This window comes from Manis pentadactyla, chromosome 7 (genome assembly GCF_030020395.1).
Source record: "Manis pentadactyla isolate mManPen7 chromosome 7, mManPen7.hap1, whole genome shotgun sequence".
NCBI classification, from domain to species: Eukaryota; Metazoa; Chordata; class Mammalia; order Pholidota; family Manidae; genus Manis; species Manis pentadactyla.
Genome location: NC_080025.1, coordinates 26,724,819 through 26,864,541, shown reverse-complemented (window position 1 = coordinate 26,864,541; position 139,723 = coordinate 26,724,819). Strand labels below are relative to the sequence as shown.

Genomic DNA, 139,723 nt, shown 5'->3' with positions numbered 1-139,723 from the left:
TGTATCAGAACGTTTAGTCTTTAAATAGAAACTGTGTGCGTGTGTGCGTGCGTGCGTGCGTGTGTGTGTGTGTGTGTGTGTGTGTGTGTGTGTGTGATTTCCCCAGTGAGGACCATATGTTTAATGTTTTGTTGCTTCTCTCTTTTGAATGATGCCAAGTACTGGGAGTGGTGGCACCTGACACACTGGCACCATGGGGATGGTCAACAGGCAGTGAGAAACAGGAGGGCATTCCCATCCGGGGAGTCCTCGGAGGCAGAGCTAGCCTGATGCGAATTGATGTGACGAGTTTAAAGATACCCAGCCACCAGTAGTTCTTAGCCCAGCCGAGATCTTAGTCACCTGCAGAGGTTTTGAAATGATCTCCCTGTGCTCTGCCCCAGACCAATTTTGCCAGAATATGAGGGAATATGACCTACACATCACAATTTTGTAAAGTTCCCCCAAGTGATTCTGATGTGTAGCTAGAATTAAAAACAACCTTAGTTATCAGAAAAAGAAAAAAAAAGCATAAGGAGTAAAAGACAAAGGTGTGGAAAGGAAAGTGAACAAGAGGCCTTAAAACCTGTACCTGTGCGGGTCCTTTGCCATTTTGTTTCTGTGAGGTTGTCACGGGAATCAGTCCTTGTCAGAGTCGTTTGGATGGATCGGCTGGGGACCCAGACACCTTGTCCTCTGCCATGGAGAGAACAGCCAGTCAGAGCAAACGTGGGCTCAGCCAGAGTCAGTCCCACAGGATCAGAACCTTCTGGAGAAACTAGTGGACTATTTTAGACCACTCCAAAATTTCTGTTGTAGTTTCTCCCCTTCCCAGGTTATTAGAATTCAGTTTACCCTCTCCTGGGCCTGCCCATCCAAAGAATCAAGAGGCATGCAAATTATATTCAGGCTATGGGTTCAGAAAATTCCTGGTTAATTCTATGCACCCCTCCTTCCTCCACAGCCTCCAAAATCAAAAAGTTGCACCTCCTCACTCTGAAAGGTGGCCCGGCTCAAGTGCATCGAGGAGCATGCCGGGAACTTGAAGAGCTGTGGGCCCTTGGTGGCTCTGGCCTGTAGGTGTTCCCGGGCATGCCTGCTTTTCTCCTCCAGTCCACCTTCACATACAGAACTCAGAGAGGCAGGCCAGGCAGCCGAGCTGCTGCCCCGGGAGGCTGCCTCCAGCGGCACCTATCACAGAGCCCATCCTTCCACACCCTGCACACAAAATGTCCCTCTCCCCAAATGTCACTATTCACTGAATGCCATGGCCAGGGCCAGTGCTGGGGCTGACAATGCACGTGCCCCGAGAAAGGACGTGCACTTATATTTGGAGTAGGACCTAAGTGACAGAGATGAAAACTTCCTGAGAGCAAGATCTGCTCATCTGGGAACGGAGGGTTGGGAGGCAGAAGAGAGGGGACATGCAGGGAAATATGTCGGCCCTTAGCAGCTGAAGGAGGGGGAGAAAGGAGTGCCCAGGGCCCAGGATAGGTGTGGCAAGACAAGGCCAGAGCACCAACAAGCTTCCCCAACTCCACAAGCTGAGGAGACCCGGCCCTGATCCCAAGGGGTTGCCACCAGGGTGACCCTGAGGCCGCCTCCTTTCACCCTGAGCCACAGTCAGCCAGCCTCTGGCCACCCTGTGGCCTCCCCACGCTGAAAACATCCCTTGAAAAGCTGAGGGGAAGAAGCCAGCCCCCAGCAGTGACCCCCACATATACCCGAGAGGTAACTCAAAACCCCAGAGCTGGGCCAGGGGAGGAGGGGAAGGGTAGAGGGGATGAGGTTTTCCTACTTCCATTCGCAACTGTCAGGCGGGTGATTAATGGCCAACAGGTTTGGAATCGCCTTTATTGCCAGATCAGTATTGTTGCCCGTGACAGCTAATGAGATTGGACAGACTTCTCCACACTGAGCTTTATGGGGCCGGCTCCCTCCCCTGCAGAGCTCATGAGGCCTGCAAGCTTTTCCCCTGGAATGTTCCAACCACCGCCCCCACCTCTTCCCTCCCATCACTACCTCCCCCCACGGCCCGGAACCACCATCCCACCCAGGACCTGCCCGTCCGCAGAGGAAGCTGAGTGGCAGGCCGGTGCCTGGCCTGCTCAGAGAGACCCATGTGCTACACCCACACCCCCAAGCGCCCTGTCCCCACCCCTGCTGGCATCTGAGCAGTGGGACTGGGGGAGCACCTGCAGGGAAGGAACGGATAAAAGCAAACACTGCAGCCCCAAAGGGTTAAGACAAGCAGAAGACACTTCTCCCTGCTTGCTGTGGACGGTCTCACTGGCACCCTTGACAAGCCATTCTATAGTCAAAATTCAGGAAGTATTTCACACCCTTCCCACTTCAAGCCAGCAAATGTGTTGAGGGGGTGAGGAAGGAGGAGTGGGGGAATCTCAGGAAGGGGCTCTAAGACCAGTTAAGAATGATTTTTGACCAACCACCTTGAGCCTAGGTAACACAAAGCCAGGTTTCAGGGCAGAAACAGACATGGTCTGAGGTCTGAGGGTGAGGAAACGCTGGCTTGGTTTTCTGCTCTCTGACAAATAATCTTTACCTTCGTGCTCGTTCACATCTTGATACGGTTAAGCATGTGTTTGCCTGGGGTTTAATATTTGAAGGAGTTGGAGCAATGTAATAAGCAAATAGCTTAAAAGGCCCAGAAAGACCCCCTCAGCTTAAAAATCTATTACTTTTCAACGTGATATAAATGTATTTTGCTGCTGCTCAGAGCAATTTCCTAGTTTACTCTTATTAAACCAGGAGACGGCTTAGGAGAGTTCTTGATTTATGAAACACATACTAGATTCATTAAAACCTTAAAAGATTTAATACATTTTATCAGGACATTAAATCTGTGCAGGCTTTTTAAATCAAACACCTGCCATATTTCATCCCCCACACCCCGCGCACCTCCTTCAGAACACTGAAATGCGGACTGACAGACATTACGGGTGTTGCAGGCCTGATTTTTAAGTGGCATTAAAGTCCTCCCCTCTAGGATTTATGGCCCAGCCTCTCCCCAAGTCTGATCTTCTGAAGAAGTGATCTCCCTCTTTGGAATTCGGTTCGGTGAGCTGAACCGAGATCTACATTTCAAACATACACCTGAACATCTCCGCCTCTTGTTCCATAGCCAGCGAAGTTCCTCTAGGACCCCATGAGCGGCGCCCCAGCCTCCATCTCCCTCCAGGACTCCCAGCCCTGCTGCTGGGCATCTACACTCATGGCATTACTCCTGCCTCTCTGTGCCTCCGACTCTCAGTCTACACAGACCTGCATCCATACACCTGTCATACTTCAGGGTGCCTGGAAAAGCTTGCCCTTTCATTCCCTATCTCCCCCTTTTTAAGTCATGCTATACCACAGTGGTTCTCAGCTGTGGGTCATTCGGTCACCCACAGTCTCCCCACACACACCCTGGGGACATGCAGCAAGGGCTGGAGACATACTTGGTTGTCATGACCAAGTGTGATTGTGTTGGGAGACCCAGTTACTACCGGCATCTAGGGATAGAGACTAGAGATTCTTCTAAATGTCCTACAACACACAGGGCAGCCATCCCCCACAAGAAACCCCAAAGAATTATCCAGCCTAGCATGTTAAAAGTGGCAATGCTGAGCAGACTGGCATGAGTGGCCCTCCCACTCCTGTCCTGTGCTTCAGCTCTTAGGACTGTGGCCTGGGGCTAGTAGGTGTTCAATGAGTGTTCATTAAATGGAACTAAATTCCTGTCCTCATACACTGACGTTTTCCAAATTCATAAATATGGTTGGTGGGTGGCTGGTGGGCGGGGGGGTATGGGATCAACAATCAGATGATATGCCCATGACCTGGAGGAAATTATTTAACCAGGACCCTCACACCCTCATTTGTGATACGGGGTTATCATGATACCATCCTTGTGGATTATTACGAGGATCGGATGAACTAGTGTGACTGAAGGCACTTTTTATGTCTTAAAGGGCCGTGTATGTTTAGTATTTTGTCCAGCAAGCACTTATTGAGCCCGGATGATGTGCTGGGAATTGTGTCAGACCCTCCTGTGTTGGGGTGGGAGACACAAAGGTGAGTGAAGCAAAGCCCCTGCCCTCCAGGAGTGTGCACACTTGTGACATATACTTACATTCTGGTGTCATGTCCTAACATATATCCCGAATATTTCAGCCTATTAAAGTGAATGTCATACAAGCCATTGAGTATTGCAGAGGCTGTGGAAATGCAGAGAAGAACCATTCAGAAGGGTCTTGAAGGATGAGTAAGAGTTGGTCTAGTGAAACACAAACAATAATAGAGTAATATGAAAGCTGGAAGTGTTGGTAAGGGATCACACCACTAAAGATCTTACATGACAAGCTATAGGCTTCGGAGTTTTTTCTGTAGGGAACCTATGACTGGGTTTTTAAGCAGAAAAGGTACAAAGAGGACACGGGGCAGTGTGAGGACGGCCGGACCTAAGGGTAGGCTGCAAGGTGGAGCAAGGAGATCACCAACGTCAGATTCTTACAACAATCCCAGTGAGAGGTGATGATGCCCTGAACTAGGACAACATGCAGAGAGCATAGCGCAGGCTCAGGAATGAGCAGAGCTTCATGACTAAATGGATGGGGCAGGTTAAGAGAGAGGCTGAGCGTCTGGCTCAGATGGTTGAGTGCACGGTGATGCTCTTCATGGGAGTTTGAGGGGAACTATGAGTTCAGTCTGAGACATGCCTGGTTTGTCCCCATTCACTGTCCAAAGAGATGGTGTCCAGTCTGTAATTCACAGCCACCAATATGCATTTGGGAGAGTCATCAACAACCAAGGAAGTAGAACCACAAGAACATGAGACCTTCCAGAAAGAGAAGGCAGAGAAAGAAGAGCAGTGGACCCAGGACCAGAGGTCTGGTGGAGACTACAAAGGGAACACTGGGACGGGCGGGAGGAAACCCAGGCAGGGCCTGGCCATTCATGGCAGCAGAGGGCAGGGAGCGTTCTTGGTTAAAGATCACATCTTTAATGATGTGGCTCCCCTCCCATCACCTCCAGCCTTTATGACCTTATTCTATTGTTGTTTGTGTTTTACTAGACCAACTCCTACTCATCCTTCAAGACCCTTCAGCATTATGAGGTTGGTCAACAGTACCAACAGCATCAGAGAAAGGGACTGAGGAATTAAAAACAATGGGATGAAATTGAGGATGTATACAGCAACCTAGGGTACTTTTTCAAGAAACTGTGCTTAAAAAGAAGGAGACATACCTGATGAGAACAAGACAGAGACTTGAACAAGACTATGGGCTGTGGCTAAAGAACTGGTAGAGTGTGGATCTAACTGAAGGCTCTAGGTCCCTGAGGAGAGAGAAGGGCTGAGATTAGGGCTCTGGGTGGAGAAAGGCCAGCCTGGAATGGAACACGGGGTCCTTACCCTCTGAGATTCCCACAGTAAGTACTTAAGGAACCTTTTTGTCTAGGGCAAAAAGGAGTCTCTCAATGACACAGAGACATGTATACATAAATACATGCAGATAAAATACCATACAATCTTTCTTTAATTCCTAATATTACTATAGATCCAGAGATGTCAAAAGAATGGCCATGCCACACAAAACGGGCAAAGCCACACCTCACACTGCCAGGCCTCTTGTCACAGTGTCCCAGGGCAGCAGGCTGCTTTCTCATGCACTGTGGGCCTTGACAATTCCCCTCTCTGGAAACTTCCTCCCCTTCACACTTTGTTTCTCCGGGAGTGAAATTAATGGGTTGGATTAAAATCACAGGCAACAATATATATGTCCATCAACAGATGAGTAGGTACGCGAACTGCAGAGCTGTATACAGAGGAATACGACACAGCGGTAAAAAGGCATGAACCATTGATATACGCGGAAGCATGGATGAACCTCCAAATAATTATTCTGGATTTTAAAAACAAAAAGCCAGACACACACAACCCAAAAAAAGAGTACATACTATATGACTCCATTTATATAAAATTCTACAAAATGCAAACTAATCTGTAGTGACAAGCAGATCGGTTGTTGCTTAGGAATTAGGGGGGTTGGCCAAGGAGAGGGTGGGAAGGAGAGATTGATTGCAAAGGGACACAAAGAAATTTGGGGGCACGAATCATGTTCATTATCTTGATTGTGGTAATGGTTTCACAGGTGTACACACGTGTCAAAACTTAACAAATTGTACACTTCCTATGCCCTTTATTGTATGTCAACTATACCTCAATAAAGTTGTGAAAACATAATCACAGAACGATCTGTAGGTGACTTCCAAGTGACTTCCAACTCCACTTTTTTTCATGACTCCTCTTTGATCCCTTTACTGAACTCCTTTGCAGAAATGTCATTAGCCCCAAGCAAATATTCTCCTGATCTTAAAAGGCACCAGTCCTGGTTTTTCCAACTAAAAATAAGACAGGAAAGTTCTAAGTAACCCTCTTTATAATTAAGGATATAGTGCTTCACTCTCCTCCCAAGCTCACCAAAATCTTACTGGGATCAAACGTCCTGAAAGAAGACCTCTGTCCTCTGGTTTAGGGCATAAAGAAAACTCAAAAAAATATCCAGCAACTTCCAATCTTGTGATATAAATAAATGAACTGAAGCCCAAGATTTTAAAAGTTGCCCAGTTCCTTTGGGCTGACCCGGTTATTAATAAAAAGGGCTGCAATTCTGAAAGAAGTGGTCTCTCTTTGGAGTGGCACTCTCACCAACAATTAGCTTGATAAGTGGGCAAAACAAACAGCAATCCAGAGGTAGGGAGATGTGGATGGCTGGCCTGGGAGCATTTTTTAATCCTGCTTCAACCAACAGCTGTACAATGAACTGGCCCAATTCAAAGTTTTGCAATTTCTGATCACTGGTCTACACTCTTGAGAGGTTACATATGAAATAAATGTTGGTGATTTTCTGTGTGCGTGTTTGTGCATGTGCGTGTGCGTGTGTGTGTGTGTGTTTAATTGAACCACCATTTACTGTACTGAAGAAAAGAGACTTGGGATCACTTGAATTCTGCCTTTGCAATTTACAAGCTTTGTGGTTTGGGGGCAATCCCATCTCTACACTTCGACTTCCTCCTCTAATACAATGGAGCTGAACTCAAAGAGCTGACCTCAAGACTACATAAAATGAGAAAGACATAGGGCCTGGTACATGAAAAGCACTCAGAAATGCTTTATGAAATTCGCACTGTAAATATCTATTTAGGTATAATTTCAGAGTCCCTTATCGCTTCTTCTGATAAGCTTTTGTTTGGTTGTTACTCAATACCACATAGCTTTAAGCTTATCCTGCTGTCACGTTAATAATCCAAACCCGCAAACAGGCAAGAACACATTTAAGGGAATTTTGTATTTAAAACAACAACAGCGAACACTTACTAAGATGAGCCAACACTTACTCAAATGTGCCCAATGTTGCATGTGCTCTTCTCGGTCTGTCCTTTAATCCTCACAACTTTCCTCTCAGCCTCATACTAATATTACCCCCATTTTATAGATGAAGAAACTGAGGCACAGATAGATTAAGTCACTTTCCCAAGGTCACACAGCTAATAAGTGGCAGGGAGTGGGGTGGGAGGCAGGAATGGTAGCCAGGCAGTCTGACTTGGAGATTCTGAGATTAGCCCCTACTCTGTAATCCAAGTACTTCCAAAATGGATTTTTAAACACTTGTTAAACAAATCATCACAGACTCACCCATGTGGTAACACTGGATATTGTCATAAAAATCATAGGTATATTAAGAAAGGAATTTTCAGAGGAGTTAGATCTCACCTACTGAAGTTCACCCCCTGCCTCTAGGCAGGGCCACAAATAAACAACTAGAGCCTGGTTAAAAAGTTAAAAAAAAAAAACCTCCTGAGAACAGAAACCCACAGCTTCCACTTCTAGCTCATTTCGAAGTTTCATAGTCAGGAAAGTCTTAAACTACAGCTAATCTATCCCACATTCCTTGGGCTGATAAACCCCAGTATTTCCATTTCTCTTATTCATTCAACTATTAAACAAACATTTATTAAGTGTGCCTGGCTGAATTGTATCACTGAACATGGAAAGAAAACACTCTTTAGGATCTGATAAGATCAGTGGAGAGCTTGGCCAGCGGTGTGGACGCGTGTGCGTTCACACTGGGAGGGGGTGGGATTTGCAGTGACAGGGAGGGCAGGGAGGTGGGCCCAGAGCTCCCAGCACCAGTGAAGCCCGCGTGCGGACATAACCGTATAATGGTGAAACACCCCAACACAATCTCGCCCAGAGCAAACCTGTGATGAATCGCGAGTGAATCCCCAAAGCAGCCATGCCTGGAGGACCTACACTTTCCTTTCCCTGTGTCCTAGATCTATAACCCACCAGCTTGCCGTCTTCCCCGTGTAAAAGTTTTTCACGGACTGAAGGCTGTAATTGGGTGGGACTCTGATCAGCTTTCTCTTTTGCAAACAAAATAACTTCGGTGTTAGAATTAGAAATACACCCCCCACGCGATGCTAAGGAACTGGGGAGGCAGCGGACAACGTGGGGCCCTTAGGCACAAAGTCTGGATCCTGATGCGGCTCCACTAAGCCTTAGGTCTGCGTTTACCGAGCACCTAAGCACCGGATGCTGAAGGGAAGACGCAGTCCCCGCGCTCAGAAGACAGGGAAGGACTTAAGCCGAGGGTGCCGGCACAGAAGAAAGTGCAGAGAAGCTTTCATTGTCGTTACCCTGCCACCTCCCTGGATTTAAGATTTTGCTCACTGAAATTGGGATAACGCCTTCTTAACCCACATTATGCTGCTGTGGGGACCTCAAGCGCCAAAGCTAGAACAGCATAAAGGGCTGTTTAAAGTAGGAACTGTTGATTCGCGACGCAATCTGCGCCTTTCAAAGCTTTGTTTTATCCTGCGGGGCTACAGGAAAGCGGCGAGCAGAGGGCTACAAGAGCTGCAGATCGCTGGTAACCGCTCTGAAAAAAATAGAAAAGCTTGACCTCACTTGGAAAGGAATTCGGAGCAAACTCCAAAGCCAAAACCTCGGAAGGTGAAACCCGCAGTCTCGGCCCCTAGCGTCCTCCCCGGGCTCACTGCCCAGGCGCTCCGCACCGCCCCCACCCCGAAACCCCAGACTAGGTCCCTACCGCCAGGATCGAATCGCGGGCGCCCACTGGCGGCCACTGCGAGCACTGGCCGCTCGGAGCTCTGGGGCGGGGCTGAGGGAGGGGGTGTGGTATTCTCGCGGGAACTAAGTGCGTCATCGAAGCGACGGGCCGGAAGGAAGTAGCGTGCTGAGGGGTGTGGCAGTTTCTACGGTTGCACGGGGATTCGGACGAGTACGGAGCGCCTGGAGGGACAGCTGGGTACGCGGCCCCCGCCCCTGAGCGCGCGCGTTGGGCCTACCTTTGGCTTCGGGCCGGAGCAGATCAGCCATTCTCTCAGGCTTCTGGCCCGGCAGCCGCCCCCCTCAGGAGCGAGAGAGCATCCTCTTTCTGTCCCGCCCTCTCCCCGCGAGCAGAGGGACCGAGCGGAGGTCCCCTACCCAGGGTTCTTGGGACGCGCGACCCTCGCTCGGAAGAGAGCAGGGAAGGAGCGCGAGGTGGGGCGGGCGTGACATCGGGGAGGGAAGGGCATTTGCAGAAAGGACGCGGCTGCCGATCGGTAGCTGGAGGCCGCCACGGTAAAATAAGCGCCTCGCCGACGTCCGCGCCCGAGTTGTGTTATCCGGGCAGCAGAGTCCACGCCCGGCGCGGGTGGGCCGAGGCACGCCCGACTGCGAGCTTTGCCGTCAGTTAGCCTAGTTTTTCCGGATGATTCAGTGTTCAGGGAATGAGTCTCAGATGCCGGCTTTTGCGCGTTCTGAACGCGGTGACACCCAGGAGCCCAGTCTTCCCAGCCCGGGAACCCCCTTTCTCCTCTAACCACGGTCTGTGGACCTGTGAGGCGTGCGGGAGGGAGTGTGGCTTCGGTCTGGTTCAGAGCTCTCTCCCGTTTAGGGCCAAAGGAATAACGGGGAAGGTGGATGAAAGGCCAGAGAATCCTACCAGGAAACTTGGTCGCATGCTGTCTGTCACTCCAGCATCTGAAAGGAGTAAATAACGGTTTCCTTTGAAATGCCAGGCAATTAGGACTGGGAGGCTCTGACCAGAATTACATAGCCACAACCGCCTGTCATTTGACATCCTCTGTAATTTGGGCCAACACACTGCAGCTGCCTCTCTTCCCTCTTACCAGCATGAGTGGCTCCAGTGACAGCATATTCGCGTTCACAGGAAGAGAAGGCTGTGTTCTGACCGCTCCCGAATTGACCCTGGTTCTCCCGCAGGCCCCAGCTGTATCTGGAGCCACTGCCTCTTCCATGAGGTGGGGAACATAGTTCCTCAGCTAAGGAATAGGAATGTTGCCTGAGACCAAGGGTGAAGAAGGTGCAGATGCTGTGTTCATCCTACAAGAGGCTGGATAGGAGCCACGTTCAGGGAGCCCAGCGTGGTGAGGTGCTCAGGCTGTCACAGCTTTTCTGCACATCGGCCCACACACATTTTCCCGAATCTTTTCTCTAGGATACCGCTCACGGATGGCTCCGCTGGGAGCAGTTGTGGCTGTAACTGCCAGTTTCTTTTGTGCATCTCTCTTCTCGGCTGTGCACAAGATAGAAGAGGGCCATATTGGGGTATATTACAGGTAAGGCAGAGACAGGGAGAAGCTTACAACTGCCTGCTAAGTGCCTTTTCCTAGTCACTGTCTAGCTGATTTTGCAGAATAGCTGTGTTTGTATTTTGTTGAATAGGGGAGTCTTTCAGATTGAACTTTTATGTCCTTGATCATAGGGAAGGGAATACACACACACATATATAAATGTATATATAAAACTTAGTAGTCTAAATCGATCCATGAATGGTGATTGATAAATGCATGTAGAGAGAGACAAAAACCTAAAGGAAACCAGTGTTTCTTGCACACCATCTCGGAAACAGCAGTTGGAGTACCCGTTCTTCATGGCAACTTGAGGAGGCAGCCTGCTCTGCTAGTTTGAGCCTACTCTTTAAAATTAACATTTCAGGAAAAATGAAAGAGCCTGCAGGTTGATATATATCAATCAAGGCAGGTCCTCCAATAGTGGTTCTTACTAGGAGCCCATTATGTCACTGTTTATTGCATTGCTCTTTTTTTCCCTAGTGTCTTTGACTTCATAGTGGAAAGCAAAGAGGCACTTATAAATCTTGGATTGTTTTCCTTTTGGTAACCTGTGTAACCAGTATTTTTGCTTTGATTCTTTATGAACCCCCTTCTTTTATGTGCCCTATGATGCTTATTTCTGGGTTGCTAATAGAAAGTTCTGAAAGTTTGATTGGGTTCCCCTCTCCCCTTTAATTATTTCACTCCACCATCTGCTTATATGGCCCAAAAAAGGGCTTTTAAATATGTTATCTATGTAAATAACTTGATTAGAAAGGTAACTGTGCTATCCCAAAAATGTATTTCAATGACTTATAAAGCATACTTAAAATCATGCTTTTGGTTGTTCATATCACTGAACTCTGGCATTAGTGCAGTTAATTGATAACTGTCTTACCGGACTGAACTGCCCTAATGGACGACCACACTCAGCATCCCTCAGAGTAAGACAGACTTCTCTTAAGTAGAGCCAGGGATTCGGCTGTCTTTCTTCCATGTAGCCTATGTGCCTGTTTTTCTCCCTGAAAAAGCATGAATAATGGTTTTATGTGTTACCGTTTGGCTTCCTAGAGTATTAGGGTTGAGCTGAGGGAAGGAAAGGCTCGGTGGACGTGGGTCTGGCACCTGTCCTTCTGTATTAACTGTGTCTGGGGCCTAAGAAAAAGGCGATCCAAACAGCACTGAGGTGACATGTCCCGCTGTCGAGCTGACCACCCCTCTCTCCCTCTGCAGAGGTGGTGCACTGCTGACCTCCACCAGCGGCCCCGGTTTCCACCTCATGCTCCCCTTCATCACATCATATAAATCTGTACAGGTATCGTGGCTTGTGTGGTGCAGTTGGGTGTCTGCAGGTTTGGGGTGTTGGCTAATGGATGGTTTCGAATGATATAGCCATGGAGTGAATATAATACCTTTTCAAGGAACTATTTAAGAACAAGTTTTATATATATGAAGAATGAGGTTCCATGAGCCATTTACTCTGGAACATTCCTGGGCTGTTGAAATAGCTGAATGGGGTCGTGCCATGGCCCGTCAGCCCCAATGGGGAATTATTTCTTCTCTGTAAGACAAAGCCAGAGAAGGATCTGTTCTGAATGTATAGAAGGAAAAGTAGGATGTGTGTACCTGTGTTTTAAATGACAGGCTACCGAGATGGGTGGAAAGAAAACACGGTAGTTTTGCTGGTTTTTCCTTGAACTTCAGAGATGTGAACATAATTTTGGGAGGGGAAGAGCGAAGTTGAACTTGGTGAAGGGAACTGACATCTAAAATAGGAGTAGGATTAGTTATGACAGATCTGAAGACTGGCTACATTACACCAGCCGTCTTTGAAGTGCATCCAGCTAAGAGGAATAAGATTGAGAGAATGACTTTGAAACTGACCCAGGAAGATATCCTGGGACACCTCCTCAGCATTTTCCCTGTACGTCTCTTCTGCCACTTACTGCACTTTGTGGTTTTCAAAGTGCATTCATGCACTTTCTCTCACTGGAGTCTCACAGTGATGCTGAGAGTGGGCTGAGCAGATATTACAGGCTGTTTCAAGGCTAGTAAATGGAAGAGGTAAAAGTAAGGGCAGATCTTAGGCCCCCCAGTCCAGGGTCTTTTTCACGAAACCATTCCTACTCAGCTTGTTCATTTGCTGGTCCGCTTACATTGACACCGGGGAAGGTACCTTCGCTTGGTTTTGTCTCACCCCCTGGAAGGAAGGAGCTCAGGTGGAGTGTTCATGTTTAACAAAGGCAAAGCACAACCCAGGTACTATTGGAGGACAAGACCATCTGGGATTCTTCGTTTGTCATGCCCACCTTACAGCATGCTATGTTTCCTCCATTTCTAGACCACGCTGCAGACTGACGAGGTGAAGAATGTACCTTGTGGGACTAGGTAAGGTGTCCAGAATAAAGCTGTTAAGCCCAAGTAAGAGGGAGGAGTATCTGACTGGCTGCAGTGAGAGACAGTGAAAAGGGAGGCATCCCTTCCTAAAGGTTTTACCAAGTCCCCTGGCCCCCTAGCTCCCTGTGTTCTGATTTGACTAGCGGGTGGATGCAGTGGAGAAAAACCACAGAAGGTAGACAACTGTGGGAGGGCCCCGCATGCCATGCTAAGAACTTTGGACTTTTTCTGTTGTAAGTGAAGATCCATTAAATGCGTTTAGGAGATAAATGAGTTGATAGAGGAAGGTAACTTTAGCATAACCCACTATGGAGATGTCATAAAGGTAGGGGGAGACCTTAAGGACAGGAAATCCAGAGAACACCACTGTAGTGGTCCAGTTGAAAAATGAAGACTGTCTAAACTGGGATAGAGTAACAAAGTAAACGCCACCACAGGGAAGCATTGGGGCAGATCCAGAATTGGGGCAGCCCACCGGAGAACTAGCCTTATCTCACCACAAAGTCCTATTTGAAGGGGCTTTGCATCAAAAAGGAGACTTAAAAAACACTAATAATGCAATGGTGAACCCTCATTAGAACCTGGTTCATAAATAACAGCTGTAAAAGGGGACTTTTTAAATGCTGTTAAAAATAACAGCATTATGGGAACTGTTCTCAGACTGCCCTAACAGAATACCAACAACCGGGTGGCGTAAGCAACAGAAGCCTGTTTTCCTACAGTTGCAGCAGTTCAAAGTACAGCAAGCTTGGCCTCTGGTGAAGCCTCATCCTGCCTTGCTGATGGCTGGCTTCCATGCTGTGTCCACACGTGGCCTTTCCTTTGTGCCTGCAGCAAAAGCGAAAGCAATCTGGTGTCTTCTCCTTTTTTCCTTTCCCAGTTCAAGGGTGAAGGCCCATATGATTTCATTTTGCCTTAATTATCTCCATGAAGGTCCCGTCTTCAAATGCAGTCTCATTGGGGGTTAGAGCTTCAACATACAGATTTTGGAGGACGTACAATTCAGTTCCAAAACAAGAACTGTGGGGAAAATTGGAATAAGGATGGAGAACTAGCAGATGGGAAGGAATTACTGTTGATTTTCTTAGATTTGGGAGTGGGATTTGACTCTGTAGGAGAATGTCATAATTCATAGGTGACCAGTGCTTGCTGTAGTGTTAAGGGTAAAGTATCATGACTGCAGCTTACTTTGAAATGTTCAGCAAAAAAACAGTAGATCAACCAGTAAGGTAAAATGTTCACAATTGTTAAATTTAGGTGTTGGTATTATATGAGTGTTAGCTGTACTATTCTTTCAACTTTTCAATATGTTTGAATTTTTTTAATAATAAATGTTTGCGGGCAAAGGGAAGTGCAGAACTAAAGTGATGATAAAGACAAAGTGAGAAACAGTGACCATAAAATTGCACAGTGACCTTTAAGTCCTTAAAACTTGACCTTCCTTAGTCTTTTCCCTTCCACTGATTGCTTTAATCAAAAGGCATCATGGATTCAGAAGACATGAACTGTTCTTTTCTTAGTGGCACCCAAAAGCTCCTCTTTTTTCTTTGTGGAGGTATTTTTTAGAGGTGTGATTTCTTGGGAGATCTCTTACTTGGAGATCCGGCATGCCTCTCAACGTCCGTTGAGCTGTTCTCCTTTCCTGCCAAGTCACACTCTTGTGCCATCACACACCTTGTGCCATCACCTAGGAGACAGCACTATGTACCAGAGCTTGTTAGTGACCACCTTGTCCATTCTCCCTCCAATAGTGGTGGTGTGATGATCTACTTTGACAGAATTGAAGTGGTGAACTTCCTGGTCCCAAACGCAGGTATGTCCCTTTAGTCTGCCCTCACCACCACCGTGCCTTCCCCAGCATGCCACCCCAGGTCTGGGGCAGCACCTCAGGCAGCAAGAGTTGCTGTGAAACGAGTCCTGCCTTTGCTTACCCCGAACTCCCTCCCCACCCGCAGTGTACGATATAGTGAAGAACTATACTGCCGACTACGACAAGGCTCTCATCTTCAACAAGATCCACCATGAACTGAACCAGTTCTGCAGCGTGCACACACTTCAGGAGGTCTACATCGAGCTCTTTGGTAAGAAAGCCTGTGCGGATCACTGCTTGCCTTAGCAGCCCTGCTCCCCAACCCCCGCACAGTAGGGTGGGGACTGGCAGACAGGAAGTGTGACAGAATCCCGAGCTCAGGACCTGGTCACGAAGGGACATGCTCCTGGCGCAAACCAGAGGAATTAAACATCACTCTCTAAGGAAGACAGCATCAGTTCTAGAACCTTAGAGATTATCCGGCCCATCATCCTTGTTATAAGGTAAGGTACTGAGGCCAGAGAAAGAGTGGCAGAGCTGGTTGGTGGCACAGCGGAGGCTCCAGTCTCCCTCTCAGGGCTCTCGCCTGACAGTGCCTTCCGCCCACCACCCAAGTGCAGGGCACCCACAGAAGGCAGCTGGGAATGGCGGGTGCACATTTGCTTCCCAAAGTGGGACAGGAACCATAGCCACTTACAGTTCCTAAAACCTTTGTGGTGTTTTGGGAGTTTTTTTGTTTGTTTTCATACCCTATACCTGTAGAGATGAATAGGAAAGCACTTTAAAAAGATCCACATGCTTAAGATACTTTGTCCTTTTTAGCTGATCAAACTCGGTGTAGCCTGATGTCAGCAGCAAAGGAAGGTGACATTTCAGCAGTTGTTATAGCTCTTTCATGGTAAAGGGTTCTGTCTAAGCTTGCTGCCAGCTTTCTATAGCTGGTGCTAAAAGTGAGTGATGGTTCAGCTATTCTTCATACTAGGACTAGATTCCTGGTTTTCCCTAGGAATCTTCATAAAAAGGACTCTTGAGTGAGAACATTTTAGAGTAGATAGAAGGAGGAATCATTGGTGTTGCCAATGATCTTAGTTAAGCAAACAGCCTTTCATACTGTGTATCAGATTTTAGAAATCATCAGAATCACTTGTAATTTCTCTGCATGAGAAAATGAACCTAAGTTCACTTTATAAGGTTTGGATTCTTTGGTTTGGATTCAGTATACTTTTTGAAAAACTAGGTAAATTTGCTATTAAAATTTTTTAACCCCAAACTGTAGAATTTATAAAAAAGCATTCGTTTCTTGCTAGTTTCACTGTTTTAGAACTTGTGTCATTAAATGAATATTTTGAAGCATTTGAAGAAACAAAAGACAAAGATCTCTACTTTCCAAGAAGAGAAACTTAAAATATGAAATTGTTTTGTATTAGAAAACACCTTGCTGTCTTAGAGGTAAACCTGATAGCTTAGTAAAGTATAGCTTCTTGTACAGAGGAGCTGGGAAAATGTATTTGCTTTGAAACTTTCTTCTTACAGTTCAGTCTTGTCAGCAAGTTCTGTTTTGCTCAGATCTAATTGTATCCATAAAAGAGAAGCTTGTGTCTCTAATCCCATTCCTCAAACACAGAAGGTTTTTCTCTTGTTCCCTCCTCTTGGGACTCACAGCCCTGACTTTGAACATGTCTGCATAATTCTCACCACTGCTTACTCTGATGCAGCCTCTCTGCCCATTTTATAAAAGTGGCATCTAATACTTGTTCACAAGTTGACCTGAAGAGCCTCTTTCTTCGTGTTTACTTAGTAATTTAACTTAATCAGCATTTATTAGCATAACTGTAATATATGAACAACTTATTACAGTCTCACTTAAGTAATAAATAACTCACCTAGCAAAATATTTCTCCCAGAGTTTCCTAGAGAGTTACTGACCCAGGCCACAGATTGCCGCCTGGATTCAGACATAATTCGGTCTGATAAACAACTGTGTCATCGTTAACTTAAGGGGGGCACAGGCCATCTCAAAGTTTGGTTGGCATCCTATTTAAAATAGAAAATACAACATGGAATGTTTATGTGCCTCTGAAAAAAGCTGTGCTTGAGCACATCACTGAACCTCCACAGGCCTCTGTTTGGGTGTCTAGACTTGCCATTTCTCACCGTCTCCTGTTTGGACACAGGTGACCAGGAATGGCCACCTAAAGCAGATGGCAGCTGACAGTGAGGGAGATGATTCCGTCCAGATGGCCCAGCCTGGTTTGTGGAGTCCGTGTCCCGGGCCCTTCCAGGATCCTGTTGAGGAGCTTGTGGGCCGGAGAAAGCAGCCTTGGTGCTGCTGTTCTGGGATCCCAGCCAGAGGGGGAATTGGTTATGGCTTTTCCTACACTGTCTGTGAAATGGCTCACATGTGAATTCCAGACAAAGGAATCAGGACCAAAGCAAACAACACATCAAAAGACTTGGGCTGGTTTCCAGAACTGTAAATTTTACTTTCCTCTTATGTTATTTGATGGAGTTCCTAATGGAAATAGTCTTCCTTGGGGCTTTCTTTGACGTCAGAGTTTGTTTTTCTTTGAGAAACTTCTAAAATTACTGGATTTAATGTGCTTGGCTCTTTCCAAGATACCTAACGTAGCCATTCCACCTTCCTTCTTCCTGAGAACTGGCTTCTGCTTTCTCTTGTTGCAGTTGCCTAGGGAAAGGCTGCTGCCTGGCTCAAAAAATCGGATAGAATTGTTGTTTGTTCTTTTTCTTTTTAAAGACCCATTCCCTTTTGGGTAAGGTTGATATTTTTAACAACCTGGGTGATTTTATCTTGAGGCCACAGGGGAAGGATACTGTGACATCGAGCTTTTGCAGAGGACATGTTGCTTTCAAAGTCTTGTAGGAGATCTCTAGATTTCTGGGCCCTGGTAAGCACTCCTCCTTGGAAAGACCTTTTACCAATCAGGTGCATTCCTGAGCTGGTGTTTTAGCTTGTATTCCATCCCTGGAATTCCCTCCACCCCTGCCTAGAAAATGTAACAACTCCTTTTTCTGTCTTTCTTGATTCCAGATCAGATTGATGAAAATCTCAAACTGGCTTTGCAACAGGATCTGACCTCCATGGCTCCCGGGCTTGTCATCCAAGTAAGCATTGCTGTGGCGGGAGCCCCCTGAGGAAGGTGCATCCCCTCCTCCAGGGGATGTCCTTTTGTTCAGGGAGATCCAGGACCAGAGGGCGCTGTCCCTCACCACTGTCCCCTTCCCATCAGGTGCTATTTCTGTCCTCCTCCAGGCTGTGCGGGTGACAAAGCCCAATATACCTGAGGCGATCCGCAGAAACTACGAGTTGATGTGAGTTTACACTCTGCCTAAATGACCAGCACCACTCTTTCCCACTCCCTACCACACTACACCCCAGAGCTAACCAAGGCTTTGCCAGGCTCTTAGTCCCCTTCTGGAGTATTTGTCACAGTCCGGTGCACTAGAAGATAGAGCAGGCGTATAGCTGTGACTGAGCCCTGGGAAGAGCACCTTGGAGCAGCGATGCTTTAAGAGGGCCAGGGAGCCTTGCTTGTGCTTCGTGGCTCATGCCCAGGAGGCCCAGAGGCCAGGGCGATTGAGCAGGCAGGATGGCCCATTTTATTGAAGTAAATTACGGGTTATTTTGGAGGACAAGGAGAACCATGCCACTGTCTGCACCAGATCCCCTTTTACCTGGGACAGTGAGCAGCCTTCCAGGAGAGAGTAGGAAACCATAGTTGGCCCCTTCTCAGCAGGACAGTTTGGCTTCTTCAGGGGACAGTGCAGTTCCTCAGAAGCTTTTCCACAGCAAGCCCACAGCCGCCCACTTTTTTCCCTTCCAGGGAAAGCGAGAAGACAAAGCTGCTCATTGCGGCGCAGAAGCAGAAGGTGGTGGAGAAGGAGGCCGAGACAGAGCGGAAGAAGGCCCTCATCGGTCTGACTGTGGTTCTGTGGCCCCCTTTCAGGGCAGCCAGGCTGGGGATGGGGGGAAGATGTGGGGAAGCCTCAGGTACAGTCAGACTCCGGCATCTTCCAGGCCCTTGCCACACGCAGGAGTGGCATCTCTACTCCTGGAAGCAAAGCTGAAGCTGTCAGATCATGGCTAGGGAGAATGAGTTTTGAGTTTCCACATGTCACTTAAAGGAAAGGCGCCCTTCCTATTAATTCTTAGCTCATAGTAACAATGGCAAGCACTATGAGCCATGCACTTTCCTAAGCAGTAATGTGTGAATCAACTCACAGCCACCAAGGTGCGGCAGGCACTATCATTAACTTCATTTGCTGAGCTGAAGCGCAGAGAGGTTAACAGCATTCCTGAGGTCACATGGCAAGTGATGGAAGTGGGCTTCACATCTAGGAACTCCGCTCCAAAACCTGGGTTCTCAACCACTACCCTAGAGTATTAACAGCAAACCCTTCCTAAAATGAAGAGGCAGGAGGAAACTTTCCAGAGCCTACATTACCTCTTAAAATACTCCTCTGGGAGAAATGCCCTTGTGACTAAGGAGAGAGCTTAGAGCTTTTCTTCACTTCTGTCAGAGGAATGACTTCCCTTCCTTGGGCCCGGGTCTCCCCAGGTACTGTCCAGTCCTGAGGTGGTGGTACTGGTGCACCCATCCCTGCCCACGTGCCTCCCAGGGCCGCCCTCTGGGGTGCCCTGCCTGACCCTACCACCCTCATGCATCCAGGACGCCGAGCAGGTGAAAGGCAAGATTTAGTCAAACTTTTAAAATAACAACTCTGAGCCTTTTCCTCAACTTCATTGACACAGAGGCGGAAAAAGTGGCTCAGGTTGCAGAAATCACCTATGGACAGAAGGTGATGGAGAAGGAGACTGAGAAGAAGATTTCAGAAATTGAAGGTGAGCCTGAGTTTTCCTCAGACCCCGCTCTGTGGAGAGTAACTTCCTTTGCTCTTTGATTTGGGTCCTAAAATAACAGGATTTCTTCAGAACATCACTTTTTCTCTGTGCTTTGGCTGGAGTTTTGGGGCGATTTGGGCCAGGCTGGCATCAGTTTTCTACTTCAGAGAGCATTCATTCATTCATTCATTCCACAAATGTTAATTGAGGGCCAGTAGGTGTGTGATGTTCAGCGTAAGAAAGGGGAATCTCATAGTCCTACTACCTTGGAGGTCACTGTCTAGTGGGCGCCTCAGCCTTGGAAGTCACCTAAGCGGCTGGGCCAGAACAGCAGTGCTCTGTCCCTCGGGCCTCAGAAGCCGGCGAATGTCACAGCCTGGCGTCTAGGAATGCCCTCAGGGTCCCTGGAGATAATAAGCCAAGCGTGAAGAAGACGCCTATTCAGCACCAGCAGTGGAGCTGGGGAGAAGGGTTTCCTTTGCTGGCTTTTCTGAATATCATTCACCTTCAGTTCTGTGCCCCTTAAGCCCTCACCTCATTCCCACCACCTGCCTTTTCCTTCACATGGTGCCTTACATCAAGCAAATTCTAGGACAAAAATAGGACCTCAAGGTCCAGCTTCAGGCTACAAAGTTCCGTGTCCACTTATACTCATGGAGCTTGTCAGGCTTTGCAGGGATCCATTGAGGAGCCAGCTAGGATTTCACAGATCAGTGGCTTCTCGTTAGGGAGCTCTTAGCAAAGAACACATTTTTATTTCTTATAAGTACATGTCATCAGGTGCTAAGGCCAGCTGAGTTGGCCAGACTACAGCCCCCTCACTCCCCCAGCAAAGAACCCACCCTCCAGGCAGGCCTTTCTCTACAAGTAGTACTCACGTGAGCCTGGCACATTCCCAAGGCCAGGAAGTAAATAGCAAAACTTGTGCATCAGCTTGACAGAAAGCCAGTCTCAGCAGATTAAGGAAATACATAGTTCGCCCAGTAGAAATTTAAACAGGTCTTAATCCAAACTTGTTCATCTAGACCATGGCATATAATTCTCTTAGCATTGTGCCAGCTTAGTCACTTACACTTCATTAGAACCTTTTTTGAAGTGATTGATAGAAATAAAAAGGAAAGGAAGCTGAATAGGGACAGCTATTTGTGTTTATGGTATTGGGTTTTAGGGTGGATCTGCCTCTGGCTGAATTCAGAGCCTTTTTTGGCATCTTCTTGCCTTTACCCTGTAGCACAGGAGGGAGGAGGTGACTGAGCTCTGAAACTGGAAATTGAAGCGGGGTCCCACCCCTCCTCCCACACGTGAGTGACCAGAGGGGTAGCCTGGGGACCTGGGAGGCGTCTCTGGACAGCAGTGCTTTGTTAGACGATAGTGTCAAAGAAGGTGCTGCACAGGCCTGGCAGCAGAATGGCCTCACTGGTGCCCACGGGTGCCAATGCAGTGCTTTGTCACCTCAGGTCATTTTCACAACTTGGGAAATAGAAAAAAGTGCCTTTCCCCATTTCATGGATGAGAAAACCAAAGCACAAAGGGAAAAGAGTCTCCCCAGGTCACAGAGGCCAACCGGGGGGAAGTGACTCTGCACCTCATTCACTGCACTCCACCCTGCAGATGCCGCGTTTCTGGCCCGGGAGAAGGCAAAGGCCGATGCAGAGTGCTACACAGCTATGAAGATAGCTGAGGCAAATAAGGTAAGGCCCAGGGCCGCCCGGGAGGAGAAGGTGTATTTGGGTTGGGCCTGTGTCATGTGAGAGTTACCGGGGTGGGTGACTCCTACCACCCAAAGCCCCTCGTGGCCAGAGGTGGTGACTTTTGTTGGGGGGGTGATGAGTACCTCCCTCTTCCTAGCAGGGCCTCAACAGAAGATTATTTTTGTGTTAAACATGGAAACTCCTAAAACTAGCAGCTCTGACCTTGATCTCTTAGTGCTCTCTGTTCCTGATAGAACAGGAGGCCAGGGACAGTAGAGAGGATACTCTTCTTGGACAGAGCCCGTTCTGTGTGAGAAGTGAAGGGGTGCCCCCTCAGCGTTCTCTGGCCAGGCTCCCCCAAGTCCTCTGCACTTTCTTGCCTACAGCTGAAGCTGACCCCTGAGTATCTGCAGCTGATGAAGTACAAGGCCATTGCCTCCAACAGCAAGATTTACTTTGGCAAAGACATCCCTGACATGTTTGTGGACTCTGCAGGCACTCTGGGAAAGCAGTTTGAGGGGCTAACTGACAAGCTGAGTTTTGACTTAGAAGATGAGCCACTGGAGGCAGACCCTGAGGAGAACTGAAGACTTTGTAAACAACCTCACATGACACATAAAGAGATCTTTATTTTTTAATGATGAACCAAGATGCCTCTCCCTCCCCCACTACCTTCTGTGACTCTCCTCCACGTACTGTCATGAGAAAAGAAGAAATGGACCAAAATCTATTCCCCTTCCTGGGAAGAGGGGCAGAGTTTGATGATTGAGGGTTTTATTCAGGTAAGTGGGTTATATGACTTCTGTTAAGATTTGTAAATGGTGGGGTTGACCTTTGACCTCCAGACACTGATTTTAGCCCTTTGAAGCTGTGATAATTAGGGATTCCATCACTAAGGAGTGGGACAAATATAGTGTGTTGCCTCCAAGTGACTTGATTTCCCTTACTTGGGAAATACAGTCCAGTTTTCTCACCCCTGGCCTCCAAGTTGAGAGATGCTTTGTGGGTGAGGCTCAGCAGCTGAGCGAATGTGTTTGTCAGTTGGCCTCAGAGTTGTGGAGAAATGTCTGCAGGGGCCATTTGGCTTTCCTGGTGTTTTTGTCAGTGTGTACGTGTTAGGTTACGGGCATGCTTTCTTGATTCCTCGGGGGGAGAACTGGTGCTAGGGTTTGCAAGCTTTTCTATACACTACCCTCCTTGTCCAGGGTTTAACGAGTGGTGCTTTCTGACTAATTTCCAGAGTCAGGGTTTGGTCACCACCACACAATTCTTTCTAAATCTTTTCACCTATTCTGTGATTTGCTTTTTGCTTCTCCATCTGTTCTTTGGCTCCACTCAGCATCAAGAAGACAGGAAAAGTACTTCAAGCGTCTTAATAGCTGCTGAAGTGGGATCATTGTGTCTGTTAGCCACTGCGGTACCTGCTTGGCAATATGTATGTTCCTTGAGATCAAGTGTCTTTTGTTGTGGAGATTCTACACTGAAGCCCTCCTCTAGAGGAGGAAGAAGGCTCATCCGAAATATTTCCGAGTCTTATCCCCATGGCTTGTGCTGGGAATTTGTCTCACACCGTGATAATAAGGGAGCCATTTGCTAAGTGGCAAGCGTTTTTAAATCTGGGATCGAGATGACCACAGCGAGGTCAGACTGAATGTTAAATCTCCAGAGATAGCTATGTAGGTGCAAGTCACAGACCATGCCCACGCCCATTCTGATGTTTTCTTACTCATTGCTGATGAGGAAAATTTTGAATCTCTCTGGGAGATATGGGATGGGGAAGAGCAAACATGAAAGAAAGGTTTTCTTATGTCCTGAAACTGGAATTGGGAGCGTGGGGAGGAGCGAGTGGCAGCCTGTGTAGGCCGTGATTCTGTTCCAGACTGAAGTGGAGGGCAGCTATCTGGAGCTAACTTGGAAGCATATTAGTGTCTCCATGACGAGCTCTGGGTTAGGATCTGGCCTTGTTATTAGCTTTCCCCTCCCAAAACTCCCACTGTACCCCTCTTCCCTCAGTGAAACTACAAATGATACATTCTGGCACAGGTCCCCACTCCTTTTGGGTCCCATACCCAGACTTGTGGTTTATCATATGGCCCCAGAAGTTGGGCCAGCTTGCTTCTGCATAGGACCAGGCTTGTGGGGAGTTTGGGGAGCATTCAGCCTGCTTAGGAAGAAACAAAACATTAACTCCTCTTAAAACAAATGTTACCCTTCTCTGTTTCAATTCCTGGGACTAAGAATTCTCAAGCCACTGGTCCTGGTTCCCTTTTGTGCAAGCAGCCAAATGTTCCTGGGAGTGATGGATCTTAATGTGCTCAGAAGTCTTGCAGAAGATGGTCAGTCTCTCAAGACCAAAGTAGGATATCTATTATTAAGGCATACGCACCCTTCTCCTATTTCAGTGCCATTTTCTACTTGTTAAGAGCAACCTAATATGTGACATCCAGCATCCCTGATTTACACATTTGTCTGCTCCCTCTCCTTTCCATAATTCTACTCTGAGATTTGCTGCCCAGGCCTCAGAAAACACTGCTTCAGTACAATGGCTTAAGTAGAAAGGGTATCTCAGCCTGTCTGAATAGATGGTTTTCTCAGGTTCTCAACTCGAAAGCTAACTCAACTCAACTCTAACACTAACACCCTGTGAAGGCCTATCCCTTGCAAAAAATACTTTGAGCACAAGAGTCTCAGTACAGTAACGTCCTGCTGCACCTGCCCACCCCGATGTCCATGTTGCTTCTTCTATAAACAAAAAATGTAAATGTTGTAGTACCCATTAGTTTTATGGTTGTCAGCTGTTTCCTCAGCATGGGGCAGCTAACCAGTCTGCCTCTGTGACTTTGTTTCTTTAACACTTATTAGAAAATCTGATCTCAAAACATTTGAATTCTAAACATGTAAAATGTGACAGCCTGCAGTTTTGTAGGCAGTAAAGTCATGGCTGCTATTTATAAATGAAACATATCAAAATAGTAACTGTAAAATGCAGTTTTTATAGGATTTTCCAAGTAAAAGTCCTTGGTTGAATGTTTCTCATTAAACTTTACAGAAGTGATTCATATTCAGGACTGTTTTTAATCGCTTTTTACTTTAAGGACAGAATGTTTGCAAGGAAACCAGAGTTTGTTAATAGTTTTTGTAAGACTCCAATAAAGCAAATTTGGAGGGTTCTGTGATCATATTATGTTGAAGAAGGGGGGAAAAAAACCACTGAAAGAATTTTAGCAATAATTTATCCAAAAAAAGATAGTTTCTAAATGATCTGTTCCAATTTCTATGGGTTCATGTTTCCTTCAACACTGATAACTTTACCATTTATAAAAAATAAATAGTGAAAGTAAGTTTGTCATATTTACTGACTTAGCGGTTTGATTGAGGATAACATGTATCTTGGCTTGTAGCTTCTGTGACTGAACTTAACCACTACTTATTTAGTTCTCTTCAGCAGGGTTCCAGCCACAGTTTATATTGTTTTTCTGTAAAAGAGGCGATGGCCAACCGCTTTGTGTTTGTATTTCCAGTCCTTTTTGGTTCTGCTCCTATGAAAGCTGGTGGTGGAACAGTCGAACTAATTCTACTTCCAGAGAGCCCCGAGGGCCTACTGACTGACCTCCCCCACCCCCAAGTAACTGGGAAATAATTTTTGTTAGATGAATCACTCTGTAAATGGTATGCTGGATTAATTGCCTTGAGCTGGAGGAATTGTTTTGGACAACACTAAAGGTGTGAATTTATGTCTTAATTTTATTTTCAGTCTTGCTAAATAAAATGGGTCTTTGCATTTGCCTTTTTATTAAAGTGAGATTTAGCAATAGCTAATATTAGAATACGGGATATAAAGCAATAAAACATCCCTGCGTAGTAAGTTGAGTACAAGATCACCCTAAACATATATTCAGATGAATATTTATCCCCATTATCTATGAAGAAACAGTAAACAACTAATTTGTAAACATGGAATTGTGAATGTGGCATGATTTTTGGTAGGTGCTATAGAGACGTATTGTTTTAAAGAATCCATATGCCGCTGCAGTTCTACAAGCAGATATTTTCAACTGGCCCAAAACTCATTTTGATACCAACTTACCAAGAAGGTCCCAGTTTCTGCTCTGGAGAGCTGCCCAGCTGAGGGTTGCCAAATAAAATACAGGAAGCCCAGTTAAATGTGAACTTCATATAAACAACAAATAATTTTTAGTATCATTATGTCTCAAATATATGAGATATATTTTTAAATTATTATTTATCTGAAATTCACATTTAACTGAGTATCCTGTATTTTTATTTGCTAAATGTGGCAACCATAGCCCAGGTTTTCCTGGGCTCTTTAATGGTGCTCCCAAACTATTTCTATTGGTTTGAGAGCCTACTGCACAAATAATACGAACTTAGAATTGAATGGATGGGTAAGTTAAGAATGTAGGTACTGGAGTTAGACTGTCAAGATTCAGATCCGTGCCCTACCACTTCCTAAGTGTATCATCTTGAATAAACGCTAACCTCTCTGAGCCGCAGTTTCTTCATGTATAAAATAGATCGATTGGATTAAATAAAATAATGCATGTCAAGGGGTTAGCACTGGACCCAGCATGTGAAAGTTTCAAAACAGGTTATTTCTGGAATACATCTGGAAAACAATCTAGGAAACACACAACTAGTATGTGGGTACCACTAAGCAGAAAATCAAACAGGTGCAATGACATAGAGTAAGGTTACAGATAGGATGGCACATAGAGGAAGTTGGCATTTCAATGCAGCCAACACAGTATTGAGAATACAGACCTCTACAGAAACGTAGATTGTAGAAAATAAACGGGTGTGGGTGGCCCTGTTGAGAGGTATTTCCCAGTTCTGGGCAAGTAAAAACAAGACTTGAAGAGGCTGGACAGAGAACAGAATGTTAAAATGTAAAGAAAAAAGTAGTTTAAAAAATGAAGCACATGGTTTGGCCTCAGAAATAAACAGAAGGGACATTTAACAACTTCACATTTATAAAAATTGCTGAATAGTAAGCTATGTATTCTCTAGCTCCTCTGAGGCCAAAGAAGAAGAAATTGGCTTACACAGTGGAGTATGTTCAAGGATTTTACTTAAGGTAAACTGGCAAAAATTTGAGATCAGAAGTAGTTATCTGCAAATAGAAAGGCAGTCAGAGGGATTAGCGTGGTTAGCATTGTCTTCTCTAATGGTCTTCTGAAATTGAGGAGATTCTATGCCATTTGGGATGGTTTAAATGTCATTCTATATGAAAGAGCAAATGATTTCTTAAGGTCCTCTACAGGTTGGGAGTTCTAGAATTTGTATTGAAATTGGAATAGCCAAATGTGACAGTATGTTTGCTGAGGGATTGCTGTCATGGCTTCTCTACCTGAATTCATTTAAACTGGGACATGGGCATTATTTCTCCCGTTCTCTTCAGAGCCAAGTAACCAAGCAACAGTAATTTTCTACTATTTTATCTTTTTTTATCCCCCAAAAGAATCACAATAAGCTCAGAAGGAAACAATTTTAAGAATCCATAAATGTTTTTCACATAATTCAGGGCCTTAGACTACAAAGGAGAATATTTTAAATGCTTGATGGCATTTATGGTAAGTAAGAACACTCAATTTTTATAAAACTTTTCAGAAAATCTGTTCCTCTGGGTATTTCCCTTTCTAAGCTCTTTTCCTCTCTGTCCTTGCAAACTGTTGGAACAATTTAAAGATAATTGCTAGTGATGAAGTGATTTTGAACTTGCATTTTCCCAGGATTAGGTAGCAGGGAAGGATGAAAGGTTAAATTAAATGGTTAATGTCCCGGGAAGAGGAAGAGAAGAAACTAAAAAAGAAAATAAGGGCTGCAGGAAAGCAGAATAAAATTAATTCAAAAACAGCACAGCTAAGAAGTAAAGACATTAGAAAATGTGAAATGATAATGAGGTCACCTTGATCTTTTCGTTTTTCCATTTTCATAAGGTCATAGAATGTTAGAGATGAAAAGCACCCTAGAAACAAATCCACAGTACAGCCCATCTTACTCATCTTGCTCTCCCTCTAGGTACCTTTACAGAGAAATGCCTCAATAAATGTTGACTGGATAAGCAGGGGGCAGGGGAACAAACGTTGTCTTGCTCTGGGGGAGCCCTCTGGTAAGTGGGTTACACATGTTACTTTGATTGATACTTACTACAACTCTAGTGACTAAGGAGCTAGTGACTCCATTTGATAAATGACAACTGAGCAGCTCAGTCCTGTGCCACACTAAGCAATCTTGTCACCACTATCCTTATTGACTTGCAAGTGTAAATCACTTCTGGTGCTTTTGGGGAAACACAAGTACACTATGGTAAGGGAGTGGGGCGGGGGGGCCTTGTTCAAAGGGACCTGATCTAGTAAATGACGATATTCCTCCTCAGATCATAGTGACCTGTCACCTGCATTATACATCCCTTGCCCCTTGGAGGTATTTATGGTTTTTAGAATGTTTACCTCATAGCACATCACTTTCAGTACGTCACGCTTACCCAGTCCTTCCTCAGTAAATCCACACCGGCCATCGCTGTGATCCCCTCTGTTCCCCCCCACACCGACTGCTGGCTAGGGCCTGTCAACTTTGTATCTCTACAGCAGACATCAGTTCACACTGTGAAGGGCTACTTCAGTCATTTTTAAATTGTTACCACTTTGGCAGGAATAGAAATGATCAAGTCCTATTTGAATACAAATACTCCTAGTGTCTTTGGCAGCCCTAGTTTACAGGTAACCCGGTATGGGTACCCGGTAAATGGAAACTTGCCAAAAAGTCCTTGATGTTAAGGACCCTAGGGTCTGCTCTAAGTAATTTTCCCAAGAGCAGAACACGTGAAATTTCATCTCAGTTCCTGGGGTCTGGGAAGACGATGAGAGAAAAAAATAATATTGTCCTTTCTTTCCAGAAGGCTTGAGGTAAGCCCAGTCATCTCAAGACTTGGAGAACAAACTTTAGCCCTTTCTCCAGCGTAATAGCATCCCACTCCATCAAGTTGAATTAATGTTAAAGGATCTATAAACACTACAGCCAAAATCGCTTTCCTTAACAAAATCGATTTCCTTCCACTTGCCCACAGCACTATTACATTTACTATTTTACTCTGTGTCAGCCTTGGATTATTTGGTTCCTCATCATGTTTACGACCGGCTTATTGCCCAGAGTTGGGCACACGAGAGACGAGAATTGGGCCGAACCGGCGCTGCGCTCCTACTGGACTGGACAGCCGCCTGCGCCCCACCCGCTAGGCAGCACCAGCCCCACGTCTCCAGCGCGAAACCATACTCTGGGCTTTGCAAATTAAGAAAATATCCCGTTTTCCTATCGGTTACAAGTTGAAACCTTATTTTGGACATATTGGGTTAATTAAAACGTAAAAATTGTTTGGCTTTAATTATTCGTATTAGAAATTTTGTAATTGAACATGCCGATCGCCTGATATTCCTATAGAACGCCTGGTCTAAAGGATGACGAGAAAGGAACCAGACATTTAAGTCAGGCCGTGTTCTTTAGCAAGTCTGTTTCACAAGAGTAATCTGAGACACCAGCCCTGTCTCCCGCCCTGGCAGCTCCCAACCATGGTCCCCGCGCACGGAAAATCTGAGTCCCTGGCTCCTGGGACGCCGGGGAGGGGCTACTCTGTGAGGGAACAGGACCCCGGGAACACGCCGCGCTTCTGGCGTCAGGAAGGTCCATTGGGGGCGACAGCGTCCGCGGCTCAGGCAGCAAGAATTCGAAGGCTAGCCGGGGGCACTGGAACGACGCAGGCGGACTTGGCACGCGCGTCCCCACAGCCAGAGCCCCAGCCAGCCACCTGGACCAAGGGCCTGCTGACCAAGATGGCCGCCCGCTACAGCGCTCTCGCGCCGCCCGCTGCCGATTGGGCGAGACCCCTCGGTGGTGAGCGGTGATTGGGTCACAGGGAGACGTGAGCTGGGCGGGACCGGAAAGCGGTCTCAGCCTTGGGGTGCCCCGGACGGGGGCTCGGTGGGGGTTCCCGGGGAATGTGGAGAGCGGGCGGCATGTCGGCGGAGCTGGGAGTCGGGCTCGCCCTGCGGGCAGTGAACGAGCGCGTGCAGCAGGCGATGGCGCGGCGGCCGCAGGTGAGGAAGGGGACCGCGTGGGACGGCGGGCAGCAGCTGTGAGGAGGGGGGCGCCGCGTGGGAACGGGTCGTCACGATGACGCAGAGGGGTCTCCCGGAGGGCGGAACCCTTCGGCAGCCTAGGCGTTGGCGCGGGCTGCAGAGCCCCCCAAACGCTTGCGGAGATGACTCTGCCAGGTTTTCTGAAGGTTGACTTAGTTGGAGCAAGAAGTTTCCGCCGCCCGGGAAAGTGACCTTTGCCCATCCCGCCTCGTGTAGAGGCCAACAGCTTAGCGGACTCGGGAAGGGCCAGGCGCCAGGGGCTGCAGGAGAAGACGTCTACTGCGAGCACCCAGCGGAGGCCGCATCTGCCTGAGATCACGTGTGTTAGCGTCTGACAGCTAGTAGATGCTCAGTAAAAGTCATGTCCGCCCGTAGGCGAAGGCGAGGGTAGATTGGCCCGACTTGGAGGCACGAGAGCTGCACTTAAGGGTCTGGGGCAGGAGGAAGCTGACATCCAATCCCAAGAGCTTAAAGGGCGATTTCCCGCTACCACCTCCCCCAACCCGCCTTATATTTTGTTTCCTCTTGGAATTTTGTTAGACCAGAAGTCCACATTCTGACCCTCTCAGTGCACGTTTAAGCGAATGGTGTGGGATAAGACATACCTGAACAGAGAAATCGGATGTTTCTGATCAAGCACTCATGGTGTCAGAACTCAGAATGCTGGCCTGCCTGGAGACAGAAGACCTGTTTTAGTCGTCTTTGGCTACTAATTAGATGTTTCCTTGAACAAGTCACTTAACTACCCTGGCCCCGAGTTTCCCTCCCTATCTACATGGGCAATAGAATGAGCTCTGATTGCACCGAGCTCGCTCCTGGCGTTAACATTCTGTGATTTTCAGTGACTGTCCTGGAAAGACTAGGGATTTCCCCAGGAACCATCACTGTGGGAGGTCCCCTCAGCATCACTCTGAGGGGATAGATGGGCTGCCTGTTCCACTTCTCTCTCGGGAAACCATTGATTCATCCACATAATCCTGAGAGTTGTGACGTGGTCTCATAAAAAGCCAGTAATACCACCCTCAGAAGGAAGAGGGAACTTTTTGCTAATCTGACTCTTCAGACCCTGCAAGGATACTGTCATTCTGTAAAAATTGCAGAAGGTGATGGGGTACCCGAAAATTGAGCTGTTTAAGGGTAGGTGAATCTCCTATTGCCTCTGTGTGTGTTTAGAGTGCAGGGAAGCCCCACTGTTTATTAATGGCCATGAGGGGCGTGTTGGACAGGCCTCATCCTGAGTCCAGAGCTTTCTGTGTTCCTGCCTCAGCTCTGGCACTGGTTCTTGATTAGACTGAATAGTAAATTACATAGCCACCCTGAGCAGGCCACTTTTTGAGAGTTACTGGGGACAGTATTAATAATTACACCCGTACCAGAATGAGTTTCAAAACTGTTAACCTTGGCGTTTCAGAAGCCGACTGACCTCCGTTTTAGTTAGAGGAATGCCTTTCCTTAAGCAATTCTTAAGCTTCCAACCTTGAGGTGCAAGAGAATCATCTGGAGAGTTTGTTAAAAGGGAGAGACCGGAGAGGTACTCAGGGGATGCTGATGGAGTGGGTCAGAGGCTGCATTTTAAGGAAGTACTGCTTTTACTTACCTGCCCAGCTTTCCTGAGAAAGAAGTACCTTTTGTTAGATATTAAAGAAGCTAACATTAGATTTAGATGCCATGCTTTTGAAAAACATGATGAACATTATTCAAGGCTTATCTCCCTGCAGCGTTAGGAAAACAGAGCTTACCAAATGCTAAGGTAAGATCTATGCCATCTGTTCTGCAAGATCTATCTTACAGAACGTATTGGGATGCTATTCCCGAACATTCTTTCATCTGGCTCTTTCCCTCTGGCAGGATCTCCCAGCCATCCAGCCCCGGCTAGTAGCAGTCAGCAAAACCAAACCTGCAGACATGGTGATTGAGGCCTATGGTCACGGCCAGCGCACTTTTGGGGAGAACTATGTAAGAACCCCTTTCCAAACTGCCTTTGGAAGAGTGGTGATTGACAGGCTTCTGACTTGTATTTTTACTCTTTAGGTTCAGGAGCTACTAGAAAAAGCATCAAATCCTAAAGTAAGTGGGTATCTGAATTTTTTAGTTTGTATCTAAATCTTGGCTCATCGGTTGAAAATTAGACCCATGTTGGTGGCTGAGTTTTAGATTAGAGCAGGAGGTTGAGCTGGGGGTGGAAATGTCTGTGCATTCACCTTGAACCCCAAATATTTCTCAACTAGGTTTTCTTTCTTTACTAAGACTATAATTGTCTCCATTATGGTTTTTTGGATATGGTGATTTTAGGAGCTTGCTATAGTCTTGGATCCTTTTGAGATTTGAAAGCTTTTATTGGTTCATCTTTAAGTTTAAGGGGTGATACCTGAAAGATGGAGGGAGTTGATGGAAACAAGGAAAAGAAATAGAATAGAAGAAGCCTTAGATTTTTCTCTCAGTATCCTTAGGAGCCTCGCTGAGGATGGTGGAAGTGTTTTTTTTGCATAAATTTGAAAAGTCAGAAGAGAATGTGCAAGGTATTTGTGCCAGCAGGGCCTCCGTAAAAATCTAAGACAAACATGGTTTTTCTCTTCAGATTCTGTCTTCATGTCCTGAGATAAAATGGCACTTCATAGGCCACCTACAGAAACAAAATGTCAACAAACTGATGGGTAAGAGAAATATATTTGTCCTTTCCCTTTAAATAAAAGGCTAAGTAAAATATAATAATAATATACAATGATACAAATGTAATACAGTATAATTAAATACAGTAAATAAAGTAAAATTGTTAATTTACTTCAGAAAAATTTAAACACATAAAAATGACCTGCAGAGATCTTGAGTAACTGAATGTTTATTTCTCTCAAGGGGTCGTAACTAAAATAACCTGTATTTATTTTTTAAAATAGCTTTATTTTGAAGTATCATTGACATAATAAATTACATATATTTAAAGTATACAATTTGATAAGCTTTTATTTATGTTTGTACCTGTGAACCCATCACAACAATCATTACAGTGAACACATCCATTATCCCCAGGTTTCATCATGCCCCTTCATAACGCCTTCAGCCCACTCTGTCCCACACCCTATCCTCCAGTACTGCTTACCTGCCTTCTATCCCTATGGATTAATTTATATTTTTAAGAGTTTTATATAAATGGAATCACAAAGTATTTTTTTGTCTGGCTTTCACTATTTAAGGTCTCATCCTGTTGATACCTGTATCAGTGGTTCACTCCTTTTTATTTATCCATTCACATTTGGGGTTACTTCTAATTTTTGGCCATGACAAATAAAATTTTTATGAACATTTGTGTATCTGTCTTTGTCTGGACTTTTCCTTTTCTCTTGGAATAAATACCTGGGAGTAGAATAGAGGAATCATATGATAAGTATATGTTCAACTTTTTTTGAAATTGTGGTAAAATACACATAACATAAAATTTACCATCTTAACAGTTTTTAAGTATACAATTCAGTGTCATTAAGTACATTCACATTTTTTGCAACTATCCATCTCTAGAACACTTTGTCTTGCAGAACTGAAACTCTGTACCCATTGTGTGCATTTAACTTTTTAAAAAACTACCAGACTGTCCTCTAAAGTGGATGTGCCCTTTTACATTCCCACCAGCAGTGTTCAAGTTTCCTCCACATCCTTGGCCACACTTAATATGGTCAGTCTTTACATTTTAGCCATTCTAACAGATGTGTGGTGGTGTCTTTGCATTTCCCTAATGGCTAATGGTATTACACATCTTTTCACATGTTTGCATCTATCTTTTGGGATGAAGTATCTACTAGAGTCTTTTGCCTGTTTTCGAATTGGATTCTTTCTTTTGACAAGGAGACTTCTTTATATATTCTGGATACTAGTCCTTTATCAGATAAATGCTATGCAAATATTTTCCCTCAGTCTATTGCTTGTCTTTAAATTCTAGTGGTGTCTTTTGAAGAGCAGAAGTTTTTAATTTGATGGAGTCCACTTTATCAAGTTATATTTTTATAGAATATGCTTTTGGTGTTGCATCTAAACAATCTTCCCCTATCTTAAGGTCACAAAGGTTTTCTCCTATGTTTTCTTCTAGCACTTTATAGTGTTCAGTCTTATATTAAGCTTCGTGATTCACTTTGATTTTGATATATGGTGCAAGGTATGGGTTCCAAGTTCATTTTTTTACATGTGAATGCCCAATTGTTCCAATCTCATTTGTTGGTAAGACTGTCCTTTCTCATTGCACTCATTTGCTTGCACCTTTGTCAAAAATCACTTATCCATGGGTTTATTTCTAGACTCTCTACACTGTTCCATTTGTCTACTTTCTACTTGTCTGCTTTTATGCTGATAGCATGCTATTTTGATTTACTGGAGCTTTGTAATAGTCCTTGAAACTGAATATTGTTAGGTCCCAATTTTCTTTTTCAGTTATTTTGGCTCTTCCAAGTCCTCTGTATTTCCATACCAACTTGGCAATTTCTACCCAAAAAAATCAAAAGCCCTGCCAGGAGTTTTATCAGGATTGTATAGGGTGTATAGATCAACTTGGGGAACATTCTCACATACTATAAAAATACTGACTTTGCCAATATATTAACAATGCATAGCTCAGCATTTATTTAAGTCTTCTTTAATTTTGTTCAGTAATATTTTTTAGTTTTCATTGTGCAGGTTTTCTTTATTAGATTTATCTTAAGTCATGTATTTCGATGCTGTTTGTTAAAGCTGTTACTGCAACTTCTGATTGTCACTTGTACATAGAAGTACAGTTGATTTTTGTTTATTCATCTTGTATCCTGCAACCTTGTTAAACTCACTTGAGTAGGGATTTTTTGTACATTCCATATAATTTTCTACATAGATAATCATGTCATCTGTGAATAAAGAAAATGTACACCTTCCTTTCCAACCTGGAGCCCTTTTATTACTTTTTCTTGCCTTTTTATACTAGCTAGGACCTGCAGTACAATATTGAGTAGAAGCACTGAGAGTGGACATGCAGGTTTTTCATGGGTGTTCTCTATCAGAAGGAAGAATTTGCCTTCTACTCCTAGTTTGCTGACAGGTTTTATCAGGAGTAGATGTTCGATTTTGTCAAATGCTTCCACTGCCTCTATTGAAATGATCATGTGGTCTTTCTTTTTTAGTTTGTTAACATGTTGAATTACATTGTTGACTTTTAAATGTTAAGCCAACCCTGTATTCCTGGGGATAAACACACTTGGTCTTAAAGTATTACCCTTTTAATATAATGTTGCGTTTGATTAGTTAAGTTTTGCTTAGAATTTTTGTGTCAATATTTACAAAGAACATTGGGCTGCAGTTTTATTTTAAGGGGTTTGATATCAAGATAATACTGGCCTCATTGAATGACTTGGGAAGCATTCCCGCCTCTTCAATCTTTCGGAAAAATGTGTGTGGGATTCATATTATCTCTTCCTTAACTGTTTGGTAGAATTCACCAGTGAAACCTGGAGTTTTCTTTGAGGGAAGATTTTTAACTATAGTTTCAATTTCATTAATAGAGCTATTCACATAATCTATTTCTTCTAGGGTAAGCTTTGTTAGTTTATAGCTTTCAAGGAGTTTGTCCATTTCATCGAAGTTAACAAATTTTTGAGCATTGGTTGTTTGTAATATATCTTTATCATCCTTCCAGTATCTGTGGATGATGTCAACAGCTCTGTAGTGATGTCAGCTCATTCTTGATATTGGTAATTTTTATTTTATTTTTTTTTCCTAGCCTGTCTGCCTAGAGGTTTATCAATTTTATCAGTCTTCTCAAAGAACCAGTTTTTAGTTTCATTTATTTTTCTCTATTGTTTTATTATTATAATATGTTATTTGTATAAACAAAAAGAGTACTGTGTCATGGTATTTATAACACATAAAAGTAAAATGTATGACAATAGCATAAAGAATAAAAAGTGAAAAATGAAAGAATACTATTATAAGGTTCTTAAGCTCTATATGAAGTAGTATAACACCACTTAAAGGCAGACTGTGGTAAGTTAAACTTTAAAGCAACAATAAAATAACACAATAGCGAGTTAGCGCTGATAAGTCAGGCAAGGAGATAGAATGGCGTATTAAAAAATATGTGAACTGATATTCATTTGGTTTTGTAGTAAAAACTAAGAAACAATCTAATGTCCATTAATAAGAGTAAGTCAAGTAAATTGTGATCATCTGCTCTGTGGAATGATGCAGTTAGAAAGCACCAGTGGCTATGTGGTTCTGTTAGGAAAAAATCTCCAATACATATCTCTAACTGGAAGCAGGCAACCCATTGAACATTTAGTGTGATCCAACTTATATGTTTTGTTTTTTTTTATTTACCTAGAGGTTTATCAAGAAATTGTACATGTGGCTGTGTGTGTGCTTCATTGGGAAGACATACACTCAGCAGGCTCTGGGAAGAGGCCTCATCCCCAAGGTGTCAGCAGCAGTTTCTAGGGCGAGAGGCTTTGACTTTTTTCTGCAAGTACTTCTATATTGCTTAGTTTTTGTTTTTTTACATCAAGCATGTATACTTTCTCTTTTTAAAATATGTTTAAGTTTAAATATATTAAGTTTTAAAAAATATGTTTCCTAGCCTGAGTTTAAATTCAGGACTAAGAATATGGAGCTTGCCTTAGTTTCAAATCATAGCTCTAATAATTGTTAATTTTTTACACTTGAATAAACTTTATTCTTTTTGGCCCTCAGTCTTCCCATTTGTAGAATGGGAATAATAGTAGTGCTTCATGAACTATGGTAAAGATTAAAAAGAAAGAATGCATGTAAAGGGATTAGAATATTGCCTGGGAGTGGTAGTGTTCAGTAAAAGGAAGTTACTGAGTTGCTTCTGTCTTTGTTGTTGTTTGTCTGAGGCAAGACTAACATTTCACTTCACAGGCATCTTTGGAAAAGAATATGGTTTCCGTGACTTCCGTGTCTCTCTTAGCTGTCGGTTTTCAGGTCACTCTGAGATCCTAGTGCACCCCACCCCCATCCCCTTCCAGAAAGTCTGTGACATGGTGACATGACCAGCAGGAACTTGGCCTCCCGCTGGTTATCCTTTGTTCTCTGTCCTCCTGCCTGTTTCTCTCCATGTGACCTCAGATATAATCAGATCAGGTCAGCTCCTAGGAATCTCCAGTTACCAGCTTCTTGAAGCACACACATACGCAAGCTGCCTGATGTGGTGAAGTCCACATTTCCTTTCCTGTTTCATCTTCACTGATGAGACAGTGACAGGCTGACATTCGAACTTCTATCTAATAAAATTGTCGCATAAGTCTTAGCAGAACTGAGACTTCACTGTCTTTTTCATTTCCTAGGAAATTATTTTTCCAGCTGCAAGTGAAAGATTTGTTGCATGTTGCTGGCTGCAGTAGGGTGAGTGATAAATTTCCTTACCTCTTTCTCATTACAGCGGTGCCCAACCTGTTCATGCTAGAAACTGTGGATTCCATGAAGCTGGCAGACAAAGTGAACAGCTCGTGGCAGAAAAAAGGTTCTCCTGAAAGGCTCAAGGTTATGGTCCAGATTAACACCAGTGGAGAGGAGAGTAAGTGGCCAGACCTGAAGCACAGATCTTTCTCCCCTTACTATGGTTGAAGCTTAGGAAGAATGGCAATTCTGGTGGCACACATCTGATAGCTAAGGTTATAGGAAGGACCACAGACCTTTCAGTAGACTTTATGTAGGATCTAGATGGCAGAGTGATCTCCAAGCCAGTCCACATATAATTCTTTAATGTATCATGGTTTTGTTACTTCTTAATTTGGGGGCGGGAGCAGGACAAGAGGAGTCAGGGAGGGAATTGTGACTTTGATCTGAAAATTCTTAAAACTCACCATCACTCCTGAAAGAAATTGCAAATTACATGGACTTAGCATGACAGTGGGAGAGAATAGAATGAAAAATCATTGCAAGCACCAGTTCGTGAGTATCTTTAAGAGACCTGGGTAACGGAAGATGACTGGTTAGCCAGAGACGGGTAAGATTCCTCAAGGGAGGAACAACCTAAGACGGGCACAGTCGCAGGGGGGCCATCAGGTGAGAAATTGGGGATCAACAGAGGTGAGGCTTAGAACCTCACCCCCCCTGTTCTGAGAGAAATCTTCTGCATCCGTGGATGTTTTATTGCCCTTGTCTAGCTTGGATTAACACATAGTCTACAGGCACACACCTAATCATCTACATTTGCTCTCTTACAACACTAAACTAAGTTTTCTACCTTTATCTTGCATCTACCTACCACTTCAGCATTTCATTTAAAATAATAATAATAATAATAATAAAGGGAGAAATGTGGGATCCACATATAAATCAAGTATAAAAATCAAACGAATATTCATATTTGACCTGATTGTTTATAGTTCATAATGCGTGATCAAAACCGAAAGTTTCTATGATGACTGCGCTTGTACTGTTCACCATGTAAGAACTTATTCACTATGTAAGAATTTGTTCACCATGTAAGAACTTGTTCGTTATGCTTCAGAAGATTGGAGACTGACGAGAATTAGGCTTGGGGTGGATTAATGATTGTGCATTGAGCATTGACTCCCCTATACAGAATTTTATCGTTAACAACCATTTAATCAATAAATATGAGAGATGCCCTCTCAAAAAAAAAAAAAAAGAGAGAGAGACCTGGGTAAACAGTGTAACACAGTGAAGAGAGCATGGGCTTTGAAATCAGAGTGGCCCTGGGTATGAGTTCCACCACCCTACCAGCTTGCTAGCCTCGGGTAAGTTACCTAACCTCTCTGTACGCCAGTTCCCTGGTTTGGCAATGCTAACATGATAGTGCCCACTTCAGAGGGCATACTAGGAGTGGACATAATGCAGGTAAAGCTGTTGCATAGAACCTGCACATCGTACTTGTTCGCTAGTTGTTAAGAACAAGCGAACAAGTATGAACAGAATGAACAAAACAGCAGTAGACTCAGAGACACTGAGAAGGTACTGGTGGTTAGCATGGGGAGAGGTTGGAGTCAGCATGTGGGGAGGGGGATAAAGGAACACAAAAATCTCAATCATAATGTAAGCTGGTCACAGGGATGGTAGTACCGCATGGAGAATAGAGCCAGTGATTCTGTAACATCTTCCTACGTTGACAGATAGTCAACACACTTGTGGGGGTGAGGATTTAATAATGTGGGTAACTGGTGAACCACTGTGTTGTATACTTGAAGCCAGGATAAGATGTATATCAACTACTTCAATTAAAAAAAAAAGATACCAATGAAAAAAAAAACTTACCAAAAGGGAAAAAAATTGTGTACAGATCTGTCATGTGTGCACAGTGATCAAAGCACCAGTATTCCCAGATAGGCATCTGTTGTCCAGATAGGCCCTGGAGTTGGGCCGCCTGGACTTAAATCCCATTTCCGCGGTTCCCAGTTGTGTGACCTTGGAAGAGATGCTTAGGTTCCCTGTGCCTCAGTTTACTCCTCTTCAGAATGGAGATGGTAAGAGCGCTCGCTTCTTGGGGTTATTGCATTAAATGAAGAGCTCTTAGCACTTGTGCCTGGACTCAGTGTTTGGTAAATTTTAACGGTTATCATTACATATACCTGCACCCAGATTGTACGTTACGGGCATACCTCATGTTACTGCGCTTCACTCTGTTGCACTTTGCAGTTAATGCATTTTTTACACTTGGAGGTTTATGACAGCTCTGCATGAAGCAAGTCTATCTGCACCATTTCCAACAGCATCTGTTCACTTTGTGTCTCTGCATCACATTTTGGTAATTCCCACAATATTGCAAACTTTTTTCATTATTATTATATTTATTATGGTGATCTATAACCAGTGATCTTCTTTTTAGTGGTCTGAATAGAAGATCAAACCAGCCACACATCTCTGTAAGCCCAAGCCCAGTCCAGAGCAAATCCCAACTGTCTTCAATTCTGTGAAGGCTGAGAGAGGGGAGGAAGCTGCAGGAGAAAAATTGGAAGCTAGCAGAGGGTGGTTTGTGAGGTTTAAGCAAAGAAGCCCTCTCCACAACAAAAGTACAAGGTGAAGCGGCAAGGGTTGATGTAGAAGCTGCAGCAAGTCATCCAAAAGAAGCTCTAGCTCAGGGAATTAGTGAAGGTGGCCACAGTAGACGGCAGTTTTCACTGTCAGTGGAACAGCCTTCTACTAGAAGATGTCATCTAGGCCTTTCATAGCCAGAGAGAAATCAGTGCCTGTCTTCAAAGGACAGGCTGGCTGTCCTGGTAGGGCTAGTGCGGCTGGTGACTTCAAGTTGAAGCCAGTGCTCCTTGACCATTGTGAAAATCCTGGGGCCCTCAAGAATTACGCTCAGTCTGCTCTGCCTGTTCTCTAAGTGGAGCAACAAAGCCTGGATCACAGCACATCTGGTTACCACATGGTTTACTGAATATTTTAACGCCACCAACATTGAGTGAGGACCCTCTCCTAGGAAAAAGATTACAACTTGCAGAAAGCCCCGATGACTGGTTAGCATCTTTTAGCAATAAAGTAATTTTAATTAAGATACATTGTTTATTTAGACATAATGGTATTATACACTTGAAAAATTATAGTATACTGTAAACAACTTTTATATGCACTTGGGAAACCAAAAAATGCATTTGACTCCCTTTATTACACTATTGGCTGTATTGCAGTGGTCTGAACTGAACCTGAAGGGTCTCCAAGGTCTGCCTGTACATTATTAACAGAGGTAAACCTAACATTTACTCCAGCTCAAGTCTGTGACATCATTTCTTGGTGATTAGCTATAATTTTCCCTGATTAAAGATGGAAGTGAATGTTCTTAGCATCTCCATTTGATAAATGAGGGAAAAACAGTCTCAGTAACCCTTAGAACTACCAAACAAATAATCATTTGCTGCAGACTCCTCCTCCATTGTTGATTGGCAAGTGCAGTCAGATTTTGCGAACATACAGGGTTCCTCTATATTGGTGTAAATGTATACTATGTAATAGATACGTTTTTTACAATTTTGGTGTAAGTGTCTTTGGTTTCTTTTTGTGAAGGTAAACATGGCCTCCCACCTTCAGAGACAGTAGCCATGGTGGAACACATAAACGCCAAGTGCCCCAGCCTGGAATTTGTGGGGCTGATGACTATTGGAAGCTTTGGACATGATCTTAGTCAAGGCCCAAATCCAGACTTCCAGGTACTGGGGGCTGAAGATGCAGGGGGTTGCTTATGTGCTAAAGAAGCACCTGAGCTGAACGCTGTTCTGGGTTGGCTGTTGTAGTGAACTTCAACATCATCCCAGATGTTGCCTGTCAGGCATTATACCCTCTTCTGAACTCTTATCATAAGAAAAGGAGAGAACAGGTTCCCAAAACCTGCAGACCTTCCTCAACTCAGTTTGAACCTGGCTGAAACAGTCTTTAGAGACAATGAGCTCTTTCTGCCTCTCCAATAACTGACAGTTTCCTTGAAAGTCAAAGAGTTTGCTTAAAAAAAAAAAATCCCTTTCAGTAACTTCTGGCAATGCTGACAGACCTTGAAACCAGGAGGACTAAGGTATCCTTGTCAGAGATACCCAGATTCAGCCCCTTTGCGGCATCCTTGGAGAAGGCGAGGATAAAGCAGGCGTCCCATCTGTCTCGTCAGGTGTTGGTGTCCCTCCGGGAGGAGCTACATAAACAGCTGAACATCCCTCCTGAGCAAGTTGAGCTGAGCATGGGCATGTCCGTGGACTTCCAGCATGCGGTAAGTGTCCCCAGTGCCCTTGTCTGCCTCAAGGGCAGGGTCCAGAAGGCCATGGCGAGAATCAGGTTTTGCTGGAGAAACCTTTGGCATGCCTCATTGTAGCAGTAGGGCACCCAGGATCAGTGGTTCTCAAATACTATAACATCCCCTCCCTGCCTGCTGTTTTTTTGAAATGAAATTTGTAAACTTGTAGCCTGACACATAATTTTATAAAACTCAGTACAGTTCCCTCACTGGAATCTAAAGGAAAGTAAGAAATAAAACTATAATTTTTTTAAAGGCATGTTAGTATGTACATGCTGGGGCATGGATATTTATCAGGAAGTCATACAAAGTGGTGTGATGTTCAGTCTTATGTGTAGATTCACTGTGAAGGCAGCAGCTGTAAATACATAATGATAGAGGTGTGCTGTATTGCCAACTCAAATATGTGACTTTCTAGAACAGCAAATAACTTCAGAAAGTTCCAAAAAATCAAAATATAAGCTCCCCCCCTGTGTATACAGTAGTGGCATTCCTGGAAAACTCCATATATTAAAACAGTAAAAAAAAAGACACTTTCTGTGTGTAAGTAAAACGGAATTAGATCCTGTGCTCAAATCGTTATACGGAGGTTTTCGCCTACCTGACCGTGGAGCATTGGAGCAGCATGTGGGCCGTAAGACAAGCCTTCACTGTGCTGCCGGGCCCCACCCAACTAAATACCACTCATAATCCCCAATCACTGTGAGGACCAAAGAAAGCCTTCCTTATTTCCTACACACCCCCAGGAGATAGTACTGCCCCTGAGAAGCACGGCCCCATAGTCCTCTTCAGCTCATGATCACCGTTCTTCATAGAAGCCTCTTGAGAGCCAGATGAGAGGAACAGCTTCAGCATTTGCTGCATTTCATTATTTTCAGCTCAGTCCTCAATACTTTCCCTGCTTTTTCACAGATTGAAGTAGGATCTACAAACATCCGAATAGGAAGCACCATTTTTGGAGAGCGCGATTACTCAAAGAAACCCGTCCCAGACACGTCCGCGGCAGACCTGAAGGCCCCGGTGGAGGTGACACAGGCACACTGAGCCAGCGGGCGGCCAGCAGCAGCTCCCTGGCTGTGGGCCTGTCCCGGAAGACTAATTATGCACTCACCTGGGTTTTCATTCTGATATCCCCTGGGTCACAGCACAGCCATGCGCTCTGATCTGCAGGGCCTGAGGACCAGGTGTGTTGGTGGAAACCATCTGTACTCAGTGTCTGACATAAGAAGCTTGCTTCACATAGTGGCTTTGGATTGGATCTGAGAAACCCATCATTTCTGCAGAACAGATACCAAATCAGTAGCCAGGGAGTGAGTTCAGTATTGAATCCTGAGCCAGGGCACCAGGCCAACGCATGAATGCCTTTCCCAGGTTTAAATTTGGCCACTGATGCCTGTAGTCACCAAAGTCAGAAGGACTCCCATTTGTCATTGACTTACTCCCTGTGGTTACCAGCTGCACACAAAGCCCTGCTGAGAAATCATCTCTGCTGCTCTGGAGCAAGGTGATTTTTGCCCCCAATATCCACTCCACCCAGTAAATATTTGTCTGCACTCTGGGGTGGCAGGTCGGGTAACTTGAGGAACCAGCTCAGGTTAATTCTCCAAACCAAGATTGTTGTGGGTGAGAGTTTGTGTCATGGGCCACCCAGCAGTAGTGACCCTGAAAATGGCAGGTAGCACAAATGGGTGTTCCCAACACCCTCCTGATGAGACAGGACTTTGAGCTTTTCCCCCAGGTCCCACAGCTATGAGAATTTAATGATAGGATTTCTCTTTCACTGTGATCCTCTTTAGGGTGATTTCTTATCAAAGACCAGTGAAATCTCGTAGTTCCCCAGAAATGAAAGATTCCTTCAAGGCTGGTTCAGGCTCACAGTTTCAGAGAGGCCTGGCTCTGAGGCTCCTGTTGCTGAGGACGCTCCCAGGCATGTGGGTGTGCTGCCCCACCACCTGCCCGCTGTATTTACAGGCCAGAATTGTGCAACTCTTCTCAGTTGTTACTCAAGTAGCAAGATCTTCAAAAACCAGAAAGCACAATCCTCAGACAGTCAGGACAGATGACTTCAATCTGGGTGGTGGTTTATTTTCTAGCTGTTTTTTTCTTATTTATTCAAGCCCCACTCTTTAATTTTATGAAATAACTTTCAGAACATGACACCGCTGCTGAATGTAATTTTGTAAAACTTAAACCATTATGATTCCTGGACTGTTTCAGTCAAACTATAATGTGATATTTCAGAGTCTATTTAATAAAAATGTGATTTTGAATTATACCATCTGCACCAATTACAAAGCGATTAGAAGATTTACTTTCTGTGATTTGGTTCAGTGCCTGAGGATCACAGGAGGGGCACTGGAACCAGCAGGAACGGCTGTGTCCGTCAGGTGGCACTGTGCCAGCCCCGCTTGGGAGAAGGGCTCCCCCTGGGTCATAATGCAGCCCAGGCCACGCTGTGGATGAAAGAGAGATTCCGAACTTCTAAGGGCAAGAAAAGAGTGGTGACATCTGAGGAATTACACAAATGAAGGGCTGGTCACCTCTTGCTCCAAGAACCTCTGTTTTAAATGGCCTCTAGAGGGCGCCGTTGGCTGACCTGCAGGCTCCCAGCAGGCAGATTCCTTGGCCGACTCACCTCAGCGTCACCCCCTTCTTCATAGGGCAGAAAAAGGCCTGAGGACAGTTTTCCCGAGTGGTGGGCTGCCTCCTGCAGAGCCACTCAGCTCCTTCAGACCCCTCATGTCTTTGCTAACCTGGCCAAAGGTCCTGAGCATGGCTGTGGAACCTTTGGGGAGAGGTGAAATGGCCTGAGCAGTAAAGAACTCTGGCTATTGCCGGGAAATGAGAACAAGGAATGAGGCGAGCCAGGGGAGACTGAACCGAACCCAGATACGGCAAGGAGGTCCAAGTAAGTCTGCCCTGTGCCCCCCCAGCAGGGGGGCCTTGGGCAGAGGAAGCTGAGCACCGCTGCGGCGCCCTCTTCTACACCCAGTGGGCCGGCAGGTCTGGGCACTTGCAGCGTGTCATCAAACCGGTGAACGCCTCCTGAGTTTCCTGAGCCACACACACAGCATGCTGCCCTGGGTCAGACCCACCCCTGCAGCCCAGCAGCTCCTGACAGTGGTGTCGGCCTCAGAAGGCTTGGGTGCTCAAAGCCTCCTAATCCATCAAGACTTTGTCCTGGGGAAGCTCCTCAGAGATTCCAACCACTGCATCTCTTAACAAAGCACCTCCTACTATTCCCATTGCACGTCCCTCCCTGCCTTTTTAAACATTTGTGGCCCTGCCATGTCTCCCCTGTATTCTCTCCTTTTACCCTTAAGACGGTTGGTAGGGTCATTAAGGCTACTTGGCAGTATCCCTTTGTGGACAGGGCACTGAGGCCCAGAGAAGGCTCAGGACACTCCTGCCTGAGGTCAGGGTGAGTGGGCGGCAGGGCAGGAAGTAAACTCAGCACTCTTAATTCCCGATCCAGAGCTTGATCACCGTGCCAGACAAGGAGGACCTTCTGTTGTCTCAGGCTGTAACAGTTGCTAAGCAGCATATTCTTAGGTTTATAGGCTGAATTTAAGAGACCCCTATATCCAATAAAAGAAATGTATGTTTTTAGTCTGTTGTAATTGTTGGGAACTGACCCATCTTAATGCAGGACAAACTTGTAAACCGCAAGCAGTGGGGATGAAAAGGAAGGAGAGAATTAACCCAGCCTGAGTGGACTTCACCTTCCCCTTCTGCCATCGTGTTCCTCCCCCAGGGTCAGACTGTCCCTCTGGCTGCAAGGCTTAAAATGTGCAAAACTGTGCCTTCTCCCTCTAGAGCTAGACTGGCGGGGAATTCTGGGACACTCTTAAAACCCAAGACATCTTTATTTCCAAAAAGAAGTCACCCATGCTCCCCACCAAAGCTCTAAAGGAAGAAGGACTCGCCCACTGATTCCTGAAGGCTCGTGATAAGGGTGGATATCGTCAGTGGTGCGATTGGAAATGATTTGCTCTGGGAAGTAGTCTTTACCATGAAATCAGTTCAATGCTATTACATCAGCCTCATGACTAAGGGCATAAGAATCCAAACTGTCCACCAAGACGGTTTACTAATCTGCCCCCTCTCCTGGAGAAGCACAGAGATAAAGAAAAGGGTTTCTATTTCACCCAGTCTGTATCAAGAGGCAGATACTAATGGCTGTGTGTGGTTGAGTAGCTATTTGCAAGATAGAGGGCTCTTAAAACTTGAGTTCCTCTCCTACAGTCACTTCAAGGGACCTCCGATCTAGCTAATCCTTTTTTCCTATAAAGTCCAGCACAGCTGAGTTGAAATGACATGTGGTGAGGACAGCTGGGACTGGTGGGGGTGGGGGCGATGTTTAGCCCATTTCTTGTATTTAGAATAAATTTTACAAGCTCAAGCTCCTGAGCTTTGAGATCACAAAGGAGCACGGGCGCCACCCTTTGAATGCCAGAGTGGCTTCTCAAAAGGTTGGTTTGCTGACTGGCATGCCAGCACCTACCCCCACCCAAGCGCCAGCGGGGCTGTGTGGCTCTCCAGCTTCAGAGCTAAGCTGGACGCAGCTGCCAATCTTCAAAATAAAATCAATGTGTGACCTTATTCACCAGCTATACCGAAGAAACTAGCACAAGCCCTGTAGCACAAGCGAGGGCCAACTTTGAAGCCCAAAAGGGAAGATGAGAAGTTGGGAGAGAGAGAAAGGGGAAAAAACTTGGCTGGACATGAAAGGTATCTTGCCTGTCTGTTCCCCATTAGATGCAATTCTCTCGCAATCTGCAGGCTCAACATAATTCTTTTGACCAGAAACTCTCTGGAGAGATAGTGTCAGAAGGAAAAACAAACAGAATAGCATCTCTGACAGCAAAGTCACTCAAAAACCTATTTGGGAGGGTGGGGAAGGGGGGAGATGTCAACACATAGGGGCGAGCATTTCTCCACAGACAGCCACATGTGGACACATGCTTACCCTGCGATGGGACAAGGACAGGGAGGCTGGTGTGCAAGGTGAGGCCTCCCCAGGAGGCAGAACCCCAAGTCCTCTACCCTGCTAGCCCCTCTATGCCTCAAGATCCACCTTGTCTGGCTTTCTCAACTGCCCTCAACACAAAGCCCACAACACTGGGCTTTTTGCAGCCCCGTGGTGCGCTGAGAATTCAGAAGGATTGCCTTAGAAAAAGGGGGTCCCAATGTGTTCTAATTCTACTTTCCCATTTCTGACCACCTCCAGCAGCCAAAAGCTGAGAACCCAGCTATCCCTATAAGGTGGCAGCCAGCTCTCCAGGCAGCAAAAGCCCACCTTCCCCCAACCCCTTCAACCTGCCTTTGAGCTTAGCCATTTAGTGTTTGTGAAGCCAGGCCCCACCCTCGCCTGCAGGAGCCCAGGGAGTAAGGACTCCAGAGTTGGGGGTGCAGGGCGGGTGAGGGTGCAGTTCTGTGCTCAAGTTTCTGGGGCGGGCTTCCTGTTATAGGAGAGAAACTTTTTTAAAGGAAGAAAAACTAATCAGAAGAAAGCAAGAGTTTTCCCTGCCTTTTGGACTTGTTTATTACTAGGATATCTGATTTCAGCAGAGGAAGCCGGCACTGAAGCAAGGTTTTTATTGGCCGTGAGCAAGAGGAATTCAGGGTTTGCCTTTGATTTGACTTCCCCAGAACAGGAGGCACATGAGGAGTGCTCACTGCTTTGATGGAGCAGCCCAGTCCTTGGGGGCCCCCAGAGCGCCCTGTTTCTGCAGCCCTGACTTAAAACAGAATCCCCTTGGAGAATGAAGGTGGAGCAAAGGGCCCAGAGTAGAAGTGGCCTCATTAACATTTCAGAAAGCAGAGCAAAATAGCGGACAGAAGTTACCAAGTTCTGCAGTTGGCTCCAGGGCAGCAGAGGCTGTGCCGGCTGCCCCCCTTCCTGGAGTAGGGACCTGGAGGAGGGAAGGTCTGGTCTTGTTGAAAGCAGTGTCTCTAGCAGGCAGACCGAGGCAGGCTGCAGTCACAGGGCCGGGCCTGATGGTTTCAGTGTGTGGGGAAGATGAAGCCAGAGATCTGCAAAGGCAGCCTCAGCCAACAGTGCTCCTCAGCTCAGCTGGGCTGGCCTCTGGGGAGGGCGAGCACCAGCTGGGCCTCAGGCTCCAGGAGCTGCTCATTCCCCAGGGCTCCCCACAGACACCTTCAAGCACAGAAGGCCTGTCTGGGGTCTGGAGCCCCCACCAGCCTGTTCTCACGCTAGCCGGCCTAGCCTTCCTGCCTCCTGTGGGCTTCCAAAGCGGGGCATCCTCCACTGGAGGCACGGGTCCCTCCGTTTGGACACCCGCCTCTCTCCCTTTTTTCCTCTCTGTATCCCATTTCCAACTGCTTTGCCCTGTGACACCGCATGCCCTTCCCCCACCAACTGCTGGGGCCAGGAGAAACCTTGTAGCTGAGATCTCCAGTCCCTGCTTTGCTTTGCCACTCAACCCATCAGTTGGCAGGAGTTTGCTGGTGAGGGTGCTGGGAGCCAGGCCTGCTTTCTGGTCGTACAGCTCCCTTCCCAGCCCGGCTTTGTTCCCCAGGGGCTGCGGGTCTACCTGGAAGCAACCCCCTTCCTCTCTCCGGGTGTGTGCCTTTGGCACCGGTCACAGGCCTGTGTTGCAGACTGAGCACACCCTCGGCCGTGGTGTCGGCTGTGCCTAGCAGGGCCCGGCTCACCTGTGAGGCCCAGGCCCATTTTGGTGGCCACTGTGCCCTTTGGAGTTTGGACCTATGAGCAGAGGCCCAGAGCCCAGGGCAGGGGGTGGGGAATTCGGAACAGGGCGCTCACTGTGTCTGCTTCAAGGAACCCAGGCATCAAAAGGACTTTATGCAGCAAGTTTAAGAACATACTCACAGGGAGAGGAGTTGCAGGAGTAAAAGTAGATGGGTCTGGCTGGAGGTGAGGAGCGGCTGCACGCACTCCTGCACATGCACACACACACATGCACACGCACGTGCATACACACACACACTTGCACACGCACATACACAGCCATCATGCTCACTCCAAGCCTCTGGCACCAGTCTGTCTGAGTTTGAATCCCAAATGTGTTTCATATCAGCCAAATTACGTTGGACCAAAGATTTAACCCCCTTTCTACCTCAGTTTCCTCATCTGTAAATAGGGGTGATTTAAGAACGACTGCCTCATGGTATTTGTTGTGAAGTTTAAGTGTGATCAAGCATGTAATGTGCTGTACACAGGACCTGGCACATAGTAAGAAATCAGTAAACATTAGCAACAGGGCACTGGCCCCAGCTTGGTTGGGCTTTTACAGTCTGTTTGAATCTCCATGGAGAGCTGGGGTGGAGCTTGATGGACAGAGCAGATAAGAAGAGTCAGGGAAAACTGCTGCTTTCCTTATAAATGAAATATGATCCTTTAAGGCTGAGGAGGAAGGAGACCCTCCAAGAAGCAACTGAAGCTCAGAGGGCCCATGACAAGCCCACCTCGGGGGTGTCTCCCTGAATACAGCTGATAGATCGTGGCTGGATGCAGGGGGATGGGAAGGCCCAGCTTCCCCTAACACGCTGCCCAAACATGGTCACTCAGCCTTCCCGCCCCGTCCTTGTAGCTGTAAACTGCAGACCTAGCTAGGGGCTGGGGCATCCAAACAGCAAAATCAGCCCACAGTGAAACCAGAACTAGACACATCCTGCAAGGGAGAGCCCACTCCTCCCTCTCACTGGCCCTCCCGGCCCAGGGCCCTGGGGCTGGGGGGGCCCCAACACTCCGGGCTTGTCTGAGCCAACCTCTGCCTCTCCTCCTGCCCAGACTCACACCTGCAATGTCTCCACCAAGTGGCTTTTTGCTCCTCTAGTTTTCCTCGGTGTTGCCTCAGGCCTGCCCGGGTTGCGAGGGGCATGTGACCTCCGCCCTGGGCCAGGGACACCAGAGATTGCTGCCCGTGCACACCGCACCTAGGTGCAGTGCAAGGCAAGGGGCGGCAGGCCAGCAGAGCCACCCGGAGTCCCCACTGAGTTGACCCTGCTGTAGCCCAGAAGGGAGCAAGGCCACATGAGCCCACCCCAACTCTTCCACACACACACACACTCATAGGCACACTCGCATGCACAGACGTGCACACACACACACACGCACACAAAGGCATGAACATCTTACTTCACCTTGTTGAGTTACGACATTACCCGTGAGCAAGAATAACAGCCACACACGGGGCAGCGGTGAGGATTAAGTGACATAGAGCCCACGAAGCGCTCAGCGCCTCCATAAGTGTGACTCTTGTTCTCCACATTTTTTCTGCAACCTGGAAGCCGCATACCCACACACCTGCGGAAGAACGCCAGCCCCCTGCCACCTTCCCTCTCCTCCGCCCACCAGCCCCCACACACACTCTTCTGGCTGGTGTTGCTTTGTCTACTCTGGGGACAGTCTGACCCCAGGGCTCAGGGAGAGGGGCGGTGGCCTGTGACAGCTGCTTGGGGGACATGCTAGGGGTGGAGAGGTCCCTGGGGGTGGGGAGGCCTAGAGGAGCAGGCCACAGAGCCCAGCGAGCCCCAACCATGGCTGCCTTTGCCCACCAGAAAAGGCCCTCCCCCTGCGACCTGATGAGTGGAGAGGCCTCCTGAGTCCTAACCCGTCTGTAAGACCCGGGGCAACAGAGATGGGCGCTCTGAGGAGCCCGAGAGCTCGTGGGGGTGCCTGAGGGGCTGGCCAGGGAGAGGAAGCGAGGGGCCTCAATCTCCCACCCCTTTACTCCCTCCAACATTATGGTCTCTCCCGTGTCTCCAGCATCCAGCTCTCCCCTGCCCAGGGTGAGGCTGCTGGCCTTCCCTCTGCGTGGCTGATGCCCACTGACGCTCCAGGTCAGGTAGCCGGCACTTCCTCAGAGAGGCCTTTTCTGGCCCCCCATGGGCACTGAAGGCCCCCTGCCTTCCATGGCACTTACACAGCCTGTCATTCTACAGGCATTTGTGTCCTTACCTGCTCATTCACAGCCTTTCCCACCATGGGTTTTCTTTTTTAACCACTGTATCCCCTGTACAGTGATTGGGCTGAATTCTTGATTTTCTCCCTAAGTCTTACCCTTCCTGAGTCTCCTCCAGCTTAGCAGATGGTGAGTCCATTCTTCTCATAGCTTAAGACAAACAGCTGGGGATCATTCCAGACCCATGTTCCTCCTGCCCAGCTGGAGTGTGTCAGGGAATCTGCTGGGTTCGGCTCCCGCCTGCGTCCGGGGTCCAGTCTCTCCTCACTCCCTTGACGTCCTCCTTCGTCCAAGATGCCAGGACAGTCTCCACTGCCTGGCCTCCTGCTCTCACACCTGCCACCCTCAGCACAGCAGGCAGAGAGGAGGCGGAACCATCTAATTCAGGTCAGATTACTCCTCTTTTCAAACCCTCTAGGCTTCTCTTTTCATTCAGAATACAGTTCAAATTCCTTCCGGGTCCTTCAGTGCCCTGCATGGTGGGGACGTGGGGCCAAGGGTGCTATTTCTCTCCCCCTGCTCACTCGCTCCAGCTCCCGCAGCTCTGGTCCCTTATTTATTTCTTCCTTGACTGGGCACAGCAAGTGCTCCCCTACCTTGCTGCCACTTGCTTGTCCCTCTGTGTGGAATGCTCTGTCCCCCAAAATCCACATGACCTGCTCCCGCACTCCCTCTGGACTCTGCTCAGAGGCCACCTTGTCCTTCTTTATTCCCCCCCACTGCTTACTCTTGCTTCATCAATCTTCTCCCTGTCTACTAGATTTTATATACGTGTTTGTTTGTTTACATATACTCTGTCTCCGTCTGCTATCCTGTTAGCTCTATGAACAAACTCTCTTTTGGTTTACTGCTGTATCTTTGTGCCGGAAACGGTATCTGGCACATAGTAGATGCTCAACAAATGTGTTTAAAGAAATGACTCAGACCTCAGTAATACTTTGTTGAACAAGATAAATAAACATCTCTTCTATTGGTTAGGCACTAAAACCAGCTGGGAATCATAGAAATAAGGAAGAGAATTCCCTCTTCATGGACTTTTCATTCTAGTGGAAGAGTCAAATATGTAAACAATGAACTACTACCTAGGATAAAACTAAGTAGGTACCAAGAAGAAAAACAGCACCCAGCCCTCATAACATTGACTGAGTGCTTGAATGTGCCAGGCTGGGGTGTTCTCCAACAGCTCCTGAGAGTCCTACAATTTAATTCGATTTTGACACTGACTCCTCAGAGTTACACAGACCCCACAGGGTAAAGGCTCGGTGCCACAAGCCTGCCCCCACTTCCGACGCCGGCTGCAAGTCTCCGGCCACCTGCACTTGTGGCAGACCGGCTATACATCAGGAGTGTTCATGAGCCCCTCTTAAGTTTCTATAATTTACTAGAATGGCTCCCAGACTCAGGAAAACACTTTACCTACACTTGCTGGTTTATTTTTAAGATGGAACTCAGGAACGTAGCCAAATGGAAATGATGAACATGAACAGGGCAAGCCATGGGGAGAGGAGATGGAGCTGCCACAACCTCGCCAACTGGGTCACCTCCCAGCACCTTGACGTGGGCACCAATCCAGAAGCTCTCTGAGTCTCATTGTTCCAACGTGTTTATAGACCTCAAACTCCAGTACCCACCACCCCACTCCACAATGTGTTTCCAGTGGGTGGCACTGAAAGTTTCATACCGCTAACCACTTGGTCCTTCGGGTGACCAGCCACATCCTGGACGGAGTACCAGCCGAAGCCATCTCACTAGCATAAACTTGGGTTTGCTCAGAGATGCCTTATGAACAACAGAAGACACACTTATCACTCAGGAAATGCCAAGGGTTTAGGAGCTCTGGGGTCAGGAACCAGGATACAGACCAAATCTATTTTTGTATCATACCACACAGGCATCATTTACATGTAGTTGACTTCATCATCATCATCATCATCATCCTCGGATGTCAATACTATTTTTATCCCCCATTTCACAGATGAGAAAACTGAGGCTCAGCAAATTAAATGACTAGCCCAAAGTCACATGATCAGTAAAATGGAGAGCTAGAGTTTGAATCCAGCTTCGGAAGCCATGCTCTTCGCTACTGTGCTCCAAGCATGGAAGGTATTCCATCACCTGGGAACATGTGAGTAAATTCACTGAAAGGGTGAGTCAGCTTTTAATAGACAGAGATTATGACCCTTTCCTGTGGCAGTGTCTTATATGTGGTCTAATCTGAGCCCAAAGGGAAGTACTTGCAGGCCCAAATATTTACCTGGGAGGCTTCCCACAATTCTTACTCATTCCTCTGGTTGAGACATGAGGATTTCTCTGTCATGAGCACCCTGTGTGGCTGCCCCAACAGGACAGGTGCTTAGCACAGTCCCAGGTGCAGGAGGTACAGGACAGGAAAGAAAGCAGAGAGCTTAGAGGGCCTCCCAGGAGAGCCATCCTGGGAGGGAGAGAGGTGGGAGAGTGGGAGTGGTTTTCACAGGCCCTGTGGCCCCCCCATCTGTCTAAACTAAAGGAGCCCCATCACATTGACGTTATCAATCCAATTATGGGCCATTACCTCATCCCCTGCTGTCCTGGGTCTGTGTTAGGGTCTTGCCTCTGAAAGGCAACAAGGCTCAGAGGGAGCTAGAAAACATAAGAACTAACAGGGGTCACCAGGGGTCACCGGGGCTGGCTGGGAGGAGCAGCACCTGGGACCTGAGTCTTATCGCTGCCACCTCCGCTCACCTTCTACACCTTCCCGCAGACTTCCTACCCCTTGCTTTCTGAGACCGGCATACTGAGGCTCCTTCAAAAGCATTGCCTTCCTCCACTCTGTTAGAAGAATAAGGGCAGGGGGCTAGTTCCAACACCAGCCATGGTTTGGACACAGGGATCTTAAAGGTTTGGCTCAGAGAAGGCCAGGCAATCAAAATGAGAAAACCTGAAGTGGAAACGAAACTGGGTGAAATTGTTGAAAGCCCTTCCCATCCTAGAAATTATAGAGTAGGACGATTAAAAATGTAGACGCTGGAGCCCAGAGGCCTGGATTCAAATTCTAGCTCCATTACTCCCCAGCTGTGTTTCCGTGGGACTTCACCCCCCAGTTCCCTGCCTGTTAGAACAGTCATCCCCACCCTGCTGTGAGGACTATATGAGCTGAGTCTTGTAAAAGGCAGTCCACAAGTGCCTGCCCCATAAGAAGCACTCAGGAAGTAGATTTTAGCTTTCCTGAAGCTCAGGTACTTCCGTGACAGCTCTGGGGGCTACCAGCATCTCGGAGGGAAAGGACACTGACACTTTGACCCCATATTCCACTCTCAGCTGCTCCTAAATTGGGGGTGGGGGTGGGGTATCTGGTCTATAGTCTGGTAAGAGGCCCCAGTCACTCCTTTGCAAGGGAGAAGGAATCAGCATTGAAGTTGCAGGAAAGAAAGAGGGTGGCTGGCAGCTAGCACCCACAGAGGCAAACTGCCTTTGAGAGGGTCACAGTGGATGTGAGGCCCCAGACCCTATAGGGAATAATCATGGCCTAGTAGAGTCCATGCCCTAGACTGGACCAAAACTTTTGGTAAGCCACCTCCGTCTTGCTTCAGTAGGGTTAATTCAGCCTGTGTCTGTTATCATGGGACTTAGCCCTACTCCACTGAAGAGTTTATCACACACTATTAGGGTGTATTTAATTGCTGAGATCCCTAGGCCAATTTCCTGAGGCTAGGAACTAAATTGGACTGTCGTCTATATTCTAGCTCAAAGAAACGTTGGACAGAAAGATTTTCATTCCACCCGGCACCTCTGAAGACAGATTAGCAGGAAGCTTCATGTGGAAAAGCCTTGAGTGGCTCAGCGAAATGAACAGACAGGGAACCGGGTGAGTTCCCACCCCTGGCTCTTTACTGCTTAGTGACTCGGTTTCCTCATGCAGACTGTAAAGTGGGGAAGTAACTCCTGCCCATTCGCCTCCCTGCGTGGGTACAGAAGCCAGAAGTGATGGCCAACAGGACCGAACAGCATTGTGTAAATGTCTCCACCCAGCACCTCATTCCTTCCTACCTGTGGGGAGGCACCTTCTTCTTTCATATCACTGGAATCAATACAGCCTCAGAGAGTGGGTGTCACAGGGCAGTTCCTTTCCAGACTTTTGAGTGTCTTGATTAAACAAAAAGAAATGACACAAGAGTTGTGGCACCCAGACCTAGGCCTGGCCTCCTCTTTCCCGTGAGTCTTGTTCGCCGGGAATGGGAGGGTTGGAGGGCTGACCCTGCCAGTGGGCGGAGGCTCCTCGCGACCCTGCCTGAGGAATGCAGCCTCCCGCCTGCCGCCTGCGGAGGCTCCTGCTGGGGAGCCATTCCCCTCGCTCTACCTCCATTTGCAACCTCTATTTATTTATCTTTGGAAGTCAAGCAACCAGAGCCTGCAGCCAGGAGAGACTTGTGGAGCCAGAGAGGGAAAGTGAAGAAGCCAGTGTCTGGGCCCGGCGTCTGGACCGTCGGACAAGGCAAAGGAGCCGCTTCCCTGCAGAGGGGGTGGGAGACTCAGCTGAAAGGCCACCATCCTGGAAAACGTGCCCACACACCAGGAGCTCCAAGAACACAGAAAGAAGGCGGCTGTCCTTTGTACCGTTTTGGTGCTACAGTGAAGGGTGTGGGGCGGGAGTGCTGCCCAGGAATCTCCTGACCCAGACAGCCTGCTCCTTAGCAGCAAAGGCTCTTTTAAGTGGCAGAAAAGTCAGCCTTTGTGGGGAAACCGAGGAAGCAGACATACTGGGCCACCCTTCTCTTTTCCCTCTGCCCCAACTGGTTTCCCAGCTTGCATGACAGTCCATCTAAGACCGTCAGGCAATTTTCATCCTATCCCTAGCTGTTGAGGTCAGACCCTGCCCCAAACCACTTGCCCTCTCCCTATGGAAAGCCCTTGCACCCTCCCTGTCATTCTCATGCCATCGCTTACATTCACAGACAGGGGGCAGGCGGGGCCCATGCTGACCCCAGAGATCAAATTCCCCAGATTGTTAGGGGCTGTGTCCAGAGCCAGAAAGAGCTGTCTAGAAAGGGGTCCCGTGGCTCACAGCTCCGAGCTCTTTCTGTACCCTCCACCTGGGCACACATCCCTGCTTTTCCTCCTCTAGGCTCTCATTCCCACTGCCCCCCAAACACACACACACACACACACACACACACACACACACACACACACACACACACACACACACTGGGATGTGGAAAAGGTAAGAGGCCAGATCTAGCCAGTCGCCTTGGCCTTTGACCCCTTCTTGGCCGAATGACATGCACTCCCCACCGGGCGAGGTCAGTGTCAGCGGAGGAGGGTCTGAGCCTCCGTAGACTCCAGCTTGTGTCCCGCAGTGGCTGGAGCAGGGCTGAGATTGAGGGCCGCTTCCACACTGGCCCATAGGGTCAGGGGCCAAAGATAGCCGAGCCTCAGCAACCTCAGAGTGGTTAGCGAAGTTCAGTCCCGAACAGGGGCACCAGACATCTCTGGCCAAGCCCGCACGTCAGTCAACTTCCCAGAAGTGTGGGGAAGCAGCGAGCAGGGAGAGTTTTGTGAAAACGTGCTGGCAGCTGGCTTCGAGGTCGGGGATGGTTGGTGGAGAGGAAGAGTCGCGGCTCGGAGAGGGGCGGGAGGGAGAAGGAGCCTGGCTTCGGGAGGGCGCAGGGCTCCCGCGGGCCGCACGCGGGCTTGCCCACTTTCGCTCCGAGGCGGGCAGCGGCCTGGCTGCGCATCGGGAGGCGCTAGGGCCTCGCGGACGGACGAGCGGCGAGGGGAGGGCGCCTCTCGGGGGGCGGGCGGGGGCTGGCGGCGGCGGGAGCGGCGCCGCGCCGAGCTGCCTCCATCCATGGCCCGGAGCGGCGGCGGCGGCGGCGGCGGCAGGAGCCCGGCGAGGTCCGCTAGGTCCCAGCCCAGCGCCGAGCGAGCGGGCGACGCGGAGGGGCGCCGGCGAGGAAGCGCCGCGCGGAGACTCGGGCCGCGCCGCCGGGGGCCGCCTGTCCCGCGCTGACAGCAGCGCCCGCGTCCTCCCCGCCGGGGCGCGCGCCGGACATGCCCCCGGGGCGCGGCAGCGGGGACCCCGGGGCTTGCCTCCGCCCAGGGCCCCCCGCCCCGCCCTCGGGCGCCCCCGGCCCCCGCTGAGCACGCCTCCCGCACGGCCCGTCCCTGCCGCGGGCGGGCGCGCAGACGGGCCCCGGCGCTGTCGGCCCACGCCGGGCGATGGGCTGATGGGCGCCGCGGGACGCAGGATGCGGGGGGCGCCCGCGCTCCTGCTGCCTCTGCTGCCGTGGCTTCTGCTCCTGACTCCAGAAACCCGGGGCGCGCCCGGCTGCCCCGTCCCCATTCGCAGCTGCAAGTGCTCGGGGGAGCGGTCCAAGGGGCTCAGCGGCGGCGCTCCCAACCCGGCGCGCAGGAGGGTGGTGTGCGGCGGCGGGGACCTCCCGGAGCCTCCCGAGCCCGGCCTTCTGCCTAATGGCACCGTTACCCTGTGAGTAACCCACCCTGCCTCGCCGGCCTGAGTCCCGACGAGGGGACGGATGGAGACCAGACGGGAGGGGCGGGAATAGGGGGGCCAGGACATGCTGCCACTTCAGAGACTCAAGGGCAGGCCTGAGTCCAGGAGCCGAGAATGGAGGCTTGGGGAAGTAGGGGGATGATTAGGGCTCCAGGGGTGTGGAGGGAGGAAGGGGTTTTGGGGGACGGGTGCGCTCCACGGGGAGGCACAGCGGGCGCCCACTCACCTACACAGGTGGTGGGGAGTGCGCGCTGGCGGGACGCCCACGCCCTTCGAGTTTCCAGCCCGGGCTGATGTTGAGGACTTGGGGGACCCGAGGTGGGTGGGTTGGGGAGAGGCTAAGGAGAGACCGACACCCGGGGCCCAGTGGGTGGCCATGGTGGTTACTGCCACGGACGCGTCCCTGGCCCGACTGGAGGAGGCTCCCGGTGCACCCGGCGGGTCTGGCTTCTCCAGTGGAGGGCGCCCCATTCGCCTCCGGAAGCGGCCAGCCCCGCCGCCAGCCAGGCTCCGTAGGGCAGGCGGGAGGGTGGCCTCGGAAATCTTCCCTTGGGATGCCTGCGCTTCGGGTCTGAGTGAGACCCCAGTGTCGCGGTCCCTCCCAGGCCCCTCTCCTGCCGCCCACTTCTGGGAAGTCGGCTGTGCGCTGGGTCCCGCGTCCCTCCCTCTTCCGTCTCTCCCCTGGATATAACGGGAGTTTGGCTGTTTCTCTATTGAGTTTTTGGCGCAAAGACTGCGAAGAAAGAGACGTAGCTGCGGAGAAGGCGGCTGCCTCCCACCCTCCTTCCGTCATCCCGCTTCCTCTCCCGACCAGGGCCTCACTTTGCTGGTTATAAGCGCGGCTCTTTGCGTCGCAGCCCGACCCCAAGCCTCCCTGATGGGCGTCTGCAGTCCCCGCCACCCCAAGAACCATAGCGACCCCTTCCCAGGGTGGCGATTTCCTGCGCTGACCACGTGCTCGAAGCTCCACTTAGGAGGCCGTGGAGTGGAGGGTCCAACCTTCCTTTCCTGCTCTGGATCCGGCCTACCAGCCGCTTCCCCTTCCCTGCCCTCCTGACCCCAGTGGCAACTGTTTCCCCATTGCCCCTTGCCCGGAGTTGGGGCTGGCTCACAGTCCATCTGATTGTGTCCAGAACAATACAGTAACGCCTCTGGTTGGGTGAGTTCAGAGGCTGCCTGCTTCCTGACAGGACACGACTGGTCAGCCTCTGACGTTGGCTGCCTGGCCTGCATTTTCCCCAGCTGGGGTGTGCGTGTGTATGTGTGCATTAGGTGGGTGGAGGCAGTGTGTCTGCTGCCTCCCACGTCCCAGCACCTCAGGGATATGGCCACAGCCTGGGAAGGCAGCTGTGGTTACTCATTCCAGACCCCTCTGAGGGTCCCCTGGAGTCGAAGGGTCCAGACAGGCCTGGGCATTCCCCAGCCCACTCAGTTCTGGAGGAGAGAAATGCTTGCAGTGTGGAACAGTTGGACCTGTGTCTGTGTGAGTCCCCCGGGCGATGATAATTCAGTTCCGAGAAGGGGTGTGTGCGTGCATATTCTCGTGGCTGTGCTCACACACATATGTGGGACATTGCCCATATTTCTGTTTGTTGGGATGAAGGAATCCTAGCATACTGAAGGCAGAAAGAAGGGGGGAAACATTCAAAGGGGGCTTTGCAAGACCTCTTAGAATGATTTGGCAGCCGGTGTGTTCCAGCCATGGCTAATTCCAATGGATGCGCTCCAAGGACAGAGCAGGGCCAACTCTTGGTGAAAACGTACTGTGACAGGGTGGCAGCAAACGCGACTTCCAGCTCACCTTCCCATCCCGAACCATCCCCGGAGGGGGGGCCCCCTTTCTTCCAGGCCACTGACCCGGAGGGCTTAGGGTACCTCCCAAAGGAACAGCACCCCCAGCCTGGCTGGACATCCAGGCAGGGCTGACCCAGGGAGTGTGACTGATTCCCATCCTCGGGCATATTTCTTCGGCTTTCACCCCAGGTTTCACATAACCCTGATCCTGATTGCTGCCCTCCGCCCCCCACCCCAAGCTGGTTTCTAAAGGAAAAAGTACACATGTTCTTCAGCAGAAGCTAGGCGGGAATTCTCTCCAGGGCTCAGTCCCTCAGCACACCCAGCCCTACCCAACATGCGTCTTAAGGGGAGAAGAAAGAGAAGGGCAAGGAGGGAGCTTCGGCAAGATGCTAAGAGAGCAAAAACCTTCTCCACACCCTCCCAACTCCTCTCACAATTTTCTTCCCCACGCATACTTCCCCTATCACCTTTTGCCTGTCACCTGGTGCCAGCCAGACTTGAGCCCATTGGTTTTGCACTGTGGCTTCATCCTGCCTCCTCCTCCCATTCACGTCCAGATCCCCTTCATACACCAATCTGCCTGCTCGCCAGGCCCTTAGGAGACTTGGGACTCCACCTTGGGACTGTTCAGGCAAAGAAAATGCTAGATAAGCTGTCAGTCTGCGAGAGGCCTCCTGTCTCTGGCTCAGATGCCTCAGAGCAGTTCTAAGGCAATTCTGTGAACAGCTCTGTTTACCTCCACTCTGCCCTGTTATCTCAACTTCTGCCTTCTGTTTTTGTGGACTCTGTGCCCCCTCTCCCCAACCTTTGCCTTTTCCCCCGCTAATGGATTTTCATGTGCAGCTTTTCAGGAAAGCAAGACCCTTGGTTTCCTTCCTGGCCCATCTGCCCACACCATCCCCCGGCTCCCAGCCCAGCTCTCAGGGCAGCCGTGGGCCTGTGCTCCTGGCCGAGCAGGAGGCTTCTGGAGCCTCCCCTGAGGGGAAAAGTCTTATTACAGGAAGAACCTGGGTGTGAGAGCGCGATGCAGACCACTGTGGACCCCCACCCACCCTGGGCAGCAGCTGCTGGGCCTGTTCTCTGGCTCTCAGCTCTGTTGTTAGAGGGGGAGGCGGGATCATAAGAATTTCAGGCAAGGACTGATAATAGAAAACTCCAGAAGGAAACTTCCTATGAGGACCCCCCAGGACATGAGTCGCCCCTCAGAGGATCTCAGCCAGTGTCATAAATCCCCACAATGTCTGCGCTGAAAGGGTCTTAGAGATCAGCAAGTCCAGGCCCCACATCCACGTCACACAGCTGAGTAAACAGGCCAGGAAGGGAGAGGGCCAGGGTCTCGCTAGTAGTGGTCACACAGTGAGTTGACACCGGTGTCAGAATCAGCTGGTTGGGTTCTCAGCATTCCTCTCAGGTGAGGGACTCACCCTTCACCTGCCTGCACTTGGGACCCAATAGACCCAAAAGCTCCTCTTAAAAAACAGTTCCTTCCCAGCAAGACCCAGGCTCTTCTGACCGGGGAACACTCTAAGGCTGGGGCACAGGGGGCAGACATGGGACGGGTCACTCCAGATTCTCCCAAAGCCCACGAACTCCCATCTGCTTGGCCTCCCATTGGAGGGTGGGGGCTTTGCCCACCACATAGGCTACCCACATAGGGGAGAACGGGGATTTGCCACACAGCCATGCCTAGTAATCGCTGGGTCCTTTGGCCATGAGTTTGGTGGCCTCCTGGAGCACCAAGGAGGGATGGGAGGCCCTTTCCGTTCCCTGTGCTTGTTCCAGCCTCAGGGAAGAGGTCCTTGAGCCCACGTCCCCCTCTGAACCTCCAGCTCTGACTCCCCTCAGTGCCGCTCACCCCTGCCCCCAAGATCCAGTTAGAGGATTTGGACCCAGTGTACCAACCGCCTGCACAGGCGTGAGGGGAGTGGAACGATGCTGGCTGGAGGGGCGGACCCACGGGGGCCTCCCACCCCCTTCCCTCCCTTCCACCCTCGTTCCCCCATATGGTTCTCATAAGGTCTGGGCTCAGAGACAGCAGCCAGAGGAAGTGGCTGTGTACAGAGAGCTTTTGTGAGGGAGTGGAGGGGGGAGGGGGAGAGAGCAAAGGGAAAGAAGGAAAAAAGAGGGGGCAGAGGTGGGGGAAGCCCAGAGACCCCAGCACCCTCCCTTGCCCTGAGCATGGTGCCGTCTCAGCTGCCGCAACCCTCTGTGGGCTCCCAGACCCCTGCCTGTGCGAAGTGGGGGTCCAAAAGAAACCCAAGTCCCTCTCTGATTCTTCCCACCCATCTGGAGGAGCTGGAGGCAGCCAACCCCTTCCGGGAGGCCTTGGGAACCCCTGCCCTTAGGGCTCCCCCTTGTGCAGGGGCTCAGGGTCCCATCTCAGGACAAGCTCTGGGCAGACAACAGCCCTGTGAGGTTCACTGGGTGAGCCCTCATTGCACCAGAGAGGCTGGAGAGGTCATCGAGCCGAGCTCCACAGAGCACCCCTGTGATTCGGCCCCAGTGCTCCCAGCACCCACATTGGGCTCTTTGGCCCGAATTACTCCCAGTTCACGTGTGGACCCAGCCACTCCTGATCTTGGCCCAAGGCAGTCGCTTCCTTCTATCTACCATGATCACCCCTCTGTTGTGGGGGCGGGAGCAACCTCTAGTCCTGGGGGCAGTCTGAGAATTGCCCCCAAAGGCACAGGGGAACCAGTGTAATTTGAACCTAACCATAAATTGACCCTTAAATTTGGGGTCATGTTTTTAAAGAAAGAGACTGTTTCCAAGTTTATGCCACATGGGAGTCATTGGGGTAAGAATGCTTTCCTGAAAAAGTCCCAGACATCTCTGAGTTGATCCCTGTCCTTCCATTTAGTGGGCTGTCCTCACCAAAGCCCAGAGAGGGCAGGGGAGTGCCCCAGTGCCACACAGCCTGAACCAGGACCCGTCACTCCCCCGTCACTCCTGATATGGAGACCACCCCTCGCCTCCCTGGGACCAGAGAGCAGAGGAGGGAAATGGCCCTGGGCTGGGGAGCCCAGAGGAAAATCCGGTGACTGCTAGGAAGGGGCTGCTCAGAGGGGCTGTTTATTTTCATTCCCCCAGCCCAGCCGCTCTGTTCTATTTAGAGCTCAGACACGACAGGACAAAGCTGCCTCCTCCCCTTCCTCCCTCCTCTGGGGCCCCCATCCTTCCCAAGCTCCAGAACATTCCTTCGCTTTTAGGACCGGGTGATGGGGGTGGGGTTGAAGAGGAGCTGCGGAGTAGCTAACTCAGGACCCAGCTTCCCCAGCCCTGTGAGTGGGGAGAGGCAGGCTGGGTGTGCAAGACGGATGGGGCCAGGTGAGGGGCCGGGGCGCCAGCCTGTCAGAGAGGAGCAGCTCCAGCCTGACTGGAGGGGCCGGACATCTCCCAGCTGGAGAGGGAAGGGAGGTCCGGGCGCCCCAACGGCTGTCTGCCTGCTGGGAACTGTGTGGTGAGGCAGAAGCTCTAGACTGGAGGCTGCAGGAGAGCAGGGCGGGAAAGGCCGTCAGCTCTGCAGAGTGGGCGTCCTCAGCCCCGGGCCTTCTTTCACCGAGAAGAAACCCCTCAGAGCGGGGCTGACCTGCCCAAGGTCACACAGCCCCCAGCCGGGCCCTGCCCACACCGACAGATCAGACCCTCCGTGGGGGCAGGGCGGGGAGACGCGCTAATCCGCTCCCTCCGCGTGGACGCAGGCGCTCCCCCCAGCGGGAGCGTCCCGAGTGCCCGTGGACGCCGGGGACCGCTGCACGAAGTCACCGTGCACTCCAGGTCGGGAATCAGGCAGCCCAGGGCTCTGAGCATTCTCCCCGTGTTTCCCCTCCTCCTCTGGCACCCCGCGGGGCTTCAGGACAGCAGGTGTCCCACAGGGGCTGTGCCTCGGAGTCAGGGCAGCCGGGGCGGGCATGGGTGCCCTCCTCACGGTGCCGCAGTGGGCTCTGCTGAGACTGGCTCGGGGACGTGGTGGCAGGGGAGTGAAGGCAGGAGGAAACTGCCTCCTAAATTGGGAAAGACGGGCTTTGAGGTGAACTCTCAGTCCACTGGCCACCCCACCCTCCATGGAGCCCTGCCCCTCCAGACGCCCATGTCTAGCCCCATGCCAGGAGGACAGAGGCCTAGCATACACATCAGGGCATCGAGACATAGGATCGCAGAGCAGGACAGGGTAAGGGCCCTGGTGCTCACAAGGAAAACCTCTGGGGTGGAAAGATGAAAGGGCTAATTTATACTTAGGCATAAAAGGTGATAACAGAGTGGTCCTTTCAGGTTTAGTTGTATTTGAAAAGAAACCCACTTTCTTCACGCAAAAGCTTGGCCCCCCACTGGGGAGATCCTAGGCCCTGTGCAGGGGAAGTGTCCGGTGGCCTGGGAGAGACTTCCCGGCTTCTGCCAGTCAAGTGGATACATGCGCATCCTGTCCGGACACCTCTCCCTCCTCCTTCCGTGAACGGGAGATTATAGACACCCTGTCACATTCATGTTCATGTTCACCGTACCGGTGGACCACACCAGGCTGGGCACACAACAGGTGTTGGTGTGAGGTCTGAAGAGCAGATGAGCACAGGTGTGGGTGATTACAGTGGACTCGGTTCCCTGTGCCCAAGCTAAGGTGCTGGGGGCCCCCAAATCCCCATTAAGGCACACCAGCCACCTACCACAAATACCTGTAGCCCCTTTTTTCAGGCTGCAGACACACCCTCAGGGTACTTTGGCAGAGCCCTAGACCTCCAGGGAGTGCCCCCAAAAGCCACCACCACCTGAACCATCAGGGGACACTGATCTCCCATGGTGCCCAGGGCTTTTGCACATGTCCAGGGCCCACAGAGACATCTGAAAACCTAAGAAATAATTCACTGCCTTCAAAATATAAACACTAAAAAATTGAAATTAATACATGCTTAACTCAATAATTGCAGGGTTGCTGGTAGGAATAGATGAAAACTATTTATCCATTAGCAAACGGTGTTTCATGAGGGAGGTGGTGCACTCCAGTGTGGTGGAGAGGACAAAGGGGCTCCAGCAGTGAGACTCGCCACAGTGTTGCACTCTCAGGCTGAGGGCGGCCCTCCTGCAGCATCCTGTGCCGTCCTTGCAGGCTGCCCTTCATGTCCATCCAGCCTCACCGCCCCTGTACTTCCCTGCAATCCCCCATCCCTGCTGGAAGCCCGCCCTGAACACCTGTTAGGAGGAGACCAGGGTAGGGCTGTCCTTCCCCAGCTTGATAGGGCCATGTCCTGAGATGGCCTCTGATCTTAGCTTTGAAGCTGGGCTGTCCAGGCAGGGCCTGAGATCAAGGTCAAGAGAAAACACCACCTTGGACTAGGTCCCACGCATGGCCTGGGGCCAGCTGGCTTCCTCTTCCCTAACCGCTCACCAGGGCACTGTGTCTTGGTGGTGAGCAGGCAGACACAGGAAACTGGGGCTGGGGTGGGAGGACCTTGGTGAGGGCCTAAATCCCAGGCTCAGACTCCCTGGAAAGCACAGACTCCCCCCTCCACTCCCCGTCCAGGCATTGGTCCTTGCATCTGCGTGTGTTGGGATGGAGCAGGGTGCTGACATGTTTGGCTGCCTTGCACATGTGAGAACCATTTAGTTCAAGCATGTGCTGGCCCTCTGGCCCATGGCGTGGTACCCACATGAGCCCCACAGGGTCATCTTTGATGTCAGGCTGGGATCTGGGGAGTTCTGTGGCTGCCCAGAGGCCACCAGGCCTCTCTGTAGACGCCAGCCATTCTCTCCCTTGGCCTCCAGTCTCATTAGTGGTAACTCTGCTTGCTTCTCTTCCCTAAAATAGGACCCTACTGGGAGAGAGTTCTGGAATGGACTCGGTGTGCCCCCTTTCCATGGCCAGATTTCAGACTCTGGGGTAGAGAACAGGGGACTCCAGGGATTGTCCCCACTTCCTGTGAAAATTGGATGTTGGGGCAGTAGACAGGGAGGAAGGAAGGGGGGAGGCTGAAGATAGATGCCAGGCTGGGCAGGCCCAAGGTCTGTGAAGCCGGCTAGCATGGCTGGGAAGGAAATCCTCCTGGCTGGCTCCCTGCACCCTTGCAGGGCGAAAGGCTGGTGCAGGCTGAGGACATGTCCGTCCAGTGGCGGTCATGGCAGTGATGGGGTTGAGATCAGCACTGTGTCTGCACACTGGACAGAACCATGGGGCTGAGGCTCCCTTCCTCCCTGCCAGATTGTTGGGGCTGCCCTACCTGTTTTCGCCCCCTTGAGACAGGCTAGTGTGGTGGGCATGTTTGTCTTCCCATTGGATGGGGCAGTGTGTGTGAGTTCTCATCTCTCCCCACCAGCAACCCTGTAAGTGCCTGCTTCCTACCTGCCTATACCCAGGCCCAGTCCAAGCACTTTCTGTCCCAAACCCTGCCCTCCCCTCCCTAGCCACATCCATAAGGGAGCACAATGGAGGCCATTCTCTGGACAATGTGGGTCTAAAGTAAAATTCCTCAACCCTAGTTAGGTGGTTAAGCCCCAAAGATCAAATTTTGGGTATTTGGGGACTTGAATCGTACGGAGATCTGCCTGCAACCTAGTCCAAGGAGTGGAAGTGGGCGAGGATCTCATTTTAAGATTCTCAGAGCTGAAGTCTTCCCACCCGCAAGAGTGGGCTGTGCTGACCCCCCATCCCATTCTGCCCTCTCCCCACCAGCACAACAGAGGCTGCCTCAGAGAGAGAGGGGCAGGGCCCCGGGCCCTGGGCCCGGAGGGGTGTGGAGCTGGGTGGAGGGCCAAGGATGAGTTGTTCTGGGCTGCCGGCATGAGGGGCTGGTCCCAGTCCTTTGTCCTGCTGTCACACCACACAGAGATGCACGCACACCACCCTGGCTGCCTCAGGATCTCTCAGCAACCCAGACTTCCTCCTGGGATGGCCACATGGGGACTAGATAAGGGTTAAAGTCACTAAACACATGTGGCTCTTGAGCCCTTGTAATGTGGCTGGTCTGAATCAAGAGGTGCTGGAGTCACAGAATACCCACTGGATTCTACACACTTACAGAACAAAACAACAAAGGAAAATATCTCAGTAATTTTGCATATTGATTACATGTTGAAATGATGACATTTTGGATACTTTGGGTTAAATAAAATATAATGTCAAACTCAATTTTTAAAACGTGGCTAATAGAACATTTTAAATGGCATATGCAGCTCAAATGGTACTTCTGTTGGCCAGTGCTGAGTGAAAGAATTTGGGGTATGTGGAAAGGCTTCAAGGGTTAAAGGCCAAAATGTCTCGAGAATGTGGGGTATCCCCCCAGCACCACCTCTAGACCTGTCTGGACAGGGTTCTCAAGTTAGCATCCCAGGTTTTCGTCTCTGGGATTTGGAAGGTGGAGAGTTTTAAAGGTTTCTGTTTTCAGTTCAATGATCTTTAAACAAAAGTCTTCCACTGGTAATTTTGAGATAATCTTTTATTAGAAGGCATTTTCATAGTGTAAGATTTTCATTTGTGAAGTCAGCGTTTCTCAAACTGGAATCCTCAGACATCTTCGAAGGAAATCAGACACAGTTTTCCTTCCCTTTACCAAGTCCATACCCTACTCAAGTCCGAGGAATGATGTTCTGGGGCCTCCCCCTCTGTGGAAGGGCTGTGATAGTCTGGCAACTCTGTTCCTCAGCCCTTCCATACCCTTCTCTCCCCAGTGTCCCCACTCCTTCGTCATCCCATCCTTTCCCTGCCTGCAAACCTGTGGGGGTGGGGTGCTGGATGCAGCCCCTGGAAGAGACCCTCAAGATTGAGAGGAGGCTGAGACAGACGCCCTTTCTCCACCCTTGCCCCTGACCTTGCAGGACCCCTCCCTGACATGACTAAGGGTGCCAAGGGTCTTCTTACCATCTTTGACCTTTAATGCCTCTCTAAACCTCAGATTGGGCATCTGTGAAAGGGGTGAGCTAGAGTTGAGGTGAGGAGGGCTTTGACTGCACAGTCACACCATCAAGAGCCCGTAACCACCGAGGGGGCCGCCCCAGCCTCACCACGGCCTGAATGAGACCATTAGAGGCCCTAAGAACTGGCAGGGTTATGATTTGTTGTGACCGCGTGTCATGCAAAATAAAGACACCCTAATCCACAAAGTGAGAATAAAGGGGTTCATGAAAGTTCTGATCATTCATATAATGACTACTGTGGTGTCCTTTTTGAACTCAACCAATTTGAATATCAAGATAATGGTGTGTGTGTGTGTGTGTGTGTGTGTGTGTGTGTGTGTGCGCGCACGCGTGTGTGTGCGTGTGTGTGCACGCATGTGTGTGTGAAGTCCTTTGGAAAGCAAGCATCACCCGCCCCCCCCACCCTCCCACACAATCGCCTTTCAGGTCCTGAAAATGTCACCGTCGGAGGGACAGTGAGGTGGGGACCAGATGAGCAGGAAGGGTCCACCTGGGGAGGGGAGAGGGAGGTGGGAGATGAGGTCTCCAGCCTTCCCGTGGACCCAGAAAGCCCCCCTCCATCTCTTGCCACCGTCCTGGCCGCATCTGCCCTTCCTGAGGACGGCGTAGCTGGGCCTCAGGTGCCGGGGGTCTTCTCCTGCCTGCCTGGGCATCACCCACCAGGGCAGCTTCGGGGCAGATCTCCAACCACCGCTCTCATCCCCACCCTCCCTTGCTGTCCAGCACTGGAGCGGCTCCCAGGCTTCCCCCTCCGGCCTTCCCAGGCCCTCTAATAGGAGCAAAGCTGGGAAATCCTCTGCCTCAGCCCCAGGCAGACAAGGGTTTGGGCTGAGAGGCTCATTAAAGCTTTTTAATAAGCAGTTAACTCAGGATGAGTCTTCTGGCTGGTCTGGAACTCCCCCATGCCAGCAGGGAGCCTGGTGGAGAAAGGCTGAGTGGGTGGCCAGAGTGGGTTCGGTCCGTAGCTTGGGGCCTCTTTCCTCCTCCCCTAAACACATACAGGTAAACAAACAGAGCTCTGAGGGCACAGAGGCAAGGGCTGAAGCTCTGACAGTTTTCTGTCCAGGCTGCAGACGGGCGGGGGCAGGCAAGGGCTCCCTCTCTCTGAGTTGGGGGCTTTTGAGGGCTGGAGTGCTCCCCATCTGGTGAGGTCCTCAGCTCACAGAGAGGGTGCCAGAGACCCCCAGAAAGGCAGCTCCTCCCACCTGCCCCCATGCCCGGGCTGCCTATTCCACCTGCCAGAGCCCTGACTCCACTCAGGCCCTTCTCCCTGCCACTCCTCTCGGGGTACTGGGCCACAGGCTTGAGTAGAGCTCTGGAGGGCGGAAATGGGGGAGGCGGGCTCAGCCGTGGGGTTCCACGGTGTGAAGGGGGGGCATCTCGACTTCATACCTGCTCAGCCCACCTGTGTACGGAGCCCTAAGTCAGATCCCACCCCAGGGGGCCCCGGGGCAGGTGAAACGGATTTGGGGCTCAGTGGGCTGACCACTCTCCTGAACCATTCCCTGGCTGTCCCCTATGATCTCCTGGAGCCGAAGGTGGGGCTGCCTCTCGTACACAGAGTATGATAATGGCTGTCCTGCTGATTCTGGACCCCCATACCCTCTGCACTTTCGACTCCTAACAGCATGTCCTTTTGTCTGTGTTCACCCTATTCCCTCAGGCTCTTGAGTAACAACAAGATCACTGGGCTCCGGAACGGATCCTTCTTGGGACTGTCCCTGCTGGAGAAGTTGTAAGTGGTGCAGTGTGGTGAGGCGTGGTGGGGCAGAGGGGGGCTGGTTGTGAGCGAGAGGTCTGTCTAGGGAGGATGAGGGGTTGGACCAAACCACCCCAAGCCTGCTGGCCAAGCAGGGCCCAGACCTGCTGGGACCCTGCCCAGGACTTGACCACCAGGAGGAGGATGGAGAAAGACTAGTGGTGTCACCAGCAATAGCAGAGAGAAGCAGGGAAACCCCCCTCGCTGGTTTAGACAGGGACTGGACTAAGGGAAGCTCACTAACGCCCTTTAATGAGCAATTAGCTATGAGGGCTGAGCCTCTTAGCTGGCCGCTGCCTCCCCAGCTGGGGGCTCAGCATAAAGCGCTAGGAGAGGAGTTAATGTCACTCAGGCCTCACCTCTTCCCCCAAAAACAAATCAACAAACAAAGGCCCAAGGGCCAGAGCCCTGGGCTGAGGTGGGGGAAGCAGCTGACATCCCAGTCTCCCCCCACCAGTGCTTTAGAGCTGCAGCTCAACCTTCAGGCTGCCCTGCAGGCCCAGGCAGGCTGCCGCTGGGCTCCTGACTGCGAGGCCCTGCGAGCCCAGAAAACACCCTTCCAGAGCTGGGGGCCTGACTCAGTCATGGGCAATCGCTCACCTCTGCCAGTTCCATCGGCTGGCATGCTCCTGGTTCCCGTCTGCGCCACGGAAGCGCTGGGCCTCCTGCCCCTCCTGGAGCCTGATACTCACTTCTCTGCCACCTCCAGCCCCCTCTCCCATCTCTGCTCCCATCCTCCTGGGCATTCCCAATCCTCCAACAGGGGCCCTGCCCCCTCTAGTGCCATTTTGCCTAAAAGTCATGAATCAGTGCAATGAGGGATGCAGAAGAATAAGGCAGAGGCCTGCTCGCAAAGAGCCAAAATGGTGAGTGTAGTGAACACCACAGATGGTGCCTTGGACACTAGAACTAAGTAGGCTGGGGTTTCCAGGAAGGCCAAAGGAGGGATCAGTGAAGGCTGAAAATTCAAGGGCAACAGAGATGCCGTATCTCCATGACATCAAGTATTGATCTTTCACCATGACAATCTTATATGGTCTTCTCTATAACCCGCATTCCACAAGGCAAGGGAAACCTGTTTCCTAAATCCCCCTGGGCTGTGAGGAAGGCCAGATGGCCCTGCTGGGTTAGTGGGAGTGGGAAGGGGCAAACCCATGTGTGGGGTGAAAGGGCAGAGCATATGGTCTGATCTGGGGCATGTAGGCACTAGGCAAGCATCGTGGGACACTGACCGTGCATGGTGTGTGCATACAGCAGCGTGCCTGGGTCCCTCTGACCATCTGGCTGCAGTTCACAGGGTGGTCCAGACAAGGAGGAAGGGCTGCCACCAGCTGCTATTTAAAACTCTCCTTGGGTACCAGCACATAAGGAGAGTTTGTATCTCCCACACGCAGTTAAACACATGGGAGCTCTAATTCCTACACTCAGCCCAGGCTTGGCCTGCAGGGCAGAGTGGCAGGAAACCAGGTGCCCATTCTGGGGATCTCTTGGAGGAAGACAAACCGCAGCTGCCTGCAGCTGTTTGCCCTGCCTTTCAGAGCCAGTCACTGCCCAGAGCTGGTCTCCCTTAGCACGAGGGCACTGCCCTTATTAGCCTCCACTGGCCTCATGGACATCTTCCCATCTTTTCCCCTTGCTTCATCAATCAAAGACACACTGGGTCTGCCTCTTTTTCCCCATCCCTCAGTCTCACAAGGGTAAATTTTCTGATGAAGATGAAAAGATGGCCCTTTCCTTCCCCCACCACCCCCATGCCAACATACTGACTCGGATGCCCCTCCCAGCACCATCAACTCTGGTCACTGCACAGCAGGTGTATTCAAAGCATGGGAAGCAGTTTGAGAAAAATGGGGGAATAATGCCTAAATGTTGAATTATGTGATATGGAGAAGCACTAGGATCCTGAGCTTGAGTGCCCACTCTGTTAGGCGTCACCCTAGTCATTCATTCTAGAGATATTTATTGAGCCCCCTCTGTGTGCCAAGCTCTGCTCTACATATTGGGAGGGAACGGAACAGACCAAGGGCCTGCCCGATGGAACTTACCTCCACCGATGGAACCCAGAAAATAGCAAATACACATGTATCAGGAGACATTAGGTGCTGCGAAGGAAAACAAGGCAGTGTAAGGAGGGTAGAGGGCAAGGGGGTGGGTGTGGGGAAAGTTGGGGTTCCTATGGCCAGGATCCTCACCTGACTCTAAATTGCCTGATGATGTAATTGGCTGCCTGCTAGGCTACTGCTTCCACACCCGCAGGCAATGAGCTACTACTGACTGAGTCACTATATAAAGAGCTTGGGCAGAGGCAGACAGAAGGAGGATTACAGACCTGCAGACTGGAAATTGTTGGACGCAGATGGTTCTCCTGATCGACCTACTGCCCGGAGAACAAGTCCAGTAATAAACCCTTTCACCCCAAGGATGTTCCATTGTCATTCCTCGGTCTCACTGAATCCATAGTGAACTTACACGGGGCTGAAACCCACTGGCAAGACAGGGGACTGCTACTCTATGTACTGGGATCAAGGAAGGCCTCGCTGACCCTGTGACTGAGCCTGAGACCTGGAGGGAGGAGTCTGGGGGGCAGGGAGAGCAGCAGTGGGGAAGGCCCATGGGTCCAGAGCATCCTCCGTGAATCTGAGGACTGGAAGGGCAACATAACTGAGAAGTGGTAGGAGACGAGGTCAGAGTGACGTAAGGCTGTGCACCCGGTCACCTCAGTTTCCTCATCTGTCGAAAGTGGAGGAGAGAGTGATTTGTAAGGCACTTTATGGATTTATGATTCTATGATCCTTAGCTGACTGCTTGTGAAATCCAGAAGTGCTGCAGGAGAAGGGAAGATCAAAGAGCCCCAGGATGCAGCAGGGCTTTGGAGAAGAGAGGAGGCTCTGGGCAGCGGGCTGTGTGCATCCTGCAGGTACAGCGCCTCCCGGGTAGAGAGGCTGCCCAGGGGCGGGAGGAGCCCAGGACCTGCCGCCTAGCTGATCCCACTTTATCAGTCAGTGTTCTCCAGAAAAATAGAACCAACAGGCTCTGTGTGCACATATCTTTATGTGAAGAGATTATTTCTCTTAAGAAATTTAAGGAAATGGCCCGTCTACAGGTGTGGAAGCAGTAGCCTAGCATTTACACGATCAAGTAGTTTAGGTTCAGGTGAGGATCTTGGCCATAGAAACTTCCATTTTCTGCACATAACTGCATCTACAAAATACCTTCCCAGCAACACCTGGATTAGAGTTTGATTAAGTTACAGGGTGGGGAAGCAGACACATAAAACTAATCATCCCCACTGCCATCCCACTATCTGGGGAAGGAGAGAGAGCCCGTGCCCTACTCCCAGAGATGCAAATTCATCCATTTGGAAGGGGCCTGGGAATTCTTTATAAGGTATGCAACCGATTCTCATGCTCATCCGGGGTCAGGAACCAGTGGACCAGATGACCCCTTAACTGTGGGCCTATTCATTACAGATGAGACGCCTAGGCCTGGAGAGCAGTTGGTGCCAGCAAACACTGGTCTCTCTGTCCTGTGAGGCTCAGACGTCCCAGCTTGGGCAGCTGAGTCCACGGCTGCTCAACATGAGCCTCCAGTCCCAGGGGAGGGTTGGGGCCTCCTCTGACAGCCGAGATGGTAGGTTCGGGCTGCTCCAGAAAGTGCTGAGCACCCCTCTGGTCCTAGGAATGAATGAATGTGTGTGTGGAGGACATGTGCATGGTCCCTGTTCAGCAGGGCATTGAGGCTGGGGACGGGACACAGCGTGCCAAGCAGGAGTGTGCCTGAGATGACCCCATGGGATGACCCACACTCCAGAGAGGCTTGGGTAGGGGTGATGACAGGGGAGCCAGGCAGGATGGACAGGAAAACCTGTGGACAGGTGGTTCATGGCCAAGCCAAGGTGGGTGCAGAGGCACCCAGAGGTTCCAGGCTCTGTCTCTGAGCCCTCCTCTCCCTGTCCTGCCACCCCTCAGCATAGACAAGACCATTTGTTTGCCCAGAGGAAAGAATTCTGCAATAAGTGGCAGGCGATAAAAGAGCACAGAACTCCACTCTGGAGTGAAACGAGGCCTGGAATTGAATCCTGCCCTTGTCCTTTACTTTCTGGGAACCTACCAGGCCTCAGTTTCTCACCTGGAAAATGGTGCAATGCCTGACTCCCTGACAGGTTGTCATGGGGATAAATGAGTTCATCTAGGAACAGAGCCTGGGACAGCGTGGGCTTTCAGTAAATGGCCCTTCCTGTTTGATTCTCCTCGGAAGAGTTGCAGATTGCAAGATTATATCGGCCAACCCTCACTGTGTGAGATGTATGCACAGCTCCCCCCTTGGACAGGCAGTCTTGGAGCTGAAACGTGCATGCGGAAAGTGCTCAAGGATGGTCATTCCTCTGGTCCCTGGCATCTCTGCCCAGATCCTGCACCACTCACATTCAACAGGGAGCCACCAGGAGACATGTTCCAGGGCTCCAAGTGTGCCCCAGCCAGCAAGACGCCCACAGACAGGGGACCAGGCTGGCCACAGGGCAGAGTCCCCCGAGGGGCCAAAGGAGAGAGACTGGGTGTGCATGCGAGCACCCGGGTCTGTGTGGACACATCCCCTCACCCCAGGGGCTAGTGGGCCTGGGGAAAAGGCCTGGGGAGGGGAGCCTGGTCAGCCCCAGGATGATTTGTCATTGCCTAATGAGATTAATGAGCCCCGGGGGCTGGTATGCAGCGGTGCTGGGGCACTCATTAGAAGCAGATGCTCATGGGAACCTTGGAAAGTGGGGGCCCCAGTGCGGCTCACCCGCCAGGTGGTTTCCATTAATCTGTGGGCGGGGCCGAGGGTAAGGGCTCTGCCCCCCTCCCCATCCCCACAACGCTGGGGAGGAATGAGGCAGACAGGCGGCCTGCGGGCTCTGGCGCAGCAGACGCCTGGGAAAGAGGCCTCTGGGTTTGGGGACCGGGGACGGGCTTATTGTTGTTGCAGCCCCAGTGCCTGGCACAGTGTATGCACTCAATAAATACCTGCTGGTACTATCAGAGATAAGAGGGGCCCAGGGCCTGGAGGTGAGAGGGAGGCCAGGACCATCTTGGGTTGCCTTCCACCACCAGAACCTTACCCCCTCTCCCCCTAGACAACCTCTATACCTTCCACAGCCCACTGTAGCTGGCCCCTGCTTTCTAATGAACCCTGGAAGTCCTAGAGTGCCCAGGGAGAGCTGCTTTGCGGCCTCTGAACCTATAATTTGGTTTTCAAACCCACAAGCAGGGAGGTCTGTCAGGGCCAGTGGGAGCCCACGTTCAGCTGCCCCACCCTGCTCGAATGTGGCACAGCTCACACACGCACACACACATGCACAGTCTGTCATACAAACCCACACACTGTCAACAGCTTTAGTGAGATGGCATTCACATACCATGACGCTCACCCGTTTAAAGTGTGCGAAGCAATGGCCTTTAGTATATTGACACAGTTGTGCAGTCCCCACCATAATCTAATTTTAGAACAATTTCATCATCCCCCAAAGAAACCTTGAATCATTAGCCACTCCCAGTGCTCCACCCACTATTCCCCAGCCCCCAGCAACCACTAATCTTTCTGTCTCTATAGATTTGCCTATTCTGGACATTTCATAGAAATGGGATCATAACAATCTGTAATCTTTTGTAATTGGATTCTTTCACTTAGAATAATGTTTCCAAAGGTCCATCCATACATAGCATGTACCTGCCCTTCATTCCTTTTTCTGTCCTGGTAATATTCCCTTGTGGGAATATAGCACATTTTGTTTATTTACTATCAGTTGATAGATACTTAGGATGTTCCCACTTTTTGGCTTATGATGAGTAACATGGCCATGAACATTCCTGCACAGGTTTTTTTGTGTGGATGGATGTTCACTTCTCTTTGGATATACATACCTAGGGATGGAATTGCTGGGTCATATGGTCATTCTAACTCCCACACTGTTTCCCAAAGTGGCTGCACCATTTTACAGTCCTACCAATACGTTTAAGGGTTCCAGTTCCTCCACATCCTCATCAGTATTTGCTCTTGTCTGTCTGACTGAAGCCACCTTAGTGGGTTATAAAGTGGTATCTCACTGTGGTTTTGATTTGCATTTTCCTCATGACTGACGGTGTTGAGCATCTTTTCAGGCATTCATTGGTCATCTGTGTATCTTCCTGGAAGAAACGTCTGTTCAAATCCTTTACATATTTGTTCATCTGGGTTGTCTTTTTATTCTTGAGCTGTAAGGGTTTATATATTCTGGATAGAAGTCCCTTCTCAGATATATGATTTGCAAATATTTTCTCTCATCCCACAGGTTGTCTTTCACTTTCTTGATGGTGTCCTTGAAAACGTTTTGCGTTTTTATTAAGTCCAGCTTATCAGTTTTCTCTTTCATTGCTTGTGCTCACACACTCACTCTTACATACTCAGCTTCCTGAGCCTCTGCCTTCCCAGGAAGGGGACAGGGTGTGATTTGCTCCCGGGAACCCCCTCCTCCTGACTTCTGCCATGGGGGTCCTTCTCTGCCATATTGACATAGATACAGGGGGGTGCTTAGAGTCCAGGGAGCCCAGTCTGGGTTGGGCTGCAAAGTGGGGAGCAGAGGCTCCATCCATACACACTGCATCTTTCCCAGGGTCCAGGGCCAGGGCTCTGTGGAAGCGAGAGGGGCTGGGGGATTCTACTGCTGTAGAAACCTCTGTGAATCCTCGTGACCACACCTAAGAAATGAAGGGCTCAGATCAGACAGCCCAGAACTGGGTTTCCACAAACCTCTGGAGTCGCATGCACAATGCTGGGGGTAGGGCATCTTTCTGAGGCACGAGTCATAGCTGTCACTGGATTTTCAAAAGGAGGAGCTAAGCAAGATAGGTGCAGAAACACCAACCTATAGGAGCCTTGCAGGGTCTGGCAGCATGTTCTCCTGCCTCCAGGGAGGGTACAGACCCAGAGCTGCTTCCCCACCTTAGGGACCAGGACGCATCAGCGGCCTGCCGGCCAGGCCCCATCGAGCTGTCAGAGCTCAGCCCGGTGGGCAGCCTCTGGCCTGTGCCCTCAGGAAGGTCCCAGGACTGGTGAGTCTGGGCTAAGGGCACTCAAGGGCCTGGCTCAGTCACCCCTGAAGCCACTCCGTAGGCACGAGGCAAAGGGGAAAGAATGCCAGCGATTGGTGAGTGCTCCCCACTCAGAAGGCCCCGGCTCTGGGCTGCAGGAAATCCAGGGCAGGAAGGGGCTGGGGCCGAGCAGGCCTCCTTGCTCCCATCTGCAGAGCATCAGTGGGGCAGGCAGGGTGGGGGTGCTCAAGGGGGGCCTGGGAGGAAATGAGAATAAACACAAGTGAGCGGAGAGGGAAGGGCAGGGGGGCTGTGGCCTCAGCCCCTTGGCAGCCCATGAAGGGAAGTGACACAATGAGGAATGTGTTTCCCTCTGCCCGTCCCCCGCATGGGGGTGGGAGACAGAGCCCTGAGAATGGCCAGACCCCAACAGGGGCCACGGAGCACATGCTGGAACAGAACTGGAACGGGGGCCGTGAGGGCAGGAGTCTGGGCAGCAGAAGGGGGGTGTGGGCAGGAAGGGCAGCCCTGGGCAGGCGAGCATTTGTCCCCTCCACGTCCAGCCTCCTCCCAGCGTTTTGGGTATGTGCACACTCCCTGTGTGCACAGAGCTCTGGGGCACCTCCTAGCATGCCTGGGTACGGAAGCCACCTCTTCTCTAGAAAGCTGGTCCCTTCTGGTGGCTTTCCCTTCTTTCTCAAGAGGACTCAGGGTTATGAAGGCCAGCCACGTCCTTGGTATGAGAGGTCGCAGAGGTATGAGGACCTCTGGCTGCAGCAGGGTGCTTCACTTCTCTCTCTCTATCCCGGTGTTTATGTCCCCAACTACGACTGTCAATGCGAAAACAGGTCCCCTGGTGGGAGAGCACCTCCCATCCTGGACACCCATTTCCTCTCGCCCCAGCAGGGAGTTAGCCCAGTTAACCCCCTCCTGCCCATAATCCAGAGCAGCCCCTGGGCAGGCAGAGCCTAGAGCCCCCTGCCAAGGCCTTGGAAGGCAGGTAGATCCCAGATACACCTGTCAATCTCCTTCCTGCCAACAAGCCCTTTTGACAGGTTGCTTATCCAGCAATCCTCCACCATGGCCCTCTACCTCATAATCTCCAGGGGGAGCTGGTGTGGAAGCAGAGAGAAGGTTAGAACACAGGGGGCAAGCAGTGGGGTACAGCCCCCCAGGGCTATGGACAGGAGGCGGGTGAGCAGTGAGGCCTCCTGGTAAGTTGCTCTGTAAGGCTTAAGCCTGTTCTGCTTTGGTTCAGGAAGGATCCGGGTGGTCCTTGAGTAAACAGGTGAGTGGCCGGTTGCTTGTCTGGACACCTCCCCATGGCTGCACCCACCCGGAGAATGGCCGCTGGGGAGGAAGGCCAGGGCACAAGTACTCCCCTTGGTCCTCAGTGGTCCCAGAGGGCTGCCAGGGTCGGTGTTGGGCTGGGGCCAGCTGGGCTCCAGTGGGTCTCCAGTGGCAGGACTGTCCCTTCAGCCCTGTCCCAGCCACCGCCAGCCGCACTCTGGCTACATGGTTGAATTTGAGCTGCCAGGCCCTGGGACAGAATTTGCCCCTCTGGGTGGGTGGCCCTTGGCTCCATGGAGCCCTGGGGGGCACCACCACCTTCCATCCTGTCTGGGGCCTGCTGGAGCTCAGCCCAGAGGGAGGTGGTGCCTCCACGGGCCCCTTGGAGAGCCTGAGGGATGGCGGCAGAGTACCACAAGCAAGCCTGCAAATGAGGGGTGTGCCAGGGGATTCACAGCCCTGCCCTGGAGTGGGAGACCCGGGTCAGCATCCACGCGGTCACCAACCGGCTGCATGACCTGCTTCCTCACAAGGACAGAACAGCCATAAAAATACCTCCCAATGCCAGGCTGCAGAAGTTTGCCTTTGCATAGCAATTTACAAAAGGTTGCAACACCCATTTTCAAATGGCTGTCATAGCAGCCCCATGAGCTAGGCAGGGCAGCTTGGAGGAGCAACGTGGGGCTTCCTGGCTCCTAGTTCAGTGCTTGCCCCACTCTTTCCTCATCCGAGGCCCTTCCCATCCCACCCTGGCTTCTCCATCCTCCCTGACCAGCACCGCTGGTGTAGCCAAGCCTGAGGAGACCTGTGCGAGGGGCGGGTCCTTCCTCCCACCTCCCAACCAGCGCTGAGCCAAGTCCTGGTTTACAGGGAAATCTTGTTCCCAGCACTTCTGGTGACAAGGAGGCCTTCTACCTCCAGGGAGCCTGTGGCCCCAAGCGGCCCGGGTGTGAGGGTCCCTCTTGCCTCCCACAGGGACCTGAGGAACAATGCCATCAGCACCGTGCAGCCGGGTGCTTTTCTGGGCCTGGGCGAGCTGAAGCGCCTGTGAGTGGCATGTCCCCGCTCCCCAGCACTGGGGAGAGCCGCGATCCCACGAGCAGCCAGCCCTCCTGCTCAGCCATGCTGCCCCCTCCCACACAGCCTCTCTCTGGGGATAGATGAGGGCACATTGCCAGCTCAACCCCTTCCTTTTCATCCCGCTTCCCATGCATGCGTGTCCCTCACTGCCGATCAGTGTGCTGAGGCTGTGTGTCTCTCTAGAGATCTCTCCAACAACCGGATTGGCTGTCTCGCCCCTGAGACCTTCCAGGGCCTCCCCAGGCTTGTCCGGCTGTGAGTGGGGTGGGGAAGTGGGAAGGGAGGGCTCCCCCAGGGAGGGCTTGAGGGGGAGAAGGCCCACCCAACCTCACAGGCCCCTGCATTCTCCTTTCTTGCATCCCGCTCTGGCCCAGGGAAACCCTAAGATCCTGGCTCACTGTTCCCTGCCCCCTGCAGAAACATATCTGGAAACATCTTCTCCAGTCTGCAGCCGGGAGTCTTTGATGAGCTGCCAGCCCTGCAGGCTGTGTGAGTACCTTCTCCCAGCCCAAGGTCTCGGACCTCTCCTGCCTTCCTCTGCCCAGGGGCAGACACATAAGCATGGTAGCCACCACAGCCAGCCGTCTGAGCGGCTGTCACTCCGCCATACTTGCTCTGCCACACTGCCAGGCCGCTGGTGGTGCACACATACTGGTGTCCAGCCTCAGTCTTTCCCTGGGGCTCCGTCCCTGCCCTGTGAGCCCCCCACCCCCCCCCACCCCCGCTCTACTCCAAGGACCCTCTGCCCACTCTGCAGGGACCTGGGCACTGAGTTCCTGACGTGTGACTGCCGCCTGCGCTGGCTGTTGTCCTGGGCCCGGAACCGCTCCCTGCAGCTGTCCGAGCGTACGCTCTGTGCCTACCCCAGCGCCCTGCACGCCCAGGCCCTGGGTGGCCTCCAGGAGGCCCAGCTGCGCTGCGGTGAGCAAACCCGCGTCCTGCACCCGCTGAGGACCCCACCTGGCCTGGATTCCCTCCTGAGGGACCCTGCTGGCTCAAGGCTCTCTCTGCTTACGCGCCACTGGGTGGGGGGCATGTTCTCCGGGCAACCTTCCCCTCAGATCCCACCGGGGATGGTCCCGCATCGGCTTCTCAAAACTGGCTTTGGGGCAGCTGGTGCTTTATGTGTTCATGTCTCTCATCTCTTGGGGTGACAAGGGTGCTGTGGAAAGGAGCACTTGTATCTGTTTGTGCCAAACCTCTCCCCTCCTGTGCTCTTAGCTCTGGAGACCTTCTCCTGCCTCTGCTTCCCCCCGCCCCCCACGGGATGCTCATGCATCTGTTGTCTTCCCACAGAGGGGGCCCTGGAGCTGCACACGCACCACCTCATCCCCTCGCTCCGCCAAGTGGTGTTCCAGGGTGACCGGCTGCCCTTCCAGTGCTCCGCCAGCTACCTGGGCAACGACACCCGCATCCGCTGGTACCACGACCGGACGCCAGTGGAGGGCAACGAGCAGGCGGGCGTGCTCCTGGCCGAGAGCCTCATCCATGACTGCACCTTCATCACTAGGTAGAGGTTCTGCCCCCCCCCCCCCAGCTGCCCCTGCTCTGCCCACACCATCTCGCCACCCCCCGAAGGAGCTGTGCCCAGACATGTCCCTGGGCGTCTGTTCATGTGGGGCAGGGGGGCTTATGGAAATTCAGGACTAAAGCACAAATGGCCCGGATTAGGGGTAGAAATTAAATGCCTCATAGAAAAAAATTATATCTGACATTTCGTTAGTGCGGATGCGCTGTAGTAGCAGCTCTCGCCTGTGTTACTGGACTTAATCTCTCCAGTAGACTTGCAAGAGAGGCATTATCTCCATGACACAGATGGGGAAGTTGAAGCTCAGGAGGCAGTATCTCAAGGCCAGTCAGAATTAAGGCGTCTGTACTTGTATCCCTCACTCGCTCAAAGACCAGGAGCCTGCAGCTCACCCTGCCCGGCGTAGGGCAGGGCGCCTGGGGGGCCGGCGCGGAGCGAGGGGGCCGCCGGAGGGCACCTCAGCGAGCCGCGCTCCGCCCGCCCGCCCGCAGCGAGCTGACCCTGTCCCACATCGGCGTGTGGGCCTCCGGCGAATGGGAGTGCTCCGTGTCCACCGTGCAGGGCAACGCCAGCCAGAAGGTGGAGATCGTGGTGCTGGAGACCTCCGCCTCCTACTGCCCCGCCGAGCGCGTGGCCAACAACCGCGGGGACTTCAGGTGTGCTCTGCCCGCCGCCGCGGAGACCCCGCCCCCGTCCCCGGCCGCCCCGCCCCCGCCCCCGCCCCCCGCTTCTGCATCTGAGACCGCAGGGGGCCAGGGGCTCCACACACACTAAGATGGAGAAAACCACTTCGTTTTGTCACCCAGCTCCAAGTCCCTCCGTTATATTTAAAGAGAGACCTTATCTCTGTATGAAATCATTATCCTGAAGTGCTTTGAAAAACAAAAGGCTTTTTTTTTGCTTCCTTTTAATAGTCTACAAAGCTCTCCCACCGACAAATATCACATTTTAATATCGCGATGGCCTTCTCAGTTAGGCAGAGCAGGTATTCTTCCCACTGTACAGCTGAAAACACTGAGGACCAGAAAGGCTGTGACTGGAAGTCAGGACTCCACATGCCCATAGCACCAGTGGCAGCGCCATCCAGAGTTAGAAAGAAGGTGGAGCTGGGAACCCCTTGAAGGCCAGGCCAAGCCCCCTCCTCTGCATCTATTCCCCAGGTCCCAGGGGGTCTGGACGCAGTTCTCAGGGCAGGGGAGGGAGCCTTGCCCCAGGAGCCTGGGTCATGGGCAGTTCTCACCTCTGCCCCCAGGTGGCCTCGAACTCTGGCTGGCATCACGGCCTACCAGTCCTGCCTGCAGTACCCCTTCACCTCGGTGCCCCTGAGCGGGGGTGCCCCAGGCACCCGTGCCTCCCGCCGGTGTGACCGAGCTGGCCGCTGGGAGCCGGGGGACTACTCCCACTGTCTGTACACCAACGACATCACCCGGGTGCTCTACACCTTTGTGCTGGTGAGGCCAGGAAAGGAGAGGGGCAGGGGACATGCTGTGAGCTCTGGTCCCGAGGAATCGGGAGGGGAGAAGCCTGCTGGACCCCCAGGGCCTGGGGCTGCGCAGTGAGGGACTCTGCTCTTCTCCAGCTTTCCTTCTTCCAGGGCATCCGGGCCCGCCAAGGCCACACTAGGGAAGCATGGGCCATGCCAAGCGTCTTCAGCCGCCACACAGCAAGGGCAGCCTTAGGGGGGAACAAGGACAGTGTGAGGTCATCTCATTACCATTGGCCCAGAGGCACTAGAAGTGGGCAGCCTTGATTTACTATGAACTCATCCCCTATAGGCACCTCCTGTCTTGACTGGGCCCAGCTGGTGGGCTATGTGTGCCTGGGCAGAGGAGGGGGCCCCCTAGGGCCAGTTCTCTGGAGAAGGAGCAAGACTGGATGGTCCCCTTTCTTCCCCCAAAACCCCCAGATGCCCATCAATGCCTCCAACGCGCTGACCCTGGCCCACCAGCTGCGAGTGTACACAGCCGAGGCTGCCAGCTTCTCAGACATGATGGATGTAGTTTATGTGGCTCAGATGATCCAGAAATTTTTGGGTTATGTCGACCAGATCAAAGAGGTGAGATTCCACCAGGCCTCTGGGCCCCTGGAACCCCCCCCAATGTGCTCAAGCCTCTGCCCCCTACTCCTGCCCTTAGTGACTCCCCCATCCCCCCAGCTGGTGGAGGTGATGGTGGACATGGCCAGCAACCTCATGCTGGTGGACGAGCACCTGCTGTGGCTGGCCCAGCGTGAGGACAAGGCCTGCAGTGGCATTGTGGGGGCCCTGGAACGCATCGGGGGGGCTGCCCTCAGCCCCCATGCCCAGCACATCTCTGTGGTAATGTGGGTCAGCTAGGAGGGGGTCCTCGGGGGCCTGGCCCTGGGAGAGAACTTAGAGTCAAATGGGGTCAGTCCTCATCATGCAGGAGGGAAAAGCTTCTCGAGCGAGGCCCCAAATCCTCCAAGTACGCATCTGCCATGCACCCAGCTAGCAAGAGCACCGTGCAAGACAGCTTTTGGGGCACGTGGAATCCAGTTCCGGTCGTCAGGGTCAGTGCAAAGGGGAGGGAGGCCAGTGGTACTGAGAAGTTATGCAAGCCTTCATGGTGGGACCCAGGTCGCAGGGCTAGCCTGATGGAAACAGACAGGAGCGGGTAAGAGGGGTGGAAGGAGCAGGAGGAAGGCTTGTCGGCAGCACTGTGATGGGACGAGGATACAGACATTTCTATTCTCTGAGAGGAGGGTGGCATTTCCAGTGGTGGGTTGTAAGCAGTGACCAACTAGGGCAACTAACAGCATCTTCCAGGGGCCAGATGTGCTAGGCACTCGGGGAGCTATAAGGAGGTGGGACATGGACTGCTCTCCAGCTTAGCTGGGGCAGCAGAACTGGTTTGGGTTAAGAGGTGAGCAAGAACAAGGTACAGGTGGGTGGGAGGAAGGGCCTTAGCAGGCAGAAGTGCTGTGCCCAGGGTTGGGACACTCCGTGGTGGGCATGGCCCTGCCAGGCCTTGAGAAGACAGTGAGGGGACAGATCGGCAGAGCGGGACTGTGCCAAGAGAGGGCCGCCATATGTCAGGTTAGCGGGTGACAAGTTCCCTGTCCCTAGAACTCAAGGAATGTGGCATTGGAGGCCTACCTCATCAAGCCGCACAGCTACGTGGGGCTGACCTGCACAGCCTTCCAGAGGAGGGAGGCAGGCGCGCTGGGCGCTCGGCCCGGCGGTCCCGGCCAGAATCCCCCGCCTGAGCCTGAGCTCCTGGCAGATCAGCAGCTCCGCTTCCGCTGCACGACTGGGAGGCCCAGCATCTCCCTGTCAGCCTTCCACATCAAGGTGGGCACCGGGGCAGGAGGACGCTGATAGAGGGTACCCCGGTGCACGTGCCTGGTGGGGGCGGATTGTGTGAGACAGGCAGAGCCCAGAGAAGGGGAGGGGGGGCGAGGGGAGGCGGCCGGAAGACAGTCCTAGGGGACCCCCGGGGTCTCTGAGGAACTCCTCTGTCCCCCCAGAACAGCGTGGCCCTGGCCTCCATCCAGCTGCCACCCAGCCTGTTCTCGTCCCTTCCGGCTGCCCTGGCTCCCCCAGCACCCCCAGACTGCACTCTGCAGCTGCTCGTCTTCCGCAACGGCCGCCTCTTCCGCAGCCACGGCAACACCTCCCGCCCCGGAGTACCGGGGCCGGGCAAGAGGCGCGGCGTGGCCACCCCCGTCATCTTTGCAGGAACCAGTAAGGGGCTGAACTCCCGTCTGCGCGCGGGATCCCGTCCTCGCCCACAGCGCCCCCTAACGCCCCGGTGGAGGTGACAGGATAGGGGCTCCTCATCATTTCCAAGGAGCATGGGGGACAGACACATCCTGTAAAGGAACGGATTGGAGTGGCAAAGGCTCCGGAAGGCATTGGAATTTACATCCCAGATTTGTCAGATTTCAAAAGAACTATAAGCATAAATCCTCGACCTACCTTGGCCTCCCTCCCTCAGTCCCACCTTCCTCACCTGGCCAACTTTCCCTCCCTGGGGTGCCCTCCTGAATCCTCTCCACCTGGGCTTTTGCTTCCTCACCATGACCTACCTTCTCGTCCCTGATGCCAGCCCCGGAGTCCTCTCCTTCTGGGCATGCTATGGCCACTCATATGGCACTTAGAGCAGACCACCTCCTAGCACTTTTACATGGATACATCCCTGTGTCTCCCTGTTTAGCCCGACAACCTGGAGGGCACAGCCCGTGCCTGGCAGCTCACTGTATCCCCCAAGCCCAGCGCACGCCCTACCCAGGGTCCAATGCAAGCTTTGCCTGTTGCTCTTTTGCTGACACTTAGTTCCAGAGACAGCCTTGTGTGGATTTTCCTCTCCCCTGTAGGTGGCTGTGGCGTGGGAAACCTGACGGAGCCAGTGGCCGTTTCTCTGCGGCACTGGGCGGAGGGGGCAGAACCTGTGGCAGCTTGGTGGAGTCAGGAGGGTCCAGGGGGACCTGGGGGCTGGAGCTCTGAGGGCTGCCAGCTGCGCTCCAGCCAACCCAATGTCAGCTCCCTGCACTGCCAGCACTTGGGCAATGTGGCCGTGCTCATGGTGAGTGTAGTGGGGCCAGGGGTAGGATGACGGGGACAAGGAATGTGCACTAGGAAGGGGTTGGTACTCTGATCACCTGGGGCCACAGAGAAATACAGACATGACAGCAGCCTGGTCGGGCCTCCTGGCTGCCAGGACTCATGGAGAAATGTCCCCCCACACTTTTGGAGGTCCTACTTCCATTTCCAAATGGAGAAAGATGAAACTGGGACCATCCAGCCACATCTTCACATCCAGGCTCCCTGAGGCCCAGATTGTTAAAGTGGAAAAAAGTCTGGGACTGTCTCTCCTTTCTGGTCCCCCTCCTCTCCACGTTTTACACCTCCCTTTCTCAGATCCTGAGCAGGCATGTGGCTGTATTCCAGACAGAACCTTCCCCTTCTTTCCTCATCTCTGGTTTTCAGGCCCCAGGATACCAAGATGGGGGTTGGGGGGAAGGCAGGCAGTAGATTATCACACTACCTAAGACCCACTTCCTAAGAGTATATGTCGGGGCACCTATCTCTTTGCCCACCTGGGTAGACTTAAGGCCAAAGCTGAGGACTAAAGCTGACCAGGGCTGGGGGACCGGCCAGGACTCCATGGGGTGGCTTCGGCTGGCTTCCTGATATGTGCTTTCTCTTCCTGCTCTTTCCAGGAGCTGAGTGCCTTCCCCAGGGAGGTGGGCGGCTCTGGGGCGGGGCTGCACCCCGTCGTGTACCCCTGCACGGCCCTGCTGCTGCTCTGCCTCTTCTCCACCATCATCACCTACATCCTCAACCACAGGTGGGCACTCCTGCAGGAAGGGGACTGTGGTGGGAAGGCCGGGGGTCTCTACTGGCAAGTGTTCCTTTCCCAGGTGGGTCCATGTGACTTCCCCAGTCTCTTGCCTGGCCTTCTATATAAGGGTTCTGGGGTTGGAAGATACATTCTGGGGGTTGAGTCCTTCCTGCCCTGGGGCCTCTATCACATGTACACACACACATGCACACGAACACCTGTCTTCCCCCTTCAGCTTTTCCAATGGCCTTGAGACCCCGTGGGCCCACCCTTGGTTTGGGTGGCTCATTCATTAAAGACTGTTTCTGGGGCAGCTCCATCCGTGTGTCCCGGAAGGGCTGGCACATGCTGCTGAACCTGTGCTTCCACATGGCCATGACCTCTGCCGTCTTTGCAGGAGGCATCACACTCACCAACTACCAGACAGTCTGCCAGGCAGTAAGCAGGAGAAAGGACCAGGGTGGGGGGCTCCAAGATCAGTGGTGGCAGCATAGAGTAGGCAGATGCAGTGGGGGGAAGGGGCTTGTGCATATAGGGAGAGGAGAGCATGAGAGTAGGGGGTCGTAAGAAGCAGAGAAACTAGGAAATGGGCATCCAAAAAGGAGAGTAGGGAGACCGGGAATGGAGGAGAGGTCCGGGACAAGCCGGATAGCAACAACAGGGTCATGGAGCATCCCGGAGTGGCAGTAGAGAGGTTAACAGCAGGGACAGCCTTGGGGAGGATCTGGGTGGAGCTGGGGCTGGGAACAGAGGTGAGTGGGAGAACTCTGGAGACCGAGGCCCTGGGGTGGCTCAGCCTCCTCCATCACCCGCAGGTGGGCATCACTCTGCACTACTCATCACTGTCCACGCTGCTCTGGATGGGCGTGAAGGCCCGCGTCCTCCACAAGGAGCTCACCTGCAGGGCGCCCCCTCCTCAGGAAGGGGACTCTGCCCCCCCTGCTCCACGTCCCATGCTCCGGTACATGCTTCCAACGGTCAGCTTTGCAGTGGGGAGGCCTCAGAGGGGGGCATAGGACACCAATATCTGTTTTCCTGGCATGGGTACGGGGTGGGTCCGAGATCCTGGGAGACCATGCCCCAAAGACAGAAGAGGCAAGGCTCTAGGTGGCAACGGGTTGCCCAGAGTTATGGAGTGGGTATATCCTTAGGGCTTTTCAGGCATGACCAGGCCAGGGAAGGAAGTGACTCCAAAGGGCACTAGCAGGGATCCTGGAACCTGTGTGGCACCCTGACTTCTGCACTATTTAAGGGGAGGGAGAGCAGTTCTGACCTCTGTCCCTTAGAACAGTCTTGGCCAAGTGCCCTAGGGACCTACCAAGCCTGCCCTGTAGGGGCCTTGCATACCTAGCAAAAAAAAAAAAAATTCTGACAGCATTTAAAGAGGAAAGATTAGGAAAAACCCTGAGCCGAGGGTTCTGAGCCCCTTCTGTCTTGTTCCCTGTCTCTCTGACCCCACACCTCATGCCTCCCCAGGTTCTATTTGATCGCCGGAGGGATCCCACTCATTATCTGTGGTATCACAGCTGCAGTCAACATCCACAACTACCAGGACCACAGCCCCTAGTGAGCACCACTGCCTGCTTGCCAGCCTGCCCCGGCCCACTCAGCCCACACGATGTCTTCCTCACGGGCAGGGGCACCTGCCAGGCCCACCCAGCCGGTGACTGTGGCCCAGCCCAAACCCATGCATGCTGCCCAAACCAGTCTCTGCCTCTCCACTCCCCAGACCCTCTCTCCCCAGTCACCTGCCTAGGGGCCTCCTCGGGCCTGCTCCATCTCACCCCCTGCCTGCATCTCCCCTCAGCTGCTGGCTGGTGTGGCGTCCAAGCTTAGGAGCCTTCTACATCCCAGTGGCTTTGATTCTGCTGATCACCTGGATCTATTTCCTGTGTGCGGGGCTGCACTTAAGGGGTCCTCTGGCACAGAGCCCAAAGGGGGACACCAGCAGGGTCTCCCTGGAGCCAGGGGAGGAGCTGAGGGGCTCCACCCGGCTCAGGAGCAGCGGCCTGAATGACTCAGGGTCCCTTCTGGCTACTGGGAGTGCGGGCGTGCTGGCGCCCGCGCCCCCAGAGGATGGTGATGGACTCTATTCTCCGGGAGTCCAGCTGGGGGCGCTGGTGACCACGCATTTCTTGTACCTAGTCATGTGGGCCTGTGGGGCTCTGGCTGTGTCACAGCGCTGGCTGCCCCGGGTGGTGTGCAGCTGTCTGTACGGAGTGGCGGCCTCGGCCCTGGGCCTCTTCGTCTTCGCCCATCACTGTGCAAGGCGCAGGGATGTGAGAGCCTCCTGGCGCGCCTGCTGCCCCCCTGCCTCGACCTCCCACACCTCGTCCCGGGCCGTTCCTGCCGCCGCAGAGGACGGTTCCCCAGTGTTCGGAGAGGGGCCCCCCTCCCTCAAGTCCTCCCCGAGCGGCAGCAGCGGCCACGCGCCGCCCCTGGGCCCCTGCAAGCTCACCAACCTGCAGCTGGCCCAGAGTCAGGGGTGCGAGGCGGCAGGGGCGGCCCGCGGAGAAGGGGAGCCCGAGCCCACGGGCTGCAGGGGGAGCCTGGCTCCTCGCAACTCCAATAACTTGCACCACGGGCGCCGAGCGCACAAGAGCCGGGCCAAGGGGCACCGCGCTGGGGAGGCCGGCGGCAAGAACCGGCTCAAGGCGCTGCGCGGGGGCGCGGCTGCAGGGGCGCACGAGCTGCTGTCCAGTGAGAGCGGCAGCCTGCACAACAGCCCGTCTGACAGCTACGCGGGCAGCAGCCGCAACAGCCCGGGCGCCGGCCTCCAGCTCGAGGGCGAACCCATGCTCACGCCGTCGGAAGGCAGCGACACCAGCGCGGCGCCGCCCCCCGAGGCCGGCCGGCCGGGCCAGCGCCGCTGCGCCAGCCGCGACAACCTCAAGGGCGGCGGTGGCGGCGCGCTGGAGAGGGAGAGCAAGCGCCGCTCGTACCCGCTCAACACCGCCAGCCTGAACGGCGCCCCCAAGGGCGGCAAGTACGACGACCTCACCAGCACTATGGGCGCCGAGGCTGCCGGGGGCAGTTGCATGAAGACCGGCCTCTGGAAGAGCGAGACCACCGTCTAGGGCGGGGTGGGCGATGCTTTAGGACAGGCTGGCCACACGGGCTTGTTACCCAGCTGCTCTGGAGCCTTCAAAGACGTCTATCGGTACGTCAACAGGTTTGAGGTAGGGTTGCCCGGGGCTGCACCTGGGCTGGCCGGCTTTAGGCCTGGAGGCTGGGAAAAGGAGAGGCCGAGGCCTGCCACTGCCAAGAGGGTCATCCCTCTAGGAGAGTGACAGACAATCCCAGGACCACAGGCATGATGCATTTCCACCCCAGCCCAGGCTAGCTTTGGCAGTCAAATCAGAGCTGTCCGGGATAGGGGGGGAGGTCGTCTTCTGAGTGACAAGTGGATGGGCATAGCCCAGACCAGGTGGGCTCCTGGTACTCGCCATTCTGTCCTCACTGCCTCCCTGGTCATCAGCCTTATCAAGAAAAACAGATGACCGGTTTTCTCTCCTCACTGCCCTCTGAAGTCAGCCATCTGTGCCCAGATCCTAGAACCCCTCTCCTGCCCAGTTTTGGGCTAACTAGGGGCCAGAGTAGCAGATAAGTCAGGTGACCAGGACCGGTGGGTAGTAAGGTGCTGCTTTTCAGATGAACTATGCAAGAGAAGGTGGGGCAGTGTGAAAGGCAGCTTTGGAGATCAACTAGTTCCATGGGAGGGGGACTGGTGGAAAGGGTGCACAATTAGGGACACCATTCCCGCAGGAGTGGTACCCAAACCATACAGCACGGTTTGGAGGTGGCACATCAGGACAAGGACAAGGCCCTAAACCTGAGAAGCTGGCTCTGTGAGAAGCTGGCTCCGTGGATGATCCGAGGGAAGCAGAGAGTAGCGCTTAGATACAGGCTGAAGCTAGTCATACCTTAAACCTAGTCCTACAAACAATGCTCTGAAGAGGGGCTCCCCTACAAGGCTCCAGGTGGTGGTGGTGACTTACTGTTGACTTTTAAAACCCACATCCCATCTCTGCTTCCAACACCAAGGGATTGAGGAAGAACACTTCCCTGCCTCCAAGAGGCCATATAGAAGAGCCATTCCAGTTGTATTAGGGGGAAATTGCCCAAACATCAAACCAGCCTCCTGCCTCGCAGAAGCCCAAGCTAAATATCCTTGAGGCAGTGGGTGGAGATCCTGCAGCTCACTTGGGGCCTGTGCCTTCCCTACCTAAAATACCAGCACTACTTTCCCCAACCTAATAAGCAACCACCAGCCTTTAACTACAGGTCCCAATGAAAGCAGAACCTCAGCCGTGTGGAGAGCAATAGGAAAATGAGGCCTGGCCCAGGGCCCCTCCCAGCCTCAACACCACCCCAGCCTGATCGAAAAGGCGAAGGAAGACACGGGAGGGGAGAAAACCTACACACCTTGGGATAGATCCTGTTATTTATGCTTGCTGCAGACAATATTAGACAGAAAAAAAAAGCTTTGTATTATTATTCCACATATGCTGGCTGCTGTTTACATACCCTGCCAATGCCTTAGCACTGGAGAGCTTTTGCAATACGCTGGGGAGAGGGGAGGGAGGGATGAAAAGTGCCAAAGAAAACATGTTCTTAAAAGCTCGGATTTTATACAATAGAATGATTTCTAGCAGATGCCTCTTGTTTTAATATATTAAAATTTTGCAAACCCCTTTGAGCTGTAGTCCACGCATGGTCCTTTTGTTATGAAGCAGAGGATCTCAGGACACCACATGTGTGAACCCACCAACCCATGACGGCACAGGCTGCACTGCCCAGGTCCTTCCGAGGGCGGCACACTAGCAGGAGGAGACAAACCCGGAGGTGGAGAGTGCCTGCCATTCTCCCCATAGCCTAAGAGGAAAGCCATCCCACAGCAGTTGAACATAGCCAACTTCCTCTCTGGCACCAAAGGGAGGGATTCTCTACAACCCACTCACCCCTGCATTCCTCCTGACATCTACTTTGGCACCTGGGGTCCATCTAACTGCACAGCCCCTCGGATCTTCTAAACAAGAACACCACCCAAGGACTCACATACACTGGTTTCTCTGGGTATGACAGGCCTCTTACCAAGCTGCTGTCAGAGTGGGGTGAGGTACTCCCCCAGGTGTGCATCAGGGAGGGTTAGGCACACTCGTGGCAGCCTGTCTAGCAGCTTGGGCTTTTTGAAAAGCCCTAATTTCCTGCGGGGTACGCAAATACTGCTCTATTTCACTATCGGAAATGTTCTCATCTCCAGTGACTGTGGAGACAGGGTGTGTGTGACACATCTGCTTTGGGGGCTTCAACATGCAGGGTGGGAGGAGCAGAGCAGGGCTGGCTGGTCGCTTCCCCGCAGGCAAACCTAAGGAACTACTCTCCACCTTCTCTTCTCCCCGTCCCTGCCCCTGATCCCGTCCCTGCCCCTGAAGCTCCTTCTGGGCCTCCAGCTCCGCCGGTCCATCCCGAAAGGCCTTGCGAACCAACATGTGGCGGTGCTGCACGAGGTCACCGATGTGCTTCACCACAGACCGTTTGTCAAGTCTCAGAACCTGCAACCAGGCCAGCTGCTCAGCCATCCGCAGCAGCACAGCCAGCAGCTCCTGCAGGCGGGAGGAAGCGGGGTAGGGCAGGTCCACGTTGGCCAATTTACAAAATCGGGCCAGGGAACACTTCAACCGATCTGAAGGCTGCAGTGACTGCCAAGCCAGGAAAGCGGCTGCAGTGATGACAGGCAAAGGGTGCCGCCCAGTCACCAGCCACGTCTCATCAGCCAGCTCCACCAACTTCAATGTTCGTGACAGCATCTTCTCTTTGTCTTCCACGAATTTGGCCGGCAGAGATGGGGTGACTTGGAACAGTTTGAAGCTGAAATAACCAAAGTGAGGGTCTGTACTCAATGCCACTCAAGACATGCAAGCTATTCCACCCCCTTGGGAACACTCGAGCCTGCTGGGCCCCAAGTTTATACAGCTACTGGGAAAAGACAAGGTGAGATTTCTGCCTAAAGGGCAGGAGAAAGCAGAAGGGAGCTAAGATTTGTTGAGCCCTGCCTCCCGCCAGCCATTATTCTGAGGGCTTTACCAATGTTCCCCTTTCATCTACTCCACACCTTGTTACATGCATTTATAGTTGAAAAACTTGTCCGCAGTCACCCAGTTAGGAAGTAACCACGCTTGAGACCCCAGACAATTTGATGCCCATAGCCTCTGCTTTTGACATTTGTCAGAAGCAATAAAAGGACACATCTACCTAAAAACAACAAAGGAGGAGCCTCTAACCTGTGCTGTCACTCACTGGTACCACCCCCCCAGCTCCGCCTGCAGAAGATCCCGCTGGGCAGGGCTGCGGCACACAGCCATGCAGGCTGCGCATAGGGCAGTGGCCAGCTGAACAGCCCTGTGCCAAGGCTGACTCCTACCTTCCCTACACCACCAGGCTGCAGGGAGGGCAGAGGCATTGGAAAACGATAGCACTCTGGAGATGTAAAATGGGATCAACTTTATGAGAACTAGGCACAGCGGAGGGAAAACTGATTTTTCTCCCAAGTCCTTTCAGGGGGGCTTTGGTCAAAGAGACAGCCAAAGGTCAAAGGACTCAGGTCTAAGGGTCCAGCCCATGCCCACATCTCCCACTAGGCAGGTACCTGCTACAGTACGTCTTCACCAGGTCTGCCAGGCACAGTGATGGCACATCCAGTCCCAGGAGCTTCACAATCTGCATGTAGGTGCCAGAAAACACATCCAAATCTGCGTAGAGCATTGTGCAGATGGTTCCCATGGTCAGGGGCCAGTTATGCTGCCGGCAGGTGATTAAGACACAGCAACCGACCAAAACCTCCTTCTTCTGCAGCCTGGCAGCACGGATGCCAGAGTGCCGGTATGCCTGTTGGTAGTAGGCGACTGCTGTGTCCTCGAATGTGGACGGTAACTGTAGAATGCGACAGATGTCTCTCACTCTGCGGAGACCTGGGAAAAACCCCACTAAGAGTTAGAGGGGTCAAACGAACTACAGTATGGCTCCTGGCAGTTTCTGCTAAACCTACCTGATACCAGATGCACAAATAATGTACCCTTCTATAATGACAAGAGTGACACTGGTGAGTCATTCTGTAGGCACAAATAAATTTCTGGAAAGAAGTCACATGTCAGCCCACTGTTTCTTGGAGGCTAGTCTGATTAAGGGCCAAGTCCAAGTTTGATCTGGGGCTCCTGCAGTCGATCAAACACACCCTGAGCAAACCCAACCTTAGACTGGGTTGTTTCCTCTCTTAGAACCATCTCCACCCTTTACTCTTAATTACCATCCACTTTTACCCTACCTTACATGGTAAAGTTTGAAAACAGCAAAAGCAAGAAGATGGGCTGCATCATCAGAATATTCCTTAAAGCCATTATATCATAAAAGGTTGATTCTCACCTCGTTGCTGGCTGCGACTAACTTGTTCATTTTCTCCTGTGCTTCGGGAATATGTTACTTCTGTAAGATAATGGACAAGAAATAACTTTTTAGCCTTTATTCACCAGACCCCTGCCCTCCCACCACAGAAACCAGGAATACAATTCAAATCATTAGGCATCAGCTCCCTATTTACAGGAGGTGCCTCATATTTGTACACTAAAGGTCCATCAGGTTTTCCAAATACACACACGATTCAGGAAGACCAGGATTGCACTAAAGTTGCTACAAGGGTTCCAAATTTTCAGCTGTTCCCCTGTAAACCCAACCCATGCAATTTTCCTGGTTGCAGATGGTGGTGGCTGCACTGGTCAGGGACTTGGAAAGCAAAGAAACAAAGATGTTTTTGCCAATTAGTGCTAAAAACGACTTCGGGATAACACCACCTGCTTGCATTCATAAAGAATCGATTTACAATCCTTCCATCATGCCCAGACTAGGTACACAGAATGGAACTTGGTTTCTCTCTTGATTTCATTTCTTCAAGGTTTATTATGCCTACTACACATGCCAGATACGATACCGCGTGCTAGGAAAACAGATGAATGGCAGTCCCTGACCTCCTGCAGGTCACCCGTCCACTTTCGGTCTTTTTCTCCTGTTTTTATGTGTTGCACTTGACCAGGAGAGGGCGGGAGATGAGAGGAATCTGACGTCAATCCCTCCCCCGCCCTAGGCTGTACCCAAACCCTGGAAAGGCTGCCGCAGGTACCTCGGAGGTTGCCCTCGTCGCTGTAGGTGGTAGTAAGGACGCCCTCGGTGACTACGCAGCCGCAGTCGGAACACACCAGCTGGCTCTGTGAATAGTGCGAGTCTTCCACGAGCTCAGTAGAGCCGCAATCGGGGCAGCGGCCTCCGCCCGGCATCCCCCAATCCTCACAGCCCCCGCGGGATTTTCCCGCTACCCACCCCAGCAGCCGCGGCAGTCACCGTGCGGAAGTCGTAAATAGTAGCGGAGCCTTCTAAGTTCTGCACCCCTCTCTTCCGCCTGCGCGACCACTGTATGGGCTTCCCTCAGCCGCGGGGCGGAGCCCCACTTCCGGTCCTTGTCTCTGTGGACTCGGGTAGAAACGTGAGCTACTACAGGAGATTCCTGATCTGGACTGCGTCTTCGGGTTCCCCGGTGTCTGTAGTCAGGTTGAGGTGAGCCACACCGGGGGTTGAATTTGGGTGAACTTTGTATGTACAAGGACATGCATAACAGACAAGAAATTGTTGCTATCCCCAAACAATTTTCTTTTCTAAAGCACTAGGGGAATGGAAGATTTTCCACTTCTCTTTGGTAAGGAATGTTGATTTGGGTCATAGTACAAAGTATATAGGGAGGGTAGTGCAGAGAGAGAGCAGAAAATTGTGTTCTACTTTCCAGAGCACTTCCCTAGGCCATTGTTTCCTCCTTTTTAGAGAGATGCCATCCGTCAAACCACTTGATCACCCTGGAGGACCCGCGCAAGGAGGGAGGCAGTTATCCCCACCAGCTCAGGCCCTTACGTGCTCGCTCTAGCTGCACACCACACGGGGGGCTTCAGCACATAGCCTGGGGTGAGCTTTGGCATCCCAAGGCTCCTCTCTTCTAGACTTGCCCACTACTGTGAGGTGTACGAATGAGGACTTATTTCTGGTTGTCCAGCAGATACTGAGACACACTTGCACGCTTGTATGAACACACATACCTCTCAGAAACACCCATTAGTTTTAGACAGTACAGTCAGCATCCTTACTGGGGTGGGGAAACGTGTCCCTAAAAGCAACATAATTGCACCGGGAATAGTTCTTTACAGAATATCATACAGAACAGCATCAGGCTCCTCTCGTTCTCAATTCTGTGCAGATCTTGAAACCTAACTGCACTTTTAAAAGAAAAAAAAGGTAGAGTTTTTCATCACAAGTCATTTGTCCATGACAGAAGCCTTGAAATTCTGCTTTCCCTGACACTGGGCATAATGAAGTGGAAGCACGGTTTTGCGATCCTCCAGCCAGCATTTGGAAGCGGTAGAGGGGCGATTCTCTTTTCCAGTCACAAGTGTGTGATACCCTAAGAGCCCGTGCCTTCAGACACAAACAGGCTGGGAGGTGGGCAGGACTCAGTCCAGAAGATGGCGCACTCTACTAAAACTTGTATGTTCTCCACCTTCTCAAGAAGAAACTGATATGTATCTTTAGGAAATTGATTTGCCTTCCCCTCCAGGAGATCAGGACAGACACACCATCCTCAGTGCCCATCCTGCTGCTGCAAAGTCTTCTAAGAGTTAATTGTCATTCAATGATAGTACTTATCTGTTTAACAGATGTTCCTCAATCCCCTCCCCCCACCCCCACCGGCCCACAGCCTGTGGAATTGGATCCATGGCAGGTGTTACCTGGCACCTGGCACACAGGTTTTTGGAATGCTCAGTGCTCAGAATGGGCTGCATTCAAGTAGAAAGCTACTGGGAAGGGGAGGACTTGGAAAGGCTGCCCCAGCCATGGTTCCAGATGAGAAATACTGACCTTTAGACCAGAGTTCTTGGCTAGAGAGGAGACTGAAGAGGAAAGCGCTGATGGTGTGGGACCAGAAGGAAGCTTTGCACTAGTTCTTCCTTGGGTGGAAGTGTGCGTTCTCCTTAGCTGTTTGCCCCTCTTACTTTCCCTTTGCAAGGCTCTGTGGGAAGGATCCGGCCTTTTCCTCCCCTGGCCCGGGGAGCACCTCCTACAGTGAGGGCTGGCACTCCATGAAGAGCTGTTCAACTCCTGTGAACACCTGTCCTAGGTGGGCCTGTCAGAAGCAGCAGATGAAATTTCTCAGAGGCAGGATCACTCTGATGTACAGCAAGTAATCAGGGCGAGTCAGGCTGCCCTTGGGCCCTTAACCCGGCCTTGCCCCTGGCTCCTCCCGGCTCAGCTGACTGCAGAGTCGTTCTAAACCAGTTTTGGCTCTGAGCCCTGAGGCTTCTCTCCTTCTGCCACTAAGCCTGGCACTTGGCTCAGGCCTGGGAGTCTTGCTGACTGTATTTCCTCCCCACCACCTCAGTTCTTCAGTGGACGCACCCACGGTGGGACACAGTACTCTATGCAGTACATTGCACGTGGGAAGCCCTGGTGCCTTCCCTCCTCAGAGCCACTTTCCCCTTCTGAGTCATGTATTCTGTCTCCTCACACACTTCCCCTTTCCTGGGCTGAGAAAACTGCATTCAATTTCTTGAACCCTAAGAACAAGGCATCGATAAAGCAACACACGCTGCCATTCGGGGCACCGACTGACAGCACGAATACCCGTTAGCTTTCTGGGAACTGCCCTCCTCAGGGGGGCAGCAGCTTATCTGGCCTTGTCTTGAGGGGTGAGTTATACCGTATTCCCTGCCTATTCCAGGCCTCTGAGATTTCAAGTGAATCAAAGCATTATCTCCTTGACCCCAAAAGTAATCCTAAACTAGGAGTTAGCAAGCTTTTCTGTGAGGGGCCAGATAGCAAATATTTAGGTTTGGTGGATGATAAGGTCTCTGTTGCAACTACTCAAGTCTGCTGTTGTAATGTGTAATGTAGGTAATTATTGAACATTCGAGCATGGCTGGCTCTTCCAATAAAACTTTGTGGACACTGAAATTGGAATTTCATATATCATGAAACACTGTTATTTTGATTTTTGTATTGTTAAAAAATGTTGAAATCTTCCATATTCAGTGTGGTATTATTGACTGTGGTCATCATTCTCTACATGAGATCTCCAGATATACAAAAAGTAAAAATTATTCTTGCCTCGAGGCAGGCCATATTTGCTGACCCATCCTAGACTTCTAGGTCAGACAGGTGAGGAGTTCAAATCCTTTCTTAACCATTCATTGTGGGACCCTAGAAACTAAAATTCTGATGCCTAAGACTCAGTTTTATTAACTGAGATATTAACTACCTTGATGAAAATTAAGAATAGTATATAGGTCAGTGCTCAGCGCACAGTAGGAACGCAATAAACGGACCTTCCTTTGCAGTCAGGCTTCAGCATGAAGTGCGCACTTGATACTTAAGGACAGAAGCAGCTTTCTCTCAGCTCTGGGGCAGCCTAGTGATGTCACCCAGATGACTGTTTCCAGGGCTCAGGATACAGGTTTCTGTATAAAGTCGTCAAGCATTGAAAGGCTAAGTGAGGACCCGCTCCCCCCGGAGATTCTGTGGCTTTGGGACACACTGTCCCCACAGAGCTCCCGTACGCCTCATGTGAATGTGCAGTGGCATCACTCCTGCCTTCCTAGGATGGCAAGACTGCAGAGCCCCAGAGATGGTGCCTGAAGAGGAGGCTGAGGAACAGAATCCATTTGCTTAGAGACTGGGCGCCGGCTAAGGGAGCCTGTGCGGCTGACACCTGGCTGTGGCTAAAGAGGGGTAACCCTACCCGGTAAGTGACCGCTGTTCATGAGGAAGTGGGGGCAGGGTGCCTTCCCAGCAGGTCCCCATTCTGGTCCAGCAGTGGCTGCACTCATAACCTGAACTAGAAGTAACCCAGTTACTTTGCAGCCACTACGGCTCATCTGTGGAGGGTTGTTGGCTGGGGCATCATCTCCCTCAGATCCCTCAGGGGTTGCTGCATGCAGAACTGCTCAAAGCAGTCTGTGCTGGGTGTTCCCATCTTCATTTAAAATGTATCTAAATAAATAAGACAAATGGGGGCAATGCACAATATAGGGAATATAGTTAATGTAACAACTTTGGTGACAGATGGCAGCTAAGATGTGTGGTGAGTGGAGATCACTTCACTTCCTCCTGTGCAAATGCTGATGCCTAGGCTGCATAGCTGAAACTAATATAAGAGGGTATGTCAAGTGCACTTGAATATAAACAAAAAATCCCAAGAAAATTCACTTTCTTTAAATAAAAATGTTTCTGTGTGTATGGAAAAATCCAGAGAAAACAGTATCAAAATAAGTGGTTACCTTTTGGTAGTGGAGAACATAGGATTTCTTTTTTCCTAAGAATAAACATGTATGACATTACTTAGAAAAATGTACAGAACAAGGGAGTGGGCAGGGGAGTGGCGGAGCGGGATGTAGACGCTGCTTCGCTAGAGACCCCAGAGGCCTTTGTGCCAGCGAAGAGGCTAAGCCAAGAACCCGAGGCCACCCGGCAGGTGCCTACCGGGCTGCAGAGGTCCGGGGCCTGACTCCATCAGCCCAGATTCCTGATGTGGGAATGCTCACCTTCTGTGCTGTTCATATCATCTACAATCATCCCCTTTGTTGTCTCATTCTTTAAAAAAGCTTTCTGTGATGAGCAGCTGGGCTGAGGGGACTCAGAAGAAAGGCGGGGGTTGTATCCCTCCGTGGGCTGGAGTTTGAAAGACACAACGGCCTAAACCCTAAGGCCAGGGTTTGGTGGCAGTAGCAGGAAGTCCAAAAGCAAAGGAGATGCATCTCAGGGGGAAAAGTTGGGCTCATTCGCATAATTAAACGTTTCTTCCTTGGACACTCTCCTTCCAGAGGGCCTTAATTTTATTTTTTGTTTTCAATCAAACCTGGAGGGCCGTATTTTAAGTAAGCTGTTGCTGAATCACGTCACATTGGCACCACCATAGACATCCACCTGGGTAACCACACCTTCACCAAAACCAGGCTCCCCTGGCCCTCAGTGGCGCAGGCACTGCCTCGGCCCCTCCACAGTGTGACTTGCAGCTCTCAGAAAGGAAAAGCATCACCTCCCCTTTGAGAGGTCAGGGCCCCTGGGGCATGGCCGCTGGCTATGAGGCAGGCAGACCTCACCTTTTCAGGAGAGGCATGGAGTCTGGGAGAGCAGAGCTCAGGAGATTCCTCGTACATCCCTCATACGCTGTCCTCGGAAACGAATGAACCAAGCTGACTGAATCAGGGACCTGGTTCCCAGACCTGGGGCAATCCTGAACCCAGTCTGAATTCAAGGTCTGCCTCTAAAGTAAAGATTTCAGTCTTTGGGAAATTGGTGTGGGGGGTGGGGTGGGGAATCAAGGAAGGGACCTTATTCACAGGCTCGGCCCAAAGTGCCTGTTGCCAAGGGAGGCAGCAGCTTTGAGGGCAGAAAATTTGATGTTCATCCGGTGACTGTTGTGATCCCTGCGGCTATATGAGGGTGAGTCACAGGGAAAGAATCAGAGATGTCTGATCCTTTCTCTGCAGGAGAAAGGGCATCGGCACCCCTGGGCACCAGGCGAGGCGGCAGCAGGAAGCCAGGTGGAGACCCCCATGGGGAGAAACAGTCACTCCTCTGAGAGACGTTTTTCAGCAAGACAGAAATTTTTATTGCACCTTGTGGAAGTACAGACACAAATCTTTGAAAGGCAGTACCATTTTATTTAGTGTTGTAGGACATTTTATGCTACTTCTTAAGAACAAAACCAAAGAAATTCAAAATTCCCAAAGTAACAAGGCAGGAAATACTTCTATAACCCCAAAAGACCGGGCAGTCCTTCAACCAGAGGGAAGAAGAGGTCAAGTTATAGCTGACGTAATAGATACCGAGAAACCACCAAGGGGAGGCTGGTATGGGTACTAGGAGGGTAAGTTCTCCACTTAAGGCAATAAATCTTTCAGCCTCGAGGGATCTATCATTAATTAATACTAACAGGGAAAGAAAGGTCAGTCAGGGAAAGGGGCCCAGGGAGGGAAGATCCTGCATAATTTAACATTAAATTGCCTCAGGCCTTCAATCGTTTGTGGCTGAGTGTCATGGACCTTCCACTCCTGTGCCCCTTTAAGCTCCCCCTATTAGCACATCTGGAAGGCACACACACAAACCCACACGTGCGTGCATGCATACCCTCTCCACTCGGGGTCAACAGCTGTTTGGCATGGTAAAGGGCATGCCTTCTTGCTCCTCCATTCTGCTACCAGATGAGGTTAACACATTAATAAAAAGGAGGGTGGGGCACCTGTCAAAGTCCAAGGAATGAGATGATGTGAAACGACCGGGCAAAGGATAGACAGACGTTTTTTCAAGCTGATCAAGTGAAGTTCACTGCAAGGTGTTTGCTGTTTGTTGCTTCTCAAAAGCACCAACTTCTCTTTCCAGGGGTAGCCAGGCAAGGCCAGGAAAAGAGCTGCCCCAGAGCTCAGTCTCCTCCCAGGGCCGGTGAGTTAGGTAGTGTGTACAGCGGCCGGGGCCAAGTCCCATCTCTCCTTGCGTAGACTGGTGTATGCCCTCCGACATACGCCGTTACAGGAGCACCACACTCCAATTCCCCAAACCCCTGCCCGTGGCTCAGGGCAGGCTAAAACTGTTCGCAGAAAAATTCTCCCTCAGGTAGTACAGTCCTCAAGGACAGTTATTCACTAATGACCTCCAGGTTACCTACTTTTGATAGGTGCAGGAATGCTATCGGCTGCATTTTTTTCCGGCAGTGGCAGAGCCAGATACTCATGAAATAGAATTGTCCTTCATTCTCCAGAATCCCCAGGCATGTCAGAGCACAGGAATCCACTCTTGCACTGGACAGTGCTTCTCAAACACTGACCGAGGTTCACACCCAAGGTGCTAGCAGATCTCTTCTAACCACCACCTCTCATGAACAATGCAGTTCTCCACACCAGCTCTTCAAAGAAGAAACCATTCAGAGCACAGCTGCCACCCAGCTGCACTTGGGTTATCACAGTCAAAATACGTTAATGTAAGTAAAAAACATTGGGGTGCAAATATATACATGTACATTTTGTCAGAGTTCCAGTGAAAATAACAGTTCTCTTTATAGGTATGTAAATAAATTCCATAGCACTACAAAAATATGACATCTGAGAATGGTCCTCAGTACTGCAGGAAAGTATTAAATAAAATAGCTAGAGATAATTAAAAGCTAATTAGATAAATCAAGTTACAGTCTCATCCTTCAGATTAAAGTGCTCCGGATATAACTGATGTTGCAGCGAACAGGATCCTGCAAAGGGATTCTGCTGCCAATAATCTCTTGCCTCCTGACCACAATATAACAAGAATATACAGAGAAGAGGTACCTAATTTAATAGCTGCTATTATCTCAACCCCTGCCCACCCCACTGGCCTGTGGTAATCTTCCCCCAGCAGAGGGCCTAGATGTGAAGAGATTCTGTCCCAAACAGGAGGGGAAAATGAACGATGCAGAAACATTCTAATTCCAATACAGGGTTACTAACAATGGAATTACCAGAAGAATCTGAACTGGAGCTATGAGTTGAGAAGTGGGGTGCAAGTATCCTAGTTTAAAAAATATATGGGTTTAATCTAGCTTTAAAAACCCAGCAACCCAAACATTAAGTATCACCTTCTTGCTCTTCACAAATTTCTAACAAGGGGGAGAAATGCCAGAAGTGCTGCCACAGAAACCAGGGAGCCAGGTGCAGGCCCGGGGGCAGAAGGCCAAAGGGAGCCTGCTGAAGTCACTCTGTCTCTGGTGGGCTGGTTTTAGTAAATGCCTGGGTCACCCAGTCCCTGTGAAGGCGCGGTCTAGGCCATTCCAGCCAGCAGGAACCCTGCTGTCATGAGGAGGGACTCACCACCCCTGCGCCCGACTGAGTGCAAAGTGACTCTCTACTTCTCTATTCTACTTTTCACCCCTCATAGATGGGCCCTATGGAGTGAAAAAAAGGACAGTTTAAGACTAGAGAGCACAATTTAAGACTGATGTTTAGAAAAGGCAGCTGGCTCAAAATCTAAAAGGCACATTCAGAGGCTTCCTCTGAACTCCTCTGCTCCAGTCAAAACAAGACCAAGTCTAAGAAGCCCAGTAGGTTCACATGGTATCAAAATTCAGCATCTGCAGCCGTAAAGCCACCCCTGAGCTACTCAAAGCCAAGAAAGCATGTGTAACATGGTACCAACTGCAGGGTCCTTCTCATTTCACCCCAGACTTTAGTGACTGGGGGATACCTATTTTAAAATGTCAGCATCAAAGAGAGAAAACCTGTAATGCTAAAATACATTAATACCCCATGTGCCATCTGAATCTCTGGGCCAGGATCAGATTTTATGACCATGTCTGTCTGGTCAGGGCATAAAGTATTTACAACATAGTTAAAGGCACAGTGGCATTTAAGAATAAAACCCTGGGAATGTACAGGAAAAGATTCACTGTAATAATTAACCTGGCTTCCAATTGGTAGCACTGACTCTTGCCAGGTAACATGCAAGGGAGACGGTTGTTCGGAGCCTGGATGCTGGCTGTCAAGCACACTGAGTCCTTGACCTCGGGAGCAGGCGGAACAAACTCCCAAGAAGTCTCAGTGCTGTATGCCGGCGGCTCACATCTTCCCTGCTTTTCTGCCGACCTGAGCTGGAACTCGGAGGATGTTGGGGGTTTCTTCCATGACCCTGACCAGCAGATTGTCGATGTAGTCTTCCAGCTCACGAACCTGAAACTCCTTCTTGCTTATCATTTCCTTCTGCTTGAGGACCAGCTGGATCAGCTCCTCGTGCGTCAGCTGTGCATAAGCAAAAGCAGGGTCCGAGGGGGTGTATTTCTTTGGAGAGGGGGAGACGGGGAGAAAAAAAGTGATAACATCAGCAAAGAAGTCAAATATCTAGAAGAATACAAAAGAAGAAAACGGTATTAGTGACCTGGGTCTCCAGGGAATCTGTTTCAGTTTAGGTGGTTGGGAAACAGGTTCTCAACTGATGGGCGTTTTCTGTAAAGGGCTCAAGAGCAAATACTCTAGGCGTGGCAGGCAGTGTATGGCTCTTTATTGCCTGTTCTTCATTGTTTTGTTTGGATTTTTTGCTTTATGACCTTTTATAAATGTAGAAATCGGACTTGGGGCATAGGCTGCAGACCCCAGGACTAAACTCTGGGCTTCGTGTTTTGGATAATGCAGTAAGTGGAGGTCTGTGAACCTGAGGCATAACCAAAGGTCAAATGCCAGTGCTCACAGCTGGGCCCACGCTAAGGTGGCCCGTGAAGAAACCCTAGGGACAGAAGGTGCAGGAGGCAGTGCCCCCTCCCCATCTGACAGGTGGCCGTTTATCCCAGACCCTCTGCTGCTGCCTCAGCTACCCACCCTCAGGAGGAGTTGCTGATTAGGCTGATGCACTGGCCCCCCGGAGACCCCGCTGTAAGTCATTTCATACTCAAAAAGTATGCAGAATCAAAGTGAAGTGCCACCATCCCACAGGCAGCAGCCTCAGACGTGGATGGCATGGCCTGGGCCAGGGCACAGCAGTCCCACTCCTGCAGAGAGCGGAAGCCCTCAGGAGTCACCTCACTAGCATTTCTTCTGCACAACTACAGCCCAGATGTAAAGTGAACAGGCCCGAACCGTGAGGAAACACAGATAAGGACTAAATAAAAGGCAACGTGCTCTACCACATCTCCAGTATGTGGGGAGCCTTCCTTTCCCAGAAATCTGTGGCCTGGGAGATTTAGGAATTTAAAGAAACAAGGTCCTGGAGCAAGCTCAAGGCAAGTTTGTCTGTAGAACTCAGAGGCCACCACAGCTTCTGCCGGGAAGGCCTAAGAGACTTCCCTTCACAAGAGGAGGCTAAGAGCAGAATCAACATTCACGGTCCCCCGACAAGGTGACAGAAGCTCCAGTCAGTCCAGGGATGTAAACTGCCAACACACTAGCCAGGAGTCAGAGGTCCCAGCCCACCTGTGCTGGTTATTAGGAAGAAAGGCACGGGGTTTGCAGCAGGCTTAGAAACACATGCTGACATTTCTGTAAAGAGTAGTTTTAGCCTAACGGGCTGCGCAGAAAACTTAATTTGTTGAAGGCATATATTCACAGTGTACCTCCTCCAGCCCTCAGGCACTCTGTCTGTGACTTCCAGAACAATCATCAACCAAAGGGCTGTGTGTCTGGAAAAGAGTTTGGGAGGTTGGTTGCATAACCCTGTGAATGTACTTAATGTACTAAACTGCACACTCAGAAATGGGTTAAGATGGGAAATTTTATGTTTATTTCACCACAGTTTTTAAAAGTAGTTGCATGTCTGTTCATGTATCTTACACTATGAAAAAAAATAGTCTGCGAATAACAGCCAAGAATAAGTCCTTAAGCGTTTTTAGATTGTACCTGTCATATAAGGACGCTATTTATTCAAAACGTATGGACTTCATTAAGATACTCTGCAAAAGAGTTTGGGAGCTAGAAAGATGGAGAGGCTGACACCCTGAGGGAGGGGCAGACAGGTGCCAGGGCCCCACAGTGTCTGACACACACAGGGCTCACTGACAATGATCCGGGCTCTGGGGTCAGAGTCCAGAGGTGTACAATGTGCTCTAGGACCTGGACGAGCAAGAGACTGCCACTGCTAGACGGAGACCGGGACAGACTTTACAGACGGAGTGACAGCTGAACTAGACCCTGGAGATGAATTAGCATTAATTTCCCCCCTCAAGTAACAGGCTTTTGTTTTTAAGTATAAAAGGAGTATTTGCTCACCATGGAAAAACTCAAATACAGAAGAGGGAAAAAATTACTTCCTATAGCTCCAACATAGGAGCTTCTGGTCTCTTATTTTCCTGGCTTTGTTTATGTTTTAAAACTTTAGCATCATGCAAAATATACCTTTATAGCTTTTCTAAATTATTATTTTGTGAGCATTTTCCCATCATTATTTTAGCAAAAATTGCTCTTTAAGTGGATGCTTAAAATTCCGTAATATTTTAACCATCTTGCTACTGCTGGACAATGAAGGTATTTTCAGGTTTCACAATTTTACCACTTTTTCTTTTAAAAACACAAACATAAATCTTTGGTCACATCTATACATATCTCTTTAAGATAAAGGCATAAAATTGAAAAGGCATGCACCCTTAAGGAACTTCATGCAAACTGTCAAATTGCTATTCAGTTTGGATTCTGTAAACTAAAGGGGAAAGTATGTGGGGCTTTGAAATAATTAGAAGATCCGAGTAATGAGACAGTTTAACAACTTACAAAATAATCCAGCTCAGCTACACAAAACACCAGCCATGGTGAGGAAGAGGTACAAAGACAACACCCATTAATTCAAGAAACAAAATACCCACTGTCACATATTTCCTTCCAGGATTTTTATACTGGGTTGGTTCCCTATAAGTTGTAATAATAGTGTTGTATATACAAATTTGCACCCAACTTTCTCCATATACTATGACATGGTTTTGGGATTTAGTTGTCTGTATTATTTCAAAATGAAAGTTAAAGCCACCTGGATAAATAACACACTCCTGGTTATAAATCATCACAAAGGACAGAGGCCCTAAAACAATTTAAAAAATAAAAGCTATTACAGGAATGATGCAGTTAGCTTATCATAACTGTAGCTATGCAATTTCTTTCCCTAACTGCTCTTGCTGTGCAACATTCCGGAGAGTAGTTATTTTTATCAATATTGTAAAAGCCTTAGGACAAAGCATCTATTATGCGGCCGGCCAATCGCAGCCTCCAGGAAATGTTCCGTATTTACCAGAATCTTTCCTAGGTATGATCCAGGACCAAGAGCTTTGTTACAAGCAGGCAGGCAGGCAGAGGGGTGGCAGTGGGGCTTCAAAATCATGAGCAAAATAAGCAGCAGTTTGCCTTTGTCTGAAGGCAAGTTATTCTCGCAATCAGGGCCAAGAGATAAGCCCCTGATTAAACAAGCTTTGAAAAGTAAATAAAATGGGAGCCAAGGGTCTTGCTCACTTCCCGAAAAAGTGAGGTGTTTGTTTCTGTTTGGAGCCAAGCTGCATTCCATAGTAAAAGGGAGAGGGAACAGAGGCTGCTAACTGACTCTACTTTTCATTATTGTCCCTTTTATGCTGTTCTTTTTGCCCAATTTCTTGGTAAACACAGCTAATTCCAGGCAGACAAATGCTGCCTCTTCTACACAACCACAGAAGCCAGCCAAGCTGGGCTGGTCAAGCACATTTCCAGGCGACGGCGAAAACAGTAGGTGCAGAGTTCTGGCTACAGGATGATGCCTGCTCACCACCTGCCTGTACAACCTCACATGTACTGCAAAGGAAGAGAAAGCAAGACAGCTAGAAGATGGCTAACTTATTTTTAGCAGCAATTCATTATTCCCACTCAGCCTCTTTACTTGCAACTCATATCCCCAGTTTTCAGCAAACCTTTTAGCCCAGCTCCTGGTGGCATAGGTGCAAAAGCCAGAAGCAATCAAAATGATCCAGCACTTACAGCATGCTGGCAGGAGTGAAGGAGACACAGGCAAAATATTTTATTTAAAAAACACAAAAGCTAACAACCATTTGATCAATAAATATGAGAGATGCCCTCACAAAAAAAAAAAAAAAAAAAAAAAAGGACAGACTTCCAATGGTAAAATAAATAAGTAACCAGGATGTAATGTATAGCATAAGGAATATAGTCAAGATATTGTAACAGCTTGGTAGGGTGATAGCTGGAACCTCGAATTATGTATATAAATGTTCTACTACTGTGTTGTACACTTGAAACTAATGTAATGTAATACTGTGCGTCAACTACCCTTCAATAAAAAATAATTATTTAAAAAAAAACAAAAAACAAAAAACACAAAAGCCATTTGATATCCTGGAGTCCACAGGACCAGACAATCTATGACTTAATGAAACTTTTAGATGCCCTGAACTAAAACAGAGATACAGTTTATTCCTACTGACTGCAGGCCCCCACAACAGTCAGAAAATCCCTCTCCATACATTTGAAACACAATACATCCTTGCCCACTAAGTCACTAATTCCCCAGCAGATCCTTCTGCAGTCATGTGATGATGAATCAAAAAACCAGAGGTTTGTAACAAGGCAGTATTCTAAATCTTTCTGATTTCAGAACCAGAAAGGGCAGGATGGAGACACTTTAAAGCAGAGATCATCTGGGCAGATGGTTTTGGTTTTGTGGGGAGGAGTTGTTTTTTTTTTAATGTTACTCAAGCTTTTTAAAGATAAGAAATCCTCTTAATTGAGCAATATTCTTCCTGGAAATTTAGCTTAAGGAAATAATCTATAAGAAGGGGAAATGTTCTATGCAAGAAATTGTTGACTACGGTATTACCCACATTGGAAACCAGAAGACAACTTAAATTTTATTTAACAAGGAGATGGTTAAGTAAATATTGGTATAACCATTTCAAAGACTAATTAACTAGCAACATGCAAAATTGCTTACGATAAACTACTAAGTGAAAAGAGAATTGTGGTGTGTTCCCATGTGGGTGATGGAGCTGGAAAATCATCATTTTGCAACTACTGTATTCATCATGGATACTAAAGTCTGTGAGTGGATGAGGATGTTGATGAAGAATAGGGTATTTACAAGTCTGAAATGAATTCCACACAAATTTCTTCTTAACTGTAAAGGGGAAAAAATAGCAACTGTACATTGGAAAGCCTGGTGGACATCACCAAAAGTTAAGTCATCAGAGTTAACACCTCCACTAATGGGATAAGCTGATATAATGCACCTCTTCAGATGATACACTGAAAAGGACCATGATTTGTATAGCTAACTCCTGGCAAGAGTGTACACGCTCCACTAAACCGTGAGGAAACATCAGACCAGTCCAAACCGAGGAAATGTCTACAAACAGCTAATCGACACTGTTAAAACATGGCAATGTCTTCAAAGACAAAAAAGGCTGAGTAGCTATGCCAGAATAAAGGTGACTGGAGACAAGACAACTTACCGAGTGATCCTGGATTAGATCCTGGACTGGAAAAACAAAACAGAACAAAACAAACGAAAAAGGACACTAACAGGACAAATGGTGAAACTGAAATATGGACTATAGATGAGAAAAGACTGCTATATCAATGTGAAATTTCTTGATTCTGATAAATGTCTTTGTTCTTAGGAATTACACATTTAAGTATTTAGGACTAAAAGGGGCAGGATATATGCAACTTCTTCTCAAAGGGTTCAGAAAAACAAACTATGTATTTACAAAGACAAGATGGAACGGGGAAGGGTAACAATGATACAGCAAATCTAGTAAAATAACAACAGGGATGAGAGGTACACAGGAGTTCTTTGTCCTATTCTTGCAAGTTTTTTTAGCTTTGAAATTAACTTCAGAATAAAGTTACAAAAGAGTGTATCTATGCAATGACTACAGCTACAAGAATTTTGCTTTCTTGCCCAAAGATAAGAAAGGGCACAGAGAAATGAAAACATTTGATTGGAATGGGCCAATTTGGTGGGTAACATTTTCTTCTTATTAAAAAGTACCCTTGTCGGTCACGCTGCTTGAGACACAAAATAAATCTCAACAAAAACTAAATAATTATAAGGGGAAAAGTACTTATCCGGTGGAAAGCATAGGGGCTGCCAAAGATTATCCAAAGACGTGAGACGCAAGGCTTAGCTGCTCTTGGCATTACCTCCTGCCCGAGGAGATATATATAATGGTGGCTCCAGAAACGGGTTTTTTTGTAGGTCCCTAACTAACATGCTTTCTTCTGCGAGAAGACATACCTTCATCATAGCCTCGTTGATCAAGTTCTCACTGATGATGGTGGCAGTTCCCAAGCTGGAGTTAGCAATCTTGGTGGCTGTTGAGTTCATTGGCTTCACAGGATGGAGTCTAAAGAGAAGGGGAAAGGATCCTGAGACCTTTTTCTAACAGCAAAACCAAGAAACTGTCCATCTCATGGACAGAAGCCAGCAAGAGAGACAAGGGAGAGTGGTGACACGCTGTGTTCACAACTCGGGTCACGTGCACGCCAGTGTTCCTGTGGAAACGAAAGCTGTCAGCCACATCCAAGCCAACAAAGCGCCCTATCTAGCTAGGAATCCTGACGTTCTCACAAAACCCGCAGTCTCATTATCAATGTCAGGAGGATATAAGACAGTCTCGTTTTTGGAGGCACGTACAGCCTAGGACTTACTGTGGGAGTCCCTGCCGAGCTTTCTGTTCAGAGCTTTTCCTGTGCAGCAGTAGAGCTGAAAACAGACATCAGGTGGAGCTTAAAGTAAAAGCTTCCACGACTTCTAGGTCCTGCCGCTCAACCTCAGGGGGTTGCTGAAACTATTAAGTTACCCATCACAATAACATCTCTGCAGTGTGAAGGCTCCAGGTCTGACTGGGCAGAACAAATCCTAAACTATCTCTGAAGACTTCCTACTACTCCGTTCTGGCTGCAGACACAGAGAAGTGTCTTGAGGTGGACAGCCCTTTTAAAAGACGTCCCACCAGTGAAACGGGCGGGTTACACCATCAGAACACCTGGGCACTTAGAAAACCGTAACCTCTGCAGGCAGAAAGCAAAGACGAAACATGGCTCATACTTATGAAGACAGTCTTCCTCCGACTCTCACCTGTGCTTGGCTGACCCAGTTCCCACGCTCGGCTGAGCTGAGACTGGATGTGTCTCCGAGGGTGACACCCAGGCCTGAAGAAGCGGCTTCTTCTTGCCAGGATTTTCCACTTTACCAGCGGAGCCCTCTGCTGCTGCTTTTTTTTGAGATTCTGCTGCATGGGTGTGGTGCGTGTCAGCGTGTGGATGGCTGGGGACAGCATGTGTAGCACAGAAGGTCTCAGAAAAGGACAGGCTGAATGTAGGAGAACCGAGGGCTGTGTCAAGAGGCTGACCTGGCCGCCCATCTCCCATCAGATTTTCCTCCTCGCCTCCACTGGGGCCTGGCAGCTGTTTACCCAGACGTGAGCTCTTGCCAAGACAGGGTCCATGAATTCCTAAAGCCACAGCCCGCTCTGCAGCAGCTCGAACAGATGCTTCGGGTGCTTTTGACCTGAGGTCACGCAGGCGCTCTGCGGGTGCTGCCGAGCCGTCGGCCTCGCCCCGCCCCCCCTCTTCCTGCTCAGGATGAGCGGGTGACGTGCTCGAGGGAAGAGCCCCCGCTCCCAGGGCTGCCCTCTTGGCTGTGTCCCTGTCCCCTTCAAACTGATCCACTCTTTCGTCATCTGACGTGACTTCAGGAATGGAAGGCAGGGTTAAGTCCAGCTCGGCCATGACTGGAGATTTAACAGCTGAGGCAGACTGAAGCTCGCACAGGGGGTCGGACAATAAACCTTCATGATCATTGGCTTTGCTCTGATTTAGAGCCAGGAGGGTATCATCTGCCTTAACCCTAACGGGTGGAAGGCCTCTCCCTGAGCTCGCTTCATTTGCCGGGCCGTCTGGGAGGCTCTCCTTGAGAGAGAGGAGGGCAAGCGGGTCCACGGAGGCTGGCACACTGAAATCCAACGACCTGGGCTCACTCTCAGCCCCTGAGGCGTGTGTATGAGGAGGCGAGGCAGGCTCTCCGGCTGACACACCTCCCACGGCGTCCGCTTCACCCGTCAGCTCCTGGGAACCGCTTCTGTCCTCTGCCACCAGCCCAGTGGACCTCTCCATCTCCCCTTCTGCAAAGAGCCGCTCGGAAAAGGACACCCACTTCTTGGTTTTCTGTGGGCCCTGCTGGGCACTCACACCCACCCCTTCCCCTCTCTGCACCACGGCGTCAAGGGGGAGCACCGACTCTCCCGTTTCAGGGATGGCTGTTGCGTCTTTCACGGCACATGCCATCCCACCGACCCTCACCTGGTTCTCCACCAAAGACCTAGAAGGACTCCCAAGGTCTGTGCCCCCACCGACTGGAGCCCTTCCAGCTGGGCCTTCAGTCCTGCCACTTCGGTGTGAGAGGGTGCCTGTTACATCTTGGGCCTCTTCACATGAAAGGATGTAGTCCTGTTGTTTTTTGGGGGGAAACCTCTGAAGCTCCTTTTCTTGTTGCCCCATTTCAGGCCACTTCAGGAGAGACTCTTCTGGGTCATGATCGCTTGTATTCTCCTCTGAACCTATCTCACCGGTCTTCCCCGCTGAAGAATCTTCCGTCTCTTTACGTGCCGGAATGGGGGGCTGTTTGGAAAGTGACCCCGAGGCACAGGAAATAGTGTTTGGAACTTCGGCTAAGCTCTCCTTTTGCAACCCTGCTTTCAGGAGCAGAGACAGGTCTTCAGGGCTGGCCCGGCTCTTGTCTGTGGAAGGCCAGTTTTCAATCGGCGTGGACGTGGAAATGGGAGCCGTTATGGGAGATGAGAAAGAGGAGAAGACAGGAGAGTCAGAGGACAGTGCCTCTGAATCACACCCTAGTGCAGATGGGACAGGCATCTGAGCAGAACTGGGAGGAAGAGCAGAGAAAAGGACAGGATAGTCGGGGGAAGGAGGGGGCCTGGCTGTGGGTTGGACCTCTGGAGACACTTCCAGTCTGCAAAAAGGACAAAATAAGGTCTGCAGGTCAGTTGCAGATGCATCGTGAGAGGCCAAAAACATGTAAAAATAAAGTTGTTCCAAAGGGGAGAACTTGTTTACACTTGGGCAGTACCTTAAGTTAAAGAAAGAACACCACTACTTAACATACAATATGGACACTTTTACCACCAAGTGTATCTGCTACACAAAGGCCTGTTGCAAGAGAAACAGAAAGACCCAGGAAAAGCAACAGCCTACAGCCTCTTTTGGTGATAAACAAAAGCATCTAAAACCTTCAAAGCAGTCAGTAAAAGATGCCCAAGGCAACAGACACAGATTTTGAGAAGGAATAGTCTACACATTCTGTGTATGTGTGTCTGTGTGTGTGTCTGTGTATGCACATGCATGTCTGTCGAAGTAAACAGAATCTCAAAAAAAAGTCTCTCCCACCCAGACCACATAAATGTTTGTGTTAATGTGAGTTATGTTAAAAAGCAGAAACCTCCCAAGATTCACTCACTCAGGCTCCTGCAACAAGGTGCAGAGTAAACACAGCAAACTACCAGGCAGACTTGAGAGTGGACCAAGGGTCCCTTATGCCAGTAAACCAATGCCAATGTGCAAGGAGGAAAGATAACATCGGCCCCTGAGGTAAATATGCGACCAGAACCTCCTAAACACTGACTCTGCACATTCTGCAGTCAGAACCTGCCATTCCCGGCTTGCAACACTCCAAATTGACTGCAAACCATGACATTCCACTGGGGGTGTTATTATCTTACTGAGATGGATGGACCATGGCCACTGGCAATGGCTTTGGGCTGGGACACATCATGGCAATTTGCACAGGGTGGGCCAGGCAGGCAGTACAATGTAAGCCTCGCCCACCTTTGGCATATGCAGGCCACCACAGAGCAAGCACGAGGTGCTGAGCACCGTGAACAGTGAGGTGGGAAGGCGCTGTGTGGGAAGGGCCTAGACTCACCGAGGCTTGACGGCTTTGGTCTGCGGGGCCCTCATGGAGGTGACAGGTGGACGTTCTGACTTGGGCTGTGGGTCAGCTTCCAGTTCTGTCATCTGCGCTTCTTCAAAGGGGTTCAGGGATTTACCCGATCCAGAGACAACGGCAGGCGTGTCTTTCTCAGATCTTTTCCTGAGGTCGTCGACAGGCCCCGACGGGACCTCCCTGGGTTTGCCTCCTGTACGCATGCCTTCCTTCCCAGAGATGGCAGGAGGGCTGTCTCCTCCACCACCCTTAGCCACGTCCTTCTTTCCCGTCACCAGAGAAAGCAAAGAGGACTTCTTGGTCTCCTGCTTCTTGCTCTCTTTGGTTTCTTTTGCAGCCTCCAAGTTCACTGGAGCCGTGTTCTCCCGAACATCTCCACTGACCGCAGGCTGGTAGGACGGCAGGGACATGGATTTCAGGGCGTCCTTCGTGGAAGACTCCACGGCAGCTCCCTCCCCAGGCTCCTTCCAAGACTGAGCAGCCAGGTTTTCAGAGGATGAGAACAACTGCTGCCTCCTGAAGCCCTGGGGAGATGGGGAGGGGGAGGGGCTGCTGTCCTTGGTGTCACCCTTGGCTTCCAGCTGCTCCATGTAGACGTGGTTCCCATTGATACAGACATTAGATCGGGAAAGGAAGTCATTCTTAGACCGAAGGCCACCAAGAAAGGAGAGCCCTTCCTTCCTGGGAAGGCTGAGGTTGGCCTGGCTCAGTTGCTTAGGGTCTGCACTCACCGCTCTCTTGGGAGATGTGACTGTGAGGGAAAAAAAACAAAGAACAAAAGGGAACAAACAGGACAGGAAGTTAAATGGGTCCTTCCCCACTGGCGGGGGTGGCATCTGTCCATGTTTCTATACACTTTGGGTTGTCGCAGCTGGGTGGGGGTGGTAGTGGCATCTAGCAGACAAGGCCAGAGATGTTCGCTGCCCAAGACCTTACGAAGCTCGGACAGCCCCACAACAGAGCGTTATCTGGCCCAAAGCATCCATAGCGCCGAGGTTGAGAAACCTGCATTTCACCTATGAAAAGGGCAGCGCTCTTGGGACAGTAGCGGAATCTGGCGAACAGTACAGATTCGGTCACTGAAATTTGGTCACAGAATTGGAATACATGGTTAATTCAGAGTTAAGGGAACTGGATTCCTCAGCTTTCATTAGGGAAGATGTATCCCATGAGGGTTAAGAACATTAACAGGAGCTCAATAAATATCTGATGAATTAATGAAATATCAGAATTAATCTAAGGTTCCACGGTTTTACCCCTAATAAAAAAAACCTGGAGGCACTCAATTCTGTTAGCACTGAAGGCCTGTACTAATGCACATCGGTTACAGAGCCAGACATTTGGGAAAGGGAATTTGCACATTAGAGAAACCAGAGGGCTTAGAACTTGAGAAGGCTTCCTGACCAGGACTACCCACCCCACCACCCCCACCACCTTCACCACTGCCATTGTAGTAACTGAGGAGCTCAGTGACAAATCTTTCTCTTAAGACATATTTGTTTCTTCTGTCTCAAAGCAAAGCGGACTGAGCTGAGGGGAGAGACCGAGCAGGGAGGAGAGGGAACTCACCCTCCGAGGCAGAGGAGGCCTCGTCCTGGTTGTCCTCGTCCTCCCACCGGGACTGAAAGTCTCCAGGACGGAGCAGCACTCTGTCCGGCTTTGACGTCGGCAGAACAGACATGGACTGGGACAGCGGTGTTTTCTGCAAATTAGACTTGGAAAACAAGGTCTTGATCTTGGACTTCTTTTTCTTGTCTTTCGAAGGAGACTCGTCATCGCTGTCAGCCGAGGGCGACACACCGGGGACGACCGCTGAGGCGGTATCTGACACACCGTCCTTGTGCTTCCCCTTGATCTTGTCCTTCAGTTTCCCAAACGGGCCCCGAGACTTGTCCTTCATGGAAAGGTCGAACATGCTGGCTGTCATGTTGTTTCGCATGAACTGGATGTCAACCTCAATTTCTCCTCGCTCTTTATCCTTCTTTCCGGGTTTGGATTTCAAGGCATACCACCTACAAGGAGAAAGGCAGAGAAGGTATCTTTGAGTTGCAGAACCCAAAACAACGTTCACTATGAAGTGGCCTCTGCTCTATTACTGCCAACTCCTAAACCAGCGCATTCACTGCTCTCTTCTCTGGGGAATGGAGTGGAGAGCAAAACTTCAGGCAAAGATAGGATCTGACTCTGTTCTTAGGGTAGTCACCTGAACTCTTCCTTCAATAAAGTGCTATTTCTAAAAATAAATAAACTTCCACCAATCGTTTCCTCTGACGGGTATTTTCCTCCAATAGGGTAAAAATGCAAAGATCATACAGCTTAGAAGGGAGAGTGCAAATTTACGCAGCAGTCTCAGAGAAAAGCAAGAGTATGTAGAATAGTCCCTGCCAGGGAGTGATGGAAAATATGAGTGAAATAAAATATTTTTAAAAAAAGAATGAAATAAGCAGTCACAAAATGACAAATACTGTATGCCTCTCCACTTGCGTGAAGTCTCTAGAGTAGGCAGATTCTGAGATAGAAAGAGTGGTTGGTGGCCAGGGGCTGGCGGGAGGGGGTATGTGGAGGTACTTTTAATGGGCAGAGTCTCAATGGGGGAAAAATTTAAAGTTTTGGAGGTGGGTGGTAGTGACGGGTGCAGGACCATGTGAATGTGCGTAATGCCACAGAGCTGTACACTTAAGAAATGGTTACAATGGTGAACTTATTATGTATTTTACTATGACTTAAAAAAAATTGAGGAGAAAAGGAATTATTTCAAACATTATTCAATTATTTCACTTGGTCATTTGCAAGCTACTTCAAGATATGGTGAAGAATTCTAATAGTCCAACTCCTCTGAAAGACAAGCTTCAGAAAAAGGAAATCTCTCCTTGGCATCTTCCATCTGATGAACTGCAAGAATGTGGCCTGAACAATGGCGTGGCCACTGCAGAGCAAAAATACCTCCAAGTACATAGCGTCCAGACAGCCATCCCCAGAGCCACTCTCACAGAAGGAGAACCCACATTCTGATGTTCTTTTTGGTGACCTACTTATGAGCTGAGGGCTGGGGACTTTAAGGAAATGATGGTTTTGCCCAAAGAAGCACAATTTCCTCTTTTGCCTTCAGCCTGTCTTGCTCACAGTGCAGATCACTGCCCCCGCTAACTTAGCTCATTCTACACTTAACAGAAAGTTAAGGTAGAGGAGAGCAGAACTCTAGTACTAAAATAGCATCTAGCATACCTGTCAGTGTACACTTGTGGAAAAATCCTCATTTAAATCTCACAGGAATGACATGGAATGGACATAATACCATTTTTCTGATAAAGAAATGCAGGCTCGTAAGTTAGGTAATTGGTACAAAGTCTTGCAACTGTTAAGGGGCGTAGCCAGGATTCTCGATCGGCTCTGGATTTCTCCAAAGCTCCTGTTCATTCTCTTACACCAAGATTCCTGCTTTGCACTCTTATCTCCAGTGGGCTATCTTTTGCAATACACAGAGAGGAGGGCTCAAATTTAAATTCTTTTTGGGAAAAGTTTACACTTCTAATTTAATTTAAATGTCCTGAGCTAAAAGAAGAAAGGGGAAAGTCCACCCAGAGCTGGCCATCAATCATAAACCATAAGATTATATACAAAGTCCAGTAGACAGTCATTAAGAAGAACATAAACTAGATCAACAAAATACAGCCAAGATCTGAGAAAATGATGTAAGCTATGATTTTGGATGTTTCAGAGAAACCTCATATGGCTTTTAAAACCACAATCCCCAGCTGGAGCAGGGTGGGAAAGAGGAAATGTCTATACACAACCTCACCCCTACCAGCCCAGGGTCTTCCCAGTACATTTTTCAGGACCCGGCCCAGAATAGTCTGCATATTCGTCATTTCGATGTTGAGAGGACTAGTTGTATTTTTCTCTTCAGACAATCAGTCATGTGCTACATAGTTGCCTTGGTAATGAAGAGTGGTTGGCCTTTGTAAATACAAATTGTAGGCACCTAAAAAAAGGGAAGTTGCTGAAAGCTGCATTCAGAGGCTCAGATGACCACACTGGCAGCAAGCAGAGAAATTCACCTCCCCGCCCAGGGCAGGGGAGGCAGTCAGGGTCCTCTCCCAGCTTCTCAACAGCACCTGTTAGCCCTCCCAGGGGAGGCAAAGGCGGTCCCCACCTTCACAGAATGCCACCTGACAGTTCCCGGGACCACCATGCCTTTCCAAAAGCCTCTGTGCCAGAGTCTTTGCTTGTTTGGAGCAAAGCCACAACTAACTCGAGGACCCTCCCCTAGGGGCCTGTTATCACCTGATGCACAGGTTCAGTCCCTGGGCACCAAAGTGGGACTTGTTTTGGAAACTTCTACCACCACCAGGAGGTGTGGACAGACATTTCACTAACTGTTCCTGCAGCTTATTTCCACAAGCAAACCTAAAACCAAACCCCAGGTAGCCAAGAAGGTCTATTTAAGGATGCAAAAAGCAGACTGAATCAAGGCAGGAAAGCATCCCGTGCAAATGTTCAGAATCTTTAAGAATCTGTGCTGGATCTATTCAAGCTGGGAATGAAAACAGCAAGGGTTCCTTCTATTCATTTTATCCTTAACATTAGCTTCCGCCATAAGCGAGGGATCTTTGACATCAGCATTATTGGGTGACTGAAAGCCGTGTCCATAAATGTCCCAACCCTAAGAAAACCCACACCACAGCACGTTTGTGGGTCTCAATGTCAAGCATCAACTCAGTTTTTAAGTTTTTCTGTCCATTTGTTTCACTTAGTTCCAGCACCTAATGGAAGCAGTTTATAAACTGTAAAGTCCCAGCAGGGCCACAGGGTGAGTGGTGGCAGCCGGTGGTGTGTCCCCGGACTACCTCTCACAGGGGCCCAGAAAAGCTTGAATTATCTCAGAAATCAGGGCAGGGTTCATTCATTTCCCTAGTCCAAAGGGCAGAGGACAGAAAGCAAGCCATAATCCCAGGTAGCAAGTTTATTTTTAAGTTCATATTCTGGAAAAATCCTGCAACCTATTTAAAAAAAAAAAAAAGGTCCTTCTATGAGTAAATAATTATTTTTACTGATAATTGAAACTCAGTTCTCTAAAAATTAAAATAATATCTAAATACATAGAAAGTTACAGGAAACTATATATAAACTATATTTTAAAGTAATAACAGGCTCCATATCATGGGTCACATAATGGTGTTGGGCATATCCAAGTGAAAATGCGTATTATCCAAACAGGCTGCCCTACTATTTGGGTTTTTTGGGGGGTTGGGTTTTTTTGGTCAAACACAAGAAAAGGCAGCAGCTTAAATATAGAAAAATTCATATAAGTCTCCTCCACTTTCAAAAAGAAGTATTTATCAAGAGCAATAAGGGAATGTAACAAAAGCATGAAATAAGTATAGGAAGGAAAGTATATAGGACACGGGACCTATGAGCTGAAGCCTGGCTGGGGAGCTAGTGCCTGGACCCACGTCATCAAATCTCCTGGACTTTTAAACAGTCATTTTCAGAGAAGGTAAAGCCATCCATCCACGTCCAATTCTCAGGGCCCCTTTGCCTCAAGAAGGACCTGTGCTCAAATACATGGAAAGCTGATCCCAGGGGGCTTCTGGGGGAATGTGTCAGGGAGAAGGCAGTGCGGTTCCCGCTTTCAGCGATGCGAAGACTCAGAGAGAGAGCGCCCTGCATTCACAGGGTTAAACCCGCAAAAGACTGACTGGTACGTCTCAGGAATCCTGTTTCTGCGGTTGAAAACAAACATGTTTTTCCTTTAAAACATTCCACAGCACAGACACACAGACTCCAGGAAAGGCCAGGCAAAGGAAGACCAGCTCTACAAGTCACTTCTACATTTCAGTGTGTTTAATTTTAATTTCAAGGGATCCTTGTCCATGGGTCCAGTTTGGACTCCAGGGTCAGGAGGCAGACTGTCTACTTCCCTTCCCGTGCAGAATCTCACCCCTGGCTTGCAGCCAGGCCCCCCATAACCAAGCTCAGAGATGCAGGGGATTACGCCTCAGGTGAGGAACACAGCAGGAAGCACAGAACAGCGCCTGAGATGGAGGACACGCCAGATCTTCCGCAGACGAAGAAATTTTAAAAAATTTGTTCGTTGTCTTCCCCAGGGAATACAAATAAGACTGACAATTATGTGGGATTAGCAGTTGAGAACATCTACAAGGGGTTCTGGAAAGGAGTGATTCCACATGGGCGCAATGTCCAGACTATTCTCTGGGTAGCCTGGCAGCATCACCCAGCAAGCAGGGACAGAAACATTTATAAGGCCTATCAAACGTTTGTGGCATGTACCCTACAGAAGCTAAGTGATACTGACCCAGGTAACTGATCTTCGTTACCTAACTCTCAATCCAGAATTACCCACCAGCCAACCTTGCCTCCCAAGGTGGACCTTCCCCCCTGTCCATTGTCAGCTAGTTGGAAGACCTCAGGGTCAATCGTGAGAGTGGCAAATGGCTCATTTTTTACCCTAACCCCTGAAATAACCATTCTGGCAGCACCGACTGCTACTGCAGCCACCTACTGCAGATGGATGGCTTTACCTTTTCTCAAAAAGCTGGTAAAGGACACGGCAAAGGAGCAGTAACAGAAAAAGCAGGCTGAAAATGCTGTGGGTCCCTTCCGTAGCATTTGCACTACAGAAATTCTCTGAGAGAGGAAGCAAAACGGGTTATAGAAAAACTTCTGTTAATTTTAAAAAAAATTTTAGAAACGGATTCACTCTCAGGCTAATCTGACCATGCCTTTTTATATACTCTTGGAGTCTTTTTCCAGTACATTTCACAAACCATTAGCTGAGACACATCAGCCAAGTCACGTAACTCTCCATGGCTCTGGATCCTCCTCTAAAACAGGGTTACAAGCCCCTAGCTCCTAAGATGTTAATATATTTATTTTAAGTGCTTAGGACAGTGCCTGGCCTAAGCCCTGTTAAAGCGTTAGCTCTAATGTGACTTAGTTGTAACCAGAGGACACACACACAATTATTTGTAGTGTGTTATACCTTATTGCCTTCCAGTCTTCACACCTACATTTCTAAGGGCTGTGTGAAGGGCATATGTAACCATTTAGAGGGTTCTCAAAAGGGAATTGAAGGTAGCAATAGTTCTGACTGTATTCCCAGGTATCCAAGCTTATGTACCAAATACAGATAACCATGATTTACATTAGAAAGGAGTTGGAAAAGAACTCAATTACAAAATTAACTGGTTATTATGCAATTTCTAAAATTAAGAAGTATGTAAGAACTTTTAAAATACCATGATCAGTATACATTTTCTGTAATGTATTGAAAGACTCAGTTATGCTCAGATAGAACTTTTGGAGGTTTAAAGGCAGGTAAGGAGAGACGAGAAACAGCGGGTTTCCAAGGTGGCATTAGTGACTCGAGTCTGAGGATCAAGACATGTTTCTTCCTAAGTTGAAAGTGAAACTAGATGCCTTGGAGGTGAAGACTAAAAGAAATAGCAAGCATCTGTATTTTAAGATTTTCTAAAAACTAGAAAACTTAATGCATTTAAAATATATAAGTCTATGTACAACTCCTGCAATCATTTACTTAATTTTTTTTTTTACTTGTTCATATGTCAAAAAACCACAAATGTTAGTATTCTACCATCAGATCAGATACGTCGCCTCTTGCCCAAATGTAAATGTCACTATTTGGTATGTCAAAAAAACAGTCTCATGGCAACCATGGCGTCCTTTATCACTGAGGCAAAGAGGCTTTAAGGATGGAAAGAGAAAATGCGATGGTCTCGTTCACCGTCTCTTGACCAGACAAGAGAAAACAAACGGTCGGCCTCACAGACATGAAACACTCAGCTCTCTCCTCCCCGCAATCAGATTCACACTCCTTTCCAAGAGCAAAGGAACAGTTCCTTCCTGGAAAGGAAGCCGAGTATCTAGGATTTACGTTGTTGCAATCAAGGTAAGTCCCGAGGAGGAGGGAGAAAACCCACACCAAGAGCATTTTTAGATCAAGTTTTAACAACCTATGATTAGTGAAAATGAGAAGTTCCATGAGTATCAAAGGAAAGCCCCATGGGACTAGTGCTGTAGGAAGGACACAGCCCTGCTGAAGAAATATCCCGGGACCCAGCCTGCCTCCCTGCCACTGGGGCCCTTCACACAGGCCGCCCATTCTTTATGATCATGAGACCTTTTCAGACCAGGCTTCTGGAAGCCTTAATTGTTTTACCTAGGTTAGCCATGGCTCTTCCAATAAAAGAGTGTTTAAAAACTGAAATGTGCAGCAGCCACACTTCTAGGAACATTTCTCTGGGATTTCTTATAAATGCTTTCCCTCTACTCCATTCGAAAGCCAGCATTCAGGAAAAGACACTTAATTACCACTGCCTTGTCTCTCTCCACAGGCACATTCCTAAGTGTGTCCCTCAGAGCCACCCTGGAGACTCAAGCCCTTGATTTTTCTCTTAACAGATTATCTACAGACTTCTCCCTGCAGGAAAGGAATTTCTTGTCTCATTAGTGGCTAAAAGCAGCTCCTTAGCCGAAGGCATCATTAGCCACAGAGCCACAGAAGGCACCCTGCTTCTTCAGCATCAGAAAGGGCAGAGGTGAGCAAGCCACTACCAAAACTGGTAAAAAGAAGCGGACCTTTGACCTCACACCCCAGACACCCCTTCTCTTTAATCCCCTGGGCTAAATGTAAGATTTCAATAGCTCTCCTCCTCCACACACATGCCTGTGTCTACAGCCAAAACCCCACACAGAGCCGGCTTAGAAGCCCTGTGCTGGGTCACACAGCAAAGAGCAAGACCAAGTGGCCCCTGGCCAAGGGAATAGCAGGCAAAAGTTAGGCATGGCTCCCCCACCCCCGCCCTGTGAGCAGCTGGGGCACGAGATCTGACCCAGGACACCTTGAGAGGAAACAGCAGCTACTCAGCAGGTTTTTCCCAAGACAAACCATCTTGGTAGCAGACCGATTTTCTCCAAAGGCCTATCCAAGGGTCTGGGTGTTGACTTCGTGGGAATTCAAAGGCCCTAAGGTTTAGAGAACTGCACTAGACCCAAAACCGAAGACCACCCAGGGAACTGCTCTGAGATGAAGATAAGGCCCCAGACGACCTCCTATCACTCTCTCCATGTGGGCTAGGGCTTCCTAATCCTTCTAGAGCTAAGCCAGAGCTAGTATCCTTCCAAAAATACAAGGCGAGAAGCCCAGTTTTCTAGGATGTATAGCAATTAAAACTGTCATATTTTAATGGAGCTCTAAGATGATCGTTAAGGGAGACAAAGAGTAATGTCACCAAATCTATGTTAGAGATGAAGACATTTTAATAAGCACATGATTGCTTTTGGTGTAATTAAAACATTTTTTTAGTTAATAACTACAATTAAAATGATATATCGGTTACTATTTATAAACACCTCTCTCCACAGCAGATACAGAAACACAGTAAAAGTCTCTGTAGCCTAAAGGAAGTTTAAGCAAAACAAAAAGGCACACTTACCCTCCCTTAGGTGAAACACATTTAAATGGGTGACTTACTTGCCTCCAGGGTTTTACTTTTCACTTAAGGGCTTATTTTTCCTAATGTATATTATTTTTCCTTTCTGAGCTCTCTATTCAGTGAAGCAGTGACTCCATCAGCTGGGTTAGCACATGCCCAGCAAGGCTCTATCAGCTACCCTATTACAAAACAAAGACCGGTCCTGTACTAAACCTAAACACTTGAAAACACACATATACACACACCCTGGTTTCCATGGCGTATCCTGCTAAATCACTCCCAACAGAGGACTGAGCTCACAGGCGTCCCAGCCTAAAGCTGTCTTTGCAGTGCTGACCTCACACCAGCATCACCGTGGCTGTTGGGGAAAGAGAGCGGCCACCGCTTCCTGGCTTCCTGGTTCGTTTTTGTACAACAAGCTCTCCTGATTTTATTTGTTCACTCTTATCACTTCCATGCACTCACCCCCACCCATGTCCAACCCATCCCTCGTCAGTCAACTGAACCTCCAAAATATTTCTGAAATCTACCCACCTCTGTCTATCTCCATGGCCATCACCCTAGCCCAAGCCACCATCTGTCGTCTTGATTAGTGAGATCACTTCCCATTTTGTCTGATCCCAGCCCACACCTGCTTCTAATCCATTCACCACCCAAGAACCACCGTGATTTTTGTTGAAGTGGATCACAATGCCCCCTCTAATTTTAATACTCAGGGGCTTCCCAAGGCTCTTCAATAAGGCCCTGCCTTCCTGTCAGCCTCAGTCTGTATGATCAGCTTACCAAGTGTTCCTGCCTCGGGCTGTGTACACGCTGCTCCCTTCCCATCAGGCCTCCTTCCCTCCTGTTCATAAGAAAAATTGCTCTGTCCTTCAGGCCACTGGCCCAGAGAGACTCTGTGCTATCTCTGTCTTTACTGCATGTTTTTTTTTTCTCCTTTCTCTTATGATACACCCGGTTCTCTTCTTCCACAGCACTCATCACAGTATATGCTTATTTATTTATGTGGTCAACTGTTTAATGTCTATCTTCCCCCACAAACTCTGAGCAGGGATCATGCCTGTTTGGGTCACCACTGTTTACACTGTACCCAGTGCCTGGCACACAGTAGGTATTAAAGTATTAAAAAATATTTACCAAAGCATGGATGAACTTTAAAGACAAGAGAAAAGAAAAAGGCAGTCAGAACTTTCCCCATGCTAACTGATTGTCTTACAAATGAAATCGTAAGCAAGTTAATACCTTGAAAAACACGAGGGACCATCTTTCACATCCCCGGAATGATGACTATGAAGTCCCTCCCACTTCTTAGTCATTTCGTCCCATTGCTATAAGCAGGTTGGGGTTATTTATCTCAGAGCACTCACACAACTCAAGTCTTGGGCACTGAGCCCATCAGTTTCCTACCCTGGAGTGGGAGGGGACTGTGGCCGGGGGAGAGGTGGGAGGGCTTCCAGTAAGGGCCCCACATTACCTTGAAGAGGAATCCTGAGAAAGCACAAACGTAACCAGGAACAACATTGCTCGAATTTTCCCAACTGTTACATAAACCCTAAGTGTGCTTAGGGAACTTCCAGGGGGTCAGCACAAACACTGGCTGCTTCTAACTTGTGAATTACATACCTCCTGGTCATCTAAATCACTTTCTGCCCACTCAGCGCTTCCAGAAAACCAACGACCTAGCTCTTAACTCTTTTTAATTACCTGAATTCCCTTTGGCAACTTATTACAGCTTCTTACAATGCTTGCAGTTTTTGAAAATATCTTATCTTTACTAATATCCAAATCCTTTCATATGTACCTGAATTCCCTCTTGAATTCTCAAGAGATGTTAAGAAAATGACCCTCCGTCATTCATGCCCTCTCTTCATACCTGGAAGACTATTACAGTATTAAGTTTCGTGATATTTCATTACACAATGGGCTTCCAATCACCAGCCTGAATATTTATTTAATCTGTCTTTAACAGATTATTTCCCCAAATCTCATGTTCTTTGTATCCTAAAAGGTTTTTTTCAAATCTATCTCATGAGACTAGGGAGCTGAGCAGAGGATCCTACATGCTGGTCACCTGATTCTGCCCATTTCATGTCTGTTTTATGATCATCAAATTTAACTGATTCCCATTTCCCAGCTGAGACTCCAGGTCTTTAACAGGTAAGTATAAAAGCAAAATCATTTCAATTTCTTCTTAAATAAAGGACCATGCACTCTTCGCTATTAAATGTATCCTATCTATATGCTGCCTTTGGTGTTTTAAAGATGTGTGCCATCACACCAAATTTGAGGTCCATAAAATCCGAATTACTATAAAAAGCACATACTCCCTTGACTCCAAGCATGATGACCAATGGGGGCTTAACAAGAGAACAAATTGAAATATTAACACAGTTTAGCTCTTAATGCCTTGAGTGTCGGCTTCTGGACCCATGACAAAGTCATACCCCACAGCAACAGCAATTCTTTGCTAAAGATGAACACGTATGCATGTGCACAAACACATACAATCCTATAGGCCAAGACCGGAGCTTTTGTTTTGCTTCCAGTTTCTAAATGTCTAAGGTGGAGTCAAACCATTAATAACTAGTTCAAATGACTTTCCTAGCCCAACCAGTTTCTTTCTTGTTGAACTCCTGCATCTCACTTTCCAAATCTCAGCTACCTTGAGCACCCAGGTGATGTACCTGAGCATCCCACAAACTTAGTTTAACTGGCACCTGGGAAAGTCCCAGGAAGAGGTAAATGCAATTTCATCTACTGCTAGAGGGGAAAAGAGGCCTTGCTTTGCGGTTATAAAAAATATCACAAGCTAATCACCACCCTCCTACAAGCTGATGCTGTGACTATCAACAGCTCATATAATAGATATAGGAGCAGCCATCTAGGTTTACGATTACATTGGAGAGGATGAGAAAAATGAAGGTGCAAAGACTGAACTATTCCTGAAATAGGAAGCTTAAGAAGGTTTTCATTCACCACAAAACAGTAACAGAACCTTTAGAATCTATACACAGGCTTCATTTACTCAGGAACCCAGAAACACCTTATAAACATCAATTAAGTCTGGCAACAAGCTCCACTTATAAACCAGGCAGCCGGAAGCTCAACAATGAGTCGGAACCAGGGTGGGCACCAGACCCAGGCTTCTGGAATCCCCATCTCTCGCAGAGAAATGTGATCAAGGGGATAAAATGTTCACCTAGGAAAAGGACTGCAGAGATAGACTATAATATCCACACATCTTGGGACAGGACAACACAAAGGCCAGACAACAGAGACCACCTGACGCTATAAAAGAAGCCAATCAAAAGCTCCAAATGGCATTTAATCAAATAGAAAATCAGCACTGCTTCAGCCCCTCCTCAACAAAGACGTGGCTCCCCTTATGGCTTGGAAGTTGATGCCATGATCTACCCCAGCCATCCTCACCCCAAGGCTCTTTTTATCGATTTGAGTTCAGAAATGTCTATTCATCTTCAGCTAGATAAGAGTCAGGTATTACATTTGCAAGCACGCACCCTGAAACTGGACCTGCCCTACAGAAAAGGGAGTCTGGTAACTTCAAACCCTCTGGCCTTTCCTGTCGTCTGCACATGGGAGAGTCAAAATACTGCTTATGCCTTAAACACCCAACGAGAATCAGCATGCTTCATAAACCATACAAGTTAGGTGGTAACATGCCTGGCTTGCATATTCAAGGTGCAGCAAAGTAGCCAATTAAGCTAAGCCAGGCTAGCTTTTGGTATACTAAATGAGCATAATCAAATGTCCCATAATCAAAAGTTCCACTTGGAACACCTGCGAAAGGGAACAAATAAATTACATAACACCTCCAAGTGACCTGGGTTCTTTGCCCAGCTTTCCCTGCGGGAGTGACGTACCCTAACACAGAGCTCTTGACTGAGGAGCTACAGGTGAGCAGCCATCCCCCCAGGGTAGGACCAGAGAGAACCTGACAAACTCCAGAGAGAAACAATGCCTACTTTCCAGTTCAGCTTGGCCAAGGGCAGACCCCGGCTCCAGCAGTCACTGGGAAATCCTTACTAATTTGGGCCCCAAGGCAAACAGGGGCAACAATTTTCAATCTGAAAGTTTTCACATTCTTTCGGGAGGAGAGAGGTGAGAGAGTGACAAACTCTCCTCACCAACCCCTTAGGCTGTTGTGGGTGGGAGTGGGTTATAGTCAACACTGGGCAGCCTGCTTTCCCCATTCCCTAGTCCCCACCCGGCGTGTAACGCCCCTGCTCGGTCCCTGGGTGCGCCTCGAGGGCCAGCGGGAGCCAGGGCTTTCCCTGCTCCGGGTAATCCTCCCTGCGCCTCTGTCGCGCTCAGCTCCAAGCGTCCAGTACAGTGAAATACCCAGGAGACTTTCCGCATGAGCTAATGCGTATATCAAATATACACACTGCCCACACGAGCAAGAGGAATTCGTCAGCCCACACGTACTTTCAATTCATCAGAAATTCATTAGGTGCTTACTAATAATAAGTCCCAGGGGCGGAGCGACGTCCCACCCCCACCCGACGTTTTACAGATTCGAGAACGCCCCACCCCCACGCCGGTTTCAAGCCCCATTACCGGGAGTGCGGGGGCGGGACGGCCCCAGAAGTCGATGCCAGGTGACAATACCATTACTGGTGAAAGGGATCCCTCCCCAAGACCTCTCTGCGTCCGTGCCCCAGGGACAGAGCAGCGCGCTGACGGCCGCGCTCAGTCTGAAAGGATCTCAGAGCTCCGGCCGCCGTCTCTCCGCCCCGCGGCCTCGGACCCCGCCCGCACTCACTGGGTCTTCCTGCGGCCCTGGTCCCGGTGCAGCTCTCGCAGGTCGACCTCGGCGCGGCCCAGGAACTTGTCGAGGCCGAGCAGCGCGCGGTGCAGCACCGTGAGCTGCAGGGTGGCGGCGGCTGCGGGCGCGGCCCCGGCGGACAACAGCGGCGGCAGCTCGAAGGTGGCCTCCTCCCGCCACACGGGCGCGCCCAGGCTGCGCTCCGACACCGAGGTGGCGTACTTCTCCTTGCCCACCTGGATCACCGCGTACGCGTCGCTCGTGCCACCCGGGCCCTTCGCCCGCAGGCCCCGCGCCTGCAGCACCGTCACCTGCACGTGCGTTGGGGACCATACGGCCCCCAGGCCCCGGCCCGCCGACGCCGCCAGGGACATGGTGACGACGACGCCGTGGTCCGCTGGAGAGAGCGACACAGAAATCAGCGCGATCCTCAGCTTCTACAGCCCGCCCCGCCGGCGCGGCCCCTTTAAGGTTCCGGCCCCGCCCCCACCAGGCCCGCCCCTCCGGGCTGCCCCACCTGCCCGCGCAGGCGGTGCAGCCGCGTCGCCCAGGGCGGGGCTGGCGCGGCGGGCGCAGGGGCGGGGCTCGGGGCCTGGAGGTGTTAGATGAGTGAGGCATGCGTCCCCGGCTGCCAATGGCCGGTTGGCCCAACTGGAACTGGCCGCAGCACTCACCTGAGAGTCAGACCTCATTTCCGATCTGGCACCGCCAATCGGCAGGTGTGTGTGTGTGACTTTGCACAGATGGCATCTTCTAGTCTCAGTTTCATCTGCAAAATGAGATAATCATCTCATAGAATTGATGTCGAAAAATAATGTAGCCTGGCACATGGTGAGTGTGACGGCGACGACGAACAAGATCCGCAAACACTGCTCTTTCTATTTTGGCCGCGCCGGGGGCTTTAATCGGGAGGTAGGCGGGTTCTGCGACGGCGCCAGGGGAATGGGGAAGGAGGAGGATCCTTTGAGCACCTGGAAACTGGAAGGTAAGAGACGGAGGCAAGAGGTGGTGTGGGAGTGTCCTATTTAGCCAAGAGGCTAAATTAGGGAAGAAAGAACCGAAAATGGGATTGCCACACCAGACACGGGCAGTCCCCCATCCCAGTTCCCATGTCTCCCTGGCTGGATCATCTGTCTCTCCCTGCTCTTTATCTCTTGGCTCCCAGTCAGCCACTCCCTTGTTCCAAATGTCTGTTAGATTGGCTGATGCCCTTCATTCCAATGTCCTACTTCAAAGTCTCAACTATTGGTTATCAGATTGGAAAGGTCACTTTGAAGGTTAGGTTTTGCAGTTAAGGACAGGCCCAGAGCAGTGAAGTGACTCCTGTCAAGGCCCCACAACAGAGCCAGGACTAGAACCCAGGTGTCCCGCCCCCCATCCAGTGCTTTTGCTGCATCCCTTGTTTCTTTCAGAGCCTCACAACCTCAGTCTTGGATTACTGCTAGTTTCCCACCTGCTCCCCAGGCTGCCGTCCCTCGCACCCACCCTGCACCTGGCTGCACTAACCTCTCGGAATCTATAATGTTGCTTCACCATCAATGTCACTAACTTCAGATTTGACAGATTTCAGAGCATTCCTATTTTGTCCCTACCCCATCTCATTCTCCTCTGTCTCCTGGACAAACTGTGGCCCAGGTCATCTTCCCACCTCCAGGCCTTCTCTGACTTGGTTGTCCCCTGGCCGCCCTTCCAGCCTCTCCGCCTTCCCAAGTCCTGCCCAACAAGGCTGTGCTCAGATTTCTCCAAGGTTTGGCTTCTGATAGCCCTCAGGCAGGGACCCAGTGCTGACTTACTGTATGTGCCCCCTCTGCAGCCCCCAGCAGAAAGCTGAATCCACAGTAGGCACACAGGAAGTGCTCTGGAATTGAGTTGGCAGGCTATTCCAGCCAACCATGAGTACATAGCATTTCCTTTTATCATCTAAAAAATTGTAAGACATTATGCCTCAGGTTTTGCAACTGAGAATGGCAACAGACTAAAAAGGCCTGTTTAGTAAGTTGTAAAGGAGGCACCAGATGCATAATGGCAGGAAAGCTACCAGAACTCCTTCATTTTGGTGCCATTTCCCCTTCATGATGATCTGTCAAACTCATTCAACCTCATGGCTCTGTTCATTACCATACAGAGTTATTGAGAACGGGGTGCCCAGCACGTGCTAGATGCTGCAGAGGGCACAAAGCCAGTTCCGAGGCACCTGCTGACGAGCGCTGTTAAGGAAATCCCGAATTAACACGATGCTTTGGGTGTTTGGGGACAGAGCGATTCCTCTAAGCAGGTGGGTGTTTATGAAGGAAGCGGCACTGAGCTGGGCCCTAAAGGATATACCAGATCTGACAGGAAGAGAAGGGGACATGGAGAAAAAAACATTTCAGGAGGAGAGAACAGAGCAGCCTAAGCATGGGGGCCAAAAGGTGCATGGCATGTTTAGGGGCCCTGAGCACCCCATGGGTCTAGCATGTGCGATATTGGAGAAGGGCCCTGGAGGTGGGTGGAGGTAAGACAACCCAGGTGGGCAGGCCCAGATCATAGCCAGCAGGCTGAGGAGTTTATACCACCATGTTGGACCCTGGGGAACCAGCCCACACAGGATTTGGGGCCGGGGCAAGGGGAGGTGTGCTTCAGGCTGGAAGGCAGGCATAGGCGGAAGTACCGCAGCCAGCAGCCTGGCAGGACACAGCCGATGCCTGCCTTCTTTCTCACCTGGGGACCGTCTGCCTTCTCCGCATTCTGCTCCACCACTTAGCATCCTTGACATCCCTTCCACGTGGGGACACATTACATAAGGCATATACCTCCCTCTTGGTTGTCCTACCTATACGCTACTCCACACATCTCAACTGGACAAAGTCAGAGGTTTGGGGTCATAACTGACCCTGGGAGTACAGATTTTCATCTCTGACTCCCCCTCCCTACCCCCATCATTAGTGCAGAGAGAGCAAGGAATGAAACCTAGCTGGATGACCTCCCAGGCTGACTATGACAGGAAGCACCCTTTCCACTCATGGAGAAGATTAATGGGACAAAGGCGGGCAGCAGACAAGGAAAAACTGTGAGCACCTGTGACCTCATGCGTTTGGGTTTCTGCTGGACACAGAGAGGCTGTGGTGACAGCAGGGGCGGGAGGTTGGACGGGGGCAAGGCTGCCTCGCCACCCCGGAGAAAGCAGTGTCCTCCTCTCTGGACCCCGGACACTGGCAGGGTGACCTCAGAGGAGCAGGGCTCACCAGAGATGGGAACTGGAATTTGTCAGGAAAGAGAGAAGCTGGTGCTGCAGCACAGGCACACTTGGAAGCTGGTTGGCTGCCCTTCAGCCATTTTGTGGCTTGTTTTCTCCTGTCTTCCAGCCACAGGCCATTGTCTCTCCGTCCAGACTCATTTACTGACTGCCCAGGAGTAAGAGTCTGCCTTCTCCCAATTTTACAGACCCACAGTCTGGGCTGGGGGCGGCGCACAGTCTGGCAAGGCACAAGGACAAGGCAGGCATTCAGCCGGCTCTGCGAGGAGTCCCCTGGGCAGCCCCTCCTGCCCTGTCCCTCTCCCAGGCCGTAGGTCCTGCAGCTGATCCCTCTCAGGTTCACTGAATTCCAGGAGTGTTTGTAAACACCTCCCACTGCCAGGGTGTGGTGAGATGACTGCTCTTTCCTCTTAGTCTGCCCCACCTCTAGCTCTGACTGCAAAAGGAAGAGAGTTTCTGTTGGCCTGAGCCTGTGGACAGGGCGCCTGGCAGGTTGGACCGGACAGGGTACCCACCTGTCCCCAGCCCAGAGCAGCAGAGCAGAGGGCGCCCGGACTCCCCGCAGACCCTGCCGAGATGTGCACTTAGATCCCCAGCACAGATTTGCTTTTGGGTGCTGCTGGGAAGGCACCTGCTGGATAAGTCCCTGGGTAGAGCAGTGCTGGGGCAGGGAGGACGGGCACACAGAGGGAGAGACTTGCACGCCCTGCCAACTACCAGCCACTCTTGCCCCCAGCTCCTCAGTTTCCCCCAACTGCAGAAACACTAACTCAAAAACCACCTCTGGAGGCTCTGGAGGGGCTGACGTGCTATCCCAAAGGAGGAACAGGAAGGGGCTGGTAATGGCAGCTTGTCCTTCTCCTTTGCCTCAGTCTCTGGGGTGTGGTGCCAAAGGGCCAGAAACATGACTCATTCAGTGGGGCGCTGGCTAAACAGCCCTCTGGCTTCTCCCGGTCCAGCTGCCTCGGCTTCCTGCCCACCCTGCTGACCAAGGAACTACCTTCCAGGTGTAGGCGCTAGCAGCAAGCGCCTTCCACCTTGTGGGGTCAGTGAGTCTGGGAAGCAAGTCCCTGTCATTGTCCCAGTAGCCGTGACATTGCGGAGGTTAAAACTCTGGCCACACTGAAGGAGGATGGTCTCAACAGGCAAATGGCTAATCATTTCCCCTACAATCCCGTTGACAATATTTGTTTAAGAAAGCTTGCATCATAGAAACACAAAGGTATTATCTTGCCAATGTGTGAAGTCAGTTCAGAGAAAGTCCTTGAGTCCTGCGAGTCAAAGTCTGTAGAGCATGTGTGCCCCTCGCCTTCCCACTCGGTGCCCAAAGCCTTCGTGCCTCTCCCATTCAGAGCCGCTCCTTGCTTCCTGGATTCTTCCTTGTACTCTGATTCAGCACTTGTTTTATTCACTTCTAAGAAGCTCAAGGGCAGGAAATGGGGGCTTCACATTTCTAGCACCCCAAGTCCTTGCAAATAGAAGGCACTTCAAGTAGAAGAGACGTAACTGACTTTTAGGTCTTCAGCTTTAGTCCGTTCAGTCCCAGCTACCACTGCCTTTAGCATCACCGTGTAATAGCCATCTTTTTAAAATATAAGGTTTACTTCTTCTTATTATTATTAAAGAAATATGTGTTCATTGTAGATGCAAGTCATACTCCACCTTTCCAGAGACAGTTTCATGGCACATGGAGGAACGCAGGAGTTTGGAGTGTTTCTTCCTCCTGGAATTGTCTCACCTTTCTCTCCCTGGCCTCTCCCATATTAGCTGTGAGCCTCCACTTCCTCAGCTGCTGGGTCCCTGGACACAGACCCACCACAGCAAAGCTGGGAGGGGTGGGCGAGAGCGACCCATAGGGCATCCACTCCTCTTCCCTTCTGATCACAGCACATGGCACATGGCTAAGGAGTGCGTAGACTTTATCTTCCCCTTCACCTATTTCACCCCTACCTCCACCTCCCTCCCCTCTGGCAACCACCTGTCAGTATCTGTGAGTTTGTTTCTGTTTTGTTTGTTTGTTTTGCTTTTTTAGATTCCACATAAAAGTGAGATAACATGGTACTTATCATTCTCTCTGTGACCTGTTTCACTTAGCATAACACCCCCTAGGTTATCCATGTTGCCACAAATGGCAAGAGTCCATTCTTTTTATGGCCCAGTAATATTCCATTGTATACATATGTACCACATTTTCTTTATCATTCATCTATCAGGGAACATTTAGGTTGCCTCCATATCTTAGCTGTTATAAATAATATTGTTATATTACAAATCATATTGTTATTATAAATAATGCTGTGATAAACAGGGTGCATATATATTTTCAGATTAGTGATTTTGTTTTCTTTGGGGAAATTCTAAGAAGTAGACTTGCTGGGTCACATTTTTAGTTTTTTGAGAAACCTCCATGCTGCTTTCCATAGTAGCTGAGTATGCTGACTTTTGACCCTAAGGAATCATAATGTAGGCCTGGAAGCTTAAAGCCCTACCCAGCACTTGCCAGTTTACAAAGTTTAAGGAGGAACACAGAATAAAGCTCCTTGCGTAGGGGTCCCCTTTAGGAAGAAAACACCAGATTCTCACCAGGGTCCTTCTTAAGGGCCCTCTTCTCCCCTGTCCCTATAGTCCCTCTTGTGAATCTCCATCCATCTTCAGGAAATCCTATCCTTTACCCTCCCTAGGATGCACAGCACCTTTCGTAAGTGTGCGTCAGTTATCCTGGGGTAACATTTCCTATCACCACCCCAACCCCCCCCACCCCAGGTTTGGGGGACACCTTTAGCAGAGAAGGCCAGTGGCACTAAATTCTTATAGAACAGTTCGGGGACCAATTACACAATAGCCCATTCTGTGGCATGATTGGGTCCTCCAATTCAAGTTTTCTTCAAAGCCCATTCAACTAAAAAATATATATATATATCCCCAAAACAAACATTCCTGAGAAATGGTACCACCTAAACCCCTAACGATAAAGAAAATACTGTTATATTCATAATTTGTAATAAACGTGTATTGAAACCTAGTATATACAGAAAATAGAAGAAAAACGTGTAACATTTTTTAGAAACAAACTTTGTTACAGCATTATAGCATAGCTATAATAAAAGAAATGTGTAAAGGAAAATATACTATAAACATTATATGCAGAAAAGTGTATAGAAGAGTCAGCTTGGTGAATTTTCACCACCCAGATCTAGAAACAGAACAGTGTCTGCACCTGTAGAAATAGCCCTTGAGTTTCATCTCACCAGGCTCCCTGCCTTTTTTGAACCTTATATAAATGAATCACACATTGGGTTTTTATTTTAGGCCTGGTTCCTTTCACTCAGGATTATGTGCATGAGAGTCACCAGTGGTGTTTGTACAGCAGTGATTGATCGTCCATCTTCAATGTTTCACAATATTCCATGGTATGAATACATCACAGTTTATTTTTCATTCTACAGTTGATGGCATTTAGGTTGCTTACAGTTTGCAGCTTGTACTGGGCTGAATGATGCCACACACACACACCCCAAAAAGATATGTGCATGTCCTACTCCCTGGAGCCTGTAAATGTCACTTTGTTTAGATGAAAGGAGTCTCTGCAGGTATAGTTCAGTTATGGGTTATTAAAAGGAAAGCCACAGGCCCAAGAGCAGTGCTAGGCCAGGTCACCAAACCAGGGCTTAATGTCAAGCCTAACTGCAGTTTCAACTCCTCCAGAAAGGTAGTCTTCAGTCAGGAATTTTCCAACCAGCACTAGTGAGGTCATGTGTCACATGGGCCCTCTCCATCCCCCCCAAAAATGATGAGGTCATCTATGTGACAAGAACCCCTGTTCTCCCCCCTGAGGGAGGGTGACCTGGCCTGAAACAGTGCTTTCCTGTCTTTTGCTAATAACTTTCTGAGCCCCCTCCTTTCTATAAAAACCTTCCATTCTGTACAACTCCTCAGAGCATCTCTCTACTTGTGAGCTGGGAAGTTGCCCAATTCATGACTCGATTAATGAAGCCAATTAAATCTTCAAATTTACTTGGTTGAATTTTGTTTTTTAATATGATATTGACAGAAGAAGATCTTCTTGGGTTATCCAAGTAGCCCTTAGATCCAGTGACAAGTGTCCTTAAAAGAATGAAGCAAAGGGAGATCACACAGAAGGGGACAAGGCCATGAGAAGAGGAAGCCAGCTGAAGCGATGCATCCACAAGCCAAGGAATGCTCCCAGCCATCAGCAGCTGGAAGAGACAAGGCATCTCCCCAGAGCCTCTGAAAGGAGTGCAGCCCTGATGACTCCTTGATTTCAGACCTCTGGCTTCCAGGACTGACAGTGAGAGAATAAATTACTGTCGTTTTAAGCTGCCAAGTTTCTGGTAACTTGTCAGGCAGCTACAGGAAACTAACACAGAGCTATTAGGCACACATTAGCTATACATATGTTACAGGTACACATACGTAAACATACACACACACCTAAGTGTGGAATTGCTGGATCATTGGGCAGGTATTTGTTTAGCACAAAGAGATCTTGCCAAACAGTTTTCCAAAGCACTTACACCAATTTATACTCCTACCAGTAATGTTTGGGAGATCCGGTTTCTCCACATCGTATCAATCTTGGTATCGTCAATCTTTTGTATTTTGCCCTTCTGGTGGACGTTCAGTGGTTTAAATTTGAATTTCCCTGATGAGGAATGAGGTTGGGTGGGCTTTGTGTCCCTGTTTTATTGGCTGTTTGGGTATGGTCTTTTGTGATACAGCTGTTCATGTCTTTTGCCAATTTTTTTTTTCAGTTGTCTGCCTATTGTTTGTAGGGAATATATATATATATATTCACACACACATATGTATATATACAACAGTCCCCTCTTATCCATAGCTTTGTTTTCCATGGTTTCAGTTATCCTCAGTAAACTGTGGTCTGGAATCATCAGAAGGTTAGCAGTAGCCTAACGCTCCGTCACAATGTCTACGTCGCTCACCTCACTTCATCTCATCACGGAGGCGTTTCATCATCTCACGTCATCACAAGAAGCAGGGTGAGTCCAGCACAATAAAATATTTTTAGAGAGACCCCATTCACATAACTTTTACTACAGTATTGTTATAATTGTTTTACTTTATTATTAGTTATTGTTGTTAATCACTCGCTGTGCCTAATGTTTAAATTAGGCTTTACCATAGGTTTTTATGCTTAGGAAAAACAGTGCATAGAGGGTTTGGTACTATCCAGTTTGAGTAATCCACTGGGGATCTTGGAACATATCCCCCATAGAGAGGGAGGATGACTGTGTATAATATCTTTATCAAAAACGTAATGCAAACATCTTCTACTCTGTGGCTTGCCTTTTCACTCTTAGTGGTGTTTAGGGGTGAAGAGTTTTCATTTTAATGAAATCTGAGTTATCAATCTTTTCTTTTATGGTTGGTGATTTTGGGTCCTTTTTAAGAAATCTGTGCTGCCCCCAGGTCATGAATATAGCCTCCTTTAGAATCTTCTAGAAGGCTTATTGCCTTACCTTTCACATTTAGGTTAGGAATGCATCTGGAATTTGTATTTATTGTTAAATGATAAGTTTTTAAAAAGATAAAATCATGTCTTTCATACAGATATAAAAATGAACACATTAACATTAGAATCTTGTTAAACTTATTAAGAAGTAAGACCAACAGGGTGTTTCAACCTGTTCAAAGGTGAATCCAAAGGAGAGACACATTTATCAATCAGGAATATTGAAATGAATATGCAAAACTGGTTTTTCCACAGTGGCAGGGAAGGTGTCCCTCCACCAGACAGAATTTATTTTCATGAATTTTGCTTTACAGTTGTAGGAGTGGAAACGTTTTTCCTTCTAGCCTTCTAGGTTCTTTGGCTGGTCTAGTAATCCAGTTGACAGAAGACATTAACAGGAGAAAAACAAAACAAACGGAATTTTAATACTATGTGTACCTCCTGTATCCATGGGAGAGACCCAGGAAGACTGCATAACTCTCGGAAATGGCCCAAGTCACCAACTGAAATACCATCTCCAATAAAAAGACAAAGGAAGACACTGGAGGTGGGGAGTAAGTTATGAAAAGTAACCAGAAAAGGCAGGGTAAACAAGGGTATAGTTATTATGCAGATTTAAGTCCTTTCCTCCATTGGTAACAGAGTCCTAATCTCCATTCCTAGAGATTTACCAATTCTCCTCTTCCTGGTACATTCTTATAAATGGAGATTGCCCTTGTAAATGTAAAATGTTTTTTACAAAAAGGTAACTTCTACTCAAGTTTTTGGAGCTTTGTCCATGTCTGCTGTTCCTTAAAAATAGCCAATTTAAAATAATCAATAGGCCAAAGAAGAATAGTTTGGGGTGGCATTTTTTGCTTCCCTTCACTATCAGTTATCTACAAGTTAACAGAGTTATAAAATAGTTGCCATAAAATCAAAATCACATAATCCAGAGGGTGTGCTACAGAAAATGCTGTTTTGCATGGAAGCACAGAATTTTCCCTACCATATAGTACCAGATAGGGCTCAAGATTCTTGTTTTTTCCTTCCATATGTATATCCCATAGAGCCAGTGCCATTCATTGGAAAACCCAGCTTTCCTCTTCCGTGTTTCTATTATGTGTGGATTTGTTTCTGAACTCTGGTCTGTCAGTCTATTCTTCAACCAATGCCATGCTGTCTTAATTATCATAGCTTTATAATGTATCTTGATATCTAGGAGTGTAAAGCCTTCAGCTTTGTCTTTCCTCTGGCAAGATTTCTGGGCTATTCTTGGCCCCTAGCACTTTCATATACATTTTAGAATCAATCTGTCAATTTCTAAAAAAAAAAAAAAAAAAAAAAAAACCCTCAAATTTTGAGATTTCATTGAATTTATAGATCAGTTTGGGCAAAACTGACATTTACAATATTGGGTCTTCCAAACAAGAATGAAGTATATCCTTTTGTTTATTTAATTTCTCTCAGTGTTTGAGTTTTCTATGTATACGTCTTGTACATCTTTTGCTAGATTTATTCCGAGGCCTTTGATGGGTTTAGATGCTCTTGCAGATAATATCATTTTACATTTTCATTTTTCAAGAGCATTCATGATTTATAAAATGTCTCTGATTCTTAAGGAGAAGCCAGTTAAGTCACAAAACAGTGTTTGGCCTTCTCCTTCACTCTCTTTCATTCTCCTTTGCTCTCTTACACACCAGAGGTCCTTCAGGCCGCCAGGGGAAGGAACAGGGCTCCCTTGAGAACACTGAGGGGAGGCAAAATATGTGACCCCAAAATGTGCCACTTTGGAATGTGGATGATTTTGAGCTGAAAGCAAAGAAGACATAGCAAACTCAAGAAAGATTTTTACCACTCCCTTAACTACCTAAATTAATTGAGAATAGGAGGCCTAGCCCAGAAACACAGCATTACCAGATATAACATTTCCTCTGAAAGATTACCTGTGTGGCAGGGCAAACATCTAATTACCAAACATCTGTCTTCCTATTGTCCTGTGAATTAGCTCCCCCCTTTGAAGCCCCAGGCCCCAATCCCCTTCCTCAGCTCAGGATGGCATGCAAGCAAGCCTCAAGGGACTGACTAATTCTTACCCATAATCTTACGAGGCCCCTGTATATACATAATTAAATCTGTTTTTCTCCTGTTCATCTGTCTCATGTTAATTTCTTATTAAATCAGCCGTAGTAGCTGGCAAGAGGAAAGCGCTTTCCTCCCCAGCAACACAAGATTACCATTTGAAAATGGGCTCTATTAAATCCTGAACCCAAAGCCCTCACTCTCCTAGTTTCTTTTTTATTTTTAATCTGAAACCTCTTTATTTTATTGAGCTGTAATTCATATAACATGCACTGTTTTAAAGTGTTCAATACTGTGGTTTTTAGTATCTTCACTGTGTTGTGCAATCACCACCACCACTTCATTCTAGAACATTTTCATCGCCTAAAACAGAAACCATACCTATGAGCCACTAATCCCAATTCCTTCTCCCCAGCCCCTGGCAACCATTAATCTGCTTTCCGTTTCTACGGATTTGCCTTCTCTGGATGGTTCATATACCTGGAATCATATGTCACGTGGCCTTTTGCATCTGGATTCTCTTACTTAGCCTAATGTTTTCAGGGTTCATCCAGATGTAGCATGTATCAGTCCTTCCCTTGTTTTTATACCACCACCTCATCCAGGAAAGCAATGAGGGTTGCTTCATAGGAAATCTGGAACACAAAGAAAAATAGGAAACAGTAAAAATAAAAAAATCTCTTATATTCCAGTTCAAAAAATAATAAATGTTACTGTTTCAGCATATTTTTTTCCCAGTGTGTTTTCTATGCATACTTTTTAAAAAATGCATTTGAGATTATACTATATACACAATTTTGTATCCCATTCTCCCCAGATAGTCTCATTTTATTGGAAAATTTCATATGCTTTATTTCCAATGGTTGCCTAATTTCATTCTGCAAATGTACACTAGTTTTTTTAACTACAGCCCTATCATTGAACATAACTCTAAATAACACTCATGAAGATCTCTGTGCATAAAAAACACTGTCCACATTTAGATTTATTTCCTTAACACATTTCCTTAGGATATCATATGGGAAGTAGGTCAATGTGAACACTAATTTTTTTAATTTTACTCTTTATTCATTATATATAATGACAGACACCACTCCCCTCCGCCCCAGTAATGTATTGGAAAAACTATTTCATCCAACTTTAATCAATACAGAGTATTTACATTTTTAAATGTTAATGGTTAAAATGGTAATTTTTGCATTTATGCAGTTACCAAACTGTAATTTGCATTGCTTTGATTTCTCATAAGGTTGAATATTTTTTATTAGTGTCAGTCAATTCTTTTATTTTACACATTAACTGTTTGTTGTAAGTTTGAGGACTTAATACTTTTCCTGATTTATAAATATTATTTTGTAATATAGATACCCTTTGTCTAGTTTCTGATCATCTGTTTTTTCCTCCATTTTTTTGTTGTTTATCTTTTAATTTGGTCACTAATTTTATATGTTGAAAAATATCCTTCTTGAGGGGAGGGGGAAAGGTAATGTTTACCATTATTTTTAAGTTTAGGTCTCCCTCCCTTGGGTATCAGATAAATATGCACTTACATTTTCATATAGCCATTTTGGGCTTGAATTTCTACTATTTTACATGTTAATCTTTGTGGAATTTATATTAGTACATGATGTTGTAAAGATAAATTTTATTTTTTTCCACAAAATGCTAATTAAATACTAAAACATAATTTACTGGATAACCTGTCCTTTCCCTATTGGATTTGTGATCCTTTGTTGTCATATAATAAATTCTTATAGCCACAGTGACTATTTTAAGCATCTAGGCTACCTGAATGATTCTAATCATCTTATTATGCAAGTCTCAGTCAATTTACCCATTTTCTATACCTCTAGAAAAGAGAAGACATATGTGGCAGAAGATGACCTGGAAAGGCCTCTTTTGCTCGGTTTTACTGAATCCTGGTATCACAGGGTAAGAAAAGACTTGCAAAAGTCCATACCCCATTTCCAGGATGAACTACCCTAAAACCATCCCATAAGTCATTTATAAACCATGGAGGACCTCATATTCTATCATCATGGGATTTTATTAAACATTCATATTGTACTGAGGAAGGATCTTTATAATTGAATCCAAAGACAGAGTAGGATCTATCTTCTGAGGATTTATCTCCAATAGAAAACAAAAAAGAATACAGATAAATACATCTGGTGATCCTTTCCAAAAATACATGAAGAAAGAGAAAAATGGTGACTTATGTTGTAATTGTTCTTGACTAGATCCTTGACCGCATACAGGAAGACAAAAATTTGCTTACAAGTTGTACAAAGTTTTATGCAGAAAATAATTATATGAACAGATGTGAAAAATGAAACCATGAGAGGTGCTACAGAGATTATCTCTTGTCACCATTTTTCAAGTTGTTTTGACTACGACTTCTTCAAATACATTTAACATCACTACCTACAGGCCTAATGCTCTAAGCTTCTTTGAGAGTGACATCTGGAGGATGGATAAAACTTAAGTGGATGAAGAGAATAGTTCAAGCAGAGAAAACAATATGTGCAAAGGCCCTGTGGCAGGAGAAAGCCAGTGATGGTCGGCATTGTAAAAAAAGACTAACTTGGCCAGATCTAAAGAGCAAGGGTGATCATGGTAGGAGATGATACTGGAAGAGGGTAGGATACACATCATGCAAGACCTCAGAGGCCATGGCAAGAACACATGTCCTAGAATCAGATCTATGTTTTGAAAAGATGACTGGCTAGAGTGGAAGACAGAGGGACATAGCGCTAAACATGTAAAGGGATGCTAGTTAGGAGGCTACTGTTGTTGTACCAATGAGAGGGCGTGGCATCTGGGTCAGCGTAGTAATGGAAGAGGAGGGAAATGAATGCAATCTAGAGATTACAAGAAGTAATTCCACAGGGCTGATTAAACACCTACTCTGTGCCATGCACTGTTCTCGGTTTTAAAGATAGAGCAGAAAACAAGACAGGCCAGGTCCCTGCCCTTAGGAAGATTATGTTTTGGTCCAGGTTTCTGGCTTGCATAACTGTGTGGACGAGGCCCTTACTGTGACAGAGAATGCTGGAAGAAGGACCAGGCTCTGTTTTGAACATGCTGAACTTCGGATACCTTTGAGACACCTGAGAGGATGGTAAACAAACTGTTTGATATGTGGGTCTGGGAGTGGTCTGGACTGGAAATATGAGTATATTTATTTCATTAGACCTAGAACCAAACCAAGAGATAAGAGACATACCATTAAGTACCTTTATGTTCATAAAGGTGAGCTGAAAACTGTGCAAGAATTCAGCCCAGATAACACTGTCCTTGTTTACTGGATATTTATAATACAATGAAAAAAATAACATGTATGCCAATGGGCAACCGCTACATATCTATACATGTATTTATACACACCTGCTACATACCTATAACATGTAATTTGCACTTACTAGTAAGTTTCCTTGTTTTTTTTTAAGTTTCCTTGTTTATGTTATTTTTTTCACATATAGTGATCCTGAACTCTTTATTAAACTATCACTGTATTGATGAAAGTCTGCTTTGTATTAGAATTATTTAAGCATATGTCTACTCTCATGAACTTCTAAAGGGTAGGACCATGTCTAAAACTCATTGTTTTCCCTAGAGCTCTGCGTTCAATGGATGCAATTAAATTTTCTTCTCCCTCAGACTCATTCATTCATTCCACCTGTTAGGACTCTGGATTTACTTCTCACAAACAGCTAAACTTGTATACATAATACAAATAATCATTCCTCTATTACTTTAA

General features: G+C 49.3%; 5 protein-coding genes and 2 long non-coding RNA genes across 18 annotated transcripts; 5 read left to right on the top strand and 2 right to left on the bottom strand.

Annotated features, from left to right (window-relative positions):
* Positions 1-9,188: 9,188 nt before the first annotated feature.
* ERLIN2 (ER lipid raft associated 2) lies at positions 9,189-25,168 on the top strand. Of its 4 annotated transcripts, none has more exons than XM_036899177.2 (12): positions 9,190-9,311; positions 10,509-10,629; positions 11,857-11,938; positions 12,965-13,011; positions 14,772-14,833; positions 14,976-15,101; positions 17,880-17,953; positions 18,102-18,160; positions 18,673-18,764; positions 19,602-19,691; positions 21,303-21,382; positions 21,769-25,168. In XM_036899177.2, the coding sequence occupies exons 2-12, from the start codon at positions 10,523-10,525 to the stop codon at positions 21,967-21,969; spliced, it is 1,020 nt and encodes a 339-aa protein (XP_036755072.1). In that variant the 5' UTR covers positions 9,190-9,311; positions 10,509-10,522; the 3' UTR covers positions 21,970-25,168. The 4 variants fall into 4 exon arrangements, with proteins under 4 accessions (XP_057360981.1, XP_036755072.1, XP_036755073.1 ...); XM_036899178.2 differs by lacking the exon at positions 9,190-9,311 and adding an exon at positions 9,416-9,547; XM_036899179.2 differs by lacking the exon at positions 9,190-9,311 and adding an exon at positions 9,774-10,311.
* Positions 25,169-29,360: 4,192 nt separating this feature from the next.
* Positions 29,361-43,526, top strand: PLPBP (pyridoxal phosphate binding protein). The gene is made up of 8 exons (XM_036899175.2): positions 29,361-29,493; positions 31,384-31,491; positions 31,567-31,602; positions 32,114-32,189; positions 36,941-37,075; positions 40,528-40,670; positions 41,120-41,218; positions 42,155-43,526. Exons 1-8 carry the CDS (start codon positions 29,395-29,397, stop codon positions 42,284-42,286), a joined length of 828 nt encoding a protein of 275 aa, XP_036755070.2. The 5' UTR covers positions 29,361-29,394; the 3' UTR covers positions 42,287-43,526.
* Positions 43,527-55,972: 12,446 nt separating this feature from the next.
* Positions 55,973-89,088, top strand: ADGRA2 (adhesion G protein-coupled receptor A2). 4 transcript variants are annotated; one of them, XM_036899171.2, is made up of 19 exons: positions 55,973-56,659; positions 68,049-68,120; positions 77,456-77,527; positions 77,744-77,815; positions 77,978-78,049; positions 78,318-78,481; positions 78,857-79,070; positions 79,580-79,744; positions 80,341-80,539; positions 80,995-81,144; positions 81,244-81,405; positions 82,174-82,398; positions 82,575-82,791; positions 83,424-83,632; positions 84,270-84,397; positions 84,706-84,829; positions 85,207-85,352; positions 85,868-85,957; positions 86,199-89,088. In XM_036899171.2, the coding sequence occupies exons 1-19, from the start codon at positions 56,400-56,402 to the stop codon at positions 87,466-87,468; spliced, it is 4,011 nt and encodes a 1,336-aa protein (XP_036755066.2). In that variant the 5' UTR covers positions 55,973-56,399; the 3' UTR covers positions 87,469-89,088. The 4 variants fall into 4 exon arrangements, with proteins under 4 accessions (XP_036755066.2, XP_036755068.2, XP_036755067.2 ...); XM_036899173.2 differs by lacking the exon at positions 77,456-77,527; XM_036899172.2 differs by lacking the exon at positions 77,744-77,815.
* BRF2 (BRF2 RNA polymerase III transcription initiation factor subunit) lies at positions 88,999-92,865 on the bottom strand. The gene is made up of 4 exons (XM_036899174.2): positions 92,565-92,865; positions 91,814-91,873; positions 91,041-91,362; positions 88,999-90,262 (listed from the first exon to the last, which is right to left on the bottom strand). The coding sequence occupies exons 1-4, from the start codon at positions 92,716-92,718 to the stop codon at positions 89,530-89,532; spliced, it is 1,269 nt and encodes a 422-aa protein (XP_036755069.2). The 5' UTR covers positions 92,719-92,865; the 3' UTR covers positions 88,999-89,529.
* Positions 92,866-92,916: 51 nt separating this feature from the next.
* Positions 92,917-98,414, top strand: LOC130684362 (uncharacterized). Its single transcript, XR_008998611.1, has 2 exons — positions 92,917-92,995; positions 96,079-98,414. It is a non-coding gene; the product is annotated as an uncharacterized LOC130684362 (long non-coding RNA).
* Positions 98,120-125,675, bottom strand: RAB11FIP1 (RAB11 family interacting protein 1). Of its 2 annotated transcripts, XM_036899181.2 has the most exons (6): positions 125,174-125,675; positions 112,484-112,926; positions 110,894-111,665; positions 108,035-109,924; positions 107,192-107,300; positions 98,741-101,277 (listed from the first exon to the last, which is right to left on the bottom strand). In XM_036899181.2, exons 1-6 carry the CDS (start codon positions 125,548-125,550, stop codon positions 101,059-101,061), a joined length of 3,810 nt encoding a protein of 1,269 aa, XP_036755076.2. In that variant the 5' UTR covers positions 125,551-125,675; the 3' UTR covers positions 98,741-101,058. The 2 variants fall into 2 exon arrangements, with proteins under 2 accessions (XP_036755078.2, XP_036755076.2); XM_036899183.2 differs by lacking the exon at positions 108,035-109,924 and having other exon boundaries at positions 98,120-101,277; positions 125,174-125,652.
* Positions 125,676-125,774: 99 nt separating this feature from the next.
* Positions 125,775-139,327, top strand: LOC118919332 (uncharacterized). Of its 5 annotated transcripts, none has more exons than XR_008998607.1 (4): positions 125,775-126,007; positions 133,291-133,429; positions 137,817-137,895; positions 138,963-139,327. It is a non-coding gene; the product is annotated as an uncharacterized LOC118919332 (long non-coding RNA). The 5 variants fall into 5 exon arrangements; XR_008998606.1 differs by having other exon boundaries at positions 125,775-126,161; XR_008998608.1 differs by lacking the exon at positions 125,775-126,007 and adding an exon at positions 126,943-131,821.
* The last annotated feature ends 396 nt before the right edge of the window (positions 139,328-139,723 follow it).

Bases quoted from the DNA above. Each gene is read 5' to 3' on its own strand.
- ERLIN2 (XM_036899177.2), top strand. From the start codon at position 10,523: ATGGCTCCGCTGGGAGCAGTTGTGGCTGTAACTGCCAGTTTCTTTTGT. The intron at 10,630-11,856 runs GTAAGGCAGAGA...CTCCCTCTGCAG, and splicing joins CATATTGGGGTATATTACAG to AGGTGGTGCACTGCTGACCT. The intron at 14,834-14,975 runs GTATGTCCCTTT...CCCCACCCGCAG, and splicing joins CTTCCTGGTCCCAAACGCAG to TGTACGATATAGTGAAGAAC.
- PLPBP (XM_036899175.2), top strand. From the start codon at position 29,395: ATGTGGAGAGCGGGCGGCATGTCGGCGGAGCTGGGAGTCGGGCTCGCC. The intron at 31,603-32,113 runs GTAAGTGGGTAT...TTTTCTCTTCAG, and splicing joins AAAAAGCATCAAATCCTAAA to ATTCTGTCTTCATGTCCTGA. The intron at 37,076-40,527 runs GTAAGTGGCCAG...CTTTTTGTGAAG, and splicing joins TAACACCAGTGGAGAGGAGA to GTAAACATGGCCTCCCACCT.
- ADGRA2 (XM_036899171.2), top strand. From the start codon at position 56,400: ATGGGCGCCGCGGGACGCAGGATGCGGGGGGCGCCCGCGCTCCTGCTG. The intron at 68,121-77,455 runs GTAAGTGGTGCA...TGCCTCCCACAG, and splicing joins CTGTCCCTGCTGGAGAAGTT to GGACCTGAGGAACAATGCCA. The intron at 81,406-82,173 runs GTAATGTGGGTC...CCCTGTCCCTAG, and splicing joins ATGCCCAGCACATCTCTGTG to AACTCAAGGAATGTGGCATT.
- BRF2 (XM_036899174.2), bottom strand. From the start codon at position 92,718: ATGCCGGGCGGAGGCCGCTGCCCCGATTGCGGCTCTACTGAGCTCGTG. The intron at 91,363-91,813 runs GTGAGAATCAAC...GGTTTTTCCCAG, and splicing joins TAGTCGCAGCCAGCAACGAG to GTCTCCGCAGAGTGAGAGAC. The intron at 90,263-91,040 runs GTACCTGCCTAG...TGGTTATTTCAG, and splicing joins GTGAAGACGTACTGTAGCAG to CTTCAAACTGTTCCAAGTCA.
- RAB11FIP1 (XM_036899181.2), bottom strand. From the start codon at position 125,550: ATGTCCCTGGCGGCGTCGGCGGGCCGGGGCCTGGGGGCCGTATGGTCC. The intron at 107,301-108,034 runs GTGAGAGTCGGA...CCTTCTCTTTAG, and splicing joins ACTGGGTCAGCCAAGCACAG to ACTCCATCCTGTGAAGCCAA. The intron at 101,278-107,191 runs GTATGTCTTCTC...CCCTCTCCAAAG, and splicing joins TCAACGAGGCTATGATGAAG to AAATACACCCCCTCGGACCC.